The 132216-nt window shown below is 36.1% G+C and overlaps 11 protein-coding genes and 1 long non-coding RNA gene across 19 annotated transcripts; 7 read left to right on the plus strand and 5 right to left on the minus strand.

Annotated features, from left to right (window-relative positions):
- Positions 1–7798: 7798 nt before the first annotated feature.
- Positions 7799–10355, plus strand: LOC132632884 (zinc finger protein ZAT1-like). Its single transcript, XM_060349011.1, has one exon. It carries the CDS (start codon positions 8327–8329, stop codon positions 9728–9730), a length of 1404 nt encoding a protein of 467 aa, XP_060204994.1. The 5' UTR covers positions 7799–8326; the 3' UTR covers positions 9731–10355.
- A 3274-nt stretch (positions 10356–13629) lies between these two features.
- Positions 13630–14698, plus strand: LOC132632885 (uncharacterized). The gene has a single exon (XM_060349012.1). The coding sequence runs from the start codon at positions 13781–13783 to the stop codon at positions 14504–14506; it is 726 nt and encodes a 241-aa protein (XP_060204995.1). The 5' UTR covers positions 13630–13780; the 3' UTR covers positions 14507–14698.
- Positions 14699–15574: 876 nt separating this feature from the next.
- On the minus strand, positions 15575–18638 carry LOC132632886 (uncharacterized). Its single transcript, XR_009579485.1, has 4 exons — positions 17729–18638; positions 17474–17607; positions 15949–16016; positions 15575–15868 (listed from the first exon to the last, which is right to left on the minus strand). It is a non-coding gene; the product is annotated as an uncharacterized LOC132632886 (long non-coding RNA).
- Positions 18639–19440: 802 nt separating this feature from the next.
- On the plus strand, positions 19441–23373 carry LOC132632887 (SNAP25 homologous protein SNAP33-like). 2 transcript variants are annotated; one of them, XM_060349013.1, is made up of 6 exons: positions 19441–19600; positions 20250–20781; positions 21214–21307; positions 21467–21597; positions 22818–22915; positions 23066–23373. In XM_060349013.1, the coding sequence occupies exons 2-6, from the start codon at positions 20287–20289 to the stop codon at positions 23163–23165; spliced, it is 918 nt and encodes a 305-aa protein (XP_060204996.1). In that variant the 5' UTR covers positions 19441–19600; positions 20250–20286; the 3' UTR covers positions 23166–23373. The 2 variants fall into 2 exon arrangements, with proteins under 2 accessions (XP_060204996.1, XP_060204998.1); XM_060349015.1 differs by lacking the exon at positions 19441–19600 and adding an exon at positions 19788–19936.
- A 1846-nt stretch (positions 23374–25219) lies between these two features.
- On the plus strand, positions 25220–32858 carry LOC132632888 (putative disease resistance protein RGA4). Of its 2 annotated transcripts, XR_009579486.1 has the most exons (4): positions 25220–25825; positions 26177–28276; positions 32097–32194; positions 32347–32858. XR_009579486.1 is itself a non-coding variant. In XM_060349016.1 (2 exons), exons 1-2 carry the CDS (start codon positions 25399–25401, stop codon positions 28708–28710), a joined length of 2961 nt encoding a protein of 986 aa, XP_060204999.1. In that variant the 5' UTR covers positions 25223–25398; the 3' UTR covers positions 28711–28930. The 2 variants fall into 2 exon arrangements, 1 of the variants encoding a protein (XP_060204999.1); XM_060349016.1 differs by lacking the exons at positions 32097–32194; positions 32347–32858 and having other exon boundaries at positions 25223–25825; positions 26177–28930.
- A 1594-nt stretch (positions 32859–34452) lies between these two features.
- On the plus strand, positions 34453–38076 carry LOC132632889 (putative disease resistance protein RGA4). The gene is made up of 2 exons (XM_060349017.1): positions 34453–35051; positions 35345–38076. The coding sequence occupies exons 1-2, from the start codon at positions 34625–34627 to the stop codon at positions 37882–37884; spliced, it is 2967 nt and encodes a 988-aa protein (XP_060205000.1). The 5' UTR covers positions 34453–34624; the 3' UTR covers positions 37885–38076.
- Positions 38077–46520: 8444 nt separating this feature from the next.
- On the minus strand, positions 46521–47144 carry LOC132632890 (uncharacterized). Its single transcript, XM_060349018.1, has one exon. It carries the CDS (start codon positions 47038–47040, stop codon positions 46783–46785), a length of 258 nt encoding a protein of 85 aa, XP_060205001.1. The 5' UTR covers positions 47041–47144; the 3' UTR covers positions 46521–46782.
- A 23514-nt stretch (positions 47145–70658) lies between these two features.
- On the minus strand, positions 70659–76206 carry LOC132632891 (heparanase-like protein 1). Of its 2 annotated transcripts, none has more exons than XM_060349019.1 (10): positions 75896–76206; positions 74905–75151; positions 74757–74793; positions 74427–74610; positions 73743–73891; positions 73410–73643; positions 72454–72643; positions 72202–72327; positions 71965–72064; positions 70659–71204 (listed from the first exon to the last, which is right to left on the minus strand). In XM_060349019.1, exons 2-10 carry the CDS (start codon positions 75109–75111, stop codon positions 70830–70832), a joined length of 1602 nt encoding a protein of 533 aa, XP_060205002.1. In that variant the 5' UTR covers positions 75112–75151; positions 75896–76206; the 3' UTR covers positions 70659–70829. The 2 variants fall into 2 exon arrangements, with proteins under 2 accessions (XP_060205002.1, XP_060205003.1); XM_060349020.1 differs by lacking the exon at positions 75896–76206 and adding an exon at positions 75499–75619.
- Positions 76207–79608: 3402 nt separating this feature from the next.
- LOC132631454 (uncharacterized) lies at positions 79609–80185 on the plus strand. The gene is made up of 2 exons (XM_060347030.1): positions 79609–79627; positions 79785–80185. Exons 1-2 carry the CDS (start codon positions 79609–79611, stop codon positions 80183–80185), a joined length of 420 nt encoding a protein of 139 aa, XP_060203013.1.
- A 3463-nt stretch (positions 80186–83648) lies between these two features.
- Positions 83649–93814, plus strand: LOC132632892 (uncharacterized). 2 transcript variants are annotated; one of them, XM_060349022.1, is made up of 8 exons: positions 83649–84202; positions 84726–86124; positions 88257–89918; positions 90141–91217; positions 91703–91807; positions 91897–91986; positions 92991–93101; positions 93175–93814. In XM_060349022.1, the coding sequence occupies exons 2-8, from the start codon at positions 84829–84831 to the stop codon at positions 93712–93714; spliced, it is 4881 nt and encodes a 1626-aa protein (XP_060205005.1). In that variant the 5' UTR covers positions 83649–84202; positions 84726–84828; the 3' UTR covers positions 93715–93814. The 2 variants fall into 2 exon arrangements, with proteins under 2 accessions (XP_060205005.1, XP_060205004.1); XM_060349021.1 differs by having other exon boundaries at positions 83650–84202; positions 84850–86124.
- Positions 93815–94295: 481 nt separating this feature from the next.
- On the minus strand, positions 94296–111786 carry LOC132632894 (uncharacterized). 4 transcript variants are annotated; one of them, XM_060349023.1, is made up of 24 exons: positions 111298–111784; positions 110218–110577; positions 109034–109163; positions 107566–107741; positions 105747–105820; positions 105546–105581; positions 105362–105452; positions 105229–105288; positions 103504–103768; positions 102029–102240; positions 101806–101907; positions 101439–101549; positions 100691–100756; positions 100511–100609; positions 98861–99094; positions 98423–98545; positions 98181–98267; positions 97202–97501; positions 96865–97052; positions 96680–96782; positions 96451–96596; positions 95339–95418; positions 94877–95052; positions 94296–94739 (listed from the first exon to the last, which is right to left on the minus strand). In XM_060349023.1, the coding sequence occupies exons 1-24, from the start codon at positions 111628–111630 to the stop codon at positions 94560–94562; spliced, it is 3732 nt and encodes a 1243-aa protein (XP_060205006.1). In that variant the 5' UTR covers positions 111631–111784; the 3' UTR covers positions 94296–94559. The 4 variants fall into 4 exon arrangements, with proteins under 4 accessions (XP_060205006.1, XP_060205007.1, XP_060205009.1 ...); XM_060349024.1 differs by having other exon boundaries at positions 102041–102240; positions 111298–111783; XM_060349026.1 differs by lacking the exon at positions 97202–97501 and having other exon boundaries at positions 111298–111786.
- Positions 111787–114011: 2225 nt separating this feature from the next.
- On the minus strand, positions 114012–116718 carry LOC132631455 (uncharacterized). Its single transcript, XM_060347031.1, has 4 exons — positions 116527–116718; positions 116233–116460; positions 115969–116116; positions 114012–115887 (listed from the first exon to the last, which is right to left on the minus strand). Exons 1-4 carry the CDS (start codon positions 116716–116718, stop codon positions 114323–114325), a joined length of 2133 nt encoding a protein of 710 aa, XP_060203014.1. The 3' UTR covers positions 114012–114322.
- Positions 116719–132216: the final 15498 nt, after the last annotated feature.

Genomic DNA, 132216 nt, shown 5'->3' on the forward strand with positions numbered 1-132216 from the left:
CCCTGGAGGGTGCTCTTTGCTTGGTTATATAAAAGAGAAAATATCATTAACAATGTATCAAGTCAAAGAAGTAGTGGCAGAGTGCTCTACCCTAACCAATTCTTGCATGATTCATCCAAAAGAACAGGTAAAGCATAGGTCCCACATAATAACTTCAGTTGGGATTTTTGTTTTTAAAATTTTTATTGAGTTTTTTTATATATGAGTATTCCCTAAGCATTGCTGGTGAGAAGAGAAGTTGCCATGAATGAACACATGAACCATTATTATCTGTATAAAGTAACACATGCACCTTTATCATTATTAGCCTTTTATAACCACATAAATAAATAAAAAGAATTAGCGGTGGATTCCTAGTAGCTCCATTTGTATATCTACTTGTCATATATGCATACGTGAGACAGATATAGTCTCTGCCATTAGTGGCGGATCTAGGATTTTCATTCAGGGGGTTCGAAAAAAACAACAAAAGCTAAATATTAAAAAGTAATGTTGTCAATGGGAATCGAACCTAGGACACTAGAGACAATTTAAAACACCCTGAACTGCTTGGGCTAAACTTCTACATTTATTTAGGGTGTTTAAAGTTAATATATGTACATAAATACAGAAAATCTACCCTATATATATACTGTAATTTTCTGCCGAGGGTGTTTGGGAAACACCCTCGGGCCCCTTTAAATCCGCCCCTGGCCATTACTTGACAAATTTGCTTCAACTTAAGTACTGCCATCCAGCAATGTTATTTGGGCTCAATTTGTACGTCCTGATAATAACTATATTAATTAAGTATTGGTTGTCTCTCACCAATAATCCAAGGGAAAAGGGCCTGATTTACCCCTCTACTTTGGGAAAAGGTTCATATTTACCCCTCGTTATACTATCAGGCCATTTATACCCCTACCGTTACAATAGTTGAAATATTTGCCCCTATTTTTAACGGAGGGGTAAATATGAACCTTTTCCAAAGTAGAGGGGTAAATCAGGCCCTAAAAAATAAAACACCCTAAAGTTTTCAAACAAAACTTACTTCGGGTACCTTTTCAACCCCTAAAATGACTATCCGAACGTCTACATATCCTTGATGTATTGAGCCTACATTATTGTACGCATAAAAAATATCAGGTTCTATATAAAATATTGACGTTTCGGAGTCTTGACACACCACTAATCATTGGTCAAAGTATGAAAAAAAAAACTAAATTTTTTCAACCAAAACTTACTTCGGGTACCTTTTCAACCCCTAAAATGACGATCCGAACGTCTACGAATCCTTGATGTATTGAGCCTACATTATTGTACGCAGAAAAAAATATCAGGTACTATATAAAATATTGACGTTTCGGAGCCTTGACACATGACTAATTATTAGTCAAAGTATGGAAAATAACACTAAGTGTTGCAAAAAATAAAGTTGGCCAATTTTTGTTTTTTATTCATACTTTGACCAATGATTAGTGGTGTGTCAAGACTCCGAAACGTCAATATTTTATATAGAACCTGATATTTTTTTCTGCGTAAAATAATGTAGGCTCAATACATCAAGGATTCGTAGACGTTCGGATCGTCATTTTAGGGGTTGAAAAGGTACCCGAAGTAAGTTTTGGTTGAAAAAATTTAGTTTTTTTTTTTCATACTTTGACCAATGATTAGTGGTGTGTCAAGACTCCGAAACGTCAATATTTTATATAGAACCTGATATTTTTTCTGCGTACAATAATGTAGGCTCAATACATCAAGGATATGTAGACGTTCGGATAGTCATTTTAGGGGTTGAAAAGGTACCCGAAGTAAGTTTTATTTGGAAACTTTAGGGTGTTTTATTTTTTAGGGCCTGATTCACCCCTCTACTTTGGAAAAGGTTCATATTTACCCCTCCGTTAAAAATAGGGGCAAATATTTCAACTATTGTAACGGTAGGGGTATAAATGGCCTGATAGCATAATGAGGGGTAAATATGAACTTTTTCCCAAAGTAGAGGGATAAATCAGGCCCTTTTCCCATAATCCAATATATGTATTGAATTATTTTGCTCGCACGAGAAGAAATCATCGTAGCTTCTTTTTTTAACACTAATTCGAATTAAGTCTCTCATGAACCTCACCATTTTGTTAACTGTCAAAGCACCCCATTATGTGCTTATAAACCAATGGAGTATTTCAAATAAGAAAGATTTCTTTTTTAGTTTATATGATCATGTCCTTGTAGCTTGGGTATTTTCCTTTGGGTAGTTTTTTCTTGGGGTTGGGGGAGAGCAAAGCGGATCTACAATGTAATTTATAGGTTCACGTAAACTCAATAATTTTTGTATAGTTAGTGTATCTAATTGAGTCTCTCATGATTCTCACCCATTTCGTTAACCTTCAAACCACCCCATTATGTGCTTTTAAACTAATATTTAAATAAGAAAAATCTCCTAGTTTATATGATCATGTATTCATGTCCTTGTAGTTTGGGTATTTTTCCTTTGGGTAGTTTTTTCTTCGGGTTGGAGACCGGCAGAGTAGAGCGGATCTATAATATAATTTATAGGTTCACGTAAACTCAATAATTTTTGCAATATAGTGTAAGCGTATTAAAAAGTTTACTATATCTATAAATATTTGATTATAAATTCAACTATTACCGTATATTAAAATTGCTGTACAAACTCATTCAAATCATGAATTCGCCGGGGGAAAATATGTACCTACTGAAAGAACAAGTTATCTAACTACATACCCTCAACTTAGAGATACAGTTCAGCATGAACTCTCAAGAGCCTAACCACCAAGGAAAATACTAGCTAGTAGTTGTTAGTATATCTTTTAATTATTTATATTAATTAAAAAGCTTGACGTGCTTATCATTAATGAACTTTACTTATATTGTAATATATCTTTAATCATGGAAACTGTATGTTTCACTTGACCAGATCTCATATTCACACAAAGTGGACCAATTAGCTTTACTTTACTAGTAGTACTAGTGAGTCTGTCTCTTTAGTTATGTATCACACACAAATATTGCTTTGTGTTTGCTTGCGAAGAAGTGAAGCTCCTCAGCAAGCTTCCTTCATTTCTGACCGACAAATAAAGAAGGCTAGCTTGGTAGATCTTGCTTTGACTTGAGGTAAAAGGGATCTATCACGAGAGTCACACTTTAATAACATTGGTGTTAAAGGCTAATTTGTGGTTAGCTTTCCTTAAAAAATGTGAAATTTGTAATTCTAAAAATAAAACAAGTTATTACATGCATAACAGGTAATTAGAGGTTATCCGTAATGTAGAAATATCTTATTGAAAATATACATAACTTAAATATATTGTCAACGTAAGAAATTTTGAACGCCATCCAGTCATCCAAATTATATATTGAGGTGCTTCTTTAGAATATGAAATTGTAATCTTGAAAATCAAACAGGTTACCTGCAATCACTTAATTAAATGCGTCTGAAATGGGTATTTACTTATTTCTAATCTAGAATGTGGAATTTGTATATGTGACCTGATAATGTGAAAATTCCGTTACGATGATAGACGATGTATATAACTTAAAATTTTCTAAATAGGTATTTACTTCTTTCCACTAGCACAATTATTAAATAGTTGCACTCAAAATTTTAGACTGATGAGAAGCACCTAGCATTTTCTTTTTGTCTTGGTTGGAATTTTAAAAAATAATTATCTATGTATCTTCATAAAGAAAGAGTTAATTAATTACAGTACCCAATTAGGAAAATCCAAGAAAGTAATTTGCCTAAAATCTTTATCCTTTAATTTATTCATTTCTCAACTATAAATATGTACATAATCTACGTGGCGTTGCCGAAGGGTCCGTGTGAGTAAGTATGAATGATCCACTGAAATTTTCTACCAAACTGTATACGAACATCAGAGCTTTAAATACTACCACAAATTACGGTTGGAAATATTAAGTCTAATATTGACAACACCAATGAAATTGTGGACTGCAGTTTTGGAACTATACTCTTATGACAGAAAAGGGAATCGGTTGCTGAAATATAGAGCCTTATACAATACATTTTTGTAACAATGAAAAGGTAGAAAACTATAAGTTGAGAAAAATGTTGTAGAACGCGAACAAGCATATATTATGAAATATGGAAAAATTACTTACTGATCATGCCCGGTGTTTACACAAATACAATAATGAAAACATAATACTCTTGTCTTTGTATTCACTGATATCACTAAACCATCGGTAATCAGTGGACAATATTCTTGCCAACATTTTAATTATTGTAAATCAATATGATGGCATAAGCATCAACTGTGAGTAAATTTTTAGCAAGGAATAACAGAACTTTTGTCAAAGGTTTAGATATAGGGAATTTTGGATGCTAGTACCTATCCTTTCTTAGCCAGTGGAAAATAAGCTTATCGGGCAGTACTAAATTAATAGTAGTAATTCAAAGATTCACAATTTCCCCTTAGATCAAATTTAGTGAAGGACATGAGAAAGCATAAAGCCAAAGTAGGGCATCTAAATGTTTATATATAATGGGCATATATATATATGAGGAGAAGACAGACAAGGAGCGGCCTAACTTTACTTGGAAGAGTGTCAGTTGTCAGTATGTAGCATCCACTTTTGGTAAAAGAAAACACCCAGAGACTTCTTCACTCCCAAGTGAAGTCACTTTGGGCAATTAATATAACATATGATATACAAATGTCTTTATGTGTTCATCATTTTCACCAATTGTCTTATTTTTCTTGGTATGTGCTGCATTATGTTTATTAGTAGGATTATTCATTTCTTAAACAAAATCTGAATGTGGATGTAGATGACCTAATCTTTGGTCCATTAGGCTAGTTAGTCAAGTAGTAGTATGTAATAAGTTGAGCCACATGCTAGAAGCTCATCAAAGTAGCCTAATTGTAGGCCAAATTTTTTGGATCTCTTGGTCAAAATTATCCACACGCAATGATCAATGAAGTGAATTGAGAACCATCAGGTTTCCATTAGTTTAAAATATCAGCGGATTAAGAAATATTAGGTGATTTTTTTCCATCTATCCATTAAGGCCTTAATGGACAGACTTACCTGGAACCTATGCTGACGGGAGGTACGTAGCAGGTCCTATACAATTAATCGAGATGTGCACAAGTTGGCTCAGACATCATAATTGTACAAAGAATTATCTATATGTAAGGATATCAAATATGTGGAATCATACATAGGAAATATGCACTTGATTCCAATTGGTTTGGTGTCACCTTAATTAAGAAGTGGTTGAGCAGCTTTCTCACCAGACATCTAGTAAGTCAGCTAGAGGAAATTGGGAAAACAGTGGGAAAATATTATTCTATTTACTAGCATGTTTCATACACAATTACCACAAAGGGTATAAACCATTTCTCACCATACATCTTTCTTTGGGGGTAAAATATGCAGTAACTGTAAGATTGTTCTAGATCTCACTAAGCAACATTTTTGGTACACAACAATTAAGAAGTCAAAATTTCTAACTCTAAAGACATTTTACAATGACATGTCAGTCATATCTTTTTATTTTTTTTAATAACCATCAGCTGATATCTGAATTAACTGGACTGATCAATACAAATTAAATTTGCATTGTATAAGGCACATTAAAGAGAGAAATGCTTTCTATGAGGTGTTTCCATTCTTATGAGTCAAAACCTAGACCTTAAATTAAGGAGGAGAGAGCTGTCCCGCCACATCTCTGATGGTCACCATATCTTTCATCGTTTTGCCACCTTCTCTTTAATTTGGACACTATATAATAAAGAGGAACACATACTTGTTTTATACTAAGAGTGTAATTTTACCCACTAAATAACTAATTATTTACTATTTAATTCTGGTTTCGAGTCAATATTTATTACTCCTATATCAAGTCATCTGCAATTATTTTTTACTAAATGATTTGATCATGTATATATTTATCTACTAACCTCCGTCAGTGCAAGAATTTGAACTCTTAACCAAAACTTTATTAACAGATGCAACATAGTCTTCCACCCAATCATTTTTCTTCCCTAAAAACATTTCTTCCGAATGTTTAATCAATGTTACCTATCAAACTACAAAACTTAAAAATCTTACGAACTTGGGCCTTTTAAAATCCAAGATTCTTCGGCAATCACGAGACATTTTTGCCTCACACAAGACACAATCATCACAGTGCATGTATTGTGTATAGCTTCACAAGCCAAAGTTAGGCACAAAATAATGTGCAAGCACATGTTTGATCTTTAAACAAATGTTTAGTTTATTACGGTTTTTATTAAGTAGACTTTGAAGGAAATAAAGGGGGGTCTTTCTGTTCCTCGTAATCACACAAACATATTTATATGTAAACAACTTATAACCACTTCTCTCCTTAGTAAAATTAAAAAATAAATGATACTATATATAAATAGACAAGTTAATTCACAGCTAAAGTTGCACTAATATTGCCGGCTAAAACAGGCACAAAAGGTGAGGAACTTTCATATTAATAGGCCAAAAATGTGATTACTTTGTCCGCTTAATGTTAAGACATATTCACGTTGCGGTTAGTGCTATGAAAGCCGGCTGCTAATAACAACTTAATTTAGGCCGGCAACTTTATTTCTCACTTACAACTTAGCTTAGTTTGCTGTCAACTTTTGTGCTACAGCTTGAGTTTATGTATCATAGTACTAAACAATATGCTAATTGAAGCTGAATTCAAGAATTTTTTCCGGGTTCGCCTAGAATTTCCTAGTTTACTATGTGCATAAGGATATAAATATAGTTAATTTGATTAAATACTTCTCAAAAAGATAAATTCAAAATTTAAGTTAGTGAGAACCATTTTAGAATCCTTCTGCATGTATTCACAAACGGATAGGACTGACGGGGGATGTAAGCTTTAAGTTACCGATTCCGCACATATTAATTTTGGCTTAAATTATGTATATAATATGTGTTAAAAATTTATTGAATATGTATAAAATTTAAACTCTAGAACTCAATTACTAGCTCTTAAGACCATTATGCTATAGGTCAAAATTTATAAAGTTGAAATTCTGATTCCACGAAGTAACAGTGATATGACTTTTTCTGAAATTGACTCTCATATCATATTAATTTTTTTATCAGATTTAAATTGACAATAGGGGAAGAAGCCTTACCACCGTTACAAATCTCTTTCCAAACTACTCCATTATACAATCAATACGAGACTTTCTAACATGTTATGAACATAATCTTTTACAATTTAAACGGAGGAAAATAATTATACAAAAACCTCTTAAGTGAATTTGATATTTTTTAATGTGTAAAATAAAGTTTTTTATGTGTAAAATAAAAATCTTCTGGAAAAAAGACATAAACTAAAACAGATCTGTAAAGAGCTATACAAAATCAAATTGACATGTAATTCTTATTTTTAGGTAAATAATCTTATTTTTTATGGATGATTACCTATAATTATCAATCAGAGGAAGATCCAGAATTTGAAGTTTGTGGGTTCCTACCACAAACTCAAATTAATATGTGAAAATGACTGAGCTTACAGTCAAATATTTGTAGTTATTTAATGGATTGGGAGAATAGCACTTTTAGTCCCAGTGTTAATGCTATCTTATGATTTTAGCCCTTGTATTATCCGGCTTATCACTATTGACCTTTAAAGACATAGACTGTGCGCTAGTCCTACTGATTATCATTTAGGTGATTTGATAATGCAATAAAAATTATCTTAAACTAATAAAATAATAGAAAGCAAAAGAAGTAATAGTAGTACATACAGTACAAGAATAACAGCCAAAGAGTGGAACCTTTGAGTTGTGGGCTGCTTTAATAGCAAGACAAAGGAAAGAATAGTTATTGTGAGCAGTTAAGTTATTGAGCAGGAGCTAGCTAAGCAAAGGTCAGCTCAACAAATAGAGATGCAAAGTGCTTTGGATCAATCTCAGCCGTTGGATTTGAGGTTGGCGTAGAATTGTCAGTTGAGTACACGTGCTACTACTACTTGTACTATCTTTCCCCTTTACCACTTCTTTTTATCTTTGCTTCCATGCATGGATTTCTCCTCCCATTTGCCAAACATAGAGTGTGTGTTGTAAGAGAGAGAAAACAACAAAAAAACTGAAGAAAGAGAAAAAAAGAGTAAACTGCTCTGCTCTTTCTTCTGCTCTCAGAATTTGGATATTTTCTTGATATTTGTCCACTGTTTCTTGATTTACTCTTTCCTATTAGTAGTATGGCTTACAAAGTTGTACTAGCACTTTGAACAATTGGTAGGAACAAGACTAGGCAAAAGTTGGACTTTTTTTTTCTTCTTTCTTGATCATCATCTGATCTGATATTCTTGATTTGATTAGATTCAATGGGACTTGAAGATCAAGAAGTAGTACTGAAACATGTTTGCAAATTCTGCAACAAAAGTTTCCATTGTGGTAGATCCTTAGGGGGTCATATGAGGTCTCATATGATTAACACAACTGATGGAGAGACTTCAAGAAAGAAGCTTCCAGCTTTGATCATCAGTAGCAATGGTAATTTGGATATGGGCACTCAAAGTGCTAATTATGGGCTGAGGGAGAATCCCAAGAAGACTTCAAAATTTGCTGAAGAAGATACTTTACTTCCCAATCAGAACAACAACAAAGTTTGCAAGGAATGTGACAAAAGCTTCCAATCATGGAAAGCTTTATTTGGCCACATGAAGTGTCACTCATCAATGAATAACAACAGTGTGGAAGAAGATTCTTGGAACAGTGCTAGTGCTAATAATCACAAACAATTAGTACTAATGGATAGTGAATCTGATACTGAAGCAGCAGCAGCACCAAATAAGAAGAAGAGATCATCAAGAAGGATGAAAAGGTACATGGCTCCTACAACTTCTTCTACTTTAACTTCTGAGATTGAGCATGAACAAGAAGAGATTGCTATGAGTTTGATTTTGCTTTCAAGGGATGTTGGGAATTGGGTTGGTCAAAATCATGTCACTGAGTGTTCTGATAACAATTCTCAGTTCTTGAAATCTAGAAAATTGAGTACCAAATGTAAAGATGGAGGTGATTTGGTCAAGTACTTCAAGAAAGTCAAAAATGGGAAAACAGAGCAAGGTGAGAGCTCCAACTCTCCAAAAAGGGACAAATCAGAGCTTCCAACAGGAGATGAAAAAAAGAAGAAGGTTAAAGTGGACAATGAAAACAGAGTTGAACAGTCTGAAGTTGAACTTGTTCCTAACAAGTTAGTCAAAGGGAGTAGTTTAGTTATGTCACAAATGGATTCTGATCCAAAAGAAAAATTTGAGTGTACTACTTGCAACAAGAGCTTCCATTCCTATCAAGCACTTGGTGGTCATAGGGCTAGCCACAAAAATGCTAAATGTGAAAATAGTAGCATTGACATGAGTGAAATTAGTGAATTTGGGCAAAAGAATGAGAACAATTGTGGATCAAAGAAGCAGGTAAAGATGCATGAGTGTCCAATTTGCTTCAAGATTTTCTCATCAGGCCAAGCATTAGGTGGACACAAGAGATCCCACTTGATTGCTGAGGCAAAAAGAAACAACAACAACAACAACAACAACCAATCTGTTGAAATACAGAAACCAATACCAGAAACCCGAAACTTCTTGGATCTAAACTTGCCTGCTCCTGTTGAAGAAGAAGATAACATGTTGGATTCTAGCAGTACACATGAGCATAGTGAATTCCAGCAATGGTGGATTGACAGCAGCCACAAGCATGAGCAACTATTGGGCCTTCTTTCTAACTGATCATTGGGCAACTATTGGGCCTTCTTTATCAAAGATTCACAAGTGTACAGATTCATTGATTCTTTACATGATTTGAAGTGTTTGAATTCACAGTAGTAAGTACTGGTGGATATTTCAACCTATATTTGTTTGATCCGCCAAACCTGTCCATGATTAAATCGTATTCAACTCATCAACAACAGTAGCAACTTACGTTTCAGTTTCAAACAAGTTGAGTCCACTACATGAATTCTCTCTATTCATTTTAGCTCAACTCAAAATTGGCAAATTTTACGATGGTTGTCAATCTACTGCAACCCTCCTCCTTTATTCGAGCTTGAGATCGACAACGTGAGCAAGCTGACGCAAGCGGAATTATATTCAAACCATCCATTTAGCAAATTCCATTTTCTCAATGAACTAGTAAGCACTAAGCACCCCTTTTTTGGTTAATTTTGTTTTAATTTTGTTTTACATATTTTAGTTATAGAATGAAAATTCATCAGTACAAGATGTAAGCTTCTTTTTCTATTTTGGATTCTTTTGTTGAATACATTTTAGCTTCATCTTGAGCTATGAAGAGTAAATTTGTTGTGGTGTAATAATTTTTTCTTGGGATTGAAGGGAAATTGAGTGAGGTGTTCAAGATGGGACTATATAATATGAAGTCATGAAGGAGAAAAAAAAAAGATGCTTCATTATATTTTGGAAAAACAAAAGATAAGTGAGCTCAAATTAAAAGGTGGTTGTTTAGTGACCTACCAAATAACATGACAACTCATCCCATTTCCCTTTCTTATTAGTCTCACAATATGCTAGTGCTTTTCAATTATCTTCAATGCTTGCTATACACAGCCTCAGCATCGAACAGTTATCACGCAACTGAAAAAGGAAGACTAAATGGATTGGACCATCTCTACACTTGAAAGAATACTTAAAAAAAGAAGTCAGTACTAAACTAACAATTTTCTATATTGTTAATTTACTTAGTCCACTTTAAGTAGAACACCTAATTAGACGTGCAGTTTGTTCAAGACCGGCACTTGTCTTATAAATAGACTGTCGGAACCACTCCTATAAAATTCTAGATTTGCCACTACCATTTCATATATAAAGCACGGTTGTTGTACACTGTTTAACAATATAAAGTTACTGTTAACTTATTATAAAGTTTTATAATTTTGCACTGTCAAACCCAAAAGATATAGTGGTGTCTAAGTTCTAACAGCACATGCCAACAAATTAGTGTTAGAGAAAGTCGCTGTTTATTATTCACAGGTGGACTTAATCAACGAAACTTTGGTTGAAAGTATAAAATATATTGGAGACTTTTAGGAAACAAATGCACATATCTGTTTGGCTGTTGCTTGTATCGCTTTTCCTATTCTTGGAAATTAGCCTTGGCACTAAATATAGAACTTTTTTTTTGGTAACTTAAAATATAAAACTTTATATTGACCGGACTAGGAGATTTATTTTTTTATTCTTCACACCAAACGGTCCCTAAAGTTTATATGTGTAACAGTACTGCATCAGGTATGTCTGCAGCAGTTTCAAGCAATATCACTTTCTGATTTGGGCAAATTACTTCACTAATTTGGGCTTAGGCCTCTACTCATCCTAGGCAGCCCACAACTAGTAGCCTAACAAAAGGGACTAGAGCACAAATTGGAAGACCGCTATTTAAAATATAGTCGAAAATAACAAAATATTTAACATTTCTCCATTTTAGAATCAACTTCAAACTAACGGAATTGAAGTTGCAAATCCGGGTATCACGTTTCAAATTTCAGACATACGGATCTAAAGTTAAGTTATATGTCTGTGATACTTACAATTTCAGACATACAGATCTAAAGTTAAGTTATATGTCTGCAATACTTACAATATTTTTTATTTAGTTCCCAAATATGTAAATTTTATTTCAAAAAACTGCAAGATTTTATGTTTAAAAACTTACACAAATAGCTACTTTTTAATAGCCTCTAACTAGTTATAGCTACAAGTTAAAGATTTACAATTCGTAACTGCTTTTGGCTGTATTTCAGTTGTATCTCGCATTTTTGAAATACAGTGAAATATAGCGAAATACAGAGAAATACAAAACATGTTAAATTAAATTTAGGCTCTATTTTTGGAATATATTTTTAAAAAAAAAAAATTGAGAGAAAAAATAGTCTATATTTTTGGAACATAATATTCTTTTCCTTTTTAAATAGTAAGTCAAATTAAATCAATCATATTTCACACAAATCACTGAAGAGTAAAATCAAGCCCTATTTATGGAACATCTTAAATATATATATATATATATATATATATATATATATATTATGGGATTCAATTTAAACCTTCTCATAAATCACACATAACGGTATTTCTTCCATAAAAGCTTACGTATCTCTCTCAACTTTTATCACTGAAAAATATACATTGAAATATAATGAAATATGGCTAATTGTTTAAGAAATATAAAGTTGTAGTATGCGTATATACAATGAAATACAATGAAATATATCAGAAACTGTTTCATAAATTAGAAATACAAAATGCAGAAATACATTGAAATACAGCGAAGTACAAAAGTCGTGAAAACAAAGTGTAGTAAAAATCGACTCTATATTTAGAACATTCACTATATTTACACCAAAAAAAGATAAATACATTGAAATATAGCGAAATAATATACTAAAATAATATATTGAAATATACTGTTTGTTAATACACAGAAATACATTGAAAGATATACTGAAACATTTTATCAAACACTTGGTGGGCATGAAGCTCCACAACTCTCATCAATGGTGTTCTCATGGGAAAGAAGCGAGTCGTCTCAGATTGCTACAAAAAGGACGTTATCCGGAGATAAAGACTTTCAATTGGACTAGTTAGAGGCGTGGGATGACTTGAGTAGATATAAATTCTGATAGCTCATATCTACTAAGTCCATCAACTGTTTTGAACTCAAATTTACCTCAAACTTTTCTCAACAATCTCTAGATCTTTCTATCTTTGATAGAAGTCCAGCAACTAGAACAACAAAAAGAGAAAGGCCTTGGCACTTTTCTGCAATTATGTATTCAATTTCAATTAGTTCTTCTAACGGACAACTTTCTTTATCTTCAACTGGAGCAATTCCCAACATTCTTCTTTTGAGAGGAATCGAAGGAGATGAATGCCATCGCGATTAACTTGCGAAGTCACATCTTGGAGTCTGCTTGTGAAGAGAGGGGTGAGGGAGAAAATAAATTTGGTAGGTGAGAGAAAATCAATTTAAAAGACTAGGAGATGGAACGGAGAGAGAAAGAGGGGTGAGGGAGAAAATAGATTTGATAGGTGAGAGAAAAATATTTGGAAAAAAAAATGGATTGTGGGTAAGTGGGAGAAAGATACTTATTTTTAGGGAAATAGAGTGCAGTTATAAAAACAAGTTATAGATGATAATTTGATAAATAATTAAGCTACCAAATATAATTTAAAAAAAGGATAATTATTAATAATAAATAAGTCTTAGAGTTGGTTATGGGCTGTAAAAATTCCTTAAATTTACCCTTAAAATTAAGGGATAGAACCAAAAAATGAATCAAAATCATCAAAAATTTCATAAAATGGCCGCCACTACTACTACTTCTCATCAGTTTTAGCTGAATTACATAAAATGGCCACTACTACTACTTCTCCTTCACTTGCTTTGAATCATCATCGTTCTTTAATTCCAACACAAAATGGGGTTTCTTGGAATTCAAGAATTAGTGTTCCTAAACGGTTTTACTCAAGTGGGTTGACTTCAAGAATCAAAGTGAGCTCTGCTGTTGCTTTAGAACCGGTAATTTTTGAAATTGGGAAAATTTGAAACATTCTTTTCACGGGGCTATAAAACTGGATACCAAGTGCAATAAAGGCCAACATTCATTAAATGAGAAGCACAAGTTCGGCCCATGCTCACAAAACGCAAAATAAACACGAACTTAGACACAGTAGCCATTGACTACAAAGATGCTGCTATCAATGGCTTAAATCTTAATCAAAAACCTCAATTAATCTCCTCTTTCCTTCTCTGCTTTTGCAACTATGGCATCTACAGTAACTCGCAGATTCACAACCAAACTTGTCAAAAATCCTTCTTCTTTTTCATCTCCACGTTCATTCCTCAGAGATCCCCAAATTAACCCAAAAATCTCAACCCCCATCAATTCATATATCAAATCAACTCCTTTTTTCAGTCAAAATCACCCACCATTTCTTGGTATGATCCAAAAACAAATTGATTCTTCTCAATACATGAACCCCACATGGCAGTCATTAGGAAAACCAAGATATTTCTCATCTAGTGATGAAAACCCTAGTGAATTTAAGCACCAAGAAATCACAGGCCCAACTGTTGAACGTGACGTGTCACCACTTGCAAATGAGACACGTGAAGTGCTCGATAAAATGCTTAAGTCAATGTATAGTTTGAGTAAAGCATTTGCTGTACTTGGGTTAGTTCAGCTTGGTTTAGGAGCTTGGATTACTTACAAGACTCAGTCTTCGCCAATGCCTGAGATTTCAATACAGAGTTTCTTGGCCTTTGGGTTACCGTTTTCGTTGGCATTCATGTTGAGACGAGCATTGAAGCCGATTTATTTCTTTAAGAAAATGGAAGAACAAAGTAGGTTGCAGATTTTGACACTTACTCTTCAGGCTGCTAAGCAATTGAACTTGTTGTTTGTTCGTAGTCAGGGTGTTACTTACTCGTGTATTGGTGTTACTTCCCTTGGATTGATCCTTGTTGTATTCTCTAGATTGAGTAATTAGTTCTGTGTTAGTATTTAATACATATCAATAGGGAAGCTGAATAAGAGTTGACACTTTTGAATGTGTTGCTATTTCGATTTGAAACAGAAACTTTGTCGATTGAGAAGTTGTGGTTGCCCCGCGATTTAAGTAGTTGTAAGAACTGTTTGATGTTGAATTCGTAACTGAACAAGGTTAGATTTTTCTGTGGAAGTTTTAGCAATGACTTATGCAAGCCAATGTTGATTACAGAAGGAACTCTTATCATAAATTCGTTTTTGCTATGTCCCACTTCCATATGCCATTGATGGAGGTATTTGGTCCAATTCGGATCTTTGCTTTGTTGATTGAGAAGTTTTTTGTTGTCTCGCGATTCAAGTAGTTGCAAGAAATGTTTGATGTTGAATTTGTAAACTAAATACTGATCAAGATTAGATTGAAGCTTAGCAATGACTTATGCATTTCAATGTTGAGTACAAAAGAAACTCTATCATACCTTTTTTTTTTTTGCTGTGTCACACTTGCATTGAATGAGATATTTGGTCCACTTCTGATCTTTCTATTTGAAACAGAAGCTTCGTTTGTTGATTGGAATGTTTTTTTTTTTTTTTTTTTTGCCCTGCTATTTACGTAGTTGAAAGAAATGTTTGATGTTGAATTTGTAAGCTGAATACTGATCAAGATTAGATTTTGAAAGGTTTATCAATGACTTATGTAATCCAGTGTTGAGTACAAAAGGAAATCTATTATACCTTCGTTTTTGCTACGTAACACTTCCATTGATGGATATATTTGGTCCACATCTGATCTTGCTATTTGAAACAGAGGCTTTGTTTTTGATTGGGAAGCTTTTCGTAGCCCCACGATTTAAGTAGTTGCAAGAAATGTTTGATGTTGAATTCGTAAGTCGAAATACTGATCAAGATTAGATTTTCTGTGAAAGTTTTGGCAACGAGTTCTGCAATTTAATGTTGATTACAAAAGAATATCTATCATATCTTCGTTTTAGATATGTCACACTTCCATTGATGGAGGTATTTGTTCCACTTTTGATCTTTCACTTTTAAGCAGAAGCTTTGTTGATTGAGATTGCCCCGCAATTTAAGTAGTTGCAAGAAATGTTTGATGTTGAATTTGTAAGCTGAATACTGATCAAGATTAGATTTTCTGGGTAAGCTTTAGCAATGACTTCTGCAAATCAATGTTGATTACAAAGAAACTCTATCATACCATTGTTTTTGCTATGTCACAGTTCCATTGATGGTGATATTTGGTCCACTTCCGATATTTTGATTTTAAGCAGAAACTTTGTTGATTGAGAAGTTTTTTTTTTGCCCCGCGACATAAGTAGTTGCAAGAAATGTTTGATGTTGAATTTGTAAGCTGCATACTGATCGATATTAGATTTTCTCGGAAAGCTTTAGCAATGATTTATGTTGAATAGAAAAGAAAATCTATCATACCTTCGTTTTTGCTATGTCACACTTCCATTGATGGAGATTTTGGTCCACTCCTTACAAAACTGGCCGTTCTAAAACCACCAGAAATCAATGTCATGGAGAAGATCGAGAAAATTGCAGGTCAAGTAAATAACTATGAATAGCTTGTAAAGCAGCTTAAGCTATATTTGTATGTCATCTATGGGACGACAGTTGCATCTTGCATGCATTGAACAATTATCTTTACATTTGTGGCTTACTATATTCCTTGACGAATATAATATTTGTGAAGTTCCCAGTGGAGATTGTGTTATCAAGATTGAAAAAGAACAGAGAAATCCTCACTGAAGGACAACTTAGTAAATCCAGCAGAAGTTTCAGACATGTCTGTGTAGCATAGATATTGGTAAAAAATGTATTCATTTCAAGCATGTCGTCGTTTTTTAACCTTGGCTAATTTCACGAGGTACCTGCTATTTCCCAGCACCATAGGTATCGAGTAATTCTGTCCACCAAGACTTGGACAAATTAGAAGAAATCACCTACTACTTTGTTCTGCGGGTTGAACCTGAGTGTAGGGAATATTATGAAATATCATCCGACATTTTATATATTCTCATACTTAAATGTCTAAATTCAATTTGGATCTAAAGATGTGATGTCATAAATCTAGACACGTATTGAAGATGATCCAAGAAGTGCTCGTATCAAGATTGGACAGAGTATCTTCGTGATGCAGCATGTGATCTCAAGCTTTACATATTGTTTATTCTTGGTGAACGCATAATTATGATTAATCTAGGTGGTTTGAATCTTATTTTCTATTTTTCTAGCGTGTAGAATGCACTATTCGTGCTTTGTCTCAGCAAGAAATGTTATACTATATATTATAGTATCTTCTAGTAATTTACAATGAACTTAGTAGCAAAGAGTTAGGGGTTCATGATCTGTTGCTTGTTTCCTGGAAGGTGGTAGGAAACTGCACAAGTCCTTTTCCTGAAGGGTTTCTTCTGGATCATTAGTGAGGTTTTAGTATGTTGAAAAATAAGGTGCTTCCTCGCTTGTTCTCCCATCCTAATAAAATGTAGTACTCCTATTTTTAAGTCATGAAAACAAAATAACAAAGTTATGCAGTACATGTGTTAGTTGAAGATAACAAGTGATAGGTATTAGATGAAATAGTTGAGGTGCGTGCAAGCCGGTCTGAACACCGAACATTAGGAAAAAAAAGTGTTTGTTTTAAGTTTTTGCAAAATGTGCTTTTGAAGAAACTGTTTGAGAGGGTATTTTTCAAATTAAAGTTCTTCTATTCTTTCTTAAAATCTCCTAAGCAGCTAGCAACACACTAACAACACATTAAGAATACGGGGCTTTATTGACTTCTTACCTAAAATGTAAGACCCAATTTCCCTTCCTTTTTGTGCATTTTTCCTCTCCTTCGTGTGACCCACAACAACAAACATAGACTAGATCGAAGTCCAGATAAATTGATTAAAGACAAACTCCAAATTCTCTTCTTAAAATCATTTTGGTTGGGGTTAAGACAAACCTGATTACAGTGGGTGAAATTTCAAATGGAGAGTCCACTTTCTTTTAAATTAATGTAGCATAGTTGTGACCTTGTGGGTCACCATTCATGATGGAACTTAAAGGGTTTTTGAAGAGCTTTGTGTCGAATGGAAACTGCAGTAAAGAACAAGGAAATTTTGGTAAAAGAGAAAAAGGCCTCTAAAATTCTACTACAATCAATGTTCTAATAAGTTAACAAACTTGTTCCCATATGTACAAAAGAATTTGTTTTTACCTTATTTACATGGAGATTCAATTCGAACTTCATAGCTCTAGTTAGACATTAATTGCGATCTAGTCATGGTGCGAGGTTTCCTCGATACCGTGTTACACGTGACAAGTCACTAACAGTTGTCCGACACAAAGGGCACGTCTCTTTGTCTTCAAACCAAGGACGAGCACAATTATAATGAAATCCATGGCAACAAGGGTGAAGTATCACACATATCTCCCCTTTCTTAATTTCTGCTATACAAATAGAACAATCACTATTTTTCGCATTACTTTCTTCCTCACACACATCTATCACTAATTCGGCAGCTGAATTTTCCGGCGGACATGGAGTTCCCCGAGCTATTTCCTCGGTGGCATTATTAGAATTTGGCGGTGATTCTTGATCACAGCACACAAACTTTTTCTTCAATATGATAATAAATGGCACAAGTAAAATGACAAAGGTAATGAGGAAGACATATGTCCCGTTGATTTTTGGCATCGGTTTGAAGATGGATGGAAGAAGACAAATTAAAGCAAGCTGTTTATTAATGGGCCATTTATTCTCTAATATTTCCCTAAATGATGAAAAAAGAGTAATTAATTAATTGTTGTTGACGTGGAGGGGTCGGGTCTAAAGCATAATCGCATATTGAGAGGAAACGGTCCGATTTGTCCGTTTGGCCGAATTCAAAAGTCGCCCTACACGCTCTTCTTTTATTTATTCTATTCTCTAAAAGAAAAGGTTTATTTATACTCTTTTCGTCCAAAATAATTGAGATTTTATGTATTAAGGAATTCACTAAGTGCCAAAAGTTAAGATGATTTTTGATTAAGATATCCTTAATTATAATTTTTCTTTATTTTAGTTTGACATAATTATTATGTGGACACGAGAATGTGTCAACGGGCAACTATGAAAGTACTTTTTTGATTTTGTGAAACATCAATTATTTTGGACTCGAGAGAGTACTATACTTTTATCCTTTCAAATTACGGAAAAGGCTCAAATATGCCATCGAGCTATCGAAAATGGCTCATTTATGTCATTCGTCAATAGTTTGGCCCATTTATGCCATCAAATAATCGGAAATGACTCATTTATGCCACTCTTCAATAGTTTGGCTCATTTATGTCATCGCCTGTTACCAAAATGACTAATCCATGTCATTTTTCATTAACGCCGGTTTTATAATACCAAATGACACGTGGCCTCCAACTAGATTATGATTGTGGGTGAGTTGCGTGTATGGGTCGGATTTTTTTTAATTAATTTGAGATTTAAAATTGGGCTGGTTTAATTAAACGACGTAGATCTTTGATTAGAGGTCACATGTCATATCTGGTATTATAAAATTGATGTTAATGAAAATGGCATGGATGAGTCATTTTTGGGCGATGACATAAATGACCCAATCTATTGATGAGTAGTATAAATGAGTCATTTTCGATAGTTCGATGGTATAAACGAGTCATTTTCGATAGTTCAATAGCATAAATGGGCCAAACTATTGATGAATGATATAAATGAGTCATTTTTAATGGTTTGATGCCATATTTGAGCCTTTTCTGTTCAAATTATTAAGGGGCAGAAGTTTGATATTATTGTACATCTCGCTTCGGAACTTGAACGTCCATTAAATTTTAATAGCCCAAGAATATATTAGAATACAAATAATTTCTTCGAGAAAAAGGTATTCTATATTTCCAATTGCATGCTTCTTGACATGTCTATTTATTTAGTTAGTACCATATTTATGCCACTTTCGAATTTAATAGTCTCCTCTCTCTCTCTCTAGATTTTCTCCTTATTGTGGTGGATTTGTTATGTGAGAGAGGGGGCGTTAATCTCGGTGCTCCTAAATCCTAATCCACATTGTTCCTTAATTTGCAGGTATTTTTCATCTTTTTATCCATCTGGACCTGTTTAAATCCTAAAACTTATTGACTGGTTTGTTTATGTTACATTTCTTTTTTTGCTGTGATTTTTATCTAACTTTTCTTTCCGAAATTATCACTTGCGGCTACTTTTCTACTCTTTAGTTTAACAATCTACATTTGTCTCTATTGTTCTAATCTTGTTTGATTTCTGGGTAGGAAGCATAAAAGAATAGATGAATTGGGAAACTTTCTTGATCGTTCATTAGATTGAAAAAAAAGAAAGATTATTAGTAAAAATTATTTCTACGAGAAAAGCTTTCGACTTTTAACGGTAATATTTGAGTACCAGGTATGAATATTCCTTGAATTTTCATATCATTTTTGTAGGACGGTTTTTGGATCCCCTTAAAAAACAAAAAAGAACCCTTCATTGTTCTTTTCCATCATATACTAACTACAGTACTAGTTTGTGTGCTTTTTATTATTTCTGCATAAAAGAAGAGTGGTTGGTCAATCTTTTCCATGGTAGAATCCACTAACTTTCGCTTAATATGTTTGTCAGCAGTATGTTCAAGTGATTTTTCTTGTTATGACTGATTCTTGATAACAAATTCGGCTGGTAAAACGTACTGTTAATAGCTTTATCTTGCATCTTTCTCCAGGTACTTCGAAAACAAGGTTACCTCTTATCCTTTGAAAATGTTTGGGCTTAAGAAGTCGCCCTTGCGTTGGAATGCTAACAACCACCCTGTGAATCCTGGATCCGGTGGTTATTCTAGTTCAAATCCATTTGATTCTGATAATGAATCTGACAGCAAGCAAACTATAACACCTACAAGGAGAACTTCGTCAGAGCCTTCTCTACTTACCCCAAATTTGAGTACAAACCCTTTTGATGATGATTATATTAAAGGGACTCCTTCATCTGCTTACTCCGCGGCTTCAACGGAAAGAAATAGATACAAGAACGACTTCAGGGACTCTGGCGGATTTGAGAACCAAAGTGTTCAGGAGTTGGAAAACTATGCTGTACACAAGGCTGAAGAGACAACACAGACTGTTAACAGCTGCCTCAGGATTGCAGAAGATATGAGACAGGATGCAACAAAAACTTTGATCACGTTACATCATCAGGGTGAACAAATTACAAGAACTCACCAAACTACAGTTGACATTGACCAGGACCTTAGCAGAGTATGGTTTTTTAAGTCTATTGCATTTGTAGTTTGCAATAGAAGAACTTGCTGGGGATTAACATTACCCGTTATATCATCATGGAATGCCAGTACCCATCTGTCTTTCTTGTTTCTGGAAATTGTCATTCTTCAGTCATTTCAATAATTCATAATATTATTGAAATTTATGCTGACTGGTTGGTTACTTCCTAGTTCATTTCGAAACTTTATAGTCTTTAAGAAGGCATATAGATTTTGTTTAGACTTTTATAATGCTTACATAACTAGTCTGCTTCAATCCGTTCCACCTCCCAAGTCCTTAACCTACAGTTGGCCCCATAACACCAAATTCTTTCTTATCATTTTCTTGATTTGGAAGATTTTGTATCTGTTATTTCCCTTTGCTGTTGTGGTTATCATCTGGAAATTAAAGCTTGAAATTTGATTACAGGGTGAAAAACTTTTGGGCAGTCTAGGAGGCTTGTTTTCTAAGACTTGGAAGCCTAAGAAGATGCGCTCAATTACAGGGCCAGTAATTACTAGAGGTAACTCCTCTGATTTTGTTCTTGTTCGCTAAATATGCTTTGGCGTTTGTGAGCAGGGAAAGGAAAAACTAACTTGACATTAAGATATATAAGGCATTAAAAAAATATGGGGAGGTTGTGGCTATTGAGAAAACTGCTGATTTTCTGCTACTGTGGCAGATGATCCTGTTCAAAGAAGGGGTAACCACCTGGACCAGAGAGAGAAGTTGGGGTTGAGCTCTGCACCTAAGGAACGCTCAAGTTCACGAACACCACTGCCGGAACCTACTAATGCACTGCAGAAAGTTGAGGTACGTGCATGTTACTTGGGACAAAGTAGAGACTGAGAGAACTCCTTTATGTAAATGGTTCAGAGAATTGGTACTGGCTCTAAGCAGTGGCATGATAAGAAGATAATCTTTGGGACAAAATAGAGACTGACATTAAGAAAAATGGTTCAGAGAATTGATATTGGCTCTAGGCTGTTGCATGATAGGAAGATAAACTTGCTCTCGAGTTAGTTTTATCACAGATTGAAGAGTTGCGACCAATATGTCAACTAATTGTAGCAAAGGCTTTCTTTTTTATTTTTTAACTACTCCATCAATAAGTTGAAGTTGCACAGTACTTCATAGTTTATTCAGACCACCTATGCATTTGTTTTGCATTCTCTATCTTAGAATGGTTACAATTTGTCCTTCACGGTTGGTGTTTTCTGGCTGAGTATGAGCATGAGGATTACAGAAGGGAAACTAAAAATTTGCACACGTGCCTATGTGAGTTGGCAGTGACTGCTGCAATGGTTAGACCAAAATAATACCTGCTTCATACCATAATGAGTAAAATTCTGTTTTGAGGTTTACATATTTGTGACAATTTAAGTATACATGAGGGTCCTTTCAGGCAGTCTGAAACGGACACAAAGATCCAAAAATATAATTTAGGGGGCACAACACAAATTATACACCAACTTTTACAATCCAATTGGTATCAACGTTGTCTTTTACTGCATGGCTGCTGACTTAGCAGCAGTTGGGTCGTTATAGGTTTAGGATTTGTTTGGATTTGAATATCATTTTCTATTTTCATATCTATGGGAATGTCGTCAAAAGATCCTTGTGGTCAGGCCCATCCCCGGACCCGGCGCATAGTGGGAGCTTAGTGCACCGGGCTGCCCTTTTTAGTTTATTTCCGGAGAACTTGTTTCTTGAGTTGAAAATCCTGTTAATAGTTCTTTTGGGTACAAATTCCCGATTCTGAAGCAGAACGACGTTGATTTCTAAAAACCCTACTGCTTCATAGCTTCAAGTAGAAGCTAGATAATAAGGAATTAGAGGAAAAGGGGAAGTAGATTTGACAGAGGAAATCATCGACTATATCTCCACCTTTTTCCAGGAGTGTTAGAGGGAGAAGTGAATGTGAGTTGGAGAAAATCGCGCTTGCATCTCATTAAGCTACGGTTGAACCTGTTTTTATCCCACTTTGAGAGAGCCCAATGGAAACAGCTCTAATCATTTTGAAAATTTGACAGGTTGAGCACGCAAAGCAAGATGACGCGTTATCAGATCTCAGTAACCTGTTGGGAGAGCTCAAACATATGGCTGTTGACATGGGATCTGAAATAGAGAGGTTAGTATTCAAGATAGCGAAATTTTCTTAAAAGGATCATGAGCATCCTTGCTCTTTACCCCTTCCACTTTCCTCTTATTTTACTTTTATGTACTATGCTATTATCTAATCAATTCTAAGAATTTCTGCATATGTTGTTGGATATTGCAGGCAGAACAAATCCCTGGATCATCTTCAAGATGATGTAGATGAGCTCAATTTCAGAGTTAAAGGTGCCAACTGGCGTGGTCGCCGCTTACTGGGAAAATAACCTAGCATTTATCTGATGTATTAGCACTAGATATTAACGTGCTCATGCTTGTCTTTTTAGTTTGTTATTTCAACTCTGAATCCCTCATCTTCCATCTCTTTCTCTCTCTCTCTTTTTTTTCCATAATGCCAATTTCTTTGTCTGTTACTTCTGAAATTTTTGTACACGTTGACATCACATCAAGCTAATCAATTTAATTGCCTGGCAATGGGGTTGCAGATCAATAAAATTGCTACACTAACCATTTAGGCGAAGATCTTGATTACATCTAATAGTTGTTTAGCCGGTGTTGCTTTCCAACTCTGGAGTTGCTCGTGCTTTAGAATTGCTGAGATTTATTTCATTTTTTTAACAAAAACTTGCTTTAGTTACTTTAATTTTTCACACAGCCCCTTCTTTAACCGCGTTTTGGTGCCAGAGAACAGAACTTGTTGAGAATCACTTTAGTCATTATACCTTGTTAATATTACGTGCACCATTTTTGCCATTTTCCCTAACACTCGAGTTGGTGTTAGGTTCACAGTACGCAGACCGTAACTTCGGTTGGTTTAGAGTATATCATCACCATGCATAAAGTGGATTTTTATTTACTCCCTCTGTCTTGAGTTTTGTCACATGCTCTCTTTTTCGGTTTGTAATGTCATATTTTTTTATTTAAAAATAATTTAATTTTAAACTTTCTTGACCTTAATAATATGAATTATAGCCCCACAAATAACTATAGTGTGTTTTAAAGCACAAGATTCAATTTTTTTTGTTAAAATTGTGCCCGATTAAAGACTGTCACATAAATTGGAATTGAGGCACTAAAAAGACTAATTTGATTACTCCCTCCTTCTCAATTTATATGACCTCTTGCCTTTTTAGTTCAGTATAAAAAAGAACGACATATTTTTATATTTAGTAAAAATTTAACTTTAAATTTATTTTTTACCTTTAATAAAATGATTTCTAGCCACATAATTTTTTATAATTTATTTTAGATTAGAAGCTCTAAAAGTTTTTATTTATTTATTAAATTTCAAGTCAAACTTCGTATAAAATGGGATAGAGGGAGTAATTTTTACCAAACAACAGCAACCGACCTTTTTTTTTTGGGGGCGGGGGGGCGGGGGGTCGGGCGTAGAGAGGCTTGTTTTGTTTTTCGTGGGGCCGGGGGAGAGAGGCTTGTTTTGTTTTTTCAGTATTATCTTTTTGAAAAGCATATGGAGCACCAACTTGACAACTTGATTGATAGGACCAAGTCGCCCTTTATGGGTCCAGTGGAAAGACTTTTTGGCAGACACAGACAAAGGAAAAGGGCGAATTGACCTTATTTTGGATGGTCTTTAAATTTTACCCCTTATATTTTAAATTTTTAAATTTTATACTTCAGCTAAATCTTATGAGTTTCAGATTTGAATCCTCATATAGTTGAAATTTTTAAAAAAATTTGCAAGGCAAAATTTAAATTTCGCTATGCCCCCATCGACATACACTTGTGAATGAATTACTAAAGTTATACTGGACTTGACATACTTATGTCTTATGGGCAGACTTGGCATAAGTATGCCGGGTCCGGCATAACTTTAGTAATTCCTTCACAAGTTTATACCGATGGGGGCATACTTTTAATGGGCAAACTTTTATAGTATGCCACATAAGGCGGAATTTTTTCTTAAGGCATAATTAAAAATTTATCTTATAAGGCAAAGTCTATACCTTAAGAAAAAGTTCTGCCTTATGGGGCATACTTTTGGTTGTGTCTTAATTAAAGGTCTGCCCCATAAGGCATAGTTCCTTAAAGAAAAATTTTGCCCCATAAGGCATAGTTCCTTAAGGAAAATTTTTACCCCATAAGGCATAACTAAACTATGCCTTGAGGAAAAGTTATGCCCCCTCCGGCATAACTTTAATTTTTCCTTAAGGACTTTATGCCGGATCCGGCATACACTCTCCCTAGCCCTGCCTTGCAAAATTATATTTTTATTTTATGTCTGAATAAAAATTTAAACCCAAAACCTCATATATCCGAGCAATGGGCAAAATTTTAAGACCACCCAAAAGAAGGGCAATCCGTGCAAAAAAATGAAAGAAAAGTATAGGCATCTGCAGTTTTCATGAAAAGCATTCACACATAAAGTGAACAAACCAGTCACTTTGAATTGCTCATTTTATTCCAGTAGCTTTTACTTTGTTCCACAGATATAATTTCATTGTTGATTAGGGTTCATATCTATATTGAATTCAATACATGGCTGAAGCTTTCCTTCAAGTTCTGCTAGACAATCTCAGTTCTCTCATCCGAGGGAAACTTGTTTTGTTCTTCGGTTTTGAAAAGGAATTTGAAAAGCTCTCAAGCATGTTTTCCACAATTCAAGTTGTGCTTGAAGATGCTCAGGAGAAGCAAGTAAAGGATAAGGCAATAGAGAATTGGTTGCAGAAACTCAATGCTGCTGCATATGAAGTTGATGACATACTGGACGAATGTAAAAATGAGGCAGCAACATTCGAACAGTCTCGATTAGGGCGTTATCATCCGGGGATTATCACTTTCCGTCACAAGATTGGGAAAAGGATGAAAGAGATGATGGAGAAACTAGATGCCATTGCTGAGGAAAGAAGCAAGTTTCATTTTCTTGAAAAAATTACAGAGAGACAAGCCGCTACACGTGAAACAGGTGTGAGTACTAACTAATACTCCCTCCGGATAAAAAAAAAAATCACTAGTCAAATCAAGAAAGAATTAATAATGTTTTCGCATATATGATAAAATTTCAATGCTTATTTAATTAGGAGTAGTTTAATTAAATTACCTATTTTTGTCCAGAAGTTAGCATTTTCTTACGGGTGTGTACTAAGTGGACACTTTTTTTGATCCGGAGGGCGGAGGGAGTAGCTTAGTTTTAGAGATTTTCTCTACATGTTTGTTTTGTCTATTTAATTTTGTAAGGATCTTCTATATTTGTTGCTGACTCCCTCTAATGAGCTCAATTGTAACAAATTTTTTGTGTCCTCGCTATTTAAAACAGGTTTTGTTTTAACTGAACCAAAAGTCTATGGAAGGGACAAAGAGGAGGATGAGATAGTGAAAATTCTGATAAACAATGTTAATGTTGCACAAGAACTTCCAGTGTTTCCTATAGTTGGTATGGGCGGATTAGGAAAGACAACACTTGCCCAAATGATCTTCAATGATGAGAGAGTGACTAAGCACTTCAATCCCAAAATATGGGTTTGTGTCTCAGATGATTTTGATGAGAAGAGGTTGATAAAGACAATTGTAGGAAATGTTGGAAGAAGTTCTCTTGATGTCGAGGACTTGGCTTCACTTCAAAAGAAGCTTCTGGAGTTATTGAATGGAAAAAGATACTTGCTTGTCTTAGATGATGTTTGGAATGATGATCAAGAAAAGTGGGCTAAGTTAAGGGCAGTCTTAAATGTTGGAGCAAGAGGTGCTTCTATTCTAGCTACTACTCGTCTTGAAAAGGTTGGATTAATTATGGGAACGTTGCAACCATATCATTTGTCAAGTTTGTCTCAACATGATAGTTTACTGTTGTTTATGCAACGCGCATTTGGGCAACAAAGAGAAACAAATTCTAATCTCGTGGCCATTGGAAAGGAGATTGTGAAGAAATGTGGTGGTGTGCCTTTAGCGGCCAAGACTCTTGGAGGTCTTTTACGCTTCAAGAGAGAAGAAAGTGAATGGGAACATGTGAGAGATAATGAAATTTGGAATCTGCCTCAAGATGAAAGTTCTATTTTGCCTGCCTTGAGACTGAGTTATCATCACCTTCCACTTGATTTGAGACAATGCTTTGCGTATTGTGCAGTATTCCCAAAGGACACCAACATGGTAAAGGAAAATCTCATCACTCTCTGGATGGCACACGGTTTTATTTTATCAAAAGGAAACTTGGAGCTAGAGGATGTGGGTAATGAAGTATGGAATGAATTATACTTGAGGTCTTTCTTCCAAGAGATTGAAGTTAAATCTGGTAATACTTATTTTAAGATGCATGATCTTATCCATGATTTGGCAACATCTCTATTTTCGGCAAGCGCATCAAGCAGCAATATCCGTGAAATAAAAGGGAAGGATTATACACACATGATGTCCATTGGTTTTGCTAAAGTGGTGTCTTCTTACTCTCCTTCTCTCTTGAAACAGTTTGTCTCATTGAGGGTGCTTAATCTAAGTTACTCAAAACTTGACCAAATACCCTCTTCCATTGGAGATCTAGCACATTTAAGATACCTGGACCTATCTCGCAATAACATTCGTAGTCTTCCAAAAAGGTTGTGCAAGCTTCAAAATCTGCAGACTCTTGATCTACATAATTGCTACTCACTTTCTTGTTTGCCAAAACAAACAAGTAAACTTGTTAGTCTCCGAAATCTTTTACTTGATGGCTGTCCATTGACTTCTACACCACCAAGGATAGGATTGTTGACATGCCTTAAGATTATAGGTTGCTTTATTGTGGGATGGAAGAATGGTTATCAACTTCGTGAACTACAAAACCTAAATCTCTATGGCTCAATTTCAATCACACACCTTGAGAGAGTGCAGAATGATACGGATGCAAAAGAAGCCAATTTATTTGCAAAAGCAAATCTGCAATCTTTAAGCATGAGTTGGGATATCGATGGATCACATAGATATGAATCAGAAGTTAAAGTGCTTGAAGCCCTCGAACCACACCCCAATCTGAAATATTTAGAAATCATTGGCTTCGGAGGATACCGTTTTCCAAACTGGATAAATCACTCAGTTTTGGAAAAGGTCGTCTCTATTAGAATTAAAAGATGCAATAACTGCTTGCGCTTACCACCTTTAGGGGAGCTGCCTTGTCTAGAAAGTCTAGAGTTACAATACGGGTCTGCAGAGGTGGAGTATGTTGAAGAGGATGATGTCCATTCTAGATTCCCTACAAGAAGAAGGTTCCCATCCCTGAAAAAACTTCGTATATGGTTCTTTCGTAATTTGAAAGGATTGATGAAAGAGGAAGGAGAAGAGAAATTCCCCATACTTGAAGAGATGGCGATTTTGCATTGCTCTATGTTTGTTTTTCCAAACATTTCTTCTGTCAGGAAATTGGAAGTTCACGGCAACACATATGCAACAGGTTTGAGCTCCATATCTAATCTTAGCACTCTTACTTCCCTCCGCATTGGTGCTAATAATGAAGCAACTACACTCCCAGAAGAGATGTTCAAGAGCCTTAAATATCTCGAATACTTGAGTATCTTTGAGTTCAACAATCTTAAAGAGCTGCCTACCAGCCTGGCTAGTCTCAATGCTTTGAAGCGTCTCCAAATTGAAAGTTGTGAAGCACTAGAGAGTCTCCCCCAACAAGGGCCGGAAGGTTTAACTTCACTCACACAGTTTCTTGTTAAATACTGTAGGATGCTAAAATCTGTACCCAAGGGATTGCAGCACCTAACAGCCCTCACAAGATTAGAACTTATTGGCTGTCCAGAACTGGAAAGGCGTTGTGAGAAGGAAATTGGTGAAGACTGGCACAAAATTGCTCACATTCCTAATGTGGATATTCGTTAAGTCTTATTTGTAATTGTTTCTACGGTTCTTTGTTTCCGAGTCTCTCCCACACAGCTTACGCTGCTACACTAGCCATTTAGGGGAAGATCTTGAGCACATCTAACAGTTGTTTAGCTGGTGTTATTACCTTTGAACTTGAGTTGCTAGCGCTTTAAAATTGTTGAGATTCACTTCATTTTGTAACAAAACTTGCTTTAATTACTTCAATATTTTTCAGAAAGCCCTTTCTTTAACCATGTTTTGATGCTAGAGAACATAACTTGTTGAGAATTGTTCTGGTCATTATACATTGTTACCATTCCGTGCACCATTTTTACATTTTCCCGACCTGTTCAGGGCAAGAGGAAGTTTATTTGTCAATGTTTATTTGTCTAGAGAACCCATCAAAATCTTCAACGTTGCAAGATACTTTGCTGAATAGTACAACAAAAACCACTTACCCAACACTCACGAAGAAATCTTGCCTTAGTACCAAAACGCAGTCACTTAACCATACTTGAGATGTGGGGAGAGACAACGAAAGAATGCCCGGGATGATGAATGTTTGAACACACTTAAACTTTAAAGAGCACAACTAGCCAGCCAAGTGGGTATTCCTCTTGTTGGTTTCCGAGATCAAACACACTTTAGATTCAAAAGTATCCCACTTACATCAGCTTTCAAGACATCCATTTCATGCACACAAGATATACACAAAGGAAATCCCAGTAACAGGGCAAGCGGGAAAAAAGAAATTAACTTCCATATAAAGAGTTTCTGGTTCTAACACAGTAAGGGCTTCAGCTGTAATGTCTTTAAAGAATGCCTTCATAGCTGTTGTTTGTTGCAGCAATAGCTCTAATAAAGCCAATGCTATAAAAGGTCTGTGAGTGGTCACAGTCAAAATGCTGTATTCTCTACTAAGTTACATACACTCTAGCTAGTTGGTGTTAGGGTCATAGACTACGCGGACTGTAACTTCATTTGGTTTAGAGAGAGGATATACTCTCACCATGTTGAGCATAAATTGGTAAGACAAGCTGATTAGAGCCCTTCTCATGGGTTTTGGAAACATTAATCAGAAAAGAAATTTGGATTGACAAGAAGTTATTGAAAGTCAGTCGTTATGCCTCACTGGTCCATCAGAAAACAAGAAAAAGAAGAGCTAAGCCAGAACAAGGTTTTCAGAGTTAGACGTCCCTTCAGAGGTTGCCTTAAACAAAAAGAAACGGGAGGCTGAAAGCTTGCGAAAGAACATGGAAAAAGGAAGTATACTCATCCAAAAAAATGGAGAAAAAAGGAAGCATAGCTACTCCGAATTTTCTAGTCACTATAATATTAAGAGAAATTGATATATAGGAATTGAGAAAAAATAAGAGATATTGTAACCTTCTGTTGGCCTTGGTCTCTCCCAAAGTTGTTGAAAGTAGCCTTCCCCTTTCAGTTGCTATTCTACCAACTTCTTTAATCCAAGTGAGAACTTGCATACAGTCCTATCACAGAAAAACAACTCTGCATGACAAAACTAAGTTCACCTTTGGTTCAATCCTTCGAGGGTCCACATACTCAAAAACCTCAACAATATTAGCCCACAAAGACGAATTTCTAGGTCCAAGTACTTAGTGATAAAATTATTGTTACTCTCAATGGTTTGTTAAAACTGCTAAGGTAATAGTAGTTTGCCTTTGGTCATCGAGGCAAATTCAACTTCTTTACCACCGGGAGCTGTTTGTTACCTTGGGCCGTGCAGTTTTCTATTCCCGTATAAATCCTAAGTAACAAACATTTGCAGAAGACGCTGCTAAATTCTAAAATACTCGTACAACAAACAGGTACAGCATCAGTTAAATCCGCATCAAAGGTGCTCACACAGTCACTCAGCCAATAATCTGAAGAACTTATGTGAATCCATTTATACACGCATCCTCGAATCCAAAGAACTACGACCAACACCATAAGGACGTATATTCCCCCAACCAGTCATTCACCAGGCAAATGAAAACAACAATCTTTAATCTATCTGCCAAACTTTGACAATGAAACTGTCTCCCCACAGCAGCTGAATTATGGCATTTCTTCCACTCTCTGTTTGGTCTTCAATGGTTTATGCCCCTTTCCATTAAAGATGCCTGGAGAGTTGACAAGACTATCAAAAGGATCTAGAAAAGAAAGAAATTGCAAATGCTTTGATGGAATCTCAATTTCCACTAGCACACTTAAGGCTAGATGTCTAACCACTCTTTTCAGTTGGCACTTTTTTTCCCCGGTAAACAGTGTGGATAACATTTTGGATTTTGTTAGTTCCCTAACTCCAGGGGTTTTGGAGATATCTTTTTTGGCTATTGACAGACTTTTGCTCAATGCTCAACTAGCTTCATGTTTATTTTGTTTTGAAGCAGCTATTTATCTTTCCTGTAACTTTGCATCTTCTTGATGCCTTTCTAACATGTACTAGTATTATTTAATCACTTGACCAAAAAAATCTATCTACCTTAGATTCGTTTTGCATTCTCTATCTTAGAACGGTCACAATATGTCCTTCATGGTTGGTGTTTTCTGGCTGAAAATGAGGATGAGGATTGCAGAGGGAAACTACAAATTTGCACACGTGCCTATGTGAGTTGGCAATGACTGCTGCAATGGTTAGACCAAAATAATACCTGCTTCATACCATAATGACTAAAATTTGTATACATGAGGGTCCTTTCAGGCTGTCTGAAACGGACACAAAGATCCAAAAATATAATTTAGGGGTCACAACACAAATTAGACACCAACTTGTACAATCCAATTGGTATCAACGTTGTCTTTTGTTGCATGGCTGCTGACTTAGCAGCAGTTGGGTCTTTATAGGTTTAGGATTTGTTTGGATTTGAATATCATTTTCTATTTTCATATCTATGGGAATGTCGTCAAAAGACCCTTGTGGTCAGGCCCTTCCCCGAACCCCGCGCATAGCGTGAGCTTAGTGCACCGGGCTGTCCTTTTTAGTTTATTTCCAGAGAGCTTGTTTCTTGAGTTGAAAATCCTGTTAATAGTTCTTTTGGGTACAAATTCCAGATTCTGAAGCAGAACGACATTTGATTTATAGAAACCCTACTGCTTCATAGCTTCAAGTAGAAGCTAGATAATAAGGAATTAGAGGAAAAGGGGAAGTAGATTTGACAGAGGAAATCATCGACTATATCTCCACCTTTTTTTTTTCCTGGGGGTGTCAAGAAAGAGTGTTCTATTTGTGTTTACTTGTGGAATGAAAGAGTGGGTCTGACAGGAGTGGTAGAGGGAGAAGTGAATGTCAGTTGGAGAGAATCGCGCTTGCATCTCATTAAGCTACGGTTGAACCTGTTTTTTTCCAACTTTAAGAGAGCCCAATGGAAACAGCTCTAATCATTTTGAAAATTTGACAGGTTGAGCACGCAAAGCAAGATGACGCGTTATCAGATCTCAGTAACCTGTTGGGAGAGCTCAAACATATGGCTGTTGACATGGGATCTGAAATAGAGAGGTTAGTATTCAAGATAGCGAAATTTTCTTTAAAAGGATCATGACCATCCTTGCTCTTTACCCCTTCCTCTTTCCTCTTATTTTTACTTTTATGTACTATGCTATTATCTAATCACTTCTAAGAATTTCTGCATATGTTGTTGGATATTGCAGGCAGAACAAATCCCTGGATCATCTTCAAGATGGTGTAGATGAGCTCAATTTCAGAGTTAAAGGTGCCAACCGGCGTGGTCGCCGCTTACTGGGAAAATAACCTAGCATTTATCTGATGTATTAGCACTAGATATTAACGTGCTCATGCTTGTCTTTTTAGTTTGTTATTTCAACTCCTCTGAATCCCTCATCTTCCATCTCTCTTTCTCTTTTTTTTTTTTTCTTTTTTTTTTTTTTCATAATGCCTATTTCTTACTTCTGAAATTTTTGTACACGTTTGACATCAGATCAAGCTAATCAATTTAATTTCCTGGCAGTGGGGTTGCAGATCAATAAATTGCTACACTAACTATTTAGGCGAAGATCTTGACTACATCTAATAGTTGTTTAGCCGGTGTTGCCTTCCAACTCTAGAGATGCTCGCGCTTTAGAATTGCTGAGATTTACTTCATTTTTTAACAAAAACTTGCTTTAGTTACTTTAATTTTTCACACAGCCCCTTCTTTAACCGTGTTTTGGTGCTAGAGAACAGAACTTGTTGAGAATCGCTCTAGTCATTATACCTTGTTAATAAGTGCACCATTTTTACCATTTTTCCTAACACTCGAGTTGGTGTTAGGTTCACAGTACGCAGACTATAACTTCGGTTGGTAAGGTCTGCGTACACTCTACCCTTCCCAGACCCCACGTGTGGGATTCACTGGGTATGTTGTTGTTGTTGTCTTGAGTTTTGTCACATGCTCTCTTTTTCGGTTTGTTTCAAAAGGAATGTCATATTTCCTTATTTAAAAATAATTTAACTTTAAACTTTCTTGACCTTAATAATATGAATTATAGCCCCACAAAAAACTATGGCTTGTTTTAAAGCACAAGATTCAATTTTTTTTGTTAAAATTGTGCCCGATTAAAGACCGTCATATAAATTGGAATTGAGGAACTAAAAAAACTAACTTGATTACTCCCTCCTTCCCAATTTATATGACCTCTTGCCTTTTTAGTTCAGTACAATAAAGAATGACACATTTCTATATTTAATAAAAATTTAACTTTAAATAGAATTTCTAGCCACACAATTTTTTATAATTTGTTTTAGACTAGAAGATTCAAAAGTCTTTTTTTATTTATTAAACTTCATGCCAAATCAAATACTTTCGTATAAAATGGGCCAGAGGGAGTAATTTTTACCAAACAACAGCAACCCACCTTTTTTTTTTTTTTTTTGGGAGGGGCGGGGGGCGGGCGGGTAGAGAGGCTTGTTTTGTTTTTCAGTATTATCTTTTTGAAAAGCATATGGAGCACTAACTTGACAACTTGATTGATAGTTCTAGGGGTGGGCGTTCGGTTCGGTTTTTTCAAAGTTCGGTTCGGTATATCGGTTTCGGTTTTTTGAAAGTGGAACCGAATTAGTTCGGTTCGGTTCGATTTTTTGAAGTTCGGTTTTGATTTTTTTGGCATGGGTTAAGCACTAGTCACCCGTTAATAATATTCAAACTTTTCCAGCTAATCGAAGAATATTGTGACCTATCCATCGACCAACGGTCCAACACTGGACCATAACTTGTACTTCAGTTCTGGGCAGCGGCATAAGTGTGTCCCAACTAACAAGATTGGAACTGGGCAGTAGAGACTACTACTGTACTACATGCTTTCAAGTTTCAACTTAACATATAAGCTTAACAGCAGCAGCAGCAACCCGTAACAGCAGCAGCAAAAAACCAGTCCACAGACCAGTCCACAAACCAGTCCAGTCGACTCATGTCTGATATATGAGTGGAAGAAAATTCTTGTCAACATATTGCATTCATGTATTAAAACTGTAAACCTAAGTTCCCTAACCCACTGATAATTTAAGAGAACTGTAAAAAAATATTGCATTCATGTATTAAATATTCAGTTAAACTGAAAAATCGAAGATCCGAAACCGAACACCAAATTTGTCATAAAAAAAAACCGGAATCGAACCGAAAAAACGAAATACCGAAATCGAAAAACCGCATTAATTCGGTTCGATTCGGTTCGGTTTTTTGGTTTTCGGTGTTTATGCCCACCCCAATTTGACAGGACCAGGTCGCCCTTTATAGGTCCAGTGGAAAGACTTTTTGGCAGACACAGACAAAAGAAAAGTATAGGCATCTGCAGTTTCCATGAAAAGCATTCACACATAAAGTTAACAAACCAGTCACTTTGAATTGCTCATTTTATTCCAGTAGCTTTTACTTTGTTCCACAGATATAATTTCATTGTTGATTAGGGTTCATATCTATATTGAATTCAATACATGGCGGAAGCTTTCCTTCAAGTTCTGCTTGAGAATCTCAGTTGTTTCATCCGAGGGAAACTTGTATTGTTTTTCGGTTTTGAAAAGGAATTTGAAAAGCTCTCAAGTATGTTTTCCACAATTCAAGTTGTGCTTGAAAATGCTCAGGAGAAGCAAGTAAAGGATAAGGCAATAGAGAATTGGTTGCAGAAACTCAATGCTGCTGCATATGAAGTTGATGACATACTGGACGAATGTAAAAATGAGGCAGCAACATTCGAGCAGTCTCGATTAGGGCGTTATCATCCAGGGGTTATCACTTTCCGTCACAAGATTGGGAAAAGGATGAAAGAGATGATGGAGAAACTAGATGCCATTGCTGAGGAAAGAAGGAAGTTTCATTTTCTTGAAAAAATTACAGAGAGACAAGCCGCTACACGTGAAACAGGTGTAAGTACTAACTAATACTCCCTCGGGATAAAAAAAAGAGTCCACTTATCAAATCAAGAAAGAATTAACATTGTTTTTCCAGATTTGCCCCATTAAGTGTTATATGATCAAATTGGGTGTGCGCTAAGTGAACACTTTTTTTGATCCGGAGGGAGTAGCTTAGTTTTAGAGATTTTCTCTACATGTTTGTTTTGTCTATTTAATTTTGTAAAAATCTTCTATATTTCTTGCTGACTCCCTCTAATGAGCTCAATTGTAACAAAATTTTTGTGTCCTCACTATTTAAAACAGGTTTTGTTTTAACTGAACCAGAAGTCTATGGAAGGGACAAAGAGGAGGATGAGATAGTGGAAATTCTGATAAACAATGTTAATGTTGCACAAGAACTTCCAGTGTTTCCTATAGTTGGTATGGGGGGGTTAGGAAAGACCACACTTGCCCAAATGATCTTCAATGATGAGAGAGTGTCTAAGCATTTCAATCCCAAAATATGGGTTTGTGTCTCAGATGATTTCGATGAGAAGATGTTGATAAAGACAATTGTGGGAAATATTGAAAGAAGTTCTCTTGATGTCGAGGACTTGGCTTCGTTTCAGAAGAAGCTTCAAGAGTTATTGAATGGAAAAAGATACTCGCTTGTCTTAGATGATGTTTGGAATGATGATCAAGAAAAGTGGGCTAAGTTAAGGGCAGTCTTAAATGTTGGAGCAAGAGGTGCTTCTATTTTAGCTACTACTCGTCTTGAAAAGGTTGGATTAATTATGGGAACGTTGCAACCATATCATTTGTCAAATTTGTCTCAACATGATAGTTTACTGTTGTTTATGCAACGCGCATTTGGGCAACAAAGAGAAACAAATTCTAATCTTGTGGCCATTGGAACGGAGATTGTGAAGAAATGTGGTGGTGTGCCTTTAGCTGCCAAGACTCTTGGAGGTCTTTTACGCTTCAAGAGAGAAGAAAGTGAATGGGAACATGTGAGAGATAATGAAATTTGGAATCTGCCTCAAGATGAAAGTTCTATTTTGCCTGCCCTGAGACTGAGTTATCATCACCTTCCACATGATTTGAGACAATGCTTTGCGTATTGTGCAGTATTCCCAAAGGACACCAAAATGGTAAAGGAAAATCTCATCACTCTCTGGATGGCACACGGTTTTCTTTTATCAAACAAAAAAGGAAATTTGGAGCTAGAGGATGTGGGTAATGAAGTATGGAATGAATTATACTTGAGGTCTTTCTTCCAAGAGATTGAAGTTAAATCTGATAATACTTATTTCAAGATGCATGATCTTATCCATGATTTGGCAACATCTCTGTTTTCGGCAAGCGCATCAAGCAGCAATATCCGTGAAATAAAAGGGAAAGATTATACACACATGATGTCCATTGGTTTTGCTAAAGTGGTGTCTTCTTACTCTCCTTCTCTCTTGAAACAGTTTGTCTCATTGAGGGTGCTTAATCTAAGTTACTCAAAACTTGACCAAATACCCTCTTCCATTGGAGATCTAGTACATTTAAGATACCTGGACCTGTCTCGCAATAACATTCATAGTCTTCCAAAAAGGTTGTGCAAGCTTCAAAATCTGCAGACTCTTGATCTACATAATTGCTACTCACTTTCTTGTTTGCCAAAACAAACAAGTAAACTTATTAGTCTCCGAAATCTTTTACTTGATGGTTGTCCATTGACTTCTACACCACCAAGGATAGGATTGTTGACTTGCCTTAAGACTATAGGTTGCTTTATTGTGGGATGGAAGAATGGTTATCAACTTCGTGAACTACAGAACCTAAATCTCTATGGCTCAATTTCAATCACACACCTTGAGAGAGTGCAGAATGATGCGGATGCAAAAGAAGCCAATTTATTTGCAAAAGCAAATCTGCAATCTTTAAGCATGAGTTGGGATATCGATGGATCACATAGATATGAATCAGAAGTTAAAGTGCTTGAAGCCCTCGAACCACACCCCAATCTGAAATATTTAGAAATCATTGGCTTCAGAGGATACCGTTTTCCAAACTGGATAAATCACTCAGTTTTGGAAAAGGTCGTCTCTATTAGAATTAAAAGATGCAATAACTGCTTGCGCTTACCACCCTTAGGGGAGCTACCTTGTCTAGAAAGTTTAGAGTTACAATACGGGTCTGCCGAGGTGAAGTATGTTGAAGAGGATGATGCTCATTCTAGATTCCCTACAAGAAGAAGGTTTCCATCCCTGAAAAAACTTCGCATATGGTTGTTTCGTAATTTGAAAGGATTGATGAAAGAGGAAGGAGAAGAGAAATTCCCCATGCTTGAAGAAATGGCGATTTTGTATTGCCCTATGTTTGTTTTTCCAACCCTTTCTTCTGTCAAGAAATTGGAAGTTCACGGCAACACATATGCAACAGGTTTGAGCTCCATATCTAATCTTAGCACTCTTACTTCCCTCCGCATTGGTGCTAACAATGAAGCGACTTCACTCCCAGAAGAGATGTTCAAAAGCCTCAAATATCTCGAATACTTGAGTATCTTTGATTTCGACTATCTTAAAGAGCTGCCTACCAGCCTGGCTAGTCTCAATGCTTTGAAGCGTCTCCAAATTGAAAGTTGTGAAGCACTAGAGAGTCTCCCCCAACAAGGACTGGAAGGTTTAACTTCACTCACACAGTTACTTGTTAAATACTGTAGGATGCTAAAATCTGTACCCAAGGGATTGCAGCACCTAACAGCCCTCACAAGATTAGAACTTATTGGCTGTCCAGAACTGGAAAGGCGTAGTGAGAAGGAAATTGGTGAAGACTGGCACAAAATTGCTCACATTCCTAATGTGGATATTCGTTAAGTCTTATTTGTTTGTGAGTCTCCCACACAGCTTACGCTGCTACACTAGCCATTTAGGGGAAGTTTGAGCACATCTAACAGTTGTTTAGCGTTATTACCTTTCAGCTTGAGTTAGCGCTTTAAAATTGTTGAGATTCACTTCATTTTGTAACAAAACTTGCTTTAATTACTTCAATATTTTTCAGAAAGCCATTTTTTTAACCATGTTTTGATGCTAGAGAACATAACTTGTTGAGAATTGTTCTGGTCATTATACATTGTTACCATTCCGTGCACCATTTTTACACCCGACCTGTTCAGGGCAAGAGGAAGTTTATTTGTCTAGAGAACCCATCAAAATCTTCAACGTTGCAAGATACTTTGCTGAATAGTACAACAAAAACCACTTACCCAACACTCACGAAGAAATCTTGCCTTAGTACCGAAACAGTCACTTAGCCATACTTGAGATGTGGGGAGAGACAACGAAAGAATGCCCAGGATGTTGAATGTTTGAACACACTTAACTTTAAAGAGCACAACTAGCCAGCCAACTGGGTACTCCTCTTGTTGGTTTCCGAGATCAAACACACTTTAGATTCAAAAGTATCCCACTTAAATCAGCTTTCAAGACATCCATTTCATGCACACAAGATATACACAAAGGAAATCCCAGTAACAGGGCAAGCGGGAAAAAAGAAATCAACTTCCATATAAAGAGTTTCTGGTTCTAACACAGTAAGGGCTTCAGCTGTTATGTCTTTCAAGAATGCCTTCATAGCTGTTGTTTGTTGCAGCAATAGCTCTAATAAAGCCAATGCTATAAAAGGTCTGTGAGTGGTCACAGTCAAAATGCTGTATTCTCTACTAAGTTACATACACTCTAGCTAGTTGGTGTTAGGGTCATAGACTACGCGGACTGTAACTTCATTTGGTTTAGAGAGAGGATATACTCTCACCATGTTGAGCATAAATTGGTAAGATAAGCTGATTAGAGCCCTTCTCATGGGTTTGAAAACATTAATCAGAAAAGAAATTTGGATTTGACAAGAAGTTATTGAAAGTCAGTCATTATGCCTCACTGGTCCATCAGAAAACAAGAAAAAGAAGAGCTAAGCCAGAACAAGGTTTTCAGAGTTTGACGTCCCTTCTGAGGTTGCCTTAAACAAAAAGAAACAGGAGGCTGAAAGCTTGCGAAAGAACATGGAAAAAGGAAGTATACTCATCCAAAAAAATGGAGAAAAAAGGAAGCATAGCTACTCCGAATTTTCTAATCAATATAATATTAAGAGAAATTGATATATAGGAATTGAGAAAAAATAAGAGATATTGCAACCTTCTGTTGGCCTTGGTCTCTCCCAAAGTTGTTGAAAGTAGCCTTCCCCTTTCAGTTGCTATTCTACCAACTTCTTTAATCCAAGTGAGAACTTGCATATAGTCCTATCACAGAGAAACAACTCCACATGACAAAACTAAGTTCAGCTATGGTTCTATTCTTCAAGGGTCAAGGATACTCAAAATACCTCAACAACATTAGCGCAAACCAGAATTTCTAGGTTCAAGTACTTCTTACTGATAAAGTCAACAGTTACCCTCAATCGTTTGTTAAAGCTGCTAAGGTTATAGTAGCTTGCCTTCAGTCATCAAGGCAAACTGGACTTCTTTACCACGAGGAGCTGTTTGTTACTTTTGACCATGCAGTTCCCTATTCCCATATAATCCATAATATCAAAAGTAACAAACTTTAACAAAATACACTGCTAAAATCTACAATGCTTATACAACAAACAAGTGCAGCATCAGTTAAATCTGAATCAAGGTATCCAGACAGAATATCAGCTAATAATCTGAAGACATTACCCGAATCCATATACACACGCATTCTGGAATCCAAATAACTGGAACCACAATCTCTAATTTACAATCACATATTGTATCAAATGTGCTAAGCTAACAAAAGCATTCGAGTCAAAAGAAGGTTAGTCCTTTATGGAAAATCAACTCTTTGAAGACGCGCTCAAATATTTCTCTCTCTAGAAAATTGTACGCGTGAGTCACATGCCCCCTAATTCACGTTGGAGCCCGATTCTAGGCAGCTCGCGATGGCCGTTCCGGCCATCTCCTCTGGCCAATTGGCCCCAGGTGTTCCTACAAACAATCCTCCTGCTCCAAAACCTAGCTATGCAGTTACTACTTCTGCTGGTGTGCGACGCAATGTTCGGTTGGAACCAAGGGTTTACGAACTTGTTGATGGCAAAGCTAGAGTGAGTTTCACTATGGAAGAGGATGAATTACTTGCTGAAAAGTGTCGGCTAACAGTGGTGGGTATGTTTCCTCGAACACGACCTCAAATAGACAAGTTACGCGATGAGTTTAAAAAATTGGTACCCACGAAAGGGTCGGTCAAAATTGGTGCTAAGGATTGGAGGCATGTATACATTGATTTTGCTAATGAAGATGATTTCAATCAGTTCTATGGGAAGGGAAGATTGATGCCAATTTGCGGTATGCTCATGTGCTTGCAAAAATGGACTCGTAATGTCAATACTAAGAAGGAATCCACTCTCACGCCTGTTTGGGTGACACTGCCGGACCTGCCCTGGCATTACCAGGAGTGGGCTGCTTTGGAAAGGATACTAGACCCAATTGGAACTCTGATGGGACTGGATAGAGCTACGTTAGCTCGTACCAGGCCTTCTACAGCCAAGGCAAGGATTGAGATCGATTTCGCTATGCCTAGACTTAATGAGGTTGAGGTTGCATTGATTGATGGTCGTGGGGAAGTGCGGACCTTCCTCCAACCCATTGAGTATGAGCAGATCCCAGATTTTTGTTTCTATTGCAAGATGAAGGGACACTCTGATGCTGTCTGTAGGTTCCAAAAGCCCAAGGATACTACTCCTAGATCCTCAAGTGTAGTGAAACCTCCAGCAGCTGCAGGACAACCACACGGAGAGACTATGGGTGATGGTCACAAGGATGCACCTCCTGCAAAAGAGCACAACTCCTTTGCTATGCTGCAAGACGACAATGACATGGAGGTGACTGATTCTCAAAGTCCAGCAAATGTTGTTGTGGGTGTTTCACCAGCTGCTGAAGTGGATGGAGGGCTGGCAGAGATGGAAGTATCTGGCACTGAGGGTGCGCTCGAGGTGCACACTTCCAAATCTGGCCCTTTGCTATCCAAAGCTGGTGGAGAGGTTGTGTCAAAAGGTAGAGCAAGGAGAGGAAGGAAGCCAGAACCTCAAATTGTTGCTAAGCAGACCAACAAGAAGAGCAAGAAGTCCAAAATTGAGCTACCTGAGAAGATAGCTGAGCAAGTGCAAGTGTTAGGAGAGGAATTGTTGGAGATCTCGGAGGGACAAAATTTACAATTAGCTTCCAAGAAGAAACAAAAATTCAGGTCGACAGTTCCTTTGCAAGGTGTTCCGGAGTTTAATCATTTTGGGGGAATCAGCTTTCCTACCTTGAAGTTGCCTGCCTCTAGGGAGGATGGACTGCCATGTGGTTTCAACACTGAGCTGGAGATGTCAACTCATGCGAGGCCCCCGGGACTGGCCATTGTCCCTGCTGATCTTACTGGGGTTGGGGGAAAAGAGGCCCATAGAGATATGGAGATGTTGTTAGAAGCGGAAATTAAAACAATGTCAAATGATGAGAATGCTAGGAGGTCACTCAGATCTCTGAACTTTGATGCCCCTATCTCATCAACTGTTCAAGACAAGATCACCCAGTTCAACAACCTCTCTCCAAGAGGTGCACATGATCCTAATGGTGCTGAGGTCATGTGGCCTTCGCCTAAGGTGTCAAAGAGCAGTACAAGAAGGACAAATGACCCGACCTCTGATGTTTCCCATGATTAGTACACTGTCATGGAACATTAGGGGCATAAAGGCCCAGAAAGCCCATGAGAGGCTTAAAACTATCAAAGTACAACATCAACTTACTTTCATTGCCTTACAAGAGCCTATGGTTAGGTCTTCCAAAATAAAGAGGTATCAACTTCTACTTGGGTTGCAACACTGTTTTTGCAACTGCAATAATAAAATATGGCTATTCTGGTCTGATGATCATGTGGTGACCATACTGGAAAATACAGAGCAGCAAGTTACTTTAAGAATGACACACCCTATGAGCCCCAAGCCTTTACATGTAACAGTGGTGTATGCTAAGTGTAGGTCCATTCTCAGATTACCATTATGGGATGAATTGAGGGCTTGGGTGGGCAGAATTCAAGGGCCATGGTGTGGGTGATTTCAACGTGATAGCTTCTGCTGAGGAGAAGGTAGGGGGTGTCCCTTTCAGACTAGACAAGAGTTTTGATTTCCTAGAGTGTATGGATGATTGTGGCTTGCAAGATTCAAGTTTCTTTGGCAATATGCATACTTGGAGTGACAACAGGGGGCCACCAGATACTATATGGATGAGGTTGGACAGACTTCTCACTAATATTGAGTGGAATGACAATTTCACTGAGACATCTGTGTTGCATCTAGCAAGGGTGAGTTCAGATCATGCTCCCTTGCTAATTACTATGAGGAATGTGGTCTCTGTTGCTCCTAGATATTTTAAGTTTTTGGTCTGACAATGAAGGCTTTCTCACTGTGGTGAAGGAAGTTTGGGATGAAGTTGTGGAAGGTAATCCTATGTGGATTTTACATCAGAAGCTTAAGAAGACTAGTAAAAGGTTGAGTACTTGGTCAAGGGAGACTTTTGGTAACATTTATGAGGAGCCCAGGTTGGAGAAGTTGATTGTGGATCTGGAGGAGGCTCTGGTCATCTCTAGTTCACCTAGTCATAGGGCCGAACTTAATGAAACAAAGGCCAAGTATGTACAGTTTTTAGGCTTACAGGATGCAGTTCTCAGGCAAAAGGCAAAGGCTCAATGGTTGAGGGATGGTGATAAGAACACTGCCTACTTTCATGCAGTGATTAAAGGAAAGAGGATGAGGATTAGCATTCAGAAGATCCAGGATAAGGAAGGGGAATGGAGAGAAGGTGGGGAGGAAGTTGCAAAGGCTGCAATCGATTATTTTCAGAAGATCTTTACTACTGATTCAAGTTCTGGGAATTTGAATTGCACTGACTTTATTCAAGAAAGAGTTTCTGCTGAAGATAATGCCATGTTGATTGCTAAACCTACCATGGAAGAGACTAAAGCTAGTGTGTTTGGTATTGATCCAACAAGTGCAGCTGGGCCGGATGGGTTGAATGCATTATTCTTTCAGAAGAGCTGGCCTGTGATGGCTACTGATGTACATAATGCTGTGCTTGCTTTCTTCTCAGGTGCAACTGTCCCTAGATGTTTTTCACATACTTGCCTTGTGATGCTGCCCAAGGTTGAATTCCCACAACTATTGTCTAACTTGAGACCTATTAGCTTGTGTAATGTCTCAAGCAAAATTTTCTCCAGAATTCTCAATACTAGACTTGCTCTGGTGTTGCCTAAAATCATCTCAGTAAATCAGTCTGGGTTTATAAAGGGTAGACAGATCTCGGAGAACATAATGCTCGCCCAGGAGATCATTAATGACTTTGACAATGATCAGAAAGGTGGGAATTTGGTCATGAAGTTGGACATGGCCAAAGCTTATGATAGGGTTGCTTGGCCCTTTTTATGCCAAGTAATGAGAAAACTGGGCTTCTCTGAAACATGGGTGCAACTGATTTTGAGGCATATCTCTTCTAACTGGTATTAGATAATTGTAAAGGGGCAAAGGCATGGGTTTTTTCAATCCAAGAATGGTTTGAGGCAGGGTGATCCAGTCTCACCTTCCCTATTTGTGATAAGTGCAGAGTTACTCTCTACTATGCTGAATAAGTTACTGGCTAGGAGGGGGTTTGCTTGTTTTACTATGCATAAGAAAGGGCCTCTGATCAACCATCTTTCATTTGCAGACGATATTACATTGTTTACCAGTGGAAAATCTAGAACCGTGAAACTGATTATGAAGACCCTGGCACTGTATGAATCCACTTCTAATCAGATGGTGAACAAGGCTAAGAGCTGTTTTGTTTTGCCATCAGAAAGTTCACAAAGAAGGATAGGGAGAATTGCGGTTTTAACTGGTATGCAACATAAGGAATTGCCTCTCACATATCTAGGTTGTCCTTTGTATGTGGGTAGGCAACAAGAGACTTATTTTGCTGGATTGATCAGCAAGCTCACTAGAAGAATTAGGGGGTGGCAGTCCAGATTACTTTCTCCAGGTGGTAAAGCAATATTGATCAAACATGTGTTATTAGCAATGCCCATGCATTTGCTTGCCTCTGTCCATCCATCTAAGACTGTTTTGGGACAGATTGAGAAAATCCTATGGGGTGATTTCTTAAAGCATTTCTTGCTAAAATATGGTGGAATCTCAGAACAAAGAAGTCACTATGGGGTGATTTCTTAAAGGCTAAATATTATAGGTGGTCACATCCCTTGATTAAGCAGCTCACAAGTGGTGTGTCCCAGAATTGGAGAGCATTATGCAAGATTAGGTTTGAGGTGGAGCAACATTTACACTAGGTGGTAGGCAAGGGAGATATATCCTTTTGGTTTGATAATTGGACCACCTTTGGGCCACTGAGCAGCCATCTACCAGATGGTATTAGACCCATGCATATCAAATTAAAAGAGGTTTGGCAGGAGGGAGTTTGGCAAGAGCAGTTGACTGATGTGCAATGGCCAGAGTCACTTTGGCGTATGTTGCATAGCTTGAATGTAGTTCTGAATGAAGATAAACTTGATAGGCCTGTATGGATGGCTAATAGCAAGGGCACTTTCTCAGTCTCATCAGCTTGGCAGATGTTGAGGCAGCAGAAGGATCCATCTAGCCTCGACAAGGCCATTTGGCACAAAGCAGCACCATTTAAGATGGCATTTTTGGCATGGAGGGTAGTGCATGACAGAGTGCCAACTAATGAAAGAATCTCCAGGTGGGGTTACCCTTTAAAAACTGAGTGTTATTGTTGTAGCAACTCAGATGGAGTTGAAACAACCGAGCATTTATTTTACTCAGGAGAGTTGGCCAGGGATTTGTGGCACATCTTCAGTGCGCCTTTTGGTATTGTCTGTCAAGGTACACACCTCATTCAGCTTATGCTGAAATGGTGGAGTTACAGGTCAATAAATGCTATCGCAACTTTTGCCACTCGGATCGTACCTCAACTGATCATGTGGGAGTTGTGGAGGTCAAGGTGTGCGAAGAGGTATGGGGCAAAGGCTCCTTCGCTTAACAGATCAGTCACATTAGTCTCCTTTACTCTATCTCAGCTGGTTAAACAGAAGTTTGGGCGATTGAAGGTGGATACAAGATGGGACAGTCTAAAAATTTTTATTGATCTGCCCATGGGTAATAGAGTATACAGTTTGGTGAAGTGGATCAAACCACAGCCCCTATTTGTTAAAGTCAATAGTGATGGTAGTTGTATTGGAGGGGTGTGTGGAGCTGGTGGAATCATCCGGGACTGTAATGGTATGTTCATCATGGCTTATTCAACTTACTTGGGGCCTGGTACAAGCAATTGGGCTGAAGGAAAGGCTATGTTAGCTGGACTTAAGCATTGCACTGACAGGGGCATGAACAGGATTATAGCAGAGGCTGATTCAAAGTTGCTGGTGACTGCTGTTAATGAAGAAACAAGTGCTCCATGGAGGCTGTTAGAGCTGGTGGACAGAATCAAAGAGATAATGGAAGAGAAAGGTTTTATAGTCCAACATTGCTATAGGGAAGCTAACAAAGTGGCAGGTAAGTTAGCTGCCCTCAGCCACATCCATAAGCAAAATCTGGTTTTCACAGTCTTCACTGGACTGCCAAGTACAGTGAGGGGTCTGTTGCAACTGGACAGGCTCGAGATGGCATCCTTTAGAGTGAGACAAAGAAAGGCTTCAGAGATACAGTTTGAGCCTCCGTAAGTTTGGTAGTTTATGGTTTATGCAGAGTTGTTTTGTCTTAGCATAGGGTATGGAGTTTGGTTTACTAAGCTCTCAACTAGCATAGGAAGGGTAAGGCAGTATGTCCCCTCTTCCTTCAATGTAGTTCTGTCTCCTTCTTTGAAGCAATGAATAAAGTCGGCTGTTGAAAAAAAAAAAACTCTTTGAAGAAAGATTAACCTAAATAGCCGTCCACCCAACCCTTAGATTAAAAGTAGTCAGCAAATGTGTAATATATACATCATTCATGCATAATCAATGGATAATCTATGTATATAAGCTAGGCAAAGTAAACAGTGAATTTGGCCGACTATTTGTGTAAAGATCCCTTCTTTCAAATACATAACCGCTGACTGTCAGTTAAAGAACATCAATAATACACGGCAGTGAATTCATCACACTTGATATTCAATGATACAAAAAAAAAAAAAAAAACCCTAGGGCTTCCTACAAAAATCCAATAGTATTACTGGCTCACACAATTATTCTATTGTTTTAATCATCAAAAGGGATTAAAAATAACAAAAATTCAACAGTATTACTGGTTTAATTCCACAACGCCCTTTTAACCTTCATCCAAAATAGATGCTTTCAAATAAATATCTAGGACTATCAACAACAAAAAACAACAGCAATACACGGCAGCTACATTCATCACATATGATATTTGATGCTTCAAAAATACAAAAACCTAGGGCTTTTTGCCCTACCAACCAGTCACATTCGCAAGGCAAACGGAAACCACAATCTTTAATCTATTTATCAAATTGTGCTAAGCTAACAAAAGCGTTCAAGTCAAAACAAGTTAGACCTTTATGAAAAATCAATTCTTCCAAATAGGACTATGACATCAATAATACACGGCAGTATCTGATGATACAAAAGAAACCAAAACCCTAGGGCTTTCCACAAAACACCATTCATAATCCAATAGCTCACAGAATTATTGTATCGTTTTAACAATAAAAAAAAAAGGGGATTAAAAAGTCCCAATACATATTACTGGTTCAATTCCATAACGCTCTTCACTTTGGGCGCGTAGAGAGAGTAAACTACAGCCTGTCTCTTCGCAATCTCCAGCTGGGCCCTACCATCGGAGAAAGCAGCAGAAGGATCCGTTAGGTCTTTGTTGTGGCGAAACCCATCGATTGTTCTGCGCTTAGTGTATTCCCTTATGTTGTAATCCGGGAACTGACGCGCCGTTCGTAGGAATGACCGGAATAGAGTAAGCACTTCCCCACGCGCCGGCGATGCCATTTTTTATTCAAGGTTTAAAGATTGCGTGTTTGTCGCAGACGTCGGTTTATCTACAAACTTCTCGGGTTTTAAGTTCTAACACCGAAAAGGAAAAAGGGATTTTACTATTCCATGTTTGCTCCTTATATTACTATATATACGTACTAAACTCATGATAGAAACATAATAATTTAATTAAAAAAATATAATGATGCATTAATTATATAATTACTAAAATCTCTTTGTCACATAATTGAATATTATTCAAAAGAAAAAATATTTATGAGGAAGAAAGTTTGAAAGAAGAATTAGCAAATACAAAGGAATACAAAATCTAATATTACTTTATGATATAAAGTATGAAAAATAATTACGACTCTGTGAAGATCATAAATTGGAAAACATAAGCTTAGTTTTAAACGAAATTAAGGGAAAATAAACTCATTAATTGAATCGGGATAATAATCAATCTAATTCTTCATATATATTATATGCTTGAAAATATTCATTCTTAGTTAACCAAACAATAGATTTTCAAAAATAATAATTCATCTTGACTGATAATACTATCTTTCATTTCCAACACTATATGATACCAGTTAATTAGAATAAAATTACTCACAAAATCTTTTATGCAGTTTAGATAAATAAGTTAGAACAAAAGAACCAACTACATGAGAATCGTATTGATTCAACACAAATAAAATACGGAATCATGCAATCAGTAGGTTTTGATTTTTTTTACTTAAAAATATGAAGTAAAGGTGCATGAAGAAATTAGTGGTATATAAGATTAAAAAAAATCCATCTTAATTTGATAAAATAAACAAATGAAAATGAAAAGAAAATTTTATTTTTAATATAATGGACAAGTTAAAAAGAGTAATCTAATACTTCCCCCGGTTCAAAATAAGAGTCTTTCGCATACCGCTTAAGAAAATATTAACTCAAAAAAAAAAGATATGTTGACTAAATTATCCTTAATTAAAGACCTGATTATATAGTTTCTTGATTACATAAAAATTCACTTATCTAAATAGGGGTAAATTTGGAAGAAAATAATTTATTTATTTTTAATTATATAAGTAGACATTTATTTTGACTCAAAATAAAAAGGCTAAGTGAACACTTATTGTGAATCGGAAGGAGCATGGAATAGGAACATATCCAAATGGTATTATAGTGCCAATAATACCGTACAATTTACGAAGGCCCAACTGAAATTTGGCTGAAGAAAATAGATGAGGGCAACAGCCTTGTTGCTGTCACACCCCATTTTAACCGGAGTTAAATTAGAGTACAACATATTGGAGATTCCTATTTTTTGTTTAATGTTAAGGAGTCGCCACCTAATTATTTACGGTGAATTAGGACACCTAAAGTTTATTAAAGTAGTTATCTAAAGTTGATATTATTGTAAAGTTTACGAAACCAAAACATTCAAGGTAAGGGTTCAATTAGTCTAAAGGGAAGGTGTTAGGCATCCTTTAAGACCCATTAACAATGGTTAACCGACCGGACTTATAATTAATTAGGCTAAGTGTAAATATAGTACTGTAGGAAAGAAAATAGCTTTTGTAAATATAGCTAAAGTTACTATATAGATATATAGAAATGTTGTTTGAAAAATAGGATTTGTAGAAGGTAATAATCTGTATAAAAGAATACTTCTAATGCTATTTTAAAATACGACTTATAAATGTTGTTAAGGCTGTAAACGAAAGTATAATAGTATTGTTTAAAATAATACTTGTAGAGGAGATTCAACAAATGTAAACTTTAAATAAAAATTATATTGTATGAATATTGCGATGTAGAGAAATCTAAACTTATTTTATAAATAGGATGCGAAGGAGGTGAGTTTTTTTTTTATTATTATTAACTTATTTAACCAATTCGGCTAAGAATACGTCTTAAAAATAATGTTTATAAAGAATACCCGGATTAATACTTACACATTAGTGACGTTTTGAGAATTTTAAGATAGTAAAATAAAGTATGATTCCTTTGACTTGAAATATATAGTCATGCTATTTGAAAATCAATTACTCGAATAAATATTATAGATACCATAAATAGTTTAGAATATAACTAGAAGTGAGTATGAATTTGTGGAATTAACTACCCATTATTAAACTTCACTAATTTGCTAACGTTCATTTAAGTCAGGAAAATAAAATAATACAAAATGTTAGTCACACCAAACACATAAACAAAATATCGAAGAATGAAAATGAGATGACAAAGATGGTATATAAAAAGGTGAAAAAGCCATTTTTTGACTTTCACAAGAGATTGAGATTTTCCGTGATTTTCAACTCAAGCAAGATTGAGTGCAGATAGGCAAACTCCATAAGCGGTGTCGTTGAGTTTCGAAGCGAAACTCTTCGGCTCCGGTTGTACATGCGAAACAAAGAAAAGAAAAATATAAAGGATTAGAAAGAAAACCCGACTAAAATAATTATAGAGGATAAAGAAGAAAATTAAAGACTTATGCTTATGATCAAGTGAAGAACGCAGCATTCTACCCATAAACCCACCACCACAATGGCAGATAATGGATTTTAAGATTAGAAAACAAAGGAATGCATCTATTTAGTATGGACTGTAAATTAAAATGGACAAATATGAGTTCATGATTCCTCTGTATACAAACAGTCGAACACATATCAGTGCATACTTGTGAATTAGCCTCTGGATAACATTCATTCTCGAAATTAAACATATTGCCATGTAAACTAAAGCTGGAAAAAAAAACTACTAATCTTAATTCTGCAAATCTTAACCGAAACAAATCTGAATGACTCTAATGAACAACGACACGGTGATGTGATGATTTCTCAACGAATTAGAGCTAAATCTTAGAGTGATTTGCTAAAAATATGCAGCAGCAGCGAAAGCAGTCTTATCACCTCAAAATGAATTAACGATTTAATTAAAACAGGGGACCTTTCTCAGTTAGCGTATTAACAGTTCAAGAATGTTTCTTTCAACACACATTCTAACATAAAAACCATGATCATAATTTCTAACCTATGTAGAAGATTACGAATGTTCTGTCCATAATATTTTACGCTTAATCATTAACACATTTCACATAAGGAAAGGAAACAAGACTCCAACATGATAGTACTCATACTAAAAGTTATCATCCAAAGTAGTACATTCAATTAGATGAAACTGTTTTCATTTTTGCACACATGGAACGACCAGTAGCTAATTTGTTTTCTTATCAGTGCGGAACCAAATAGATCGAATATGCATTGGTTAAGTACCACTGTGGAATTCCATTGAAGAAAAGAATTAAGCACATTAATTTCGTCAAATTAATTCAAAACAAGAGTAGGATATAATCTCCTCATCTATATTCAACAAGTTTTGCTTAAAGCTATTTATCAACAGACCTGAATTTCTTGCAAAGGGACATTCTTTTATGAGTTAACTGAATTGAAATAGGCTAAAGACCCAAACACCATCCTAGACCAAGAATGATAGATCAAACATATTCCTCCTTATTTCAAATAATAAGAAAAGGAAAAATACTAAAACCTTGACAGCCATTTCAAGGAAGACAACAAAGCATATAACAGGTTCAGGTAAGACAAGAATTCAGTTTTTTTTAGAAAATCAGCGGCTTGAAAGAGTATTCAAATCATTTATCACCTCCAAAGCATTAACACACATGATTCCCCTAATCTTTAATTCTTATAATAAACACTTAATTAGGTTGAAACAAAATTTGTCATTAAGGATATTTTAGGCAGCAAAGCTGCGACGTTGTTTCCTAAATCAGTTCCTACACTAAACAGTGAACAAACCAACTCCTATCCAATCCCACATAACAAAAGCAGAATCATTTTTTAAGTCAAGTACAATCTTGCAGCTTTGAAGTGATAAAGTTTCTTAAAAAAAAAAAAAAAAACTCGACAGGGCATAGATTATATGAAACAGAATATGCATACTAAACTTAAACCAAATATGAACTAAACCAATAACCAACACCAATTCACACAAAACAGCCGTATTCAACAAGGATATTCATATCTGTAAATGGACATATTTAACAAACATGGAGATGAAAGCAGAACAGGGCAACAGGAAGTCATACTTCGCATATATGTTGAAAGTTGAAACAGAACTAAATATCTAAATTCGTAAAACTCAACCATGCTTAATTAATTCCAGATTTTTAATAAACAAGACAGAGCTCGAATGATACACACGATATTCAGAATCTAGAAACTAATAAAGAGCAGTCCAAAGAAGCAAACAATTAAGATCCGGATCCAACTTAATACCATCATGACGCACAAACTAATAATACGGAATCCACATAAATGATATACCCGATATATACTCTAATGTATAAATTCCTGTAGCTCAAAGGTATATAGGAAATATATACATCTAATATATTTAGGTATATCTCCCATACTCTCAAACAGAAAATCAACACTTACACAAATAAGACATGCTTGAACATTCTTATTACTAACAAAACGTCTTAGATTATACTAACATACCCGAGTACCGCCATCAGGAGAATATACCAAGTTACACACAAAACCCCCTTGTTAAACCCACTAATTAACATGCTCTAACACCAACTGAAACATAATTACTCAAATAAGATGAAAATAAACAAATCAAAGAAGAACAGTAATGAAAGGCAAATTACACACCTTTTTCAGGTGCAATGAACGAGGGCGTCGAGATCGTCAAATCTACTCTCTCGTTATGAACAGACCCGAACACGACGAACGATTCGAACCTCAGATTGAAACAGACCCGAAAGTTTATGTCGAGTAAATGTTCGAGAATAGATGATGATTGGTAAAAACTGTACGAAATGTGAGGGTAAGCTGTGGGAAACGCTGAATAATCGTTTCCTGAAGAACGCTAAAACAAAACTTGTCTAAAAACTGTGAGTAATTCTGTTGTCCAAAACACTAAATCAATTTCCAAAAATCTTAAAATCCCTTAAAACGATTTCCCCAAAATACCCCCTTTTTTTCGATCTGTTTTCTTGTTGATTTGTTTTTTCTTTTTTCTCTCTCCTTTCTTTCTCCCCCTTAAACGTCTCCAGACCATCCCATTTATAGGGTTTCGATTCGGGTTTGAGAAAGAGAGAGAGGAGCGTATAAGAGAATAGTGGAGGACAGAAGGAAGTGGAGCGGAGCGGGTAACGTGGGAAGAGAGAGGAAAGGGTAGGGGTGTGGCGGAGAAAGGGAAAAGGAGGGAAAGGAGGGGAGAGGAAAGGAGAAAGAGGAGGAGGGAGGCGGATGAAGGAGAAGAAAGGAAAGAAAAAGGGGGCGGGTAGGTTTAGGTATTGGGTCGGGTCGCAGAAAAATTATTGGACCGGGTAGGGAATCATTTGGGCTTGGTTGATTAATTTAAATGTGGGCTGATATAATGTGGGTTGGGTATTAAAATGTGGGCTGTTTATTTGGGTAGGGAATAACATTGTATTTGTATTTTAACCCATTAATTTGGATGAAAATTGTTGTTCCTTCCTCCGCTATTTAATTATTTTTTTTGGGCTTCCAATTTAATAACTGGTATAATATATATTATGTAAAGACAATAAATATGTAAAATAAATATTTTGCAAAGTGTTGTCTTGTAATTAATTTAACGAGTCCAGACCCGAAAATGAAACGATGATGAACTGTTTAAAATTTATGATAAAGTAATGCTCATAATGTTGAAAAAATAAAAGTAGCAAAAATAATAGTAGTGAAAATAAAGTATTTAGCTTGTTAGTAAATTTAGAAGCCCTGAGTAAATTAAAATAAAAGAGGGACAAAATTGGGTGTCAACAGATGCCCCTCTTCGATCGGAGACGATGTAAGAGTTTTCGAGCGAAGAAGTTGACGTAGTAGCCAATTTTGTTTCGACCAACAAAAATACGAATTTGTAGGGAAATACGATTTTTAGAGAATTGGTGGAAAATATTATGATGGTAGAAGGAATTATGGAAAATTATGGCCGAATCTCCTACATATCTCGGGCTGCACGAGAATCAGGCCATGTGTAGTTCGAAAGTTTTTGTGGATTCATAATCTTTCGGGGGTTGTAGACAGGTGATGAGAATGGAACATATGCTTATAGCCTCCTAATTATAAATGTGGTGCGCAACACACCCATAAGTAGGACTCTACTAGACACGATGTAAATTCTTCAAAAAAATGCCCCAGTGTTGAGTTATGGAGACACTGGGGATGTAGAAAGGAATATGAGATTGTGAAAAGAGTAGATTTAGTAGAGTTTTAGCGGAGGATGTGAAAGAGAATTTTAACCTACGTATCACGTGTTTGTGGACATAGGCGGAATTGAGTTCGAGAGTAGATTCGTGACTTTTGCTTGTGAGTTTAGTATTCCTCTTTAGCAAATTTGCCCCAGTTCACTGCGTAAGATAAAGTTCCACGTTGTACTGTGTCCCTGCAGGTTGTATTTTCTGCCAAAACTGAAATTCATGTCAAAATTAGTAATAAAGTTAAAAAATGTAAAACTATAAAGAGTGTAAATGATAGTAAATATGATTGGGGGAATGAAAAATGAAGTCGTGTGGCCAATGTTCTCTCTGGTTGTCTTCAAGGACTTGAATGAATGCGTGATGCGTATGCTGAGGATGTGATAATATCTCTAGTTGCATTTGAAGATGATAGTGATAAGGTCTCCGGCTGTCTTCCGGGACTCGATGATAACTGATATCTGCGAATTTTAAGGTAAATTCATTAAAGTGGTAAAGTAGATGATGAAATAAAGGAATGAAGTAAGGAGTAAAATAAGTGTATAGCCGTTTGGCTTTATGCAGGTGAGGCCGTGTAGCCATGCGATGTCTTCGGTTGTCTTCGGGGACTTGATGATATGTCTCCGGTTGTCTTCGGGGACTTGATGATATGTCTCCGGTTGTCTTCGGGGACTTGATGCTATGTCTCCGGTTGTCTTCGGAGGCTTAATGATATGTCTCCGGTTGTTTTCGGGGACTTGATGCTACGTCTCCGGTTGTTTTCGGGGACTTGATGTTATGTCTCCGGTTGTCTTCGGGGACTTGATGCTACGTCTCCGGTTGTTTTCGGGGACTTGATGATATGTCTCCGGTTGTCTTCGGGGACTTGATGCTATGTCTCCGGTTGTCTTCGAGGACTTGATGCTATGTCTCCGGTTGTTTTCGGGGACTTGATGCTATGTCTCCGGTTGTTTTCGGGGACTTGATGATATGTCTCCGGTTGTCTTCGGGGACTTGATGCTATGTCTCCGGTTGTCTTCGGGGACTTGACGCTACGTCTCCGGTTGTCTTCGGAGGCTTAATGATACATATGCCGTGTGAGGCATTTAAAGAAATGATATCCTATTAAAGGCGGACGAGCCTAAAATGTCCTATTTTAGGGTGGACGAACCCAAGCATGTCTCCGGTTGTTTTCGAGGACATGATGCATATGCCGTGTGAGGCATTTAAAGAAATGATATCCTATTAAAGGCGGACAAGCCTAAAATGTCCTATTTTAGGGTGGACGAACCCAAACATGTCTCCGGCTGTTTTCGGGGACTTGATGATATGTCTCCGGTTGTCTTCGGGGACTTGATGCTATGTCTCCGGTTGTCTTCGGGGACTTGACGCCAATCCTGTAAAATTCAAGATAAAAATGTGAATTCTTATTTTAGGGTGGAATGACCCAATATGTCCTATTTTAGGGTGGACGAACCCAGGTATCCTATTTTAGGGTGGAAGAACCCAATATATCCTATTTTAGGGTGGACGAACCCAATATGTCCTATTTTAAGGTGGACGAACCCAAACATCCTGTTTTAGGGTGGAAGAACCCAATATCCTATTTTAGGGTGGAAGAACCCGATATGTCCTATTTTAGGGTGGACGAACCCAAGTATGTCTCCGGTTGTTTTCGAGGACATGATGCATATGTCGTGTGAGGCATTTAAAGAAATGATATCCTATTAAAGGCGGACGAGCCTAAAGTGTCTTATTTTAGGGTGGACGAACCCAAGCATGTCTCCGGTTGTTTTCGAGGACATGATACATATGCCGTGTGAGGCATTTAAAGAAATGATATCCAATTAAAGGCGGACGAGCCTAAAATGTCCTATTTTAGGGTGGACGAACCCAAGTATGTCTCCGGCTGTTTTCGAGGACATGATGCATATGCCGTGTGAGGCATTTAAAGAAATGATATCCTATTAAAGGCGGACGAGCCTAAATGTTGTGCGTTTGCGAACAATGATGTTGTCCCTTTGTCGGGCATTTGAAAGTAGTAGTGCATATGCAGTGCAGTGCTTTTGAAGAAATGATGTCCTATTAAAGGCGGACGAGCCTAAAATGTATAGTTATCCTCGGGGTGTGATATTGATGCCTCCAGCGGTCTTGGGAGATGCCTTCAGCTGTCTTTGGAAACTTAACAATGATTCCTGCAAAGTTCAGAGTAAAATGTTTAAAGCTGGTAAAGTATATGATAAAATATTTGATAAAGTATGAAGTAAAGTGGTGGAATAGCCATCTGGCTCATGATGTTGATGGTATCGTGACAGGCCAAATTTAGGACACGTAATCCTGATTTAATTCGCCTTCAATCTCGTCAACCTACAAAAACAGGTGTATAAAGTTATAAAATTATTTTGACAAAAAATAAATCAAAATATAAGGTTGGAAGTAAAGCCGTATGATTTTTGAGGCGAGGCCACAAGGGCCCTGATTGATAGACTTGACTGTTGATTTCGCGATTTTAAGTTCCTGCACTCAAAGAAAAATTCTTAGTTTGGGAGGGGGAAGTTGATTCGTGTTGACTCGAAGTTTGACGTTGTTGGCACTCCATTTGTCTTGTTTGTTTGGATCTTGTGATCTCCGTTCAAACCTCGGTAGATGAACAGTAGTGAAAATGATTGAAAGAAAGTGTTTCATTTAAAAAGTGTATATGTAAGTGTATATATAAGGAAAGATATATATGTAAGTATATGTATATAAGGAAATATATATGTGTAAATATATGTATGTAAGTTGTAAAATATTTCTGCCAACTTCAGATTGTGACACTTCTAAAGTAATTGATCTATAATACTTCCTGTCTGGTAGCCTTAATCTTGTCGATGTCCAACCGTTCTTTTGTCTATATCTTTTCAAAATATGCCCTAGTTTTGGATTCAGAAGGGTATGCTAAATTTATTTTGTGGTGTGACCGAACCTTATATAGGTTGCCTACGTATCCCTCCAGGGAATCAGGTTAGAATGTAGTTCAGAATACATAAAATGGTCTGAAGTTTTCTAATAAAGGGACCGAACCCGATGTGGATTGCCTACGTATCCCACCAAGGGAATCAGGTCAGCGTAGTTTTGTTATATAAATGGTAAAAGGTTTGTTGGATTTTATCTAGGTGTGACGGATCTGTATGTTAATAGTCTACGAATCCCGCCGAGGGAATCAAGCCCCGTGTGGTTTTCTTTGTGTAAGGATTTTGGATTTTCTGTTATAGTGCAACCGAACCCTATGTGGGCTGCCTACGTATCCCACCACAGGAATCAGGTCGGAACGTAGTTCGTACGCATAAGATATATTTTTTTATTATTTTTTGTTATAAAGCAACCGATCCCTATGTGGGTTGCCTACGTATCCCCCATGGGAATCAGGTCAACGTAGTTCGTACCTGGTTATTAAAGGAAAGGTTGCAAACTAGGTTGTCTTACCTAATGTCGTCCTTTGATTTCTTCTTGGATTGCTAGCTTTCAGGCTTATGTTGTCACCTATCGGCTATTTCAATTCTTTTGAGTGGAATCTCGTCTTGTCCCTTAGTTTCTTTGTTACTTTCTCAGGATGTATGTTGTCTTATTCGTACATTTCATGTCGCAATCGTAGAGTTGACATTTTTGATAAATAAAGTAAAAAAGTTAGATGATTAAGGAAAATCAGAAATGCATTCATAGTTTTTTGCAATTCAAGCTTCCACACGATGAAGCAAAACAAACAAAATTTTGGGTACGGTTCAAGCATCAAATAAAAGAAAACAAGTTCACTACATGTTCATGCTACCAAGGCTCCCGGCGAATCGGGGACGGAGTACAAGTCCAATTCTTCAGAGTCTCCCTTGGTTCGGCACTTCGTGTGATAGGTGTCTCGATGTTGTGAGTGGTTGTAGCAGTAATCTCCATGTGTGATTGTCTTTGGATTGTTCACGGGAACGACAAAAGTTGATGACATGTCCCTTTCCGCACTGGACTCCTTCAAATCTTGGCATCTTCGTGAGCAGGCAAAGGATTGTTGACCACATTGGGCTTAGCTTCAGCGAGCTGGATTACTCCTTCCTTAATCAGGGCTTCGATTTTGTTTTTAAACCCATAGCAATCTTCAATGGCGTGCCCAGCAACTCCAGAATGGTAGGCACAGCGTTTGGAACCATCAAACCATTTTGGGATAGGATCGGGAATTTTCCCTTCAACCGGTTGTATCACGCCCGCTGCTTTCATTCTTTCAAACAATTGAGCCAAGGGTTCAACGATCCGAGTGTAGTTACGGGTGTTTCTGGTATCAAGGTTTGGACGAGCTCTAGGTGCAGCATGTGGTCGATTTTGGTAAGTTGGAGCTTGGACGGGTTGATACGGACGTGGGTTTTGATGTGGAGGTGCTCGGCGTTGGTAGTAGTTAGCTTGGGCGTTGTAGACAGGGTAAGGAGATAGTGGAGCTTGGTAGGGTTCAGGGTAGTGGTAAGGGTAGAAAGGTTGTTGCGGATGGTTAAAGTATGTGACGGCTTGGCTCGGCTCATGTCCTTGGGCGTTCATGACTGCAGCGACATCTTCTTTCTTCTTTTTAACCCCGTTGATAGACCCAGATTGTATAGCTTTGTTTATTGCTTGTAAAGCAATAAGATCCTGAATTTTCCCCGATTTAATTCCTTCTTCTAAGGCTTCTCCCATTCGAACCACTTCTGTGAATTTTTGTCCCATCATACCTATCATTTTCTCGTAAAATATGCCAGCCTGGCATTCAATGAAGGTAGCAGTCATTTCTCTATCATTCATCAGAGGTTGAACCCTGGCCGCTTCTGACCTCCAACGTAACGCATACTCGCGGAATGTCTCAGCTGATTTCCTGGTAACTTAGTCATGTAAACTCTATCTGGCGTGATATCGGTGTTAAAACCGAACCTGTCCATAAAGTCTTGCGCCATGTCACTCCAACCACGCCATTTACGGACGTCCTGTTGTGTATACCAAGTAAGTGTTTCGCCAGATAAGCTTCTTATGAAGAGTTTCATTCTTATGTTCTGGTCTCTGCCCACTCCAACCAGTTTATCACAATAAGCCCTTAAGTGTGTATGAGGGTCGCCTGTTCCATTGAATATATCAAATTTCGGCGGTTTGTAGCCTATGGGTAAATCGACGTCAGGTTGAACACAGAGATCTTCGTATTCTACACTCTTGGTTCCCCTAGCAGCTTGAAGGTTTCTCATTGCTTCGTTGACACTGTGGATCTCTTTTAGCAATATGTTATCTGCCCCTGCCTTCGAATCCTTTTCCATTTCTTCGTATTGATCCACCTCGGGTTGGAACCTGACCGTTACTGGGTTGGTAAAGGCTTGTGTTTCTGCGGCATATACTGGAGGAACATATTGTGCATTAGGGGTGACAAAGTGTGCCCCTTGTATATGCTGGGTTGGATAAGTTTGGGCGATGGGAGTGTTTTGGACCGGAGGTGGTGTGTTATAATTGGTGTTTATAGGTGGTTGATTTGGTGGGTTTAGAGGAACGGTTGTGGGTAGTGGATTAGTCTTGGTGGGTAAAGGAACATAGGGAGTGTGAACTGGCGATTGACTTGGTGGGTTGACGGGTGGTGGATTATGAGTAGCATAGGTAGTGTAGGTGGGTGGTTGATTTTGTGGGGGAGTATAGCTAGTGTAAGTGGGTGGTTGACTTTGTGGGGGAGTATAGTTAGTGTAAGTGGGTGGTTGACTTTGTGGGGAAATATAGGCGGATGATGGATTTGGTGGATTTGCGGGGGTGATCGGAGGTAAGTTGTTGTTGGTAGGTGCATTGTTTTGGGAAGGAAAATGCTCAGGAACTGGGGATTCGAGTGATGGGAAACGAGGCGGTTCTGGTGCAGTATTGCTAGGTTCAGCAGGTGAATTTTGGAGTGTGATGGATAAATTGGTCAAGTCCCTAACCCGATTTAGTTCTCCTCGTAGATTCTCAATTTCTTGAGTCAGGCGGGCGATATGATCATCCCGTTGAATAGTAGTTCCGTGTTCGGAAGTCTCGGGCGAATCGCTAGAGATCACGATGTTTTCTACACCAGTTGGAATAGATGCGGCTGGATCAGACATAGTAATTTCATTTCCTTGACAACCCAACTACGTTCCGGTAACGATGACGTCTTTGATCTCGTGACGTAAGGATGGTCGGCCATCGAGTGTCAACACGAATCAACTCTCTGTTTGGGAATAAGATAAAATAGACATACAACATAAACGATGTTAATTTCATGAACATATTTAGGCAAAGTCATGGTCACGTAAAGGCATGTAGCACATAATCCATCAAGTAGAGTCAAGCAAGTTGTCAAACAAATGTAAACGATTATAGTAAAACAAATAACGCGTCCTAATATGCATGTGACCTCTTTGTGCCAGAGGTGGGCCTAACGTTGTTTGAAGGGTAAAGTGTGCAATAATATGTCATTCCGTTGCTTTGATTAATTAAACAGATTCCGTTTCTAAAAAAAAAAAGTACAAAATAATGTAATATTTATTACATGTCAAATGAATACAACATAAAGTGTTTCCTAATCTAAACAAAGTAAATACAATTTCTATGCCTAACTTCTAGCTCCATTTGTGATGCCCTTGATTTTCGTCATTTATTGTACTCCGATGCAAATGTATACCTGTCATAGAAATGTTAGTCATTCCCTACCTCCTAAAGTTTAATTAATTAGAGCAAATAGTCAATATTTAGGCACAATTATCCTTCAAACATGCACATAAAGTATGATTGGTGTCACTCAGGGTCGTGAACCCGCTTGGACGTTTAGGTAAAGTCATCTAATGGATTTAATACACCAAGGGTATTAAACCTCCTAGGTCATGAAATGTATGCTCTTAATAAAGTGTGTTGGTTTAGCTCTATCTTAGGCTGACTAAGAGTTGGCTTCTTATGACACAAGGTTCCCCCAAGTGGACAACTTGGGAGTGGAAAGTCCGTGGCTGTCGACTGCACCGCTGATCGACTAAATCCACAAGATCAATCCAACTAAAGGGGTAATTTAGTAGTGAACGGGCGTAAACCGCGAAACCGTTTTAAGTGTGTGAATATGTGTGAGTTTTCCAGAAGTGAAGGAAATATGAACGGAATGACAGTTTATCAAAGCAGTAACACATAAACAGTTTATATCAAACAAACAATTAATAACATGTAAAAAATAGTTAACAAATAAATAAAGTGATTTCAAATAAGCACACAAAGCCTATTTAAAACTAAGTCCGTTATGGTTAGAACCTAGGTAAAGTTACCCAGCAGAGTCGCCAAGCTGTCACACCCCATTTTAACCGGAGTTAAATTAGAGTACAACATATTGGAGATTCCTGTTTTTTGTTTAATGTTAAGGAGTCGCCACCTAATTATTTACGGTGAATTAGGACACCTAAAGTTTATTAAAGTAGTTATCTAAAGTTGATATTATTGTAAAGTCTACGAAACCAAAAGATTCTAGGTAAGGGTTCAATTAGTCTAAAGGGAAGATATTAGGCATCCTTTAAGACCCATTAACAATGGTTAACCGACCGGACTTATAATTAATTAGGCTAAGTGTAAATATAGTACTGTAGGAAAGAAAATAACTTTTGTAAATATAGCTAAAGTTACTATATAGATATATAGAAATGTTGTTTGAAAAATAGGATTTGTAGAAGGTAATAATCTGTATAAAAGAATACTTCTAATGCTATTTTAAAATACGACTTATACATGTTGTTAAGGCTGTAAACGAAAGTATAATAGTATTGTTTAAAATAATACTTGTAGAGGAGATTCAACAAATGTAAACTTTAGATAAAAATTATATTGTATGAATATTGCGATGTAGAGAAATCTAAAATTATTTTATAAATAGGATGCGAAGGAGGTGAGTTTTTTTTTTTTTTTTTTTTTTATTAACTTATTTAACCAATTCGGCTAAGAATACGTCTTAAAAATAATGTTTATAAAGAATACCCAGCTTAATACTTACACATTAGTGACGTTTTGAGAATTTTAAGATAGTAAAATAAAGTATGATTCCTTTGACTTGAAATATATAGTCATGCTATTTGAAAATCAATTACTCGAATAAATATTATAGATACCACAAATAGTTTAGAATATAACTAGAAGTGAGTATGAATTTGTGGAATTAACTACCCATTATTAAACTTCACTAATTTGCTAACGTTCATTTAAGTCAGGAAAATAAAATAATACAAAATGTTAGTCACACCAAACACATAAACAAAATATCGAAGAATGAAAATGAGATGACAAAGATGGTATATAAAAAGGTGAAAAAGCCATTTTTTGACTTTCATAAGAGATTGAGATTTTCCGTGATTTTCAACTCAAGCAAGATTGGGCGCAGATAGGCAAACTCCATAAGCGGTGTCGTTGAGTTTCGAAGCGAAACTCTTCGGCTCCGGTTGTACATGCGAAACAAAGAAAAGAAAAATATAAAGGATTAGAAAGAAAACCCGACTAAAATAATTATAGAGGATAAAGAAGAAAATTAAAGACTTATGCTTATGATCAAGTGAAGAACGCAGCATTCTACCCATAAACCCACCACCACAATGGCAGATAATGGATTTTAAGATTAGAAAACAAAGGAATGCATCTATTTAGTATGGACTGTAAATTAAAATGGACAAATATGAGTTCATGATTCCTCTGTATACAAACAGTCGAACACATATCAGTGCATACTTGTGAATTAGCCTCTGGATAACATTCATTCTCGAAATTAAACATATTGCCATGTAAACTAAAGCTGGAAAAAAAAACTACTAATCTTAATTCTGCAAATCTTAACCGAAACAGATCTGAATGACTCTAATGAACAACGACACGGTGATGTGATGATTTCTCAACGAATTAGAGCTAAATCTTAGAGCGATTTGCTAAAAATATGCAGCAGCAGCGAAAGTGGTCTTATCACCTCAAAATGAATTAACGATTTAATTAAAACAGGAGACCTTTCTCAGTTAGCGTATTAACAGTTCAAGAATGTTTCTTTCAACACACATTCTAACATAAAAACCATGATCAAAATTTCTAACCTATGTAGAAGATTACGAATGTTCTGTCCATAATATTTTACGCTTAATCATTAACACATTTCACATAAGGAAAGGAAACAAGACTCCAACATGATAGTCCTCATACTAAAAATTATCATCCAAAGTAGTACATTCAATTAGATGAAACTGTTTTCATTTTTGCACACATGGAACGACCAGTAGCTAATTTGTTTTCTTATCAGTGCGGAACCAAACAGATCGAATATGCATTGGTTAAGTACCACTGTGGAATTCCATTGAAGAAAAGAATTAAGCACATTAATTTCGACAAATTAATTCAAAACAAGAGTAGGATATAATCTCCTCATCTATATTCAACAAGTTTTGCTTAAAGCTATTTATCAACAGACCTGAATTTCTTGCAAAGGGACATTCTTTTATGAGTTAACTGAATTGAAATAGGCTAAAGACCCAAACACCATCCTAGACCAAGAATGATAGATCAAACATATTCCTCCTTATTTCAAATAATAAGAAAAGGAAAAATACTAAAACCTCGACAGCCATTTCAAGGAAGACAACAAAGCATATAACAGGTTCAGGTAAGACAAGAATTCAGTTTTTTTTAGAAAATCAGCGGCTTGAAAGAGTATTCAAATCATTTATCACCTCCAAAGCATTAACACACATGATTCCCCTAATCTTTAATTCTTATAATAAACACTTAATTAGGTCGAAACAAAATTTGTCATTAAGGATATTTTAGGCAGCAAAGCTGCGACGTTGTTTCCTAAATCAGTTCCTACACTAAACAGTGAACAAACCAACTCCTATCCAATCCCACATAACAAAAGCAGAATCATTTTTTAAGTCAAGTACAATCTTGCAGCTTTGAAGTGATAAAGTTTCTTAAAAAAAAAAAAAAACTCGACAGGGCATAGATTATATGAAACAGCATATGCATACTAAACTTAAACCAAATATGAACTAAACCAATAACCAACACCAATTCACACAAAACAGTCGTATTCAACAAGGATATTCATATATGTAAATGGACATATTTAACAAACATGGAGATGAAAACAGAACAGGGCAACAGGAAGTCATACTTCGCATATATGTTGAAAGTTGAAACAGAACTAAATATCTAAATTCGTAAAACTCAACCATGCTTAATTAATTCCAGATTTTTAATAAACAAGACAGAGCTCGAATGAAACACACGATATTCAGAATCTAGAAACTAATAAAGAGCAGTCCAAAGAAGCAAACAATTAAGATCCGGATCCAACTTAATACCATCATGACGCACAAACTAATAATACGGAATCCACATAAATGATATACCCGATATATACTCTAATGTATAAATTCCTGTAGCTCAAAGGTATATAGGAACTATATACATCTAATATATTTAGGTATATCTCCCATACTCTCAAACAAAAAATCAACACTTACACAAATAAGACATGCTTGAACATTCTTATTACCAACAAAATGTCTTAGATTATACTAACATACCCGAGTACCGCAGAAAACGACCCGAACACGACGAACGATTCGAACCTCAGATTAAAACAGACCCGAAAGTTTATGTCGAGTAAATGTTCGAGAATAGATGATGATTGGTAAAAACTGTACGAAATGTGAGGGTAAGCTGTGGGAAACGCTGAATAATCGTTTCCTGAAGAACGCTAAAACAAAACTTGTCTAAAAAATGTGAGTAATTCTATTGTCCAAAACACTGAATCAATTTCCAAAAATCTTAAAATCCCTTAAAACGATTTCCCCAAAATACCCCCTTTTTTTCGATCTGTTTTCTTGTTGATTTGTTTTTGCTTTTTTCTTTCTCCTTTCTTTCTCCCCCTTAAACGTCTCCAGACCATCCCATTTATAGGGTTTCGATTCGGGTTTGAGAAAGAGAGAGAGGAGCGTATAAGAGAATAGTGGGGGACAGAAGGAAGTGGAGCGGAGCGGGTAACGTGGGAAGAGAGAGGAAAGGGTAGGGGTGCGGCGGAGAAAGGGAAAAGGAGGGAAATGAGGGGAGAGGAAAGGAGAAAGAGGAGGAGGGAGGCGGATAAAGGAGAAGAAAGGAAAGAAAAAGGGGGCGGGTAGGTTTAGGTATTGGGTCGGGTCGCAGAAAAATTATTGGACCGGGTAGGGAATCATTTGGGCTTGGTTGATTAATTTAAATGTGGGCTGATATAATGTGGGTTGGGTATTAAAATGTGGGTTGTTTATTTGGGTAGGGAATAACATTGTATTTGTATTTTAATCCATTAATTTGGCTGAAAATTGTTGTTCCTTCCTTCGCTATTTAATTATTTTTTTTGGGCTTCCAATTTAATAACTGGTATAATATATATTATGTAAAGACAATAAATATGTAAAATAAATATTTTGCAAAGTGTTGTCTTGTAATTAATTTAACGAGTCCAGACCCGAAAATGAAACGATGATGAACTGTTTAAAATTTATGATAAAGTAATGCTCATAATGTTGAAAAAATAAAAGTAGCAAAAATAATAGTAGTGAAAATAAAGTATTTAGCTTGTCAGTAAATTTAGAAGCCCTGAGTAAATTAAAATAAAGGAGGGACAAAATTGGGTGTCAACAGTTGCCACGTGTAGGATCTCAATAGGAGCAATTAGTAATGTGAGGACGACAAAAGCGTTTTATCGACGCTTATATATAGTAGTAACTAGACGGCTTATGCCTGTGCGCCCAACACTTTAGATTATAGTGTATCTATGTGTATATAGTTGTCTTTCAATAGTGATTATATATATATATATATATATATATATATATATATATATATATATATATATATATATATATAGAGAGAGAGAGAGAGAGAGAGAGAGAGAGTATATGTTATGTTTAAAACATGATTAATATAACATTGTAGTTTGTGCTCCGTATCTAAAATTTTATTATATTAATGTTTGCTACGAATACAAAATCGGCAAATTTATTAATATTTTTTAAAAGAGAAAACTTGTTGTAGAAATTGATTTTCTATCTAAACGAAGAAATACTATTTTTTAATTGTTGGTAAATATTCTCGGTTTAGCTCATTTTACTTGTCATGTTGTCTTTTGCATTAAATTCTATCTTACTTTAAAATATAAATATTTTAAGTATATTTAGTGAACATAATAACTTGATTTTGTCAATATGGGATACTATGTTCAAAACACGATTAATATAACATTGTAGTTTGTGCTCCGTATTTAAAACTTTATTATATTAGTGTTTGCTACGAATACACATGGTGTTTAATATGGGGCCCACATTTTTTTTAACATTGTTTGTTTTTAAAATATGGGATTCACTTTTTTTTTCAATATTATTTGATTTTGTTAATATGGGGTTCACTTTTTTTTCCGTGAGTTTGGATGTGGTGGGTTCCACTTTTTTTTTAATACTGGATGGTGTTTAATATGGGGCCCACAATGTGGGATTCATTTTTTTTTTATATATATATATTGCTTGATTTTGTCAATGTGGGATACAATGTTCAAAACACGATTAATATAACATTGTAATTTGTGCTCTGTATTTAAAACTTTATTATATTAGTGTTTGCTACGAATACGCACGGTGTTTAATATGAGGCCCACAATTTTTTTTTTTTTTTTTAATATTGCTTGATTTTGTTAATATTGGGTTCACTTTTTTTTTTCCCGTGAGTTTGGATGTGGTGGGCTCCACTTTTTTTTAATACTGGATGGTGTTTAATATGGGGCCCACATTTTTTTTAATATTAGTTGTTGTTTAATATATATAGGGCCCACAATTTTTTTTTTACAATTTTTTTAATGGCCTGTTTAATATGGGGCCCAATTTTTTTTAATTTTTTTTTATATATACTATGTTCAAAACACGATTGATATAATATTGTAATTTGTGCTCCGTATCTAAAACTTTATTATATTAGTGTTTGCTAAGAATACAAAGTCTGCACTTTTTTTTTTTGACATTGTTTATTTTTTTAATATGGGATTCATTTATATATATATATATATATATATATATATATTGCTTGATTTTGTCAATATGGGATACTATGTTCAAAACACGATTAATATAACATTGTAGTTTGTGCTCCGTATTTAAAACTTTATTATATTAGTGTTTGCTACGAATATGCACGGTATTTAATATGGGGCCCACAATTTTTTTTTAACATTGTTTGTTTTTTTAATATGGGATTCACTTTTTTTTTAATATTACTTGATTTTGTTAATATGGGGTTGTGGGTTCCACCTTTTTTTTTAATACTGGATGATGTTTAATATGGGGTTCACATTTTTTTTAATATTAGTTGTTTTTTTTATGGGCCCCAATTTTTTTTTTTTTATATGTACTATGTTCAAAACACGATTGATATAACATTGTAATTTGTGCTCCGTATCTAAAATTTTATTATATTAGTGTTTCCTACGAATACGTATGGTGTTTAATATGGGGCCCACTTTTTTTTTTAACATTGTTTGTTTTTTAAATATGGGATTCACTTTTTTTTTTATAATACTGGTTGGTATTTAATATGGGGCCCACAATTTTTTTAAAATATTAGTTGTTATTTAATATATATGGGATATACAATTTTTTTTTACAATTTTTTTTTTAGGTCCTGTTTAATATAGGGCCCAATTTTTATTTTTTTTTAATGGGGCCCATCAACGGACGACGAAGAGGGACGACCAAACTCCCTCTTCTAAGTAGTAGTAATATAATAAGATAATAAGGGTTAATCTAATTTTTTTTTATTCCTTAGTTAGATTTTTTGTTACTCCATATAATAAAAGTCAATCTAACTTTTTTGTAGTCCTTAATTAGATTTTTTAGTTACATTACAATTAAGAGTTGCCAACTAAAGGTTGCTTCTTTCAAATTTGCCTCTATATTTGTCTTTTATTGTTTCATCTACCATAGGGTGTTTTAAAAATATCAAGACATCTTTTTTTGATAATACAAAACCCCTAAGACTAATTTTTTTTAAGGTAATGTGACATGCATTATAACTTTTTCATATGCCTTATTTTTACTCCTATTTCAGTTCTTTATTATTTAAGGTGCCGCACCCAATTTTAGTAAATTTAAAAAAATTTAAGGTCCTCTTAAAACGCTTAAGAAATTGTGAATTGTGATGATGTCAACTAAAAGAAACATGTCACTATGCATGATTTGGATGAGAGAATACACCGCATTTGTATTTACCTTAATTAAAATATGTATTGCTCACAAAAATTGAAGTTTCTCTAATTAACAACTCTTTGATTATTCAGTGTGAAACTTTGAAAATTTAACAGATATAATTGGTCTTCATTTGGATTAGATATTGTTACCTAAACTTTTATTTTTATCTAATCATTTATTAACTATATTGAAAATTAAATCTTTTCATTGACATGTTTTGTTGGTTTGTATGTTGATTAGCTATATCTTTCTTGCTTAACAAAATTAACCTTTTATTTCCGGATATTATTTGGTGTGTTATAATATTTTTTAAAAATTTAATGCACGCGTAGTTAATAATAGTTTCTATAACAGACAATGTAAATTTTAGCTTATACTCCATTCATCTAAAAAAATACAAGGTGTATTACGCAGTTAGTCAGTTCAAATTTTTGTATGAATTCATAGATATGTTTCTTAATATATATTTACACTTAAAAATTACATAAAAAGAAACTGTAATTTGAACTTGATGGAGTAGTTTAAATGTTGAGAACATCTTTGAAAATATGTAGTTAATGAAACAAACTTCAGTATTCCAAGCAGTACTACTGTCAAACAACTTGTGACAAAAGGGAGTAAACTTTTTATGTTTCTTAAGTATCTTTTTCCGTTGGCGGTTTGAGAAAATGTTAGGCATTGTTTTTAACACAGGAAAACATGGTTAAATGAATCATGAAGCATTGAATATTCATTTGTGTTTGAGAAAGTAATTAAGATATACATTTTGTAAAATAATGTTCCACTTAAACTAACAAAAGAAAAAAAAATGTCATTTGCATTTTTCTCATCACATAAATTTTTAGAAAGTAAAAGGAAAGTTCAATTTTATCGAGAAAAGTAATAAATTTTCTTCATCTTTTCGATACACTTTATATAATTTAATTGAAATTAACATCTACAAATATTAGTAAAGTATAAAATTTTATTTATATTTATTTGAGTATTATCTTTGTTTATAAGTAACCTCATTAAAATCTCAATAAAGAATAAATATAGCATATAATTTATGTCTCTAGAACCAAACTTTTTTTCGTCTTTTTGAAAGAAAACGTTATAGTTCATATTGGATGTTGTTAAAAATTAAGACACTTTATTTCATGAATTTGTTTGAAGGTAAAAAAAAAAGGTCTAAAGTAAAGACAAAAAAAAAAAAGAATCTTTGTTCAAGTTTTAAATATTTTTGTGCAATTTAAATATATGGGAAGTCTTTAGTTTTAAAGAGTTTTCAGAAAATATCGGATTAGTCTTTCAATAACTTAACGTCGGAAAGAGCGTGAAAATAAGAAAAAATTACAAATTCAACGTTTAATCTTAATTTTGGGTCCGGTGATACAAGATCAATTCCATCGAGCTTCATGAGGATGGAGTCTTTGAAGATCATAGGAGGTCCACATAGGACGACCTTCAAGATATGGGAGATAGCTTGGATGGAAGGCTTCAAGAACTTCACATTCAAGATATGGAAGATAGCTTGGGAGGCTATTTGGAGAAGGAGGCTATGCATGCAAAAGGGGCTAGCACTTAAATGCAAGCCTTTTCAAGTTTCACTTCCATGGAAGACATCCAAACAAGGCCCTTACTTCATTAAGGGTATAATTGTAATAATATAGTGTCTTCTTTATTTCATTAGTATAAATAGCTAGTATTTTATTTGATTAGGGAGATTTTGATGAATTGATAAATTTATGAGTGATTTTGAGAGTTGTCTCTAGAAAGAGAAACTTGTGAGAGAGGCCATGGAGGACTCTTATTGAATCTTTGATTGTTGAGAGGTTGGTTGCTTGGAAATTTAATTCCATTGAGGTTAACTTAAGAGTTAGGTGCTAATTAGTTGTGTAATTAGAAGGTCAAGACTTTAATATAGTTTTGGTTGCTTAATTCTGTCTAATCTTGTGTCTATCTTTCTATCCCTTTTATTTTTCTTGTTAATTTATTGCTTCCGCGTATCCGTTATTGTATCACCCGGGCTTAGCACGGGCCAAATGCCACTAGTATTGAACAGAATTACAAAAGTGATTTATAGATTGTTTAGTAAGTTTCTAAAATCAGCTTATTTTGAAAAGAATTTTTGTAAAAGTGCTTTTTAAAATAGTATTTTTGATGAAAAGCAGTTTGTATTTGAATAATTAAAGTTAAAAAGGACTTTTGAGCAGCAATTAGTGTTTGACCAAGCTTTTAAAAGTGCTTGTAATTGTATTTTTCTCAAAAGTGTTTTTGGCCAAAAACTAATCTTTTTAGCTTTTAATTAACTGTTTCTGCTACTCCCAGAAACACTTATTTTCTTTCAAAATTTTGACCAAACACTTTACTTATTTAAAATAGGCACTTATTGAAAAAAATAAATAGTTCTGATAAAAAATAAACTTGAATAGTTTTGATCTTTGCAATACACGACTAAAACGTACTTTTATCCTTCAATTAATAGAGATTTATTCCGTCAACTAGTAATATATTTCTGTAGATCACTTTTTTGGCTGTGACCCCACGTTTATATTTGTTTTTATGCTATAATATGGCATTTCCACTCGTTATTTTAAGTTAAAAATTCGTTAAATGTGTGAAATTTGTTTAGAAGAGCAACTAAGAAAATACAAAGCTAGTCGAGTATTATGAAACTCAATTAGAAATTTATCAATAATTGAGGCGACAATCTTCCCTTATTATTCAAATTAATCTTGATATCCTGAACGTATGTTTGATTGAAAAATTCTAAAGCAAAGGAAGAAAAAATAAATGGAAAACTATTCTCTTTTTTCCGGTTTACTTGCTCATATTCCAAAGATTTATTTCTTTTCAAGAAAAATATATAAGTTACCAGCTAAATTTATTTGAAAAATCTATTTACACATCTCAACTTTACGGATGACCTACCATCCTATCCTTTTGTTGTCATAAGATAAATCCCAAGTCTTTTGAGAAGTGTAGCCGTACCTCCTTTAATATGTGCAGGTATGCATAAAGGAAAACGGAAAATAAGAGAATCTTGTTGTATTTGTAATTGGAAGTTACATCCAAAGCTTCATTCTGCTAACTTACCGGTTTATAACCCACATACACAAAGGCAAGAGCATATATTAAATAAGGATAAAAAGAAATGTAACTGAGGTAGATGGAGATGAAGAAAAAAAATTGAACTAATCTATTGATACTTTAATGAGTTGATTCCACGTGAAACTATAATCGACTACAAGGGGCTGGTATTATTGTATTCAAATTATAGTGCATGAATGATGAATCTATATTATGCTGATTATAATGCGAGCTCTCACCTCTCAGTAATACTCCACTTAGCTACAACTGGGAGAATTAAAATTGGGGAATACAATGAACTTGATGGACAATGGTGCAATAGATATTGGAGATTTTAAACTTTTAAGCACTGGAGACAAACTTGGAATGTCTCCTCTTTCTGTAAGTTGCAATAATTTCCCATTGAGGAGCATTCTTCTGCTTTTAATGCTGCCACCTTCTGGAGTTAGATGGTACTCTTCTCGCAACAATGTAACATCTGATGATCTGCTTCCTAGCCACGAAACACTTTCCTTAAGACCGTGCACGAATGACTTTTTCGTTGGGTTTTTTTTCTCACCTGCACTAGATTGGATGTTGACCCCATAGTGGATCTGGTTGCTTAAATTGATCAGAAGTAAAGTCACACCTGCCTGCACAAAGGTAACGCCAGTAAGTTAATACACGGTTTTGGTCTTTCGCAGTAGTATGGAGATGCAAATAATCAAGTAGAGATTTGAAGACAGTGGCACATGCACATAATGAAAACGAGAAATGAGAGGGAAGTGGACTTAAGTGAAACTAAATTGGATCATTTGATATATGCACAGGAGGAATATAGTATAATCCTTCATTTTGGATGATCCATTTTTCAGAACAAAGCACAATATAAGCAGCGTAGTGCATAAGTTAGGAACATTGGCTGCAGTTCTGATGTGCAAGAATGCGAAGGTTGGTTTACGAACTAAGGGAAATGCCAGAGTCAGTGTGGTTTGATACAAACACCGGATGCGGATAAGTTTTACGGAGTCAGTGTTTTCTCAGGAGAAGAAAACTCACTAAGGCTTATCACATAGCCTACAAAAGGAAGCAGCAGTGAAACATGTAACATCTAGCTAAATCTAGTGATAACTTCCCCTGCAGGGTTCACAAACCTAAATAGCATATGGTCCTTATGTGTCAGAACTCTGAGTAATTGCACCTTTGTTGGTCTAACTAAGAGCATATATGATGTTTGAGCCTACTCAACATGTTAGATTGACATAATGGCTTGTGCAGCAGACAATTTTTTAAAGTTAAACGCAAGAATTCCTCTTGGAGAAGCTTCAAAGCAATTACTATTAAGATAATGTTCCAATGTATTAATGCATATCAGGTAACATAAATGAATCAGAATATACACAGATCTCTTACTCTATCTTTTGTACAATGGGCATAAGAGCGCAAATGTGGTGATCCTTTGCTGCTAACATCAAGAACTTCTTTTCCCATCAGTTTATTCCAAAGAAGTGCACTGTATTAAATTGAAATGGAAAGACCAAATCATTTTGATTAGATTCTCAAGGACCTAATACAGAAATATAAAAATTTCACAACCTGCTCCTTCTAGTAATCGAAGTCAAACTTGAATAAAGTAGTCAAGCACCTCACCTATAATAATCAGGATTTGGAACAAACGTTTTGGTATCAAGGAGCCCATAATTTCCACCAATAAGAGTCTGCCTGCAGTATACTTTAGTATGGTGCTTGGCTGCCATCCCGAGCTGATCTAAGTACCTATAATCCATATTAAAGGCCAGGCATGAATGAAAAATCATACCCCCTGCCTGAATTATGGTCTCCGGAATTGTTTCACTTGACTGCTAGCTAATACTATAAATCAAACTAATCAAGAAAATTTACCAAAAACTATCTACGAAGGCATTAGACACATTAGGACCTCCACTGTTGTAGGCTCCACCAGATTCTCCAACCCAAGCTGAAGCCCAAGGACCATTCCTTTCAATGGTTTGAGTAAGACTGCGGTATGTATCTGATATTTTATTCAGGTATTCAGGATTTAAAATTTTATCCACAAGCTTGTGATCGGACCCTGAAACAGAACACTTCTGCTTTAATTAATATTAATAATTTTCAGCTCCGAGATCTCGATAATGCAAGCAGTTATATCACGCTATGTACACAATAAAAAATCTACAGCCGGAGTTCCCACATAAAAACCGTTTGGCAACGAAACATAATGGATGATTTAAAATTGTACTGTTGACTCAAGATTCTTACAGTTTTCATGAATTCTCTAAAATTGAGAATTGTTTGAGGATGATCATTAACATTGTCCATAAGCACGTGAAACTGTCCAGTGAGACTAAGATAGGAGAATTTTAAGAACCAAGAGAATAATAGGGACTTTATCCTTTTATTCTTCATTTCAGATAGTATTAAGATATTAAGTTCGACCGGATATAGTGACTTACATAAAGTTGATAAATGTAGAAGTAACTAAAAAAGAGGCCTCAGCTGAAAGATGAAAGAAACTACATAAGAATAAACCAGAATGATAAATCTCTTTTCTAGAGTCTTTCGAACAATTACACATGAAGATATAGATTGGAGCAGTCAATTATTCAAGAACATAATTAACCTGTTAAACTTCAAAACTAACATATTACGAAAACATGATTAATTTAATTGACCAGCAAAAAGCATTTTTATGCAGCTTTCTATCATCTCAAATGCTCTTACCAACAAAATAATTCAAATAACAGAAATATGGAGACCAAGTGTCATAAACAAAAACATTTAAGATTTCATTAATGGTTTTATGAGTTTAAAGTAAAAACAGATCTGCACTAGCTCACCCGGGCCAAGATTATAAATATGATGCGTTAAGGCATTGACAGTGCCAGGTCCTGAAACCTTCAGGAGCTTGCTGAACCACTCAGCCCCATAGAATCCTCCTGGTGCTAATAGTAGAGGACGTCCGTGAAAATTCTTATATACTTGGTTTATGAGATTGTGCAGATGGATAACATCTTTTCCGTACTGTACAGCATTAACACTCGCACCAATCCCATTACCACTCAATTCATTTCCTGCAAAACCAGAAAGCATGATTGAGGAAAGGAACCTCTCTGGTAAAGGAGAAATTTACATAAATTTGGAAGAAGAAAGAATTATGCCAGAAATTATACCAAGTTCCCATGAGTGTATCTGGTAGCCCTTGGCAACAGTGTATCTTATGAAGTCAAGGGCGTTACTGGCATCCCAATTTCCTACCCACACATGCCTATTGGTCCGTCGTCTCCCATACAGTGCATTCAAGCCAAAAGTCACAAGTGCTCTGCAGCAAAAGCAGTGGAACTCAAATGAAAATCACGGTAAGTTTTTGAGATTCCTAGAGTTATTACTTTATCTTTTTGTGATAAGTCATAGTCCCGCGGTATAAAAAGAAATAGATATTTCAAAGCACAGTATTCTACATTTTTAGGTTTCTTGGAGTTTGGATGCAATTCAGGATTTAAAAGTAGTGACATTAAAGAGTCATGGATGCTATTCAGGATGTTTCGGCAGAGGGACGTATCAAAAACTATCTATTTAAATTCACCTTGTATTCACTCATCAATTTTTCAAGCGCAAATTTCAAAGAACAGCAGATTATGGTAGATTTTAGTATTTTACTAGCGTCAGATTTCTGGTTGGATGTGAAACACTCCAATTGCCATCAATTTAGACCTTCAAAGAGTCATTTGAAGAGATGAAAGTGGTCAAATTTGGACATCAACCAAACTTGGACTCTAGTGTATTATTAGCCAAGACGTGGTTACATGCTTATATTGTTGAATGCAATAGAGAAGGACAGATTTTACATATCTTACCCTGTCTTCTTGAAAAGGCCGTTTAGCTCATCCCATCTATGCATATGTAAACATCCTTTAGAAAATCCAAACAAACCATCCTTCTGCTTGGTGAATGGATGGCAAGGAGATTTTAAGTTGCCTACACCATATATTACTTGGTCTTGTAAAGAACCTCCGAGCCGTAATCTCAAACCCTTGAAAGCTGTATCACCAATAAATGTAAATCACAATAAGAGTAAAAATTAAAGAGACATAGAGAAAGAAGTCTAGCTTGATAATTATGGTAATAACTAATAACATAAACAACTTGGAATTAAGTTAAAAGTATGGTTAATGGTACGTGCAAACCTCGTATAGCATTTTCCAGAAATGGATGAGATAAATCCTGACAAAGCAAAACACATTTATGAACACTCACCAGTCATTCCTTGATCATTTATATTTTTAATATTGAAGAACGACATATCCCTTCAATAACAAGCTAGTAGGACCTTACCAGATGTATAATAGATGCCAAGCCCCAAGGACACTGCTTGTAATTACACTTCTCTTTTGGCCACCAATCAATGGTAGCACAAATGTAATTAGCATCTGTTTGTGCAATTTTCACAGATGCATCAATCATTAGTTCTGTATCTTTAATTGTTTGCGCTGAAAATGCAGGGCATAATGCAAGAAAGATTAACAAGTTTCTGAAGTCCATTAGATGATTAACCTTCACAACTTCACTGCCGAGTCATATACTGCCAAGAGGAAGCAAACAAATAAGTGTTAAGAGACCTTAAAGAGTAAGTTATTCTTTCTAAAAAGTATACAAATACAGTAACATTTCATTGCACAATATCATACAAAAATTTAGCAACTCTATACTTGAGCAGCTTAACAAAGTGATTTACTTTCCCAATTCAAAACTTCATGGTCTTTTCAGAAAGCTTAGATAAAAAGGTATACATTAATTTAGATATTCAAGTACCTCTCTGGAAATTATAAATGAATTTCTTATTTCTTGTATATAAAATAAACCAAGACCTATATTTTGACAACCAAATGTTTATTTAAGAAAATATGAATGGGAAATGAGGAAGCTAACCAAACTGCTTTTCTTTTCTCAGATGTAAAAGAAGTAAAGAACCTTGAACTCTATAGTCAAGTCAAGTGTAGCAAGATCATAACTTTTTTTACAAGGACAAAAGTCATGAAGATAGAGAAGAAATTTCTAAATTTGGAAGTTAATTAGACACTGCTTAAATCCAGAACCTATTAAAGACTTTTCACTTTTTAGTCTTGGAAAGCTTTTTCTTCACGTCTACGACAAGTACCAGCAGTATAAGTGAAGTCACTATGTCATCCACATCAACACAATACACATATTAACCAAATACACTTAGCTAACAAGATCCAAATACTACAAAGAGAAAAGTCCATTAAAACTATTTACTGCAATATTTAGAATTAAGAAGCTTTTATAAAGAACCAAAGAAATTCACCTCACAACCCAAATAAGAATAATGTCGAACACTAGTAGTACAGCATAATAGCACTCAACAGAGCACAAAAAGAGAAAAACACAGCGATACTCTGCGTGTATGACAAGAATAACAAGTGAAGTGAAATGGGTTGGCCTTAGATTTCACAGAGATGGCTAAATATTGAAGCTTTTTTTTTTTTTTTGGTGAAGTGTCAGAATCAACTAACAGTCATCATTCATTCATTCATTTTGGTAGATATGTCCAGTACACAGGGGCTCGTGTAAAGTGCAGACAAATAATGGGAGGATATAGGAAAAGATAAAATATGATGAGGTGGAGAGACCATTGTCCAATTACTTTTGTTTGATTCGAAGTTGTCTTCAGCTTAAAGTCATGCCTTCACACCTTATAAGTTTAGCTAAAATGTTGTGCCAGATAAGAGAAAAAAAAATGATTCTGTTCCTATTACTATTATATTATTATATATTATATAAAAAGACTTAAATATGTCATTCAACTATCGGAAATGACTTATTTATGACACATATCAATAGTTTGACTCATTTATGTCATCGAACTATAGGAAATGATTCATTTATGCCATCGAACTATAGAAAATGGCTCATTTATGTCACTCATCAATAGTTTGACTCATTTATGTCATCGCCCATTATCAAAATGACTCATCCATGCCATTTTTCATTAATGCAGGTTTTATAATACCAGATATGACACGTAGCTTCCAATTAGAGGTCTACGTCGTTTAATTAAACCAGCTCAATTTTAAATACCAAATAATAAAAAATCCGACTCATACACCTTACCCACCCACAATCATAATCTAGTTGGAGGGCACGTGTCATATATGATATTGTAAAACTGTTAATGAAAAATGGCATGAATGAGTCATTTTGATAATGGACGATGACATAAATGAGTCAAACTATTGATGAGTGGCATAAATGAGTCATTTCCTATAGTTCGATGGCATAAATGAGTCATTTCCTATAGTTTAATGGCATAAATGAGCCAAATGGCATAAATGAGTCAAACTATTGATGAGTGACATAAATGAGTCATTTCTGATAGTTGGATGGCATATTTAAGTCTTTTCCGTATATATTTGTTGGTTTGAAAAGAAGTATATTACGTACTATTTTTATGCAGTACTATTTTTGTTACATTAGACTAAGATTTGGCTCGGTCAACAGTAGCCGTCAGATTTGGAAAAAAAGAAAAAACACTGCCGTCCACTTTCGTCTAAAAGTAGTTTAACCAATCATGATTTGTAGCCCTAGTTGAGGGAATTTTCTTTACCAAACTTATACACGCGACGGCTAATTGTGGATTATTATTTAAAAAATTTAGGTTTGAATCTTGAGAATGAAGAAATCTCTGATAAGGAGCAATTTCTGATTTACTGGCCTTGGGTGGCCAATGACGGAGTCACCCTGTCATCCTGAGTCAGAAGTTTGGATAGTCACTTAATTTTGGCTAATTAGTCATCATAGTCACTCAATTTTGGCTAATTAGCCATCATAGTCATTCAATTTTATTTTGTCTTCAAAAAATCACTCAACTTTGAGTTAGAAGCTTGAATGGTCACTCAACTTTGGGTAATTGGCCGTCATAGTCATTCAACTTTGATTTGTCTTCCAAAAGTTGAGTGACTATTCGAGCTTCTAACTCAAAGTTGAGTGACTTTTGGAAGACAAAACAAAGTTGAATGCCTTTGGTGGCAAATTATTCAAATTTGACTGACCATCCAAGCTTCTAACTCAAAGTTGAGTGACTTTTGGAAGACAAACCAAAGTTAAAGTGACTATGATGGCCAATTATTCAAAGTTGAGTGACCATATAAGCTTCTAACTCAAAGTTGAGTGACTTTTGAAAGACAAACTTAAGTTATGATTATGGTGACCAATTACTCAAAGTTGAGGACCATTCAGGTTTCTAACTCCTCCACCCTTATTCAAAAGGTATCACTTGACACTTCTTTGTTAGAAAATTATGTAGACAAGTGAAAAAAAATAAAAATAAAAATAATATGTATATAATATATGTTGAATCGTTTTTTTATTTTTTCATATGTTGATTTCTTTATATTTTAATTTTCTTTAATGAAAATATTTGCTCCACCACTTAACGCGTCGCGAATGTACAATAATCGGACAGGGAGTTTCGGGTACTAATGGTTACTTAAATAGATTGTAATCTGTTAATATTCTGATTGTGTAAAGATTGTGATAACATTTATTTTGTAGTAGTTTATAAAGTATGGTCAAATACTGATATTGATTTTTTTAAACCCGGTGCAAACAAAACCACTTATAGTCAAGTATTGACTGGTATTGAAATAGGAAGAAATGAAGAACTCGGTGAGATAAAATAGACAGACCGTCAAGAAAAAAATTACATAGAAGAAAATAGCAAAAGATACCTTGTAGAATATAGCTGTTGATCACTAATGAGGCAGTACACAGTGAAAAATCAGAAGGGAGTGAATTGACTTATAAAGGTGTGTGAAAACGTATAAACACGGACTGATAAGATTTCAAGCATTGTCTAATTATATGAATTGTAATTAATTTGATCATACTTCTTCAATGGCCACCGACATGGCTAATAGAACCAAAATCAAGATTTTACCGGAAATCTGAATTTTACTACATATATAAAAAATTCCATCGGAAGTTTACTTAATTATAAAATTTCTCATATTCCAGAATGGACGAAAAAAAATCCTTTCTTAATATTAATATTATTTTGGATACCTTGTCTCGATTAAGATACATTTGAATTAAAATGTTAGAATGAGTCTTGCACCAAAAAAGAATATTCCTTTTATATTCTTCTCTCTTTTTTATATTATATTATTTTTTTCACTTAAATTTTATTTTTAATTTCATTAAAAAAAATCTTTTTTTTTTTTTTTACATATCCATCCCATGTAATTCATAATCCTTTGTTATATAATCATTTAATATAAAATTATTTTATACCATAAAATTTTAAATAATATAAATTGTAAGCAAATATTATACGTTATACATGTTAATGGATAATTCAAATAAAAGTAAAATCATTGATAAAATATAATTAAATAAATACTATTACATTAAGGTAGAATTTATTTTAATTTCTACATAAATATTCAACTTCCATGATTAGTACGTTGCTCCCATAAATGCTCTACTAATGCATTACGAAGTGCAAAATGAGCATCTTTGTTCTTAATTTTTTTGTGTCGAGCTATAAAAATTGTTCAAATCGATAATTTTCATCTACTACCATTTCTACTGTTGGAGTTGGACCTTCCCAAGCATCTTGAATTGGTGCATTAAGATCACTCTCATCCTCGATTATCATGTTGTGTAGTATAATACATGATGTTAATATATCATGTAGCACTTCTTTTCTCCAAAAACGCGACGGCCCTGCAATAATTGCAAAACGAGATTGCAAAACTCCGAATGCACGTTCAACATCTTTTCAACATGATTCTTGTTTCGTCGCGAAATATTTCTTCTTTTGAGATTGTGGCTCATGAATGGTTTGCACAATTGTAGACCATTTTGGATATATACTGTCAGCTAAATAATAACCCACATCAGATTCGTTTCCTTAACTAACATAATGGGCGGGAGGAGCAATACCTTTAGCAAGATTGGAAAACAGATGTGACGATTCTAAAACATTAATGTCATTATTGGTGCTGGGCATACCAAAATATGCATGCTATATCCAAAGGTCATAATCAACTACAGCTTCAAGAATTATTGTTGGGGATCCACTACGACCTGCATATTGTCCAGCCCATGCTGTTGGACAATTTTGCCATCTCCAATGCATGCAATCTAGACTACCTAGCATTCCTGGAAAACCACGTTGCTCACCGATGTTGCAGGTGATTCCACGTCATCACAACGACCTATTGGGGTGAAGAAAGCAAAATTGAAGAGAAAAATCGAAGAAGGTTTTTCATCTGCTATGCAAATGGTCCAATCAGAAAATAATCGGCTTGTTGAGTTGTTGGCAAAGTCAAGTGCAGACAGGCAGCAAGATTTGGAGATGAAAGATAGAGCTTTGAAACTAAAAGAATTTAAAGAAGAAAATAAAATTTTATTGTCAAATTTAGATTCTATTGGTGATCCAAATATTCGTGAATTTATTCAACAAGAACAAAAACGAATAATGGATAAAAGAAGTCAACAATTTCAACAGCCACAACCACAACAATCCTCTGCCCCATACACTCAATATTTTAATGATATTGGTGGATCTGGAAACGACCTACCAGAGTACTAAATTATTGTTATAATTTTCTAAATTATTATGTTGTTTAATGTATTTTCAATTTTAATGTATTGAACATTGTTATGTTATGTGATCATTGTGTTGTTATTGAACATTGTGTTATAATTGTGTTATATATTCGAAATTATTATGTTATTGAACATTGTGTTATATATTCGAAATTATTATGTTATTGAACATTGTGTTATAATTGTGTTATATATTCGAAATTATTATGTTATTGAACATTGTGTTATTTATTAACAACATATTATATTTTATATTTGCACTTTTCATTTTTGTGATGGTTATATTTTTTAATACAATTATAACTTATAATAAAATTAACTTACAATTTTATATAAAATAATACATACGAAAATTAATTTATAAAACTTACACTCCCAAATTAAGATGTAAAATTAATATTATAAGATATTACAAAAAAAATAATTAGGTATATTAGGAATCTAAAATTATAAATTAAGATTTATAATATGTTAAATTAAAAGTGTTATATAAAAAAAAATTAATGAATAGTAATGGTGTAGATGAATAGGTATATTAGGAATTTAAATGTAAAAATTAAAATTTATAATATGTTAAATTAAAAGTATGATATAATAAAAAAAAAATTATTAATGAATAGTAATGGTGCAATGAATAGTGCAAAATTGGAGCTCCAAAACACTATTTTTTTGTACTAAAATAACATTTGATGCAAAAAAATGGTGCAAGGTTGAAGATGGCCGAAGCTATCCATTGCATTCCAACTCAAGTGCATAAATGCACGTAGTTATTTTCCACCCCTTTCATTTTCTCTCCACCAGGCATCACCGGCCATAGACCAGGGACAGAAATTTTTTAATTCTACAGGGGGCGCATCTAGGAACTAGGAAGAACAACTGTGATTGGTTTATTTTCTCGACAAGTGTGATTGGTTTAAACTTTAAAGTTCAATAATTAGAACTCATTCTCTCTGGATTTAAGTATCTTAATTTTATTTGATGTCTATTTAAAGAAAAATTCTTACTTGTCAATTAAAGGAGTTTTTTCTTTCAATACTATCTTTGTCATTAAGTTATACTCCCTCCTCCGTCCAGTTTTACTTGTCATGTATACTAAAAATAATTGTTCATTTTTACTTGTCCAGTTTGACAAATCAAGAGATAATATACCATTTTAATCCTATTTTACCCTTATTATTAATTATCGGGTTGAAAATTTTAAGAAATTTTTAGTGATTGTACAACTTTTAAAGTATATTTAATTTATCTCAAGTAACAGATAACTTGATAACAATTAAGGGTGATAAAGTAAAATTATCATTCTATTTATGGATTCTTAAGGGGTGTTACAAGTCAATACAAGACAAGTAAAAATGGACGTAGGGAGTAATATAAAGTATTAATAGTCAAATTTAGATTTTCAAAACACAATAAAGATGCATAATTTACGAAAACCAACACTTAATAAAATATTTATTACGGTTTCGTTTTTACTTGCTCCTTGTTGACTTAACAACCCCTTTAGAAAAATATTTATTAGGAGTTTGTTTTACTAAATTACTCCTGTATGCTTGAAACGTTAAGTTTTACTATTAGTACTTCATATAGTTACTTAATGATAAGGGTCATATTTTATTGAGATTAAAAAATCTTAATTTTTTAAAATAGTCTCCCTATCTTCACAAGGTACCCTCTACTCTTTCAAACCCCAAATAGTGGAATTATACTAGATATGTTATTGCTACAGACAAATAAAAAAAAAATTGGGAAAAGAACATCGCCGCCCCCTGAAGACAGAAATTACCCGTCCATACCCCTCTTACTTTCATGCCCCTAAAACTACTTACCCTAAATAGCCCTAAAATTATGATACTGACATGATATATAAATATACGGAGATGGTACCCGTTCATTTGTTTAAAAGACACACTTTTCTCAAACCTTTATGATACCATCATCTTATATACATATACACTGATAGTATCTTGCAGGACTGCTTCAGTCATTCAATGAGACAATTTTATGAAGGGCTGCTTCAGTCCTTCTCTTAATCCTTTATGATACTATCATGATATATAAATATACTGTGATGGTATCATGGAGGAAGAAATTTGGACGATGAAGGTATTCGTGTAAGTATTTCTCGGACGGTCGGGTAAGAAATGAAATTAGTTTAGAAGGAGGCATGAACTGATAAATATTTTACATTTTGGGACATTTTGTGTTGTTTAATCTATTAACGAGATGAATAATTTCTTTAAAAGAGCATTAAATCCATAGATAATTTAGTAAAAGAGAACATGGAAAAACAAAATATTAGCGAATATGAAGACTTGGTTAATTGTACTGCAATTAGTTTATGGTTTTGTATATTGACTGCAGATATTGCCTTTTACCTTATTTATCTGTGATGGCCACCACCGCTTTTTTTTTGTTTTTTTTTTGTTTTGAGGCTGCTTTATCATAGCTTTGTGTTCTTGTTATTTGCATTTTAATACTGCTTTGCTCTCCTTATTCGTATCTAACCTTTTTTTTATCACGCTTTCTCTTGAGCTGAAGGTCTTTCGGAAATAACCTCTCTACCTTCCAAGGTAGAAATAATGTCGCGTGCACTTTACCCTAGGGCTGGGCATAAATACTGAAAATCGAAAAATCCGACCAAACCGAACTTCAAGAAACCGAAACCGAAACCGAAAGAACCGAACCGAACTAGTTTGGTTCGGTGTTTGGTGTTCACCTTTAAAAAACCAAAACCGAAATAGCCGAACCGAACTTTGATGAAACCGAACCGAAGAACCAAAATTTATACATTACCCAAAAATATTAAAATAGTCCAGAACCATTAAGTTTAAGCCCAAAAAAAACTAATTGTAATAAGCTCTCTTTTGCTTTGTATCCCTAATTTTCCACTTCAGTTGAGAAAATCAAATATACTTAACAAAAAAAGGTGACTAGGATGTGTCTTTAGGATTAATGTATGTCCTTTATGTGTTTTCTTAATTATTCTTACTGTATGTATATAACACCTAGTAATCCTATATTATGGTTATGATTTTCTGTTTTTGTGTATCCTGTTTGTTTGATTTTGATTTTAATTTGTTAACTTTATGTTTTGTTGCTTTTGAGAATATGAATTAGTGTAAATGGAATCGCTTCTAATATCATATCAAAAAAATCGAATTGAAAAAATCGAAACCGAACCGAACCAAACTTTAAAAAACCGAAAGAACCGAACCGAACTAGTTTGGTTCGGTATTCGGTGTCCACCTTCAAAAAATTGAAACCGAAATAGTCAAACTGAAGTTTGATAAAATCGAATCAAAGAACCGAATGCCCACCCCTACTTTACCCTCCGATCTCGTATTGTGGGATTTCACAGGGTATGTTGTTGATGTTGAAGACTTGGTTGATGAATAAAAAACGAAAGGACGTTAATGTCAATATGGATAAAACTTGAGGACATATTAGTGGAAAAAAAAAAAGGTCATGAAGACACCATCTTCTTCCTCAGAGAAACAAAGCTCCCTAATAAAAAATTGGTTTCACACATTCTCTTATGCAGTTTGGTTCTTTAATGGAGGTTCTCACTATTCACGCTCCCCAAACCCTAGAAATTGGAAAAACAAAAAGAAAAAAAAAATACTTAACCATTAAAAGTTTAGTTCTTTGGAAAAATCATTCTCTCTAATTGTTTCTTTATATCAAAACTCATCGTTAATTACTCAAATTTCAGCCACATTTATCGAATTCCGATATTTATTTCCATCAAGACATGCTTTGATCATATCTTGTATTCTGTTTTTATTATATATTATTTAAATCTATTTAAGAAAGGTGTCAGCTTTATTCAGAAGGACCACATTATTTAGTTGTTGTGGGAAAAATTGTATCTTTTTAGTTTCTTTTTCTTGTTAGTGTAGCAAAATTAGTGTGATTATTGTGAAGGTAATTTTGGGGGTTGATGGAGAGCAATGATGGAGGTGATGATCAAGAAGGTTCTGGATGGATGCAAGTGAAAAAGGTCTGAACTTTTTGCACATTCACCCATGAATTAATTCAGTTTTGTAGATTGAATCGTTATAGTTTTATCTTTAAACTGATAGATGATGAAGAAAAATGGTGTTACTATTAGAATATGAATCATCAACAACCATGTTTAAGTTGTGTCATAGGCCTAAATCAAGAAAGTATTGCCTGATAATCTAGTGTTTTAGGTGTTCTTTTGGATTGTAATGCTTCTTTCTGTCTCGGAATTAATTCGGTTTCTGTAAATTGAATCATTTTAGTTTTATCTTTAAACTGAAAGATGATGAAGAAAAATGGTGTTACTATAAGAATATGAATCATCATCAACCATGTTTAAGTTGTGTCATGGGACTAAATCAAGAAAGTACCTGATAATCTGCTGTTTTAGGTATTCTTGTGGGTTGTAATGTAACAAAGGATTGAACTTTTCTTGGATTCATGTGGATAGATTAGTTACATTTTAGTTATTTGAGAAAGAGCTAATCATTTTAAATATGTTTCTGAAATTGGATTAGCAGGTTGCCTTAGATTGGGCATTTTATTGGTCCACTTTCTGAAGAAAATGGTGAATTAGTCAGGCTAGTTCCATATTCTTGGACCATTTGGTCTATTTGTTAATCAATGTGTGAACTTCTTGTGCAGAAGCACAGAAGCAGTTCAAAGTTATCGCTGCATGGTTGGGTTGGAGGATCATCTCGAGGAACTGCTTCTGGCAATCCAGACAGTCAGCCATCATTGGGCGTAAAAAGTGAGGATCTTAAATCTGCTGTTCAGCATTCAAAAGGAAGTCGCCCTTGTATTATAGATGATGCCGTTACTTCAGTTCCAAAGGAAGATGCAGTAATTGTGCACGATAAATGTGTAGTCAGTCATGGTAGTACTTCTGTTAGTTTAGGTTTTTCAACAGATTCCAATCAAGGAATCAGCCGGGAACATCCTCAAAGAAATAACCATGAAATCCTACCAAAAATCAAGTGGGGTGACTTGGATGATAGAGCTTTAACATCTCATTTTGGAAGTACTGTCCAAGCAGAAATTAAATTTGGTGACATTCAAAATCATGATCTGCTTGGTAGAAAAACTGATCAAACAAATGATTCTTTTGTACACACTACTCCAACTGATCTTGAGCAAAATAGATTGGTTGCAACCACTGAGGATGAAAACCATCAAATTCTCGACTCTCGTCCTCTGTCTCCCAAGATCGAATCTGTTGAAGAGAACTATGCAAATCTGAAGGAGTTATCTTCAGAAAATGTTAATACTACTGCTGTTTCTCCTCTTAGTAGAGGACAATGTGAACATACCCAGCTTGAAAATGGCGACACTTGCAACAGCCCTGGCAAAAGGGTTAAATCTGCTGCCAGAGAAGGGCCTAGCCGGGTAAGGATTCCCAATGTCAAATCTGAAGAGGCTTGCATGGAAATCCCTGAAGTGGATAGTCTTAATCAGAATATAAAAACATTGGTAGTTTCCCAGGATCCTGAATTACTGTCACCTACTAAAGGAAGATCAGGAAACATTGGCCAGTCGGTTGTGGAGTCCTCTAATGAAGAAATTAGGAACAAACGCGTTGATTCAATCATTGAGGATTTATCAAAAACTAATTCGAGCAGTATTGATGCTGAAGACACTAGTGAAAGTAAAGAAAGGTTCAGGCAACGGCTCTGGTGCTTTCTTTTTGAGAATCTTAATCGGGCAATAGATGAACTCTACCTTCTCTGTGAACTGGAATGTGATCTGGAGCAAACAAAAGAGTCTATTCTTGTTCTTGAAGAAGCCACATCTGATTATAAAGAACTGAGTTCAAGAGTGGAGGAATTTGATAGACTGAAAAAATCCAGTTCTCATGCGACTGACGGAACACCTCTTACCATGAAGTCTAACCATCGCAGACCACATGCTCTGTCATGGGAGGTCAGTACTCTTGCTAGTTTCATCTTTCAATGTTTCAAATTGCTAACCCTAAAACAATTACACAAACAAATCGATCTCTGCCATTTACTAGTTGAAAATTGCAGTATGAATACATGCAAGCATATCTGAAACCTGCTGACCAGTCATTATTATTCCAACTTCCCAGGCTTAATGTTATATATCTATTGATGTAAAGAACCGGTTTTGCAACTGATTTACCTTGTTTTGGTTACTGCAGCACACACTGTTTGGTTGTGGGAAATGCTTCAATCTCTTTTTGATCAAGTTTATTTTCTTAAAAAGTGGCGGTTTAATTAGACAGCCCATCAGGTTTTTGTTGGACTTGGAGAGCTCCGGCCCTTCATCCTTCCACTGCGCGAACCGGGAGCTATTTGTTGCTCTGTGAAACCAGCCTCACGCAGTCCGCTCCACTCTAAGAGCCAAGCGGCCCACACTTTCGTTTGGACCACATGGCCCAACTGCGTGCTTGGATAGGGCAGGCCAGACATTAGCCACCCAAAGCCCAGCCATCAGGGACAGCCCAACCAGTGGCGGATCCAGGATTTTCACCCAGGTGTTTGAATGAAAAAAATAAATAATAATAAAAAAACTAAACATAAAAAGAAAAATGTTGTCCCTGGTATCGAACCTTGGACACTGGAGAGAACTTTGAACACCCTGAACTGCTTGAGCTAACCTATTGAATTGTTTAGGGTATTCAAACTTTATATATGTACACAGCACAAAAAATCTACCCTAAATCCCCCCCTGCAGCCCAACGTTCCACCACATTGTTGCCCCCACTTGGGTAACAAGCCCATGTTACAAGGGCTCGGCATGGAGAAAGTTGTCATGTCTTTCAATAACTTCTAAAATTTCCCTTTAATTTACTTTTACTTTTTATATAACTATTGGATGAACAATCATGAAAGCACCACCCGCTTTGGGACGGACCCTTAGGAGGAAAAATGTTTTTGTTCAAAGATTTCCTTTGTTTGTTGTGGGAAGTGGGACTATTCTTGCATGATTGTTGTTGTTAGCTGAAGCAGTATCTGGACATCCCTGGCTCAGTTATGACTAACTTTTCTTAGTAACACTATTTACCATGAGGGACAACATAAAGTTACAGATGGAAACTTGTCAACATAAGTACGGCTAAAGATGACTTTGGAGGTTCTTATGAAGAGGACAAGATCTCCTAACTCTCAGTATTAGGAATTCACAACTCTCAGTACTATAAGAAAGCTTTTGGATCATAATCTACTTGCAAAGATTTAGTTTAAGAGGAGGGAAAGAAGTTACCTTGAAGTGCATCAGGGGAGATGCACTACCTGAAAGTGGAGGAAGTTCGAGCTTTTCTAGGAAGGCTGAAATCAGCTAAAAGTAAAGAGTACATAATGCTAGCATAGACGTCAGTCATCTATTCAACATATAAATATGCAAATGTGCTTAACCTCTATCCTGAAGTTCTGCTATGCTTATCATTAATTGGTGAAGCAGAACACAGACCAAACTTGACCTGTTTGGAACTGTGTGTGGTGTTTTCATGTAAGGAAACTACAGAAACTCCTGCTGATGGAGTGCAGGTGGTTCTGGATGTTAATAGTTTGCTGCTTTTATATCTTTAATAAACAGTACAATGCTCAATGGGAAAAGGACACATAAGGAAATATGAGCTATTTTTGGGAAATGAAAGCTAAAAGCTAAAACAGGAACTTACACAAAGAGATTCTCATTTTAAAGAATGTGAGAAACCTCTTGTTGAGACCCTGTTCAAAAAGAAACCTCTTGTTGAGACCAATTTCCTAATTTCCTGTATTCTAAATAAACAACCTTTTCCAACCCTTTTCTTTTCTTTGTGGTAAGGTTTTTGAAGCAATATATGTGGTAATTAGCTTCATTTGTTGGCCTGGATAATTGCAGCATCTTTTAGTAGTATCAATGTATATCATACACACAGAGACACAACAACAGCTACGCCTTAATCTCAAACAAGTTGGGGTCGGGTATATGAATCCCCACTTCTTCATTTAGGCTCATTTGATATCATCATCATACACACTGAGACACGTGGATGAATTGATTATCTACTCCCTTTTCCTTTTGACAATCTATCTTTCGTCTTAATGCAGGTCCGCCGGATGACAACTTCACCTCACAGGGCAGAAATACTGGCTTCATCTCTCGAAGCTTTTCGAAAAATTCAACATGAAAGAGCTAGTTTGTCAGCTACAGGTGTGGAGAAAACGGGATCTAGTTGTTATGACCATCATTGTGGAAGTACTAGTGTTTCGGAGACGTATAATGAGAAAGCTGACAAAAAAAGCTGTTCCAGTGAATCATTAGAGAAGAGTAGGAAGCAGAGTAATCCTTCTCAGGGAAGTTTCAGTAGAGAGAAGAGGCCTGTTGATTCAGGCAAGTCTGCTTCTCATGCATCTAGATTACCTCCTAAGGAGGGAGTTTCCACACCTGTCAGTGGAAAGAACAAGAAAGACAATGAGAAAAATCTAAAGCCTATAGATCATTTGAAAAGACATTATGAAAGAGACAAGGAAAAGCGAAATGGAAGCTCCTGGAGATCAATGGATGCTTGGAAGGAGAAGAGGAACTGGGAAGATGTACTCTCCACTCCACACCGAGTTTCATCTCGCTTCTCACATTCACCTGGCATGAGTAGAAAAAGTGCAGAGCGTGCACGCACTTTGCACGACAAACTAATGTCTCCTGAGAAAAAGAAGAAGTCAGCTATTGACTTAAAAAAAGAAGCCGCAGAAAAGCATGCTCGTGCGATGAGAATTAGAACTGAACTTGAGAATGAGAGAGTTCAAAAGCTTCAGCGAACATCCGAGAAGCTGAACCGTGTAAGTGAATGGCAAACCGTGCGTAGTATGAAATTGCGAGAGGTAATGTATGCTCGGCACCAGCGTAGCGAATCTCGGCATGAAGCTTACCTAGCTGAAGTTGTAAGAAGGGCAGGTGATGAAAGCATAAAAGTAAATGAAGTTCGATTCATTACTTCACTCAATGAAGAGAACAAAAAGCTCATCTTGCGCCAGAAACTCCATGATTCTCAGTTGAGGAGGGCTGAGAAGCTTCAAGTGCTGAAAACTAAACAGAAAGAAGACATGGCAAGGGAAGAAGCTGTCTTGGAACGCAAGAAACTAATTGAAGCAGAAAAGTTGCAGCGCCTTGCAGAGATACAGAGGAAAAAGGAAGAGGCACAAGTAAGAAGGGAAGAGGAGCGTAAAGCATCAAGTGCCGCACGCGAAGCAAAGGCGGTGGAACAGATGCGGAGAAAGGAGGTTCGAGCCAAAGCTCAACAGGAGGAAGCTGAACTCCTGGCCCAGAAATTAGCTGAAAGACTCAGAGAAAGTGAACAGCGCCGCAAAATTTATCTGGAGCAAATACGGGAAAGAGCTTCAATGGATTTCAGAGATCAGTCTTCACCATTTCGTCGTTCTGTGGCTAAGGAGGGTCAAGGTAGATCTACGCCAATGAGTAACTGTGAAGATAATAACGATAACAATGGCTTTGCTCCTGAAGGCTCTATACTTGCTACAACCCAGCATTCTTTAAAACGAAGGATCAAAAAAATCCGCCAACGACTTATGGCGTTGAAGTATGATTGTCCTGAGCCTTCAATCAGTATGGAAAATGCAGGTTTTGTTTATAGAACTGCAGTGGCAAATGCAAGGGCGAAAATTGCGAAATGGCTTCAAGAACTTCAAAGACTTCGCCAAGCAAGAAAAGAAGGGGCTGTGAGCTTTGGACTAATAACAGCTGAAATAATTAAGGTGATATATTACACTTGTGAAGTTTGTTTCACTTGCATTCCAGTTCACAATGACATATATAGTGGTATTAAGATAAATAGTTAATGTATCCCGATGTGAAGAACACAACTTAAACAGCATTTTGACTAGAATAAGTTCTTGAAAATAATGTGGCTTTAATAGTTCAAATTTGTTTCTTGAGTTGTTTGTTACTAACTGCTTTTGGCATTGTGTCGTAACTAGTTTTTGGAGGGAAGGGATGCTGAGCTGCACGCTTCTCGTCAAGCTGGTCTGGTTGATTTTATTGCTTCTGCACTTCCCGCATCTCACACGTCAAAACCAGAAAGCTGCCAGGTTACAGTCTACCTTTTAAGGCTTCTGAAAGTTGTGCTTTCAGCGGCTGCAAACAAGTCTTATTTTCTTGCTCAAAATCTACTGCCCCCCATTATCCCGATGTTGGCGGCAGCTCTTGAAACCTACATCAAAAATGCAGCCTCATCAAATGGCACTGCTTCTGCCAACCTGGTCACATGTAAAGCATCGACTGAAAGGTTGGAGTTAATGTCTGAAATTCTGGACGGTTTCCTTTGGACAGCAGCTGCAATTATTGGTCATGCAAGTATGGATGAACGTGCCCTTCAACTGCAAGATGGTTTAATCGAGCTTGTAATTGCATACCAAGTTATTCACCGGTTACGGGATCTTTTTGCACTTTATGATAGACCACCTGTAGAAGGTTCTCCTTTCCCTTCATCAATTCTTCTTGGTGTAAATCTGTTGGCAGTCCTTACATCCAGATTCAGAAATATGTCTTTAGTAACATGTAAAAACTTTCCTACTGTATCAAATCGTAGAAATGAAAAGAACGACATCCAACTTGCTGAAGCTTCGGACTTGAAGTCTTCTCCTTTGTGCAATTCCCAAAATGATGGTAAATTGGTATTTACTGGAATAAATGGTGTAGCCTTGTGTTTGCCGGATGTTCCGGAGGATAGCCCCCTGGATGAATTTCCTAAAATAAAAGAACATCAGGCTGCAGTTAATGATCTGAGCTCTGACAAAGTTGACTCAATCGCTGCTAGCATGGAAACTGTAGATGTACTGCAGGAATCCGCAAGCAACGTGACGTACAATAACCTTCAGACAGACGAGAAAAAATCTCAAGATCACAGTAAAGGTCATATTGGTGGAAATGAATCAGTGATGAAGCCGGCTGTCAAGTTTCTTCTTTCTGCCATATCTGAGACTGGCTTAGTTTGTCTTCCATCCATGTTGACAGCTGTACTATTACAGGCTAATAATAGATGTTCTGAACAGCAGGTAAACTTTGTGGATCCCATTAAATTTGTTTGTAAATTTTTTTTAGGTTTTCTGGAGGATGCAAATTAGCTTCTTTTGTTCTTTTCTTTCGAGGCGAGGGGCTATCGGAAACAGCCTCTCTACCAAGGTAGGGATAAGGTCTCCGTACACCCTACCCTCCCCAGACCCCACTTGTGGGACTACACTGGGTGTGTTGTTGTTGTATGAATCGTACCGGGCTTTGTCTATAATTAGGATGTCGTCAACGTCATATTTGTTTGCTACTTGTGGTCTTCTTTATTAATTATCTATCGTAAGCATGTAACATCGAGTCATTCTAGTACCAGGAAGTAAATGTTTGAAACTCTTCTTATTTAACAATAAAGTTGGTTGCTTCTAGCTTTATAAAAAGTAAGCTGGAACCTAACCTTGAGTTTACTTGTGAATTGTGATCATAGTATACGTAGCTCTGTGTTTACCGCATATCTGATTGCCTTTCTTTGCAGGCCTCCTATGTCCTTCCATCCAATTTTGAAGATGTGGCAACTGGTGTATTGAAGGTGTTGAACAATTTAGCATTAATTGACATATCCTTTATCCAGAAGATGCTAGTAAGTTAATTTGCAACTATTTGTATCAACTTTCTCTTCTAAAAGTTTTAGATGCTAAAGGAACTCTTTATCTCTTTGCTGGATCACAGGCCCGACCAGATCTGAAGATGGAATTTTTTCACTTGATGAGTTTTCTTCTCTCTTATTGCACAAGCAAGTGGGGCATAGCAACTGACCAGGTGACTTGCTGGTGCTTTTGCTTCCATATTTGGCCTTCAGATTGAACATCTCACATGCTTCAATGAACATAGAGAAGTGCTGTTTAAGTGTTTATGCTAGTCTCGGAAAGCTATGATCTTACTTTAACGGTGGCCTAGTCTTGGAAATGCACTGTCTTTTGGTTGGAGGGAAGAAAAGTACAGGAAAAAGATCCTCACGAATTCCCATATTTTAAGCTGAAAAATTGTCCATTTTCATTTGGAAAGAGATCCTCACATTTTCCCATCTTTTAAGCTGATGCATATAGGAAAAATTGTCAGTATATCGCTCCATGGTTGTCCTAGATTTTGTAGGAACACCAACTTTTCTTATATAGATTATATTTCTCTGGTAACATAGTATAGTTTAATATTAGAAAATTCCGTGTTCGTAGAAACATACTGCGACCATTGAGTAAAGACAAGACAAGGTTTGAAGCTTTTACTATGTGAAGGCCTGAATTGATACTCAGCACTATTAACAAACTTCTCGTTTATATCATCAAATATGTTCTTAGAAAGTTGCAACGGGTTGAATTGGATAGACCTTATTTTGTTTGGAACCTTCTGTAACTTGTCTGCGTGACTAAAGTCTGAGTGATCAAAACAGCAATTCTGCAATCAAATAGCCCTCTGAACTTCTCTGATTAAGATAGATCTTGAAATCTTATGGACAACAGCTTGGAAAGAGATGTACACTCGAAGTATTAAAGATCTTAGACATACAGGGTTCTACAGCAAAAATAGGTCATGGTGATTGGCTGTCTCACTAGTGTAGCACTGTACCTAATTACCACCAGGAATAGAATGAGAATGTCCCTCGAAAACAAGCATTTTATTAGAGAAAATTTGCATTTTCCTATTAGAGAGCAACATTAGCGGTTAATGGCTTTTGTATTTTTGTTAAGCTGTTTTCACATGCTTTCTAATTTATTTGCTTGTTGACTGATTATATAGTTTCTTTTATTTGGGTGTTTGTGCCTCAGATCGGTTTGCTGCTGCTAGAATCATTGTCGCTTCTTGGTTATTTTTCATTGTTCCATCCTGAAAACCAAGCTGTTCTTCGATGGGGAAAGAGCCCTACTATTCTTCACAAGGTGCGTATATCTTTCGTTCAACTTAAGACTTCGCCTAATTAATAGAAATTTAATTGTGGATTGTGCGAAACAGGTATGCGACCTTCCCTTTGTGTTCTTTAGTGATCCTGAGCTAATGCCAGTCTTGGCGGGCACCACGGTTGCTGCCTGCTTTGGGTGTGATCAGAACAAGGATGTCATTCAGCAAGAACTCAGCATCGATATGCTCCTTGCTTTGCTGAAAGCTTGTAGAAGTAGTCCTCCATCTGCTAATTCTTTTACAGTAGCTAATAATCCATCACTAGATGAGGCTGGTGTATCTGCTCAGCTGGGTTCTGAATCTAAAAACCTTCAAGTTGATGTTCCACTGAAGTCAAACCGCAACAATCAACGCAATGCTCGGTTCCTTTCCCAGAGAGGCGGTCCATTGCCGACTACTAGAACTGGCAGGATCCGAAGCTTAAAAGAGAACAAAGTGGTGAAGCCTTCTGAAGGCAAAGGTCTGAAGAGCAATTCATCTGTGCCTGAAAGCACTGTTGCATGGATGTTGCACTCTAGACTATCTACTGACGTACTTGATAAAGCAGAGCAGTTTTTTGCTGCAGTCACCTGCAATGAGAATGGAGAATTATGAATTTACTTCTGTATAGTGTATCCATTCTTTTGAGTGCTTAATGCCAAATAAGCGCAGTATATGACACCGCAATCTTCTTTACAGTGAGATATTATGGTTATTCGTCCAGAACTGCTCAAAAAGAACTTGCCCATCAAAGCTTATAATACTTCTGTGGCTGTTCAAAAGCATAGAACTAAAATTGGTGATCTAGGTTCCTTTAGGTTCTATATTAAGATAATTGCAGCAGCTGTTGCTTGATTTTAGTGATCTGAGAGTGATATATTACTGCGCTACTGAATTCCTAAAGCCACTTCCCTCTTTTTTCCGAAGAAAGCTCTCAAAGAGCTTTATTTTCAACCAGAACTTCCTAACAGAAAAATTATGGAAATAATGGCAAGTGGCGTGTCTATTATAATCATCATCTGCCAACTGAAGAAGTTCCTGAGGCTTTGATGATGGTGCAATTCATTAGCTTGTATTTGCCGTTCCCTATCCAGTGTACATATTACATTGGTGCCTAAGTGATGGAATTAGCCAAACTTTGCAATGTGGTGCCTCGATCACCATATCAATGGTTTATGTAGTTGATACACAAGGTCTTCTATACCTCAACCCTTTCCTAAAACAAATTGAATATATAAAAAGTTGAAACAAAGTAGCCTGATAATAATATACAGTAAAATCACTTAGAAAATTTCCCAAAATGCGCCCCAAAGCACGATTGGTTAACCAATTCTGATCGGATAATAAAATAGATCACAAGTATCCAGAAAGCCACTCACATTTCCGTATTTCTTCTAGAAAATAATGTATTTACATCCCAAAAATTTTACAGTTAGTTCTCGTCATGACTGAGGCAAGCTCTATGTAGTGGGCAGCACGTCATTATGACACGCCTCACCCAAGACATCATTGGCGCTAGTTTTTAATTCTGAATCTCCTCGTTCTAGACTTGCAGCGCTAATAGAATATGCACTTCCTGGAACATTCACCAGAAGTTCATCCTCATCCTTGTTCTCTTCAATGTCCGAATGCCGTGAACCCTGAAATAAATAGCAAAATAGAAAAAAGAACTTAATCTGACAGTAACAGCATACGATGCCACAAGAGAATTCTAACGACGGAGCATAAGTTAATAAAGCTACAAGTTAATTAACTAGTAAAATCTAGAAAAGCACACCTCTGGTTCATTCACTTTCTGCTTGGGGTTTTTTATACTTTTGAGGTTGCTTATGACTGCTTTGAGTTTCTTCTTTGCCACAAGTCTAGTCAAACGCCGTTCTGAATGTTGTGCAGCAGTTACATCAGCATGACACGCAACACATAGTGTCCTCATGTTCTCTATCCTACATTCACCTGCAAGAATTTCAAAAGATAAGATAATAGGGGTATGGATTTTCAAGAGAAAAAGTAGATCAGTAATGCATAAAAAGGTCAGGAAACTGAAGGGCTACAGTGGAAAGAGGAAGCTAGAGGGCGAGGGGAAAGGGGAAAATTTGCTCGCACAAAGAACAGAAATGAGAAGAGAGAGTAGAGAGAACCTGAGATTATCCGAGTAAATCTATCAAAAACTCCAAAGAGGATAACCCTTGAACTAAAAATTTGCAAGTAAGAAAAAGGAAGACTGTCTCTCATCATTTACCTCCCCCTTTATATACAGGTACAATGTGATCCGCATGCCATGCATTGCCATCAATAGGGTCCCGAACAAGCTTTCGAAATCTGCCAAAAGCAAACAATTAATTGGTATCCGAGCACATAGAGCACTGAGGAACAGCAAAATAAAGTTGATACTTGATAGTTCTTTTGTGTTATTTGCCCTACCACTCCCACCCTTCCCAAATTTTCTAGTTTGTCCAACACTAATGTGATGTGGGGTGGGGTGGGTGTGTGTTGGGGGGGGGGGGGTTCTGTTTAAGCAAATGAGAACTGTTCAAGAGTTAAAACTCCCCAAAAGCTCCCTTAGTTTAACATATAAGATTCACGTTAATTATAAGTGTGGTTGGTGGGGGTGGGGTCAGCATACGAGAACTGATAGGTAATTAAACTTCTGAGAAGCTCCCTTAGTTTAATCTGTAGTATTGAAGTGAAGTTTAAACCATCGAGGTATGTAGTTTCTAAATCAGTAGACTAGAATTCTTCTATGTTCTTGAAGACTAGTTGTAATGCCACTTAAACGCCTCACTACTGCCACCACCATGCATCTTAGATAATATCATTTGAAGACAATATAGCTAAATAAAAGTACAAGAGGATAGACAGTCAGGATGTTCTAGGATAGGGTGTGCTCTTTCAAGTTACCACATCTGTGGTGTTCTCGGATAGACATGTACGTTCTTAATAGCTGAACATATCCATCATAATTTTACAGCAAAAACTCTACACACAAAATAACATCAGAAAGGGACAAAATGAAACAAAATGGTTGAATAAGGACATAAACCGACAAGGAAGAAAATGAAACTAGCACTAGGAGAAAAACAAAGAATTAACTAAAAGAACAAATGTACCAAAAACAGAAATGTTCCTTGTTGGCCACGAGCTACACATTGTGCTGAAACATAAAACTGATATAGGTTCGTCAATTTCTCTTTCTTGAGATGGTCAGTACATATTTAATTCAGGCCAAAAACAACAAGTCTCAAAACATATGCATTGATTTCACATACTTGTATACACAGAAGAAGAAAACTATTTGAGGAAAAACCTAAGACCTTGACATGAATGGCATGTAATTCTCATCTCTAGACTTACAATTTCTTACGCTTTGCCAAATTTGGTGCTACTTTGACGATATACTCTTCACGACTCTCAAATGACAACGGTCTGATGCGCTCCACAAGTTTGTGGCAGTCTAGTTGGCAGTTTGTGCAAATGCCACGCTCATTTTCGAAAAGCGCCTAGAAGTATCAGGGTTCAACAATTAAATGATTTCTTGCATGGGTGAAACTCACTTTTAGTAAAAATACAAGTGAAAACATACATTACGAATCGATCTATTATTAGTTCTAAGGTGATACTCCTCGCTGCAGTTCAAGCTACAGAAGAGATCCTCAAAGTAGTCAGGAGTTTTAGCATTTCTATTCCTGGACATAAAAAAGTCAACAAGGCATTAGTGACCCAAATATTTGTCCTCATTTTTTCCTGAAAATAATTATTTGAACTCACCTGCAAGGAGTTTGACAGAGCTTGCAGAGTGGTTCATCCTTGTCGGACCAACCCTGCATGTATGTTTTCTCTTGTTTCCCTTTCCCATTACAAAGATGGATCTTCCTCCAGACAGCATTTGGTGGTAACGGATAGCTAATTTCGTGCAACGGTGTAGTCCTCCTCCTACTTCTACCTCTCAGCAGTCCCTGAAAGAAAAGCCCCAACACATATTAATAAGTTAAAACCACCTTCCCATCCTGAGAGTAAAAAACAGATATAGTCAGAGGTAGGTCTTTAATGAAAGGCCAATGATTCGGGAACAAACCCAAAGGAGAAAAGAAAGAAGATAACACACCCCATTATCGTGGTTAAGGTTTTCATTTAAATAGGACAACTCAACACATAACGGAAGTTGCAAGGCCTTTCCAATTAGTTTCCTTCGTTCAATAGCAGTCAACTTCCTCCATTCTTTGAGGAATTCCACTAGAGCGCACTGACAACTCATATCATCATTGATATTATTAGAAGCTGTTTTCTCAACTTTCTGTTTTAGATCAATTTCCTCTGGCCGGAAATTCTTAAAAAGTGGTTTTGGCCTGGAGTCAATTCCAGGAATACAAGAGTACAGGTGAATCCTTCCTGTATATTGGCTGACCTGAAACCATAGAAGTCCAAGCACATAACCAAATCAAAACTAACTCAAATCAAAACTAACTCATTTTCAACGTAACAAGCTGCAGATGTATACCCCCTCCTCTCCAGCAGAGGGGGGTGGGGAGGGGGGGCTGGATACTGGCCAAGAAACCACTAGTCTGACCATAGTGTCATGAGCTTGAAGCCGAGTTGGCATTCATTACTTCTTTCTTTAATAATGCTAACCATTCAATGGAAGGTGACCTGAACAAATCTGTATTATTAATTGGATATGAGGTCTTCTAAAGCAATAACCTAAAGAAGCCTCAAGACCCAAACAAAACTTAGGTGTTCAAAATATAACCCTTCATTTATGTCTATGCTGATTTGTTATGCCATTGTTACCATTTTTAAGAGCAGAAATAATCTTAAATGCAAAGCAACAAATAAAGTTTAGGAGTCCAAGATTGTAACCACATGCTAAACAAGGAAAAGTGCATTAGTTCCATTCATATCAAGCAGTAAGCAATTTATGATGACGAGGATGAGCTTTATGCTGATATGTATATTCATCAACTTGGAACATTATGACTTTCATAACAGCCAAACCCTCATCCCTGCACCCCTTCCCAACATTTCAGCTGGTTTGGAGGGAAAAACAAGTGAGATAGCCAATTAAGACAAAAGCTATATAATTTTACCTCAAAACGGAGCGACTCTATTTGGATAGAACTGCTTGTTACAAGTATGTTGCCATTTACTTCTAATTCAGGGGACGCACCATTACACTACATTCCCAAATTCATGAGTAACAGAGTAAGTGTGGGTCCATACAAACCTCCAAAAAACAAGAAGAAAGAGGGTAGGGTTGTGGGCATAAATATAAAAGATTAGAAGTATGATTAATTTATCAATGATATAAAAACTGAAATCCAGGTAATACCTCATCGCATAAGTCCTGATTTTTGGCTTCATTAACATCTATTAAATGTAAAGAGCTAAAATCATCATCCAAAACCTCAGCTCTGCAAGACGATTCTTCATGCCCTATGGTGGAAGTAGTGGCCTTCCCATTATCAAGCCCAGCCAAAGAAGACCAGATCAGGCAAAATAAGAAACAAGAGGCATGTCGAATAAACCTAAACCCTAGATTCATGTAAAAATGTACTTGAAGCTCTGCACAGCATGCAATTTTTTGGATTAATTCTTTAATATTACTTAAATCATAAGCTAAATCTAAGTGGAGTTACTTTTTAAAATCTTTTGAAACCAAGAAAGAAGAAAAAATTAGAAGCTAGTGAGATCATGAGTTAAAAGATGAGTAGAGTACAAAGGTAGTAGTGTAGACATAAATCGGCAACCCTCCGACGCAATTACATACCGTATAATGGAGGTCTGATTTTGATAAGAATGAGCTAGTTCCATCCTGCTTATCATCAATCCTGTAGGTATCACGATGAGCCTCAGAAGGATATAAATCTAGTTGAATGCGTTGGACTTCAGTTGCAGTTGGTTTTGCTCCAGCAAATTCACCATTTCCAGCATTCTCAGTTGTTAAATGCTCACTCTTCTTTTCTCCGACATCCAATTCCTCAAGGTAACAAACATCAGCAACCTATTTGCAGACCAAGCTTACTGTCAATAGAAAATCAAGACCTTTAAGGACTAAGTTATGCTAATAAAGTAAACTGGAGGTAACAGACCTTACTAACAGCTTTTAAGAAAAATGCAGCAAACAATACTATCAAGAGTTACACAAGATAGGTGTCAGTTACGTATACCTTTTAAGGTTAAAAAACAGTACCAAAGAACACATCATTAAAGGCACTTATAAGGGGGACTAGACTAGGAAATAATACCTTCAGAGGATAAAATAATCTCCACAGATCATGCATGACTATCAACATAAACCTTACCCAGGAACCAGAAAAGCAGTAAGGAAGAACCACCATGCTAAAATTCAGGAATGGGTTGACATTTTAATTTAATTGGTTCATAAAAGGCCAACAAAGGAAAACAGCAACAACAACAACATACCCAGTGAAATCCCACAGCGTGGGGCGTGAGGTCTGGGGAGGGTAGAGTGTACGCAGACCTTACCCCTACCTTGAGAGGTAGAGAGGCTGTTTCCGAAAGACCCTTGGCTCAAGAGAAGGCATGACAAAAAAGGTCACATAAGGACAAGCAATTCAAAGCAGTATGAAAATGAAAATAACAAAAGCGAATAAGCCATGATAAAGCAGTCTGAAAGAAGGAGAAATAGCTACCACAGATAAATAAGATAATTAAGTACAAAAAATAACATATAGTAGCAGAAATCAAAGGACAAGAAACTATAAAGCAATACTGTGACTACTAGCATGAAAGCATAGGCGGAACTACCTACTAGCCTTCTACCCTAATCTGAGTCCTCCATAACAAAGCAAAACAGCATCAGTTGAAAAAATAACACTTCTGTTGAGGGTAAGACTAGTAAAAGCCAATCTAGACAGCCTATGGAGAGCACATGCACAATAGATTCAGAAACGCACCACTCACTACAAAAATTGGAAGATTTGATTAGCTATTATTTTTCAAAGTATTTAAATTTATTGTTTGATCAAAGTTTGTATAATTGTTCCACGATGACAACTTTTAACTTTCAGTCGCAAATTACCTAGTTTATAAATATGTTATTTATTCTTTAACTTATTTAAAGAAGCGCAAATCATAGAATTCATCTGATATTCTTAAGGAGACCTGAGTCTTCAGGGTAATTTTTCTTTAGTGAGATGCTATATCAAAGTAAATTCTCATTTTAGGACTTCAAATTTTACTTCAGACTTCTAATGTGATATAGAGCAAAGCCATCAGTTGACTTATGTAATAGGAGTATTCTAGATCAATATTTTCTTCAGTTAAAATTGTAGGCTTCAAATTGAAGTAAAGAAAAAGCATGGGTTTTAGCATTTGCAAGGCTCGACTTAAATAGAGAATTTATTCTTGTAAGAAGAACCATGCAATGCGCAAAGATGAATGAGCACTCCAATACCTCTACTGCCTGTAAAGCATCATACTTCCCATCCATTGTAGATGAAACTTGATGCAAACTCTTATTAAGAGCTTGCCATCGAGACTCATCTGAAGTATCCTGGAAAGAAGTCATTAAGATTAGCAGGAAAAAAAATCCAAAGTGAATCTCTAACGTAATATACATTAAATAGAAAGTTACCTTTCCAATAAAAATATATACATTTACTCCCTTTGTTTGCCCTTGTCTATGAGCTCTACTTTCGGCCTACAAATGTTTAGACTGCATATAAGCATCAAACAATCAGATAAGATAAAAAAACCTTCAATATTGAAGATCTTGCAAAAAAAGGATACACCAGTGAATGGGACACTGAAAGTTGACATTGATAATGGAGAATAATCTGGGACCCCAAGCATGTGACCAACAGCAAGGAAAAATGGAAAGCAAGCAAGAAGTTCTATTGTTAGGAACATTCACCATTGATAGAAGTGTCTAATATTGGTACACTTCAGCTTCCAATCCACGTGGAAAATTTTAAGGTCTACCTTTCCTAGGATTACCATGTTTACCCTTCTGTGATATAAAACATGCAGGAGCCCTGTGTGGCATACCATTCATGCATGAGAACATCCTCAGGGAGGTGATATAAGGATATGATTGGAAACAAATGAAAAACAGGGTTTCAATGAAAGATTTTTACCAACTTACACCTCTGCTAATAGTCTGGAGATGCCTCTGAGCACAATTTGACCAAAAATCAAGAGGTAAATCATACATGGAGAGCCAAATCCAAGCGTTAAACAACTTAGGCTCTTCACATAAACGTTACATGTATATCCAAATGCAACCACTGAATAGAACTAGAGCAAAAGATAAAGAGTAAGATCTAAGTAAATCATTTTCCCCACTGATACAACATGTTGATATTGGGGTATAACAGATTCACCTGTTGCATATGAGCTGGTTTCGTTGGCAACTCCAAGAACACAACATGTTGCGCTGATGTCAAGTTAAGTCCAGAGCCCCCTGACAGTATTCCAACAAGCGCAATCTTAACCTGGTTATCAAAATCAAAACAAGTCAGCAAAATTGTCTTCCTTTCAACTGCACAACTACATCCAAATTAATGGCAGAAACAGAGAGCCATCAACACCAATATGCAAAAGAAAGAAACCCATCTATATCCAATGAAATTATAAGTGCTGCTTAAGCCTTTACTTTGGTATCACACGGGCAGGCAAAGGAATTTGTTTGGACTGCCTTAGTGACGAGTAATTATGAATGCCAAATTATCTAGAGCAGAATCTACAAACCTCATTTGCTGATTGGAATGATTGAATAGCTAAGTGCCTATCACCGGGTGATGCATTTGCATCAATGCGAATATAATCAATAGCTTTCTGACAAAGAAACTCCTACACAAGATGGGAGCGAGTCAAACCAATAGAAATTTAATGACTTTGTTGATACAGCAAAAAGACGAGTGCAATTTGTCTCTCCACATAGACATGTGGTGTCTACTTTAACATGCATTACAAGGGATTCCACCTGTACACCATCAAGAACTATATGGTGATGAGCAAATATTATCATTTTATGACAACTGCAGCTTGCTTCCATCATTTCTTCACCATCCAATTCTTTAATGATTGGATGTATTTTGAGCCATTCATAGAATCCGGGCAACTTTGCCATGCCAAGCGCTTCGTCATAGAGCTCTCTTAAAGCTCCGCAATAGACAGTATCATCTGACAAAAAGACAAAAAAAAATGCTAGTATGTTAAAACCCTTTCCAGAAATACAAACCTCACTGGTAAGTCTTTTGTAAGGTAAATAACTTTATTGTTATTGGGGAAACCCTCGTATACAAGCAATATACCAAAAAGCAGAGAGCCTCCATTAAACATGATTCTTTACAGAGTTCACACAATCATCTATGCAAACCAGGAACTCAAGGATGCACCAATAGGAAACAAGAGGCTATTCCTCACATGCACAAAATTATTCCTCCTCAGATGCCCTTCTATCTCTCTCCTTCTAAACTACCCACATAAGAGCTAGGGGTAAAACATAACATGCTGAGGGTCTTATGCGTGTAACTCTAATCCATGAATCACACTCAAAAGCTTGTCACAATAACCCGACCTTTGCATTGCAAAAAGTGCAGCAATCCCTGAATTAGGTCTTGATAGTTACTTTATGGTCAAAGGTCCATATAGTACAGTACATGATGTCTCATCTTCTACCCATTATAACATTCTTCCAGGTGTATTTCCTCCCACTTTGAAAATCCACATCAGTTTCAATTGGCTTAACACTGCCATTATTTTCCCTTAAATTCACCAAAGGACCTAATTACATTTCTTTTCCTTTTCTTTATTTGTTTATTACTCTTTTTGGATATAGTTCAAAAGTGGCCAATGTATCCATATTTTAGCTTTTGTGACAAATTGTGCTCTCTTCAGTCTTCCCCTTTTAAAGAAGGAAACAGATCCATGTATAAGGTAACAATTAGCAAAATAAAAAGTAACGCTATTAGCAGTTTTAGTTCTTGTGATATTTGACTAAACACATTAAAACTTCAATTACTTGAAATGTGCCTTTTTTTTTTTTCATTTTCTTGTGATTCATTCACAAATTTCTAGAATTATTAACTGTCCAACTATTTAATTAGCCATGTGTCATGTTAAGTTTGTATTATGACTCCATATTTGTGGGTAATATACTTCTACAAATTAGTCCAACTATAATATATTTCTACGTAAAGAGGAAAAATCACACATTTAATAAATTGAAGGTCATATATGTCAAGTCATATATCACAAGGACCAAAACCAAAATTTACCAACAATTGAGAGACCAAAAATACTAGTATCCCTAAAAAGTAATATTGACTATTGCTAGTGGCTTTTCATACAAAACATAACTATTGGGAAAATGGATGAAAGCGAACAAGGAATAGCACCAACAACAGAATCTAGTTCGAAAAATCTAGGACATTTAAAACATACCATCAACTCCTTCAGGACTCTCCACTTGCCCATCTTCAGCAACAAACTTTAGATTCTCAAAAGCTTTCTCTACATCTTTAGCACATAAGTCACCATTGGTTACACTTCCAGCCTCTTTAGCACCACTGTTCCCAGACGTTCTGCCTTTCAACAAGTTATGGGTAGCCACAGCTTGAGAAATATCTGATTTATTTAAAGTCAAACTTATAATTTGGCGACGCAAGGGCGGTAACTGCAAAAGCACATGCTCCTTCAAACGGCGTATCTGGATGATATAAAACAAAGGAAGAATAAGATAGTCTTCAACATCTGGAGGGAAAAAAGAAGCAGAAAACAAAAGAAATAATAGTAAAGCATTTCTCTCTCTCTCTCTTTTTTTTTTTTTTTTAATCAAGTAAACATATTTCATATTGTATACAAGTGGTATACCAAAAGTTAGAATCTACAAAAGCAAATGATTCTCTACAAACTCCACCCAATCGTCTATACAACAGGGGACTTTCTGAGTGCGCTGAAAGAAAATAAGGGAACGAAGCCTACTCCTTAACTGGGGGAAGCTCGACTCTACACCTTCAAAAGCTCTTCTATTTTTCTCTCTCCAGACAACCCACATTAATGCAAGTGGCAAAACATTCCATGCCCTTCGTCTTCTCCTTCTCCTTCCGCTCTTCCAACTAGACATCAACTGTTTCACCGTTTTTGGCATCACCAATGGAATGCCAAACCACCTAAACATATCCCATCATAATCTCATTGCCAATCCGCAATGTAGAAGAAGATGATCCATATCCTCGCCTGTCTCCTTGCACATGTAACACCAACTGACACATACCACCCTCCGCTTTCTCAGATTCTCTGCTGTCAAGAGCGACCCTCTTGCGGCTAACCAAGTGAAAAAGCACACCTTCCACGGCATCTTTAGGCTCCATATTGCATTACATGGAAACACATGCCCCTCCCTGACCAAAAGATTTTCATAGAAAGTTTTCTCAGAGAACACACCATTATTCCCCAATCTCCACCACCACGCATCGGGCTTATCAACTGGGTTGACTTGATGCTCATTATCACAGCGGAAAGCATTCTGTAATAAGATAGCAAGCTTGTGTACATGAATGAATATAACATCCCTCCATGAAAAACATGAGGAACTGCCTCACTATCTCGAGAGCCAAAACGCTAGTCCTCGACTGCAACTTTCTCAATTACTCTTTTTTTAAGGTCTAATATATATGTCAGAAAGTAGATCACGTTTACGTACAGTATGTTACAGAAAATAAATGTATCTATGTAAGTTGAGACAAAAGATTAATCAATAGGCTATTTGTTGGGAGGAAGGGGATATTTATTATGAGAATTCTAAGGTAGAATTAAATCCGGTAATCATTATTGGTTGTCATTAGCAAAATTGATCCTGATATATTGGAAAATATAATGACAAAATATGGGCTTTACCAATTAAAAGTGCAATCTAGTGAATTTGGTTTCAAAACAAAAGATATATAAGCTTATCTGGCTCATCATTAAATATCAAACTCCACAGTACAGCAATCTTCGGTCTGTCAAAATGAAATAGTGGATAATAAACCAACCAACAGCAACATGACATCAGCTGTTTGACACCATGTACTTACAAGTCGCTGAGAGTTGGAAAACGAGGACAAAACAAAGTACATCATGAAATATACTATGAGTTGAAGCAATACAGGAGCTACAAGGTCATACCATTACACTTTGCTTCAGTAACACATGTAACTCCTCCAAGCGAACTCCCTTTGAGAAATCCTGTGAAGACCAAACCATGAACATTTTCCAGTGGGATGGCCTCTTATTCAATATTTGAAGGAACAAGAATCACCTGGAAAACCTTCCCTTGGCAGCCATGAACAAGTCTAACGTTGCAGTAAGTCTTTGCAAAGTCATATTTAGTCTTTCCAAGTAAACCGGGCCTAGGTGAAAGAAGTATGAGAAGAGAACTAATGACCATCTAAACTCAACAAAGTAAAAGGTACTCAGAGAAAATGGAGAAACAAGGAACTCACCATAAGATATTTATCTGATGAAAAATGTCATAAGGTCTGCGAACATTTAGGAAAACAGGAAACAAGCATCAGAATGTAATTGACACATGCAGAAAATTGACATAATCAAAAATCAAATGAACTCTACTAGCATGTTAAGACTGCCTTTAAAGGAAACTTCAAAAATCACGCATCAGTAAAAGTGCCAATACACGCTACAACCTTGACAAAGATGGAGTCCCCGATAATAGAATCAAATGCTTGGCCTTTGCTGCAACATCGAGAACAGTTGTTATCTGTCAAACAACAGAAGAGAGCTTATGCAATAAAACAATAATTATTGTGTATGTTGTATGTACAGTAACTAATTTTAATTACCAAGAAATCCCCAAGCACAAGTAGAGCACAGTTCAAGAGTCGGTGGATAATTGCTCCCCCACCCCCCACCCCACACCCCCCACCCCCAACCTTTCTCTGCTTAAATACCTGTCTAACCTTTGTTTGCGAGGTTCAAATGCACGACGTCCACATAACCCACACATCACGCGGTGCGCTCTTACCACTAGACCAAAGCCCTAGAGGCTTGTACGTACAGTAACTTTTTCAATTGTCTATGTACAGTAACTAATCATGAAAAATGAGGCTCCCATTTGGTAATGCACAGTATTTCAAATATTTGAATTAATTTTGATTCACAATTTGGTCCATTATTTCAATTCAATTTGAAATAGAGAATTTGAAGTTTGAGAAACCGGTTTGAGCCTTTGACGAGTATTTCAAGTGAAATAATAGTTTTTACTCATTAAACCCTAACTCCTTTTCCTAGTGAAATTTATGTCCAAGCACTACTAGGAAACTCTTTTATTTATTTATTTAATTTCAACCCAAAGTTCCAATGTCATGCATGATGCATCATGCCTCATAAACTTCAGGTTCAATTATTGAAGAGAAAGCACCACCCCTTCTTTAATCGAAATTTTACTGCCTCTCAAAAGATCGCTCTACCTATATTCTTCTCTAACCTACCAAGAAAATTTATTTCGTGACAAATGTAGTATCTGACAGAGAACCAAGATGGTAAGTCTGAGACTTCCACCCAAACTTGATATGGAGACTCTATATACTTCTTTATCAGCAACTATACAAAAGTTGTAGACTTGTAGTGGGTTCATCATTCATTGTTTCTGGGTCCATCAAGCGAGTCTTGAGGTTTGAGGTGTAAATGTCCAGCAATAGCTTGATCTATGACAACCTCAAAAGTTTGGAGTTGAGAGTTAGCAGCCAATCAAGCTTTAACTAAAGAGCTTCAATGGTCTTCATACACCGTTATTGAAAAGTATCCAGTTGGCAATTTGTGTCTCTTTAATCTTTTTACAGGTTGACTCTGCAAAATAGAGCAACTCTAACAAAAATGATGCTGTATTTAACCCTGATAAACTGCAAAGTGGATTTTCAACTCAGTTTTATCTTTTTCTAGAAGAGCCTAAACTAGAAATTAGGAATATAAGCATATCTACACATACAGTATAAAGGAAGACTCTATGGGTAATAAAAGGAGAGAAAGGAGGGAGGCATTAAAGTCAGGAAAGTAAGGTCATGAAGGGAACATGGGCCAGTGGCAAAATTTTGTTGCTTCCTTATCGAAGAAAAGGGGGAAGTTATTGAGAGAAAGGGGGTCTCTAGCCTACAATACAGGCAGTGGAATATGTAGCACGAAAAAGCAAAGAACGTATCAAACACATAGATATTGTGCGACCTTTGTGTGTAGCGCCAAAATAGTAGCTCATCCTTTCACCAAGTGACTCATGAAACATTAGTATTTAGTCTGAAGGTTCTTAATGCCACTAATCAAATTTTTAGGGATCAATACCCTAACATTTTATACCTAAATCATCAATAGGTATCATCCCACTCAGTAGACAAAAAGTTCAAAATCAAATATTGAAGTAAACACTGATTTGACTAATTACTTAGAAAATAACTTGATCTTAGTCATCTAAATATTCTCTATTTTTTTTTTTCCTCAGAAAGGACTTTGTACCTCTTCAGTTTCACTTGCTTTCTTTGTGCAACGCAAATTATGTGATTCATCCACAACCAAGGTGGCCCATTCTTGTTCCAACATACTTTTCCTCAAACGACGAAGCATCGTATATGATGTCACCACAACTCTTGGACATTTAGGTAAACGTGCAGGATTGTCTTTCTGACCAAAAACTAGATGAAAAGATGAAAACAAAAAAATGAATGTCAGACTTAAAACCACAAAATGACAAAGAGTCTATAAGGACAGCCGAGTTAGTCATGCTAGCTCTAGATGAATGAATCTCATACCTTTGGGTAAATTCCAAAATGGGGAAATCGGCAGTATATTTGTTGTTTATATTGAACTCAAATATAGTTAATAACACGCAGCTGTTTTCCAGCAGAACTTTATATAAAAGAAACCCCATAGAATCAAGGGGGAGAAATAGATTATACAAGGATAATAAAGAAACAGTTTTCTTTAATGAATCATGTTCTATGCTTTCTTTAGGTTGATATCAACAAGTGATTTATTTGTTTTACAAATTATAATGGGGAGAGGTCTGTGACTTTATAGCTAGCAATGAATCTCCCGTAATCAGTTATTCATGCAACATAGAGTCTGATCAAGGGTTCAGTGTTTCAGTTATAGTCCCAAGAAGCTTGCCCTTCATTAAGACCATTCAAAGAGAAAACTTATCCTTATTCTTCTTATGAAAGTAAAGTAGGTAAACTAATAGGGTGAGACAATCAGTCTCATTTTTGCCTAACTAAACCTGACTTCCAGGCCATAGAAAAGATGTTATGTGAAACCGTTCACTGCCACTCAAAATCAGCATTCTTTAAGGAACCAATTCATCCAACTCGTCTAGAAGTTATTCAAAAAATTGATACTATAAGAGCTATATACCAGTTAGATAACTGAAAAGAACTCTATCTATAGGCAAAACTGAAAAAAACTTCCATCAGTTCACTCCTAGATATAAGGGACAGTAGTAAACAAACTAACAAAAGTTACACCAAGATCTTCTTCATTAGTATGTCCCGCTCAAATTATCATACACCACTTGAAGTTCTGTCTGTTTCACAAACAAACTGTCAATCAGACTCCAATACCACACTTCACCTTGAATAAGAGAGAAACGAAAACAGGAGGAAGAAAGCAAGGGGAAAATACAAGAACATGAAAGGTCCACTCATCAGATTTTTTAAGGAGACAAAGACACAATAAAAACAAGATAAATCAACTACTTTAATGATTAACAGTTAATGAACCCCAACAACGATATGCTGAACCACCAACATTGAAAGTACCTTTTCAGGATCTCTAAATCAACATATACATGACAACAGCTTTCATAACGAAAAGACCATATGACTCTGACTTCTCTATGCATCAACTCTAGTCATCACTTTTCAGAAAGAAAAAGGGAAATAAAGGAAGAGCAATGGTTATTGGTGGTGGACAAGCTTGAAAACAGTACCCAGATGAATATCAGAAGGTAAACAAGGAAGCCAGCGCTCCAGTTCTTCAGCCCATGAATATCTCAATATAGCTGGGCAAACAATGAGCAAAGGACCTTCATCCATGAAAGAACTCGCAATGGTGATAGCCTGAATACAAAATTTCAGTTAATATTAGAGGAGAAATTTTTTGATAAAGAATATTAGAGGAGAAATTATTTGCGTAAAATGTAAGCTCAGAAGAATGTATAGAATTTAAAATACTAATAGATTCAAAACAGACAGTTTGAGGCAAAAACCCGCAGGGAGACACACACACATTAAGACACATACAAAAAAGAAAAAAGAACTATAAAATTAACACCAATAAAGACAATTGAATTCATTGACATCCACAAAAAGACCTGACTACTATTGCAACCCAACCCCAATCTACAGTACCAAGAGCTCCAAGGAGGAGTTTACTGCAGCCCAGAAGTTGTCATCTTTAGTATCAGCCTAGAGCCATGCTTAAGCGTTCCTGTAAATTTCCAATTTAAGACCATTTAATTTTTTTCCTTAATCTTTGCGATATTCAGTTCCAGTGTAATCCCACAAGCGGGGTCTGGGGAGGGCAAGATGTACGCAGACCTTACCTCTACCTTTTTGGGGATAGAGACGTTGTTTCCTATAGACCCTCGGCTATGTAGGAAAGGAAAAGAGACAACAAAACAGCAAATGCACAAAACAAATGTAGTAACAGATATCAATACACAGTAGCGACTGAACCAGCTCAAGTATCAGAACTTGAACAAATTATTTTAACATGGTAGTTTTGCATCTAATATTTGAATGGAGAAAAATCTAGCCTACAATGAGTTACGTACATAAAAGAGTGCGACAAAGATCAGCCATCTTTCTAAACTGCTATTTACCTTATGCATACATCAACATGAAGAAGATCCATATAAACTACTGACCCCTTCTAACAAGGGCAGGAATGCCTACATGGACGCAAGATGAAGGGTCCGGCGGCCTTACTTGACTTGAACAAAGGGAAGATCAAGCAAAGATGAATTAGCAGGATTGGGTGTCTTTTGGAGAGAACCATATTTTGTAGGTTTCTCCTCTTTTGGTATTTCACTTGTATACGGCCAAGTTAGCCTTGTTGTTATCAATGAAACCTTTTACTTGATCAAAAAATAATCTATATCAGCAGCATTACCTGGAGAGTTTTCCCTAGTCCCATTTCATCTGCAATGAGACATCGACCACCCCTTCTCAATCCAAATCGAACACCCTCAAGCTGAAAAGGATGAAGTATATCCAACAATCTCTTAGGAAGTTTTCTGATCAACTCATCAACCTTCTCATCAGGAAGATGCTCCGGCCTACAAGGTACCCATCGACCTGCGGCGGAGTAATTAGAAAGCCTCTCGACTACATTGAATGTTCCCCAAGGAATCTCTTCACATTCAATGCTTTTAAAGTTCTTTAGAGACCTCAGAACTGCTTCATAGTCTCTAAGTTGATAGACACAAGCCTTTCCCCCAGCAGTTGTTTGAGTGCAATGCGACAGCGGCACCTGATCAGACAAACCAACATGGTTGAGTTCTATAATTAATATCTTGGCAACCAAGTAACTGAAAGTCTAAAACAACCTCACAGTTTTGTGACAATAGAAACAGATTACCAGTAAAATTACTTGATCTATGACATGGAAGCTTTGGATTCAATTGAAGAGAATGTTCCTTTACAAAGAGAACACGGATGTTTAAAGACACACCAACTCCCTCCTATCAACCGAAATTTGACAATACTTTTAAAGGCCGAAAATTTCATCCCCTTGGCCAATTAATTGAAGGAGTAAATGAACATATAAGCCCGCAAAAGATTAAATGTTGACTTACACTAGATGTCAACTAAACAGAAACAAATTAACCAACTTGGCGAACATTCAATCTAACCCAACCCATTCTATCAGTTGAAATTATAGCAACCCAACATATGATTTCACATTACTATAACCCCGTTGAATGAAGTCACTGATTGGAGTATATCAAAGGTACACCACATGCTACTCTGGATTGTTTCTTGAAAATTTTCATTCCAAGTCTAGTGTTGCTTCAACATGATATCAGATATAGTAACAGCTACTCCCTTCGTTTCAATTTATGTGTGACACGGCACGGAATTTAAGAAATTAAAACTTGGGGTCTTAAACTAAACTAAGGATGTGTGTAACTTCACATTCACATTAACTAAAACCCCAGTTAAGAGATACAATATTGAGAAAAGTTCTTACAGATGAGAGGCAATCTCTGAGTATCTCCAAACAATTAGTTTCACCGGGATAAGTAAACCCTTCCAAGGGCGCGGGAGTAACACAGAATGAGTCAGACGAGCAAATTTCAAGCCTGGCCCTAAACCTTTGGAGTGGAGGACTAGGGTTAACGGGAGATGGGGTTTGAGGCTTACGGAAAGGAACATTATCGGAGAGCTTTCTGCATTTGAAAAGCTTCCAAGAATTCTGATTGAGTCGGGTTTTGCGCTTTGCCAAGGCGGCAAGACGATTGGCTTCGGCCCGATTTCTCTGCTCTTCAGTGATTTCTTCTACTTCTTTTTCTCCCTTTTCCATTTTCTGAGAGGAACTAGTGATGGTAGTGAAGACTTCTTGATTTTATTATGGAAAGCCGCGCGCCATTCTTGTTTCTTGATTTCTTGATTTCTTTATTTCTCGTCTCTTTTTAAATTTGTAACTTCAACCGCGTTACTTTGCTCCTTCGAGACTTTTTATTTTATTTTGTAATAAAGTAATAGTACTTCGGGTCTGCCTCCATTATTATTAGGGGACAGGGGTTAAATTTACCCTCCAAAGATTCATTTATAGTTTAAATTTAATCTCCATCAAAGTTTGAGGTCATATTTATCCTTTTCATTTGGATATTTATTATATTTGTTTTTTAATGAATGAAAATCCACGTCACAGCAAAAAAATTGCCATGTAATATTAACTTGTTTCATGGATCCAGTAATTTTTTTAGCATCTGTGAACTAGCTTGTGCTTTACTTCATTAAGCTGGATGTTCTCGTGTTAAAAAGCAAACTGATGAAACATGACTTTGGGGTGAATATGGCATTTGGTCAGAGCATTTTTGGCTCTTATTGTTCGTCTCTTCTTCCTTCAAAAAAGAAGATCTGAAACCACTGTCCTGTTCAAAATTCGTAGAAATGCATATGCACGCAAAGCCATAATTTTGCATGTTTGTTTCAATGAAACCCCACAAACTTATATAGTGTTTTCCTGATAATTATTTGGAACAAGAAAATTCAAGTAGTGTGGTGGTGCCACTATCACTAAATGCTGTTTCTGAAATAAGGTTGGTGAAGAACTCGATTGTCGCCTTTTTTTCTCTCAAGAACCCTAATCGCTCCCTTTCTGAAATAAAAAAGGGCAAAGGGTTTAAATAATATTAATGGACTTAATATACGGGTCGGGTTATGATGTGGCAATCTGATGGACTCAATATTACGTGGCAATCAGATGTGGAAATTTTTATGATGTGGCAATCCAACGTTGCAATTTTTTTTGCTGTGATGTGGACTTCCATCCATTAAAGAGCAAATAACAAGTATCCAAACGGAAAGGACAAATTTAACCCAAAACTTTAACGGAGGGCAAATTTAAACTATAAATCATACTTAAAGGTTAAATTTGACCCTTTGCCCTTATTATTATGAGTAAAAATGGCACGGGTTGGCCTTCTTTGATCCGCTTTTAGTTCAGCCACCACATAATTAGCAGTTAAAAATATTTTTCTAAGTAAAACTCGCACAAAATTTAGCACATTATATGCTGGAGATTTACATATAAAATTTTGACATAGTTACGGATAAAATAACATGCACTGAATTGTATTACAAGGAAAATATGTTATCTATCTTGCTCGTAGGACTACACCTGCTTATTTTAAGATACAAAAACTAGGACAAGCATTAAATAGAAGACCCAAGGGACTCCTAGATTGGATTGATTTTCGCAAATGTCCCTTTTTAGGCTACTATTTAGATTTTGTTCTTATTTTTAAAAGTTACATATATAATCCTCAATAAATTGTCCTATTAGACAATGTTAAATTCGGATATAATGTTTGCTCATAGATTGTTCAATCCTATAGACAAAATATAAGACCGTCGTCTAACATATACTATTAATAACTTACAAAATTTTAGACTGTCGTCTAGCGTTTTCTCATATAATTTTCTATTTTCTCAAAAGGGATCTTTCATCTTTAGATCATAATCTAAAAGTTCATAAATTGCCAAAAAAAAAAAAACATTTACTAAACAATTATCCCAAAAGTACTTTCTTGATTTATTTTGGGGTGGTCTTTAATTTTTGTCCTTCGCCTAATACCATCAAGTTTGGGGTTTGAACCTTGGCTCAGAAAAAAAAAATCTCAAGGGAGAGTTTTATAGCAAACTTAGGCCGATTCGGGCCAAAGTTAGGCTTGCAGGCAGAAGTTTGCCTGCTTCTAGCAAAGTTAAGGCAGAGTTTTGCGAATCCAAGTTCTACCTGGCGAATTTTTTTTAAAACTTTTGACTAAGCAGGGGTTCGAATTCAGAACCTAGGTGTTTTAGGCGAAGTGTAAAAATTAAAGACCAACAATTTGAGGGCCAAAAATTAAATACCATTGCAAAATAAAAAATCAAAGATTTGGAGTTGTGCTGAAAAGCCCAACTTTAGATGGGCTGAAAAAGGTGTAGCCCACTCAAATGACGGGATGGGTAGGGTCGGGTCTTGTCGGGTCGGTTTCAACTTTAATTTAGCCTTGTGAAAATATGCTCATGATGGTTTCCTGAAAATAATAGCATCTTGAGCAGGCTTGTCTTTCAAGAGAAACAAACCGGAAGTAGACGCACTAGTCCTGTCTGGTTTTCACTTTCAAATTCTTAAAGCACTTCAGTATCAGGAAAATCATTGCCATATTAGCAGTGGCGGACCCAGGATTTCAGGGTCGTGGGTGCTTCATTTTCTTTAACATGAGTTGCTAACGATGACATAATATAAATGCACAACTATTTGAATGCATAACTAAAAGAAAACTGCAACTAATATTATCATTACCAAAAGAGGCTTTTAATCACAAGTTTCATACAAAAGAAAGACTTCTAGTCAGTAGTCACAAGTCTGATCCCAAAAAAAAGACTTAGTCTCAAGTCTGATCCAAAAAAAAAAAGACTTCTAGTCAGTAGTCACAAGTCCGATCCCAAAAAAAAAAAGACTTAGTCTCAAGTCTGATCCAAAAAAAAAGACTTGCAGTCACAAATCACAACTGCGCTCGATGACTTTTCATTTTCTGAAAATGATGAATAATAGCATCATTACTTATAGTTGCAAATATCCCACGCTCTACATAGCAGACTAAACAACCATTTAAAAATTCATCATTCATACTGTTGCGGAGTTCATTTTTGATGTACTTCATCGATGAGAAAGCTCGTTCCACAGAAGCAGTAGCAACAGGAAGAATAAGAGTCAACTTGATAAGCAAATAAACAAATGGCCAGGTCTGGTGCAATTCTGATTGAACCAGTACTTTAGCAAGATCAATAATCCCCTTCATATTGAAAAATCTCTTATCAGAACCTCGAACATACACTATGAAATTATCAAGCTGGCAACTGAGATCTCGAAGCTTGTTGCTATCAAACTCATTCGGATAATATTCAGCCAACCTCATTGCCTTTTTCTTATCAAAATTACCAAATGACTTAGCTGGATGTAAACAAGCCATACCAAGAAGTAAATCAGTACTAACAGTGTCGAAACGATTATTAAGCTCCTGAAGCAGCAAATCAATAACAGGATAAAAAATTCCAACACGAAAATGATGAGAATATGTAACATCAAGAGTTCTACGTTTCGACTTCCCAGGAATGTAGTTAGCATCCATCTTCGGAATAAATATCTCATGCTTATTACAAAAAGAAAGGGCATCATCCAGTAATGATTTCCATCCCCTATCCCTCATCATTTGCAATTCTTGCTTTGCAGTATTGAGCAGTCCCATAGCATTGACAATATCTTGATCCATCTTCTGTAATGAGCAGTTCAAATAATTTGTCTTCTTCAGAACTTCCAACATCAAGTGCAACATAAAAACAAAATCAAACCCCTTAATCTTATCCACAAGACTTTCAGTTGTAAGTCTATCGATATAATTTGGACACTCATATGCAGCAAATTCAAGAACATAAAGAATTGATGGAAATATATCAATGAAGTTCTGTAATGTTTTATAATGAGAACCCCAACGAGTGTCACCTGGTCGTTGAAGCCCACGTTCTTGATTTAATTCCCGTCCTGTGTGCACTTCACCAGAAATGAGCAACTCTTCTAACTTTGCAGCTTGATGTTGTCTAAGCAAATCCCTGCGCTTATAAGATGCTCCAACAATATTCAATACATTAGTAACTATACAAAAAAAATCATCCACATCTGAATTTTTCTTCACAAGAGCCACAAGTGTTAACTGCAATTGGTGAGTAAAACAATGAGTGGAATATGCAGATGGAGTATCACGCAAAATTAAAATTTTAAGACTATTTAGTTCTCCTTGCATGTTACTAGCACCATCATAACCTTGCCCACGTATTTGGGATGGACTTAATGAGTGATCCGAAAGAAAAGAATAGATTGTTTCCTTCATTGATCGTGCAGATGTATCATTAACATGGACAATACCAACAAATCGCTCTATCACTTCACCTTTTTTGTCAACATATCGTAGAACAAGTGCCATTTGCTCCTTGTGTGATATATCCTTCGATTCATCAACCAGTATTCCGAAATAATCACCATCCAAGTCTTCAATAATAGCTTTGATTGTTTCTTTTGCACAAGCATCAACAATATCTTTTTGAATTTTTGAACACATCATTTCATTTTTTGGAGCATTTTGTAATATAATGCTTCCAACTTCCTGATCCATGGCTCCATACCATTGCAAAAGTTCAAGAAATATACCTCTATTTGTAGATGATATGCTCTCATCATGACCACGAAACGGCAATCCTAATCTTAAGAGAAACCTTGCCACATCAATTGAAGCACCCAAGCGATGTCGAGTTCATTTTTGTCTTTCTCGTTACGCTTGTCAAAAGAAGTGCAAATTGATTGTGATTGATTTATCAAATCAATCATCATGTTGAAACACTTGTTGTGGATGCTATTTACCTCTCCAATATGAGTTTTGAATCTTTCCTTAGCCTTGTTCCAACCCTTATAACCCTTTTTCGTAAAAGCATCTCCCATATTTCCACGAACATCATGCTCATTTTTAAACAAATAGCAACACAAACAATAAGCAGCATCTTTTGATATACTGTACTCTAACCACTTGGAATGTCGACCTTTGAACCAGCCAGGATAAAACTGACGCATTGCTTTCTTTTTCTTCCCAAACTGAGTTTTAGGAAAATCATGATTCATAGGCTGACAAGGTCCTTTTTAAATATAATATCTTCTAACTTCATCACGTATATTAGCGTCATATTCTGCAATAGGCCTTCTGTTTGCCGAGTCTGCTTTCAAATAATTGAAATTGATATTTAAAGGATTTGTATCCCTCTGAACTTCCGAGGGTATGGATGAAGCAACAGGTGGAATAGTAGAACTAGAGCTTGGTTGTCCACGTTTTAACCTGGTGACAAACTTATTCATCCGATTCACAAGATTTAAGACAATTCCTACTAAACAAGATTCAATTAATACTCCTTTTAAATGTAGCATACCGAGAGAAAGAACCATTTCAAAATTTAGAAAGGAAAGAAACAAATATGTTCATTTCCAGACAACAAAGAACACTAGTATTACAATTTTGCAAGTTCTATTATCAATTTATGCTCACGTTCGCTCTATTTTGTACTACAAAGCAATAGATTATGGATAGAGTATAATTTTTATTCTGCTTATTAAGAAAAAAATAGCACCAAGTGCTTGAAACAAGCTTTGGCTTTAGTCCAATATCTACGTATTCTGCTATTCCAATGCAATTATTTAACATTCTTAGCTAATAATGGTTTATGTAAGTTGTATTTTTGTTGTTTGTAAATTCAGTGAAATGCACATGAGAAAAAATCAAAATCATGAGCCAAAAGTTCTTAACCAAAAAACTAACAAAGGAAAAAACACAAATTACACTATCCACAATTTGGTATTCAAATCAACAATACACGATTAGCAACGAGCCAACGAAGAACCATTAGACGGAAGATTGGTGAGAAAATATAGAAGCCCTTAACTTGTAATGTGTAAGAACTAAGAAATAAACAAACATCATTAGAAAAATTAAATCCCCCAAAACCCTAATTCAAATTTTTAGCTCTTAAAAAATTAAAATACCTGTGTTCTGAGATTAGTGGACGATGATAATGAAAATAAAAAACGAAATTGGAAAGAATAGGAGACGAACTGAAGAAGATTGAAATTTGGTTTTGGGGATAAGGGTTTTAGTTGCTGTGTCTCTTGTTTGATTTTTGGGAAAGGTCTAACCTTTTTACCTTTTATTTGATAAACTAAAAAGTAGGAAAAGTAAAATATTAAAATATACAAAGTCAACAAAATATTAAAATGCTGGCAGGGAGGTTCGAACATAGAACCTATGTGACTAGCCGAAACACTTAAGTTGGACCTGGAAACCAAAGCACCCACTAAACTTTTTGGTTTCTAGGGTGCTTTTTAAATATTTATACCCATTTTTGATATATTTTTTATATGACTATACCTAATCCGCGTCGAGTTTAACGGGTGCTGGAGCACCTCCAAATTACATGTTGGTCCGCCCCTGCATATTAGCCATTTTTGTCTGATAATGAAGCCTAAATTGCTTAAGCTGTTTTATTTGAAGAGTGTGTACGATGAATCGTAAAACTTCAGTTGCAATAGAAGCCCCTGTGGGATCCAGTCCCCTATCCCATAATTTAAGGAAAAAAGATTTTCTTCCTTTGACAAATTATCCATTGGCAACAATTGTGGACTTGGCTAACAAGCCAATTTCTTTGTTCACATTTTCTTGATGTAAGCGCTTACCTCATCATAGGTAATTCTCTGCTATAAATAGAGCAGAGTTTCTCATTTGCAATACATCAAAAATCTCAGACAATACATCTGAGTGAGAGCAAAGTGAGGTATACCATAGACTGTGTAAGAAAATAGTATGTGAAGAAAAATAGAGTGTGAGTGATATTGTAGTAAGGTGGGAGAAATCAAAAGAGTGTTTTTCTTTTTGAGTGTGTAGTGGTCTTTGGAGTATTTATACTCGTGACTACACAGTGTAAAATTCCTTACTATAGTGATATCAGCTGCTCCTCTTGGCCGTGGTTTTTCCCTTATTCAGAAGGGTTTCCACGTAAAATCTTGGTGTCATTATTGCTGCATTTTATTCTTGTTGATTTAACCATAAGTTAGTGTTCCGCGTTTATCACTAATACCGTGAATATTATTTTTGCGGGTCTATTTTATTCCCAACAAGTGGTATCAGAGCCAAGGTTCTGTCTGAGTATGCTCTGTGGTTGCAGCACAGTCTGAACTTCCACATCAGAAAAGAATTACTTTGGTCTTCGAATAAAATAGTATTTGTATTTGTGATAAACGATGGAAGCCAACACTAGTAGAATGGTTACTTTGAGTAGCGTAAATTATGTCATTTGGAAGGGCAAAATGGAAGATTTGCTCTACGTCAAGAATTTTCATCAACCTGTCTTTGCCAATAAAAAGTCTGATAATAAATCAGATGAAGAGTGGAATTTGTTGCATCGGCAGGTTTGCGGCTTTATTAGACAGTGGGTTGACGATAATGTATTGAACCATATTTCTGGGGAGACACGTGCTCGGACCCTATGAGAGCATCTTGAAAGTTTGTATGCTCGGAAAACTGGTAACAACAAGATGTTTTTGATAAAGCAAATGTTGGGTTTAAAATACCACGATGGTTCCGTAATGACAGATCATCTGAATACTTTTCAGGGGATCATGAACCAGTTATCTGCTATGGGCATTAATTTTGATGAAGAAATTCAAGGTTTGTTTCTACTTGGTTCCCTACCAGATTCTTGGGAAATAATTAGAACTTCATTATCAAATTCTGCTCCGAATGGTGTGATCTCTATGGATCTTGCCAAGAGCAGTCTTTTAAATGAAGAGATGAGAAGAAAATCTCAAGGTTCCTCCTCATCAGATGTCTTGGTGACTGACACTAGGGGGAGAGGCAAGAATCGTGGTTCTCAAAATAGAGAACATCATAGAAGTAAATCCAGAAGCAGACTTAAAGATATTGAGTGCTATCATTGCGGGAAAAAAAGGCACACAAAGAAGTTCTACCGGATTTTGAAAAAAGAGAATAGAGAAAAGGAGGAAAAGAAAGAAGATGGCAATCGTGTTGCCGCTGTCACTACAGAAGATCTTGTTACTGTCCTTGATGCGGATCTGATAAATATTGCTTGTAATGAGTCAAGCTGGGTTGTGGACAGTGGTGCCGCATCTCATGTGACATCAAGGAAGGAACTTTTCTCATCCTATACTCCGGGTGACTTTGGAACTTTGAGTATGGGTAATGAGACTGTATCTAGGGTGGCTGGTGTTGGAACGATTTGTTTGAAAACTAGTATTGGAACTAAACTAGTTTTAAACAATGTAAAGCATGCACCTGATGTCGTTTGCACTTGATCTCTGTTGGTGTTTTGGATGATGAGGGATATGTCAGTACCAATGGTGCTGGAAAGTGGAAGCTTACTAAAGGTTCCATGATTGTGGCTCGTGGCGAAAAACGTCGTGGTCTATACTGGACTACGGCCTCTACCTGTGTTGATATGGTGAATGCAGTTGAGAGCAATAACTCTTCAACGTTATGGCATAAGAGGCTTAGCCACATTAGCGAGAAAGGACTAAATGTTCTTGCCAAAAAGAAATTATTGTCAAATTTCGAAAGTGCTAAATTAGAAAAGTGTGAGCACTGCTTTGCTGGAAAACAAAATAGAGTTTCTTTCAAGTCTCATCCTCCTTCAAGAAAGACAGAGTTGCTTGAGTTAGTGCATTCAGATTTATGTGGTCCAATGAAGACAAGGACTTTGGATGGTGCACTTTACTTCACTACCTTTATTGATGATTGCTCAAGGAAACTTTGGGTCTACGTCTTAAAGACTAAAGACCAAGTGTTGGGTGTCTTTAAGCAGTTTCAGGTTTCAGTTGAAAGAGAAACTGGAAAGAAGCTGAAGTGTATTCGTACTGATAACGGTGGTGAATATTATGGACCGTTTGACGAATACTGCAAGCAACAGGGTATTAGACACCAGAAGACTCCTCCTAGGACTCCTCAGCTTAATGGTTTAACAGAGAGAATGAACAGGACCTTGATGGAAAAAGTCAAATGTTTGCTTTCTGAAGCAAAGTTGCCGAATTTCTTTTGGGGTGAGGCATTGTTGACCGCCGCACATGTTATTAATCTATCCCCTGCGGTTGCTTTGCAAAGTGATGTTCCAAACAGAGTTTGGTATGGCAAAGATGTTTCCTATGACCACTTGAAAGTGTTTGGTTGCAAAGCTTTTGTACAGTTCCTAAAGATGAGAGGTCAAAATTAAATGCCAAGACAAGGCAGTGCATCTTCATTGGTTATGGCCTTGATGAGTTTGGTTACAGGCTATATTGTTACACCTTGGAAGTTTTCCCGTACTGGTATGATGAGTGTATGGTGTTTCACTAAGTCGGGAATGGCTAATTATGAAATCTCGAAAAAATAATAAAGTTGCAGAGAAATTCACTGCCAGTGGTCGTATATGGCACTATACGGACCGTATAGTGCACTCGTCCTTCAACCTGCCAAAAATCTCAACTTTCTGGAAATTGTTGAAAATGGTTAAATACGACCCAGTTTACGGCCCGTAAACTGGTTTACGGACCGTAAACCAGGTCGTAAACTGCCCTGTCCACCAGCCAAACTCTCTGCTTTTGAGAGAATGCTTAAATACGTTCACTGGGACGGATCGTAAATCAAAATACGGTCCGTAAACTGCACATTACGGTCACTGTTCATCCCGACAGAAATTCATTAAACATTACCTTTGAGTTATTAAAAGGAACATTTGGCCTCATTTTATTTCATTCATCATTCATGCAACTCAGGAAACCTCCAGAACTTTCCAAACACTCCATCCACAAGAACCCAAGAGAATCAAAGGGGATATCAAGTCCAACAACACAAAATCTATGAAACCAAGTGCAAGAACACATCAAGACATCATCTAAGTCAAGAATTCCCAAGAAGGTGGAACTAGGGTTTTGGCTAAGTGAAGGATTTCAACTCAAGGGTTGTTCAACCACTATCCAAGGTAAGTTTCATGATTATTCCGTGTTGTTTGAGGTATTGGAAAGCATAGACACTTGAAATGTAGAAGGACAGAGAAATGAGTCATTGTTGAGTGAATAGTGACATAAATGAAGGATAGTAGAATTGAACTATGAACATTGAAGTGTCATGAATACAAATACGTTATAAATGATGTTTATATCATGAAACAAGCAATTAATGCATGAAAACGCAAGGATAAGCTAGAAGTAGAAATCAGGGGAAAATTTGAGGAAAATGGTGAATTTTGCCAATTGTATGTAAATGATGAATGTTGAGTACGACTTTGACAGTAGAGTTATAAATGTTGGGAGTGATTTGAAACATGAGAAAAATGGTACGAACGATGGAAGCGTTGTACGACTTTTCCTAGAAATTGCGATACGTTCTTGTAGTTAGTTTATTAATGGTGATACGAATTCTCTTATGAAGGTAACGACGTGATATCGACGAAGAATAAGTGAGCGGCATCTTAGCTAAGCGACCAAGGTATGTGAGGCTAGTCTTTCTTTCTAATGGCATGAATCTTTGATGTAACTTCCTATTCCCTTCATGAGCTCTCACTTTCTAAGAAGTTAAAAGCCTACACTTACGAATGTCCATATGAGATAAGTTATACGATATGATGATGCTAGTATAATGATGATGTTAATTATCGCTTACACTCACCTTATGTACTAGTTCTTTCAAGGTGAGGCAGAGTATTAATAGTTGTTCCATAATGGAATCGGGGGATCACGACCTTACGTCACCCCGATAGAGTAAGGTTGATCTGGAGCTTTATGCATGTATTACAATGAGATAAGTATTTTATGATGAGTATTATTATTATTATGAGCATTTTTATGATAAGCATGACATGAGCATTTCACACCGTGCCTAGTTGGCCGGGCAGTCACCGCCAAGGCGGGCAGCTATACGGATACACCATGACCTTCGGGCATGGGCAGACACCACTAGTGGGCGGCATGAGATGGTACCCCGGACGCGGGAGGCCTGGACGCGGGCTAATATTATTGATTATCACACCGTTCCGACATGGACGGGCAGCTTGCATATGATGCATACATGTTATGAGGATGAGTATGAGTAAGATGGCACGCATGATTTCCTTTATGATTATCAGACAGATCCAGATATTTCCTGTTGATGTTATTACTATGTTGTTGATGTTTTCCTTCCTTGTTTATGCTTCTCATACTCAGTACAACATTCGTACTGACGTCCTTTCTTCGGACGCTGTGTTCATGCCCACAGGTAGACAGGGAGGAGAGCTTGGTCCAGATCCTCAGTAGCAGTCAGCTGGTTGAAAGCACTCCATTGTCCGGAGGTGCTTAGGATTACCCTTTTGGTATATATGTATATTTTTGGGCACGACGGAGTCTTGTTCCGTCCATGAATATACAGTATGTTAGTAGAGGCTCGTAGATACGCAGTGTGGGTTAGATGGTCTCACAAGACGTTTTCATATGCATGTATATTATTTTGAGGGTCGAAAGGCAATTGTATATAAAGTATTTATGTTTGTTTAATTATGATTTTCCTACAACTGGCATGTAAATTGATAAAAGAATATTAGATGGGCAAGATAAGTAGTAGAGTGAGCGGTGCTCGGTAACTAGCTCCGGGTACCCGTCGCGGCCCTAGCTGGGTCGTGACATATATGATCCAATTGAGAAGAAGCTCGTGAGAAGTCGTGATGTTATCTTCATGGAGGATCAAACCATTGAAGATATTAACAAAGCGGAGAAGGTAAAATCTTCAAGTTCTGAAGGCTTAGTTAATCTTGATCAAGTCCCTCATACAAATGTTGATGACGTTGGTGGGCTCAATGACGATGGTAATGCCCAGACTCATGTTCCAGATCAGCATGTTGATGATGACAATGATGCTGCTATTGATGAGGTAGATGCTCCTACTCATGAAGTCGTGGATGAGTCAGATATTCCACTTAAAAGGTCTACTAGACAACATGTTCCTTCTTCCCGTTATTCACCTAATGAGTATGTATTACTCACTGATGGGGGAGAACCTGAATGTTATGAGGAGGCCATGGAAGATGAGCGCAAGGATCAATGGATTGAAGCCATGCAAGATGAGATGAAATCTCTGCATGAGAACCATACTTATGAGTTGGTGAAATTGCCTAAGGGCATGAGAGCTTTGAAGAACAAGTGGGTGTTCAAAGTTAAAGACGAAGAACATAGCTTGAAGCCCAGGTACAAAGCTAGATTGGTTGTTAAGGGATTTGGTCAAAGGAAAGGTATTGACTTTGACGAAATATTTTCTCCTGTCGTGAAAATGTCCTCCATTCGGACAATTCTTGGTTTGGCTGCTAGTCTTGATTTGGAGATTGAGCAGATGGATGTGAAGACTGTTTTTCTTCACGGTGACTTAGAAGAGGAGATTTATATGGAACAACCTGAGGGCTTCAAGGCAAAAGGTAAGGAAAATCTTGTATGCAAACTTAAGAAGAGTCTATATGGATTGAAGCAAACTCCCAGACAGTGGTACAAGAAGTTTGAGTCTGTTATGGGGGAGCAAGGTTACAAGAAGACTTCTTCAGATCATTGTGTGTTTGTACAAAGATTTTCTGATGATGACTTTATCATCCTCCTGCTATATGTGGATGATATGTTGATTGTAGGCAAGAATGCTTCCAAGATTGACGAGTTGAAGAAACAGTTGAGTAAGTCTTTTGCAATGAAAGACTTGGGTCATGCTAAGCAGATTTTGGGCATGAGAATTACTCGTTCAAGAGAAGAAAGGAAGCTTTATTTGTCACAGAAAAAGTACATAGAACGTGTACTAGAGCGCTTCAATATGAAGAATGCTAAGTGGGTTAGCAAACCTCTTCCTGGTCATCTGAAATTGAGCAAAAAGATGTGTCCTACAACAACGGAGGAAAAAGAAAGAATGGCCAAGATTCCTTATTCCTCTGCCATCGGAAGTTTGATGTATGCAATGGTATGCACTCGACCAGATATTGCTCATGCAGTCGGTGTTGTTAGTAGATTTCTTGAAAATCCAGGGAAAGAGCATTGGGAAGCTGTGAAGTGGATACTCAAGTATCTAAGAGGAAGCTCAGATGAATGCTTGTGTTTTAGAGGATCAAATCCAATCTTGAAGGGCTATACAGATTCTGATATGGCAGGTGACCTAACAGAAAATCCACTACTGGATATTTGTTTACTTTTTCAGGGGGAGTTGTATCATGGCAGTCGAAGTTGCAGAAGTGTGTCGCACTGTCTACAACTGAAGCGGAGTATATTGCGGCTACTGAAGCTGGCAAAGAGATGATATGACTCAAGAGATTTCTTCAAGAACTTGGATTGCAGCAAATGGAGTGTGTTGTCTATTGTGACAGTCGGAGTGCAATAGACTTGAGCAAGAACTCCATGTACCATGCGAGAACAAAGCACATCGACGTCAGATATCATTGGATTCGTGATCAGGTAGAGAACGAATTGTTCCAGGTCAAGAAGATTCACACGAGTGAAAATCCTGCAGATATGCTGACCAAGGTGGTATCGAGAGACAAGTTCGAACTGTGCAAAGAACTTGTCGGAATGCACGCAAACTAGAAGCCAGTGTACCCTCCTTCAGGTGAATGGGACTGGAGGGGGAGATTTGTGGAGTCCAGTCCCCTATCCCATATTTTAAGGAAGGAAGATTTTCTTCCTTTGACAAATTATACATTGGCAACAATTGTGGACTTGGCTAACAAGCCAATTTCTTTGTTCACAGTTTCTTGATGTAAGCGCTTACCTCATCATAGGTAATTCTCTGCTATAAATAGAGCAGAGTTTCTCATTTGCAATACACCAAAAATCTCAGACAATACATCTGAGTGAGAGCAAAGTGAGGTATACCATAGACTGTGTAAGAAAATAGTATGTGAAGAAAAATAGAGTGTGAGTGATATTGTAGTAAGGTGGGAGAAATCAAAAGAGTGTTTTTCTTTTTTAGTGTGTAGTGGTCTTTGGAGTATTTATACTCGTGACTACACAGTGTAAAATTCCTTACTATAGTGATATCAGCTGCTCCTCTTGGCCGTGGTTTTTCCCTTATTCAGAAGGGTTTCCACGTAAAATCTTGGTGTCATTATTGCTGCATTTTATTCTTGCTGATTTAACCATAAGTTAGTGTTCCGCATTTATCACTAATACTGTGAATATTATTTTTGCGGGTCTATTTTATTCCCAACAGCACCTGCCAATGATCAATTAGCAAACGAGAACTTCAAGATAAAGCAGAAAGTATAATGAATTTCACTGCGTCAAATACATGTAATCTAAGCAGATTCTAAGGCTGTGTCATGTTGAAGACTTGAAGTGACAAACAGTGCTATTATTAGGCTTCATCTGACACTGTAATAATTCTAGGGTCCTCATCTCCAGTTGACATTCGTTAACTTCGATTGATAAACAGATAGTCATTCTTCTTTGACAATCTGTGTATTCTAATGAGGATGCAGAGTCCACATCTGTCTCTTTTTTGTCTATTGACAACCACCGTAACATGTGACACACCAGGTTAGTCAAACAAACTGTCACTACTATCATTATAACAGTAGTATGGATTTGCTTCCAGAGAAGTCAGCATGGCAGAGACAGGAAGTCCAGTATTGGTGAACGATACTATCATTACTTTTTCGAGTGGTGCTATATCTTTAATAGTTACTTATAAGTTGGATCATAATTCAACGCAATACAAGAGCAAGCCGAGGTATTTGATTCTTGTCTTACCACCACGCTTCAACACGCTTAACTGATTAACCCAAATCTGCGGACCTATCTCTAATAAGTAACTTATGATATCTTTCCTTAAACAAGTGACCATTACTAGGAGCCCGTTTGGATTGGCTTATAAGTTGCTTATAAGCTGTTTTCAGCTTTTTTGAGTGTCTGGCTGGTCAGCTTAAAGTCATTTTGTGCTTAAAATAAGCTCAAAAAAATAATTGAGCCCATTTGACTTAGCTTATCTAAAACAGCTTATAAGCTGAAAACAGCTTATAAGCCAAAAAAAAAATAAGTTGGCCTACCCCAACTTATTTTTTTTAGCTTATAAGTTGTTTGCAGCTTATAGGCATAAGCCATTCAAACAGGCTCTAGACTTGCAACAAGTTCGAGGCAGAGTCAGGATTTGAAGATTATGGTTCGGGATTCTAATCATTTTAAGTTATTGAGTTCTAAATTAATAATTTGTACTTATTCAATGTGATTTGAACCAAAGCTATTGAATTCAGCCGGACCTATAATCCGTATTCTAGCTCCGCCCCTCTTACTTCGATCTCTAAATATCAAGAGGCAAAAACAAGCACTAGTAAATAACTTTGGATCATATGGAGAACAGAGATAAGAATCTTTCTCATACCAGTCCAATAAACATGATTGGATAGACGACAAAAAATCCACTTCTGGAATTAATTATGAGGTGCCCACCATGACATACCTTTCACAAGACGAAATCTAATCACACGCACAAAATTATGGAAATGTTTGGTCTTGTAGCCAAAAGTATTACAAAATTTATCCATTCAGAAGCGGCTGTAACATGTTGCAAAATTGACAATTGTAGTAGGGACTAGGGACCAGCCTAAATAGGAAGGATCCATAGATATGAAATTATGAGCCAACCTTGCACTTGATGACAAAATGTTGCCAATCTACTTGACAAGTTTGAGCCACAAGGATGGATGCTAGTTTTTACAGAGTGTCTCTGTTTCTTCCTGGTGTCTAGGCTGGCAAGTGATCTGATGAGTACACGTGTGCCATTGTTTCCCAAGATGAGAAATGCTAATACATGTAAAACAGCCTTTGGATGCTTTATCTGTTATTAAGGAAATAATTTCGTTTACTTCTACAGGTCCTTCTCTGCCTAAGTTTTGCTGATCAGAGTTTTCTGATACTTGATATCTACATTGATGGGTAGTAGCAAAAGGGGTGGAGATATGATTTGAAGATTGTGGGTTCAGCCTGTCAACCGGTTGGACCTGGCCAAAACCGAAAACCGGTTAGAAAACCGGCCGGATTCCGGTCAAAAACCAGGAATCGGCCACCGGTCACCGGTGTGGAAATGTGAAAACCGGACCCGGCTGGTTAAAACGTTTTTTTTTTTTTTAAGTATATGTATATTATAGTATTTCTTAGTATATTGTTGGTATATTTATATATGTTATACTCCCTCCGTTTTAATTTATGTGAACCCATTTGACTGGGCACGATATTTAAGAAAGAATGTAGACTTTTGAAACTTATGGTTCAAAATAAGTCTTGAATATTTGTGTAGCTGTAAATCATTTCATAAAGTGAATTTGTTTTCAAATTAGGAATTAGGAAAGAGGTCATTCATTTTGACACAGACTAAAAAGGAAATAGGTTCACATAAATTGAAACAGAGGGAGTATAAGTTTATAACTAAAGTTTATATATTTACTAATTAACAATATATATATATGCTTAAATTATATGTATCATAAATTAAGTTTATATATTTACTAACTAAAAACTTATGAATATTATAAAATTCTAGATTGTTTTTTTTTGTCTAAGGTTATAACTTTCTATTTTATAACTCAAGGCCGAGTATATGTATATTATACAAATATACTTATATATACATTATGTTTAAGTTATTTCTAAGTTTATAAGTTAAGTTGCTATATAACTTAAGTTTTTTTTCTAAGTTTATAAATTTCTATTTTATAACTCAAGTATGTGTATATTATAAGTAGCTAAGCATTATAAGTTAAGTTTTTTCTAAGTTTATAATTTTCTATTTATAACTTAAGTATATTTATATTATAAGTATATTCTTAGTATATTTTAGGTATACTTAAGTTATAAATAGAAAGTTATAAACTTAGAAAAAAAATTAATTTATATGCTTAGCTACTTGTAATATATATATATATATATATTATTAAGTTATATGTATTATAATTTAAGTTATTTTTCCGAGTATATAACTTTCTATTTTTTAATTTAAGTAGATGTATATTATAAGTATATTCTTAGTATATTTTAGGTATATTCCTAACTTAATATAAGTAAGAATATGAACACAAGTAAATAGAAGAAAGCTCAATGAGCTATATATTTTATTCATTAATAGATAACATTTATTTGCAAGTTGTAGTTTTTTTTTTTTTTTTTTTTTTAACTTGCAACTAATACATGAGTTGCAAAAAAGTAGTACAAGAATAAAATCAAAAAGTTTGAATCATTTCGCTAATCTCCGCAATATTAAATTCGGTCATTCAGATATCTTCAAAGTCTTCCACTTGGTCTACTCCACTTGCTATCAAATCTTCAATCTCTTCTTTTTCGCCTTCTACTGTTGCTAAGTTTTGGTTGCGTGGCTCCAATCGCGAATGCAAACTAGTACTTGCAAGCTAAATCCGGATAATGAGTGTCTATGGTCTCCAATTTGTTATCTTCCTTGGCTAAATGCATTTTCTGAAGCCACAGTTGATATTTGAACCGTAAGGATATCTCGAACCATTCTTAAAAGTATCGGATGACTCGCCTTGTATTTCTTCCACCATGCTAAGACGTCAAAATCATCCAGTTGGTTGATATCCATATTTGGCTGCATCAAATAAAAGTGATATTCATCAAAGTTTGCATTATGAGAAGGAGTTGGATGTAAATGTAAAACTTTTAGCATCGACAAACCCGACAAGCCCAAAAGTAGTAGAGTGTGGAGCAACGGGTGTAGCACTTTCTTCCAGAGTAGAATAATGAGTAAAAACTTTTCTAAATTCGGCATCAACCGCGAGCTCGGCGTCAATTAAAGATGGTTTAACTCCCTCGGAAATTTCTAAATATTTATAAATTTGACCAACCAATCCTCTAGGATAATACATTTTAAAACAAGGATTTAAAAGAGAACCCAATATAAATAAAGTTGGGAAGGGAAAAAATACTTCTTAAATTTTGTTGTCGTAGAAAAAATAACCGCTTGATAACCGGATTTATCTTTATACTCATATAAAACTCTAGCTATTTCCGCTAAGTAGGCTAAAATTCCGGTTACCGTGGAATAGAATTGTCTAGAAAAAGCAAGAGTTGCATTATAAATTTTTTGTAAAAGTTCAATACATTCCTTAGCATCTTCTCAATTGTTATTATTTATCCATTCATCACTTTCCGTATTGTGATGGTTGTGAACTTGTTGTATGAGAATCCTATAATCATATGCTTGTTGTAACATAATATAAGTGTAGTTCCACCTAATGTCAACTTCTACTTGAATTTTCCTAGGTCTAAAGTTATTTTGCAAATAAGAATTCTTAAAATATCTCATTTTTTGCTTATTAGCATTACAAAAAAGAAAAGCAACCGCATTTCTAACCCTTTGAATAGAATCTTCAAAACAGTCAAGACCATCTCTAACAATCAAGTTTAAAATGTGACAACTACATCTCACATGAAAAATATTTTCTAGCGGAGGGTTTAATTTACTTTTTAAAAGACCAACCGCCTTTGTATTATTAGAAGCATTATCTAAAACAATACAAAGTGTTTTTCTATAAATGTTAAAAAAATTCATAATAGTTGACATTGAATCCGCAATTTCTTTTCGTCATGACGACCTTTCCCTTCATCATATAAAAAAGCTATGATTCTTTTTTGCATCACTCAATTATCATCAACCCAATGACATGTAATAGCAAAAAAAATCTAACTTGTTAAGACTAAAACCAATATCGGCAGTAAGAGAAACACTACGATTTAAAGAATTAAATACACAGCGCAAATAAAATCTATATTTTTTTATATAAATTAATAATATCCGATCTACAAGTACTTCTAGGAATGCCCTCAAATAACGGATTATAACAACGTTGAATATAAGTAACAAAACCCAAACCCGAAGGAAAGGAAAATGGTAGTGCATCAAAAGCAACCATTTTAGCTATTTCTATACAGTCTTTTTTCTTGTCATAGCTAAAAATTTTACCGGTTCATGGGTTTATTGTTTGTTGAATACCCCCCACATTTGAACCCGTTCGCTCTCCCAAAAAATCCTTATGTTTAGTTCTCATATGACCCGTTAGTGAACCCGTTCTACCATCCTTACTAGTTTGTTGCTTGAAAGCAAATTCTTTTCCACATATATTACATATAGCTAATTGTCTTTCCTTATCTTTAGTCATAAATTTCCAAATTCTAGCGATTGGCTTACGAGCTTTTGGAGGTTTGTCTTGTGTATGTGATTGTGCAGGATGTGTATCTCCTCTGGAATTTTCGGGGGCTTGTGTTTCATCATCATTATCAATTGGGAAAAAAAGTACCGGTATGGTGTTCCATTACTTCATGATCTAAAAGTAGATTATTTTCACCAATATTAATACCTAAATTAGGTGTTTCGTTCGCAAATGTTTCCTCCTAAACCCATCCCTACCACTACCAGTACTACCGCCACCACGTCTCACTCTCTTCGACATTATTAAATAGCAATAATTTAAATCACACGCAAATAAATCACAAGAAAATAAATTGCAACAAATTAAATTGCTAGAATTAAATAGCGGAAAATAAAGATAGAGTTTGAACGAAGGTACCAAATTGCTGGACCAATTTCCACTAAAGTGAAGGCGGCTAGAATTGCAACTCCATCAAAGCTTTGGAGCTACTTCGGATTGTTGCAAAATCACCAACTCCACCAACAATTTTTTTTATAATTGCAAAATATAAAATTGAAACTAGAATAAAACTTTATAGTATTTAATTGAGAGAAATTTAAAGTGGCTAATTGTTGCAAAATAGCTATATTTGAGAGAAATTGAGAGAAAGAGAATAGTGAATTGGTGTGGATGAAAATAAAATGGAGAGGGATTTATATAGGGGTGGGGATGGGTTAAAGTGTATAAAAAAAAAATTGGGGGTGTAGGGGAACAAAGGGAGGCCAAAATGGCCGTTTTTAGCCGTTGCCAACAACCATTTTTGCAAAATGGACCGTTGGCCAACTGTCCAGTGGGTGCAGCAATTTTTATTTTATTTTGTTTATCGGTTAACCGGCCGGGTCCGATTAACCAGTTAATCGGTCACAATTTTTGAAAATCAGCCCGGTATAGAACCTCGGTAGACCCGCGACCGGTAAACCGGTCCACCGGGTCTGGTTAAACCGGGTCCGGTTACCGGTTTTGACCGGTTCAACCGGACCAGTTGACAGGTTTATTTCAAGATTCTAGCTCTTTTAAGTGAATGCATTTTAACTTAATAATTTGTACTGAATCCTTAAGACAAATACGAAATCTAGACCAGAGTTAATGGGTTCGGGTGAACTCATACTTTGAAATGGGTTCGGGTGAACTCGTACTTTGATCTCTAACTCTATCCTGATAGAGAGTGCTTGGAAGTATAGTTGTGCGTAAGCTAGTTCGGACCTGCACCACCATTGTGAAAATAAACTAATAAATAAATAATATTCCTCATTCCTTTAGTACGCAGTGATGTCTGATAATCCTTTGAATAACCCAGTTAATTACCTCATAATTGATTCATGGTCATGCTCCCTGATTATTTTCTTCTTCTTGTACCCTCTTGGTCTCAGACCTGCGCCTGGATGGATTATTTTCATATGATATACTACTACTAAATAAACAAGGTCAGCTTAGTCTTCCATTAAGGGGTCGTTTGGTTCAAAATAAGGTTATTCTAGAACTATAATCCTGAGGTTAAAACCCACCTCCTATATGGGATAGATAATACCCAGATTTTGATATAACTTTTATATCGATATTAGCTAATACCAATAACCAAACAGTGGATAAAGGCAGTCCCAAGTTTAATACCGATTAGTACCCTAAT

Source organism: Lycium barbarum, chromosome 3 (genome assembly GCF_019175385.1).
Source record: "Lycium barbarum isolate Lr01 chromosome 3, ASM1917538v2, whole genome shotgun sequence".
Classification (NCBI taxonomy): Eukaryota; Viridiplantae; Streptophyta; class Magnoliopsida; order Solanales; family Solanaceae; genus Lycium; species Lycium barbarum.

What these genes read in the sequence shown, in the direction of transcription:
- LOC132632890 (XM_060349018.1), bottom strand. Translation starts at nt 47,040, where the DNA reads ATGGCATCGCCGGCGCGTGGGGAAGTGCTTACTCTATTCCGGTCATTC.
- LOC132632887 (XM_060349013.1), top strand. Translation starts at nt 20,287, where the DNA reads ATGTTTGGGCTTAAGAAGTCGCCCTTGCGTTGGAATGCTAACAACCAC. An exon ending in AGGGCCAGTAATTACTAGAG is followed by an intron (nt 21,308 to 21,466) that starts GTAACTCCTCTG and finishes CTACTGTGGCAG; the next exon opens with ATGATCCTGTTCAAAGAAGG. An exon ending in ATGGGATCTGAAATAGAGAG is followed by an intron (nt 22,916 to 23,065) that starts GTTAGTATTCAA and finishes TGGATATTGCAG; the next exon opens with GCAGAACAAATCCCTGGATC.
- LOC132631455 (XM_060347031.1), bottom strand. Translation starts at nt 116,718, where the DNA reads ATGAATAAGTTTGTCACCAGGTTAAAACGTGGACAACCAAGCTCTAGT. An exon ending in ACGCTAATATACGTGATGAA is followed by an intron (nt 116,461 to 116,526) that starts GTTAGAAGATAT and finishes CCTAAAACTCAG; the next exon opens with TTTGGGAAGAAAAAGAAAGC. An exon ending in CATGGATCAGGAAGTTGGAA is followed by an intron (nt 115,888 to 115,968) that starts GCATTATATTAC and finishes CTTGTGCAAAAG; the next exon opens with AAACAATCAAAGCTATTATT.
- LOC132632894 (XM_060349023.1), bottom strand. Translation starts at nt 111,630, where the DNA reads ATGGAAAAGGGAGAAAAAGAAGTAGAAGAAATCACTGAAGAGCAGAGA. An exon ending in GGGACTCCATCTTTGTCAAG is followed by an intron (nt 105,582 to 105,746) that starts GTTGTAGCGTGT and finishes AAATGTTCGCAG; the next exon opens with ACCTTATGACATTTTTCATC. An exon ending in GTGTACAGGTGGAATCCCTT is followed by an intron (nt 101,908 to 102,028) that starts GTAATGCATGTT and finishes CATCTTGTGTAG; the next exon opens with GAGTTTCTTTGTCAGAAAGC.
- LOC132632889 (XM_060349017.1), top strand. Translation starts at nt 34,625, where the DNA reads ATGGCGGAAGCTTTCCTTCAAGTTCTGCTTGAGAATCTCAGTTGTTTC. An exon ending in AGCCGCTACACGTGAAACAG is followed by an intron (nt 35,052 to 35,344) that starts GTGTAAGTACTA and finishes TATTTAAAACAG; the next exon opens with GTTTTGTTTTAACTGAACCA.
- LOC132632888 (XM_060349016.1), top strand. Translation starts at nt 25,399, where the DNA reads ATGGCTGAAGCTTTCCTTCAAGTTCTGCTAGACAATCTCAGTTCTCTC. An exon ending in AGCCGCTACACGTGAAACAG is followed by an intron (nt 25,826 to 26,176) that starts GTGTGAGTACTA and finishes TATTTAAAACAG; the next exon opens with GTTTTGTTTTAACTGAACCA.
- LOC132632892 (XM_060349021.1), top strand. Translation starts at nt 84,143, where the DNA reads ATGGAGAGCAATGATGGAGGTGATGATCAAGAAGGTTCTGGATGGATG. An exon ending in GATGGATGCAAGTGAAAAAG is followed by an intron (nt 84,203 to 84,849) that starts GTCTGAACTTTT and finishes CTTCTTGTGCAG; the next exon opens with AAGCACAGAAGCAGTTCAAA. An exon ending in GCCCTACTATTCTTCACAAG is followed by an intron (nt 93,102 to 93,174) that starts GTGCGTATATCT and finishes TGTGCGAAACAG; the next exon opens with GTATGCGACCTTCCCTTTGT.
- LOC132632885 (XM_060349012.1), top strand. Translation starts at nt 13,781, where the DNA reads ATGGCATCTACAGTAACTCGCAGATTCACAACCAAACTTGTCAAAAAT.
- LOC132632884 (XM_060349011.1), top strand. Translation starts at nt 8,327, where the DNA reads ATGGGACTTGAAGATCAAGAAGTAGTACTGAAACATGTTTGCAAATTC.
- LOC132632891 (XM_060349019.1), bottom strand. Translation starts at nt 75,111, where the DNA reads ATGGACTTCAGAAACTTGTTAATCTTTCTTGCATTATGCCCTGCATTT. An exon ending in TGGCATCTATTATACATCTG is followed by an intron (nt 74,794 to 74,904) that starts GTAAGGTCCTAC and finishes TTGCTTTGTCAG; the next exon opens with GATTTATCTCATCCATTTCT. An exon ending in TCTGGAAAATGCTATACGAG is followed by an intron (nt 74,611 to 74,756) that starts GTTTGCACGTAC and finishes TTGGTGATACAG; the next exon opens with CTTTCAAGGGTTTGAGATTA.